This window comes from Neovison vison, chromosome 12, assembly GCF_020171115.1.
Source record: "Neovison vison isolate M4711 chromosome 12, ASM_NN_V1, whole genome shotgun sequence".
NCBI classification, from domain to species: Eukaryota; Metazoa; Chordata; class Mammalia; order Carnivora; family Mustelidae; genus Neogale; species Neogale vison.
This window is the reverse complement of record NC_058102.1, coordinates 129519368-129663546: the sequence shown is the minus strand read 5'-3', so window position 1 is coordinate 129663546 and position 144179 is coordinate 129519368. Positions and strand designations below refer to the sequence as shown.

At 39.0% G+C, this 144179-nt stretch overlaps 3 protein-coding genes across 7 annotated transcripts; all 3 read right to left on the bottom strand.

Annotated features, from left to right (window-relative positions):
• Positions 1-25864: 25864 nt before the first annotated feature.
• Positions 25865-88415, bottom strand: SPAG6 (sperm associated antigen 6). Of its 2 annotated transcripts, XM_044228271.1 has the most exons (11): positions 88346-88415; positions 88154-88249; positions 71249-71415; positions 67621-67804; positions 48084-48289; positions 47029-47202; positions 45700-45852; positions 42827-43018; positions 34160-34276; positions 29691-29836; positions 25865-26855 (listed from the first exon to the last, which is right to left on the bottom strand). In XM_044228271.1, exons 1-11 carry the CDS (start codon positions 88368-88370, stop codon positions 26786-26788), a joined length of 1530 nt encoding a protein of 509 aa, XP_044084206.1. In that variant the 5' UTR covers positions 88371-88415; the 3' UTR covers positions 25865-26785. The 2 variants fall into 2 exon arrangements, with proteins under 2 accessions (XP_044084206.1, XP_044084207.1); XM_044228272.1 differs by lacking the exon at positions 45700-45852.
• Positions 88416-102879: 14464 nt separating this feature from the next.
• BMI1 (BMI1 proto-oncogene, polycomb ring finger) lies at positions 102880-112566 on the bottom strand. 3 transcript variants are annotated; one of them, XM_044226306.1, is made up of 10 exons: positions 112349-112566; positions 107424-107554; positions 106980-107076; positions 106319-106374; positions 106174-106224; positions 105898-106006; positions 105774-105819; positions 105257-105355; positions 104818-104898; positions 102880-104728 (listed from the first exon to the last, which is right to left on the bottom strand). In XM_044226306.1, the coding sequence occupies exons 2-10, from the start codon at positions 107533-107535 to the stop codon at positions 104399-104401; spliced, it is 981 nt and encodes a 326-aa protein (XP_044082241.1). In that variant the 5' UTR covers positions 107536-107554; positions 112349-112566; the 3' UTR covers positions 102880-104398. The 3 variants fall into 3 exon arrangements, with proteins under 3 accessions (XP_044082241.1, XP_044082242.1, XP_044082243.1); XM_044226307.1 differs by lacking the exon at positions 112349-112566 and adding an exon at positions 111848-111945; XM_044226308.1 differs by lacking the exon at positions 112349-112566 and adding an exon at positions 108298-108358.
• A 1284-nt stretch (positions 112567-113850) lies between these two features.
• Positions 113851-117777, bottom strand: COMMD3 (COMM domain containing 3). Of its 2 annotated transcripts, none has more exons than XM_044226309.1 (8): positions 117605-117777; positions 116161-116272; positions 115989-116052; positions 115865-115899; positions 115449-115509; positions 115305-115361; positions 115151-115210; positions 113851-114218 (listed from the first exon to the last, which is right to left on the bottom strand). In XM_044226309.1, exons 1-8 carry the CDS (start codon positions 117741-117743, stop codon positions 114159-114161), a joined length of 588 nt encoding a protein of 195 aa, XP_044082244.1. In that variant the 5' UTR covers positions 117744-117777; the 3' UTR covers positions 113851-114158. The 2 variants fall into 2 exon arrangements, with proteins under 2 accessions (XP_044082244.1, XP_044082245.1); XM_044226310.1 differs by lacking the exon at positions 113851-114218 and adding an exon at positions 114225-115028.
• Between the last annotated feature and the right edge of the window lie 26402 nt (positions 117778-144179).

The window sequence follows — 144179 nt, the reverse complement described above, 5'->3', positions numbered from 1 at the left end:
GGGTTAAAAAAAATCTCAAATTCTTTCCCTCTTCCCTTCAGATTCACTGTCTGGCATTTGATTTACAGCATGTTCTAGAGAAAAGAATGCAGAGTTTGAGAGCCAAGAGCACTCACTTCATACCTAACGAGAATGTATGGTTCAGGACAAGTTTAAAATCTTCCTGCACCTGATTTTCTCCATATAAGCTATCTCATGGGTTGGTAGAGGGAAGATAAACTTCCAAAACAGATGGGAAAGTTATTTGAAAACAAAAGTATTTTTCATTTCCATAACTCTGACAGTCCTTCTGCAATGATATTTGTATGCCCTCCATGTGTCAAGTTCTCTGTCATAGAATTAAATGCACAAGATACATTCACCATTGCCTAGAAGACAAGATAAACCCTATTTCTGTCTTAATGAGAAATGAGAGATGTGCCTGTGTGTATGGATGTGTATGTGTGTGTGTGTGTGTGTGTGTGTGTGTATGTTTTACCTTACTTTTCTTTATATAATGTTTTGTTGTGGGCCATTATGACTTGTGATGCTCAGGTAAAATCTGGTGAAGAAAATGTTCTCATGGAAGGATGAAAGCTGAGGTTTACAGGAAGAGATGCATTAGTTCGTGGGAGACTTAAGGCTTAAGATTTTTAGAAGCCACACCCAGCAGTGGAAAACTTATGGGAGTCACACCTCTCTCCCTAAATATAATCCTAAATCAAAAATCTTATAAACCATAAAATAAAGGTAAAGAAGCCCAAGAGTTTCTGATCTGCACCATGATAGTTAACTTTGAAGCTTTGTTTAAAATAGCAAATACAATCTTTCTGATTTCTTTTTCTTTGTTTTATGGTGCCCCTGTTTGGGGAGCTATATCATGATAGCTGCAGTAGCATCACCTGTGAACTTGTTAGAAGTGAAGTGCTAATTCTTGGCCCCAACCCCTAATCTACTGAATCAGAAACTCTGGGTATAAGGACCTAACAATCTGTGTGGTTTGTTTTTTTTTTTTTTAAAGATTTTGTTTATTTATTTGACAGGCAGAGATCACAAGGCAGAGGGGGGGGGGGGGAAGCAGGCTCCCCGCTGAGCAGAGAGCCCAATGCGGGACTCGATCCCAGGACCCTGAGATCATGACCTGAGCTGAAGGCATCGGCTTAATCCACTGAGCCACCCAGGCGCCCTCATTCACATTTCTTGAGAGCTTTATAAAAATGCAAGTGTTGAGACTCTACCTCTACTGATTCTAATTCATCGATCAGGGGCAGGCCCCAGAAGCCAGTATTTTTTTAAGTCTCCCAGGTGACTCTAACATGCTAACCAGGGTTGAGAAAAACAAGCACCTTGGGGAATACAGCTGTAATTCCCGGGCTTGAGCAACCGGTGGGGAGGAAGATGAAGAAAGGGAGGACAGAGAGGAGGTCTGCTTCCTCAGTTCAGGCTGAAGAGAAAGAGCAGGAACATAGGATAGTGCAGAAGAAAGTTTAAGCAAATTTGAACTATAACACATTTAAATGTGAAGGCCACAGTTAGTAGTTAAGCCATACTCCTATGTGTGAGGATTTTAGACTGAATGAAAAGATGAAAATTTAAGGAAAATTGGTGATGAAGAGCAGAGTTAGTACAACTAGGATAATACAGGCTTGAAATTCTTACCGGTATTATGTTGTGCACTAAAACCCTGTTCTTGGGGCGCCTGGGTAACATTATGCGTGTGCCTTCAACTCAGGTCATGATCCCAGGGTCCTGGGATGGAGCCCCGCATCGGGCTCCCTGCTCAACAGGAAGACTGATTCTCCCTCTCCCACTCCCCCCTGCTTGTGTTCCCTTTCTCGCTGTTTCTCTGTCAAATAAATTAAAAAAAAAAAAAAAAAAAAAAAAAAAAACCTTGTTCATTTTATTTTCTGAGTCTCTACAACAGCGTTTAGTTTACACCCTAAAAAAAATAAAAATCTGAGAAAGGGGGGCGCCTGGGTGGCTCAGTGGGTTAAAGCCTGTGCCTTCGGCTCAGGTCATGATCTCGGGGTCCTGGGATTGAGTCCCGCATTGGGCTCTCTGCTCAGCGGGGAGCCTGCTTCCTCCTCTCTCTCTGCCTGCCTCTCTGCCTACTTGTGATCTCTGTCTGTCAAGTAAATAAATAAAATCTTAAAAAAAAATCTGAGAAAGGAACACCTCTGTTTTTAAAAATTTAATATTGTTATTCTCCATATTATGTTTTATTGTATGCTACTATAAGATCGGTATGGTCAGATAAAGCGTAGGTGAAGGAAACATTCTCATGGAAGGGTGAAAGCTGATTGGGGAGTAATCATCTTCACTTGTATCATAGCTAACTGGAGAAATCCAAGAAAGTCACTTTTAAACTTTAAAAAAAATTATATCCATAAAAAGAAAATTTGAGAAATTTTTTTTTTGGCCAAAAGTTAGGGTTTTAAAGGGACTTGATGTTTAAAAGATGCAGTGAAAAGATGGAAAGACGGGATCTGGAAGTTGAACAATATAAAACAGGGGAGAGATTTTTGTTGGGGTTTTGTTTTGTTTTTCTGCTATCTCTACAACATCTGGAACAATGCCTGACAGACAATATTCAATAAACATAGTATATTTGTTGAATGATTGAATGCTTTCCCAAGGTACCTCCGGTTTTGCATACCAGGATGCCATGATTACTGGATGACTGAGGCATTGATATAAAATCTTAAATTTATATTTTATGAAGAAACTTTCCAACCTGATAGGTATACTCTAACAGGCATTATAAACTTTCCTACCCAAGGCGTGATTGTGGTCCTTTCCTAACCAAAGTTCCAAAGAAAAGGAGGTTAAGACAGGGATAATTCCTCAAAGGAGCTAGCTATTCTGATTCTCTTCACTGTCAAACACTGCATTTTCACTTCCTTCAAAACTGAGCCTGAGAGGCTCAGCCGGTTAAATACTGGACTCTTGATTTTGGCTCCCGTCATGATCTCAGGGTGGTGAGATCCAGCCTTGCACCAGCTCCCTGTCAGCACAGTGTTTTTTCCTCTTACTCACCCATAGCAAACACCCCTCCCTCATGTGAACGCATGCACACTCTCGCTCTGAAATAAATTTTTTTTTTTTTAAAACCTAACCCATCCTTTATTAATCATCATCCTTTGGGGCCATTTTTGAAAGGGTGTTCAGGTAGTAAAAAGGATTTTGCCAGCTAATTCTCCTGTGAAACACACTCCCCAGATGTGTACTATATATGACATAAAGACTTAAGAACACAAATATATTTACGGAACGTTGACAAAAAACCTTGTGCTCGGAATGTCTGGAAGCCCCATGTCTTGCTCATCAGACTCCCAGACAGAGGTGAGCATGTGCCGAGGGTTACACAGGAATAGTAAGAAAGGACCTCATTTTCCTCACTGACTTTTGGTAGGCTCACCTCAGAAAATCAATCCCTAGAATGAAGGAAAATTGACCTGGAAGTGCAAACTCTTTTATTTTCCTAGTCTTCTTTGGAAAATGGAATGGTGGTGTGACTGTCTTTCGGCTCTTCCTTATCAATTGTTGCTCCACAATGAAAAGAGCAGGTTTGAAGAGATCGGTTTTCCTTGTGTCATGTGGCTTTCAGGTTTATGTTTCTCTCCCGATGCCTTTAAATCACGTGTCATGTCTGTTTGGTAATCACTGATTTCAGTAAATATTTACAAAGCCCCAAGTACTTTGCCAGGTACCATATTAGGCTCCAGGGAACAACAGTAAACAGTAAACTCCCAGATCCCAATAGGTTTCTATCCAGTGGGGAGAGACGCCAATAAACGTGTAAAATACACATTATCAGGTGGTTATTTATAAATGCTCTAAAGAGAAATAAAAGAGGGAGTATGGGAGATAAGCGGGAACGAGTCGGAAATCCAAACTTTGGTGCTCTCAGAACAGACTCTGCCCCCCTCTCTCATCATGGCAGGTTGTGTGATCACACAATAGAGGCTTCTCAGCTGACCGCAAGCCCCTTTCTTACGTCCAGTTGCCCCTCACCTTCTCCCACCAGGCTCTTTCGTTGCATATTCATTAAAAAGCCACACAATTTTGGGATCCCCAAATAACCTGAACCTTCAACAGCCCTGCCCCCCCTTCCCGCCCCTCCCCCGCCCCCCCCGTTCCCTCCCGCCCCTCCCCCATCCTCTCCCTCCTCAGCCTCAGCCCCGCTGTTTCTGTCAGGGCCAGCGTCTGAGGCCCCCGGGGGGGGGTTCAACAAAACACATGCGGGCTCTCCCTGTGTGTGAGCATCGCCCACCTCCACAGTTTTCTAATTATTTCTGAGCGAGCAAAGACTGTTCTAAGGGTCCCCAAACCACTCGGTTACATGAAAAATTTTAGAGTAGCCGAAGACTAAAATATTAAAGGAGATTAAGGCGGATGGTAGCTCTTTACGGCGGCAGACACTAGGGCTCAAATCTGAATGAAAACGTGCGGAGGAAAATGCAGATTTTTCCTTTCTTTAATTGATATGGAAAAAATTGCCAGCGGTGCCCCGCGCGGTCCCCGCGGAAGGCGGCCCGGCGGCCATTCAGGAGAGGCCGTTTCGCAACAGCTCTTTTACTGCAGACAAAGCCTCCTTGTAAGTCCCTCCGCTGCCCCCGAATAACCACGTTCCGAGTAAGAAAAATAGCGCTGCTGCTCCCGTCAGGCAGCCAGACAATAGCGGCGGGCGGGCCGCTCCACGCCACAGGGCAAAACACCATCATCTTTGTTTCCACTGCATCCCTAAAATGAAGTCTCCAGATATTATCGCAGCGAGGAGGACGTGGAGGCGGAGAGAACGACTCCGGCCCACCGTCCTTTCTGGGGGCAGGGACGTGGCGGCCAGCCCTGGAAGTGGCGGACGCGGCGGGCCACCCGCGCGCTTCGCCCTCTCCCCTCGGGCGGAGGAGGCAGCGCGGCGGCGACGGTTGACGCCGCGCTCACGCCGACCACTCGGCACCCGCCTCTCATCTCCCAGGCCCCGAGGCCGTGGCGGGAAGTAGCGCCGTCCGCGCGCGGAGGGAAACGTCCTGGCGGCGCGGGGTGAAACGCCCAGGCACGCGGCACGATCGGAAAACCTCGCCGTGACGCGTCCGCACAAACCCGCTCAGTCCAGCCGCGGTGGCTCCGGAACTCCGCGGCGGCCCCGCCTCCGCTCCTGGAAGTGGCCCCGCTGGCAGCTCGGCGGGAGCACGCCGCCCCGGGACGGCCGAAGGGGCGGTGGCCCGGACATCGGAGGGTCTCCGCGGGGCCTAGGTCCCGAGCTGTCTGGCCCAGCCTGTGCAAGGCCAGGCCCCATTTGCTCGCTGGAGCTGGACAGCAGGTGTCACAGGCCGGGCTCCGGAGCACGCTGTGCGGAGCCGCCAGGCTGAGTGACCTTTGGGCGTAGGCCTGGGGCCCCTTCTCAAACTCCACCTGGGCTCCCTGAGCCTTGGGTCCCTCCCCTGTGAAGCAGGATGGTGGTGAGGATCCCAGGTGAGATAACTGCCCCATGTTTAGCATTCAGAGTAAGTTCTCCAAAATAGGAATTAAAGGGACACACTCTTCATGCATGGAGCCCCATGGAGGATCTGAAAAACGTTGTGCTATGGGGGAGAAGTAAACACAAAAAGGCCTTAGTCTGTATGATTCCAGGTATATGAAATTCTGCAAGAGGCAAAACTGGGGTGACGGAAGGCAGTGGGCTTGGGATGGAATGCAAAGGAGCAACCCTTGGGGGGTGATGGCACAATTCCGCATCTTGATAGGAGTGCTGGTTACAAGACAAGTTAGTTGACAAAATTTATCTCACCGTTGTCCCTGAATGGGTGAATTGTGGTATATCTAAATCACATGTCAAAAAAAGGAGGGTGGGGAACAGTTAAGGTAGTTGCTAGAGGTAGTTGAGGATTAAGGGACGCGTTGGTTTACAAGATCTAGGACCTCAATGTGTGCTCTTTCTGGATTAAAGGACTCGCCTCCCGTAAGAATCAGCTCAAGTCCTAGAAGGACACTATACCGGACCCAGTTTATGCACCTCCCTAGATTTGCTCAGTCCCACCCTCAACCCCCCTCGCCCCCCAACTTAACTTCTTGCTCAGTGCAGAGGCCTGGCCTCTGCTTCTGTGGCTTCCTCTTAGCGTCGCCTCCCCCAGGTTGAGGGTCCGGCTTCATCACTGCCTCCCATAACACGGTTCTGAAGTAGGAGCCTCTGGCTCCTCCCATCAGTCCCAGACTCAGGATAAAAAGCTTGAGGTTCAACAGGCTCTTGCGTCCCAGGCAATAGCCTGGAGAGGTATGTCGCATACCCAGAAGAGTGGTGCATTAGAGCCTCAGGGGGCAAATTTGAGCCAAAAAGGACAGAAAGCAAGAAGTAGCCAGCATATAAACTCTTCCCCCTTTTTCTCCCTAGGTCTCAAGATGGTTTTGTATGGTTTGTCTGGAAGCTTTCCTTTGGGATTGAGCAATCAGCTCTACTTTCTTGTGAAGTTGTTTTCAGCTCAGTGATGTACTGCCTTGTATTTGCTTCCTTTGCATTTCCCCTTACCCTTGCTGCCCTGGGATTGTACCTCCTAATAAAATCTTAGCCCTTAAACTTGGCCTCAGGCTCTACTTTCTAGGTAATCCTTTAGCAGCATTTGGGCTTTAGGTCTGTGCTTTACTGAAAACTTCACAGCCATAACAACAAACAAAATTAGGGTTATTTTTGGCTCTGGCTTACTGTCTTGTTAACCCTACACTGCTACTTTAAGAGGCAACCAGTTAAGACCAACACTGAATACATAAATTTATATATACATGCCTCTGTTTAAAGTTGGTAGAGATAAAAGTTTGCTTTTCCATTTATTGGTTCCTAATGTCTCAAAGTAAATTCCTAGAGCACAGACACATGTTTTAAACGTTTGGAAACTAAAAACTTAAAAAACTTGAAATGCATGTAGGTGCAAAAGAAAGATATGTGTATTTCAAATATATATATTCAAAAAATGTTTTCCATCACAATCATGAAGTTACTAGATTGGGGAGGTGTCTAGTTAGTTTTTGGTTTATTCCTAAAGCCATGTTCTGTCTTCTCTAAAATTTTATGTAAAAACCTCTTGAAGCAACTTTTTCTGAAATGCTTTCCAAAACAATTTGTCTTTGCATTATTTTAAATATTGAAAACTTCAGTAAGTTCGTATTTTTAATGATAATAGCCACTTGCTTTGTGGCCTGTGTTTTGCAACTTTGTCAGATCTTTCTCTTCCCTCCCACCTGGCTTGCCAACCATCTGTAACTTGATCAATAGTTACTTGAGATGGGACTGGCCAGGGTCATATGTTAAAAAAACCATTTCCACTTTCTTGACCACAAAATTCTTCCTTTCCTGGTCACTTAAATACTGTTACATAGTCTACAAACACGTGGATCTGATGGTCTTGTGCTACATGTGTTGGCAAAGGTCACACTTGCAAATCTGCCTTTCTTTTGGCACAGTATTTTTTATTACTTCTTTTTATTGCTTATAATGTGGCCTATCAGAGTGTTAAAAAATTATTTTAGAAAATATGTTCTGCTTTCATCTACATCATCATAGTAAATTGATTTTTGTAGAGAAAATTTTGTCGTCATGTGAACAATTTTTAATCTTTGTATTTGAAAAATCTGCATTTCTATTTGGGATTAGTTTCAATTACAAGCAAATATGGAGCCAGGCTATACACAGAAGGGATGTAAACACACTTTCACAAAACAGAAAATCATTTAAACATATCTTCAGTTACAGTATGCCATATCAGACGACATCCCATTAAGCAAATGCAAGCTACTCTAAGTCTTAGCACTTAATTCTTTTCAAATATATAAAGGCAGATGATGTTCTAGCAAAAGCACAGGATTTGGTTTTATATATACAACTAGGCATTGAGCCCTTCAGAATAGGTCATAAGCTTGCTGCAATTGTATTTCCACTACTCAAACATTTAAAAAAGTCTTTAGAAATTAGCCACAAGAGACTGAGTCACAGTTCTTTAAATGACATCATTCCATCAGAGATAGAAAAATCTTCCTCTTCTGAGATTATATTTAACTTTTAGAAATACCCAAAAGTTATTTAAAACCAGACCAACCTTAGTAACATTGTTTAGCAGGAGAAAATTCAACAAGAAACAATAAAAATAAGTAATGCTTAAATTAACTTCGAGAAAAGGAGAATTAAGGAAACATTGAAGCAGATATCAGTGAATTAGAAAACAAACAAAAAACACAATTATTGACCAATTCCAAAAGTAATTTTTTGTAAAAAATAGGAAGAAAGCAGGGAAATATCTGTCAAACCTATTTTTTAAAAAGAGAAGGTATAAATTAGAAAGGAGACATAATAGCTATGGAAAGGTTTTTTTGTTTGTTTTTTTTTAATTATATGAGAATACTATGTGTAGTTAGCTATATGCTGTTATTTTTTTTTCTAGAAAAACATAAATCACCCACGCTGAATCAAGAACTAGAAAAAAATAAGTAGATCAAAACCAAAGAAATCAAAAAAGGCTCAGCCCCATGGGCAAATCTTTGCAAATTTTTAAGGACAAGTATAATTCCCTTTCTAACTACATAAGATACAACAATTTAACCCATTTTATGAAGTAAATATAATTATGTAAAGCCTGTCAAAAATATTACAAAAAGTACACTCAAAATACAAATTCACAAGAAATTCAATGCCAAAATTCCCCTTGAAAATATGACAAAACCAGGGACATTTGACTGGCTCCATTGATAGATCATGTGACTCTTGATCTGGGGGTTGTGAGCTCGAGCCCCACACTGGGTGTAGAGATTACTTTAAAAAGATAATAAAATCTTGGGGCACCTGGGTGGCTCAATGGGTTAAAGCCTCTGCTTCTCAGCCTACTTGTGATCTTTGTCTGTCAAATAAATAAATAAAATCTTTAAAAATCTTTAAAAAAATAATAATAATAATAACAAAATCTTGACAGTGCCTGGGTGGCTCAGTTGGTTGAGTGTCCAACTCTTGCTTTTAGCTCGGGTCATGATCTCAAGGTCGTGGAATTGAACCCTGTATTGGGTTCCACACTCAGCAGAGTATTTGCTTGAGGATTCTCTTTCCTTTTCGTCTGCCCCTCCCAACATGCTCTCTCTGTCTCTCTCAAATCTTTAAAAATAAATAAAATCTTAAAAAAAAGAAAATATTAACAAATTATATTCAATGAAGCTTAGTAATTTTTAACATGATCGGGTAGCTTTTGTCCTTGAAATGCCAGGTATTTTAATAATACCATAATTAAAGTAAGAAATCACACATTGAGGCCACATATGAAAACCCCTGTCATCTTAATATTTGATAAAAAACCAACACTCCTGATAATAACAATAAAATTTTAAAAACTTCCTGGCAAATACTAAACCGATAGCTAACATCATATCCTTTAATAAAGTTTTATAAAAATAATAATTCTAAGGGTAAGACTTTCAAATTGTAAGGAAGAAGAGAAAGAAAATTAATTCCTCAACCTCCCATTACCACCACTCCTCATTCTCTTTTCCAGAGGTGACTTCTATTAACAGTGTCTTACATATCCTTCCAGAAATTTCCTTGCACATAAAAGCATATGATCATCCCCTTTGAAAAAAACAGAATCACATTCTACATATTGTTATGTGCTTGCTATTTTCATCGTATAAAATACCCTGGGGGCACCTGGGTGGCTCAGTGGGTTAAAGCCTCTGCCTTCGTCTCAGGTCATGATCCCAGGGTCCTGGGATCGAGCCCCGCATCAGGCTCTCTGCTCAGCAGGGAGCCTGCTTCCTCCTCTCTCTCTGCCTGCCTCTCTGCCTACCTGTGATCTCTCTCTGTCAAATAAATAAATAAAATCTTTAAAAAAAAAAAAATACCCTGGACATCTTCCCACATCCGCCCATAGGTCTACGAAAATTTTACATAAGGCTGAGTTAGTGAATATACCATAATTTTTCACTTACTTACTGGGAGCATTTTGTCTAGTTTTTCACAATTATATACAGTTACAGTGAGCCTTCTTGAATACCTCTGCATGTTGGTGCTGGTGTAGGATTAATGCCTACCAATGGAATTGGTGGACCCATTTTTGGATAGATATTTGCAAATTAGCATCTAGGAAGGCTAGATTAATTTATAAAATTATATGATATACATAAGAGTATATGCAAAAACATTGATAATTACTGAGGTTAGGTGACAGGAACATGAGAGTTTATTTTACTATTCAGTCTACTTTTATGTGTGTTTTAAAATTTCAGTGCTTAATGATATGACAAGAGAGGCATTTTCATTAAAATCAGGTAAAAAGATGCCTGCTATCGACACTGTTCTTTAAAATTATGCTGAAATAATTCTGTAATAAGGCAAGAAACAAATAATAAGTAAAATATTGAAAAGCAGGAGAAACTTACCTTTATTTGTAGATGATAGTTTTGCCTTGAAAACTCAAGAAACTCGATTGAAAAGCTGTCATAACAACAAGTATTAAAAATCAGTAAATTTTTCAGTGATCCAGCAATAACCTATTGGTATATATGTATTTTTTTAAGATCTATTTACATATAAATCACATTGGCAAGAACTAGAAAGGGTCTCTACAAAAACAAACAAACACAACACAAAAACAAGAAGATTTGAATAGATTGAGAAATCTATTATGGTCCTAGAGAAACTTATCTTTTCCTTTATTTGCCACTTTAATCAAAATCCCAATAGGATTTTCTTTAAGATGAAAAAAAAATAATTTCCATTTGGAGGAAAAAAATAGGAGTAGCCAGACTACTTAGAAAAGGAAGAGTAGTAACAGGAGATTCATTGCACCAGATGTTAATACATGCTATAAAACTGCGATAATTACAATGATTTTGAACTACTGAGAAAAGATTGACAAATAGATTAATATTTCAGAAAAGAGAGCCATGAAAGAAAATTCAACACACCAATAAATGACACATCAAGCAATGAGGAGAACATAGATTATTCAATAACTGGTACTAGCAAAACTGGCCAGTCATCTGGGAGAAAAAAAAAAAATCAATTAGATGCTCATTTCATGCTATGTACTGAAATATATCCCAGATAGAGTAAGGAGACAAATGCGAAAATGAAGTTGTAAATGTACTAAAAAAAAAAAAAAAGCAAATAAGTGATTTTGGATGGGAAGAAACCAACCACAAAACAATGGAATATGGGGCGCCTGGGTGGCTCAGTGGGTTGAAGCTTCTGCCTTTGATTCAGGTCGTGATCTCGGCTGGGATGGAGCCTCGCATCCGGCTCTCTGCTCAGCGGGGAGCCTGCTTCCCTTCCTCTTTCTCTGCCGGCCTCTCTGCCTACTTGTGATCTTTGTCCGTCAAATAAATAAATTTTAAAAAAATAATAAAAAAAAACAATGGAAGATATCATATAGTTATATTTGCTTAAGCATTGAGAACATCTATTATATCAAAACTTACATGTAATAAGTTGAGAAGTAGAAAGATATTTGTCATAATTACCATAAAATGGCAGAGTTCGTATTTGTACTAAGACCCTTAAAAACCTTTTCAAAAAAGAAATCCTATCAGCTTTTAGGCGATGGCAACATTCTTATACTGTGAATTATGTGTTTATGTATTACAGTTTCAGATGGAACCACTTTGGAGAAGAAAGTTCATTTGGAAGAATCATTTATCAAACCATTTTTAGAAAGCTAGGTTTTTGTTGCTTATATGTTTTGTTGTTTGTTTCCATGTCGTTTCATGTGATGATAATTGGATTACAAATGCTTTTTGCCCACTTTCTTTTTCAAAAGCGCCCCTGGAATACTGTGCTTCCTGACTCCTCTGAAAGAGGTCCACTCGATTTATCTCATTACGATCCCAGGGGCAGTTACTCTTACTCTCCCCATTTTCCAGATTAGGGATGGTTTATCTTTGTGCCTGCAAGTACAAATAGGCAGCAAACTGAAATATCGAGGTAAACAAATCATTCGAAACATAGTCATTGGAGAAGCCAAGGCAAGTGAACAATATTAAAGAAGGAGGTAGCTGTTAAAAATACCTGCCAGTTTATATGCTCGGCCAGGATTCTTTTTTTTTTTTTTTTAAGATTTTTATTTATTTATTTATTTGATAGAGAGAGATCACAAGTAGGCAGAGAAGCAGGCAGAGAGAGAGGGGGAAGCAGGCTCCTTGCTGAGCAGAGAGCCCGATGTGGGGCTCGATCCCAGGACCCTGAGACCATGACCTGAGCTGAAGGCAGAGGCTTAACCCGCTGAACCACCCAGGTGCCCCTCAGTCTGGATTCTTATATCCTGCTGCAACCTTAGCTATCACAGACCATCCCCAAGAGATATAGCCTAGCATTCCACGTTTCCTAATTGGGGACAGGTCCATGAAGGCCCAGGGAAGAGATGTCTGCATTTGTGCTAATACTTACAGGGGGCTTAAAACAAGGACTGTTCCAGGTATGTTCTGACCTCGTGATATGCATGAATTGTCTCATGTAACCACCACCAAACAAACCCAGGATTTAGGTACTTTTATAATGTCCATTTCCCACGTTAGGAAACTGAAGTCCAAAAAAGTTAAGTAGCTTGCTAAAGTTCTCCCAGCTGGAAAATCGTATTTGAGCCGGGCAGGCGGAGCTGGAGCCCAAGCTCTGCACCCACATGTAACCGCGGCTAAAGCCCTTAAAGTCCTTTCATCCACAGAAGTTCATTTGACCCTCACTACTTCATGAAGTCAGGAAAAACTCTCCATAGTTTACACTAAGGCAGTGGGAGGCCAGAAATAAATGGGTTATTGGAATTAGTAATCTTTTTTTTTTTTTTTTTTTTAATGATCTTAGGGAAGCTGACAGCAGAACAAGGATGAGCATGTGATAAGAAATGACTGCAGGGAAAACTAGCCTTAGAAGGCTTGGATCAGAGAAAGAAGTGCCCTAAACTTAAAGTAAACAAAGTACAAGCTGCATCAACGGGAAGGGAGCTGGGAACAGGCAAGGGGAGGTTATCCTGAGCACAGCCAGCTCAGGACCCATCAGGCTTATAACGATGCTAGATGATAAATAGTGAAAGAAATCACATCCATCATGTTGAACTCGTCTACCTTCCTGAAATACTAGCTCCTACTCCATGTCACTGCTGGTCTAAGAATCCTGTTGTTAATTTATGTCTCTGTTTATGTACCTGGCCTTTGCTAGTTCAGATAACAAGGCTAGAAGTTGTGTAAACCATTAAAACAAAGCTCCCATTGCACAATAGGATTTTCACCTGGTTTTTAAATACGATCATGATAATAAAGTTTAGATAAATACTTTTAGAATTTCTTTACCTATAACCAAAATGGTATTAGTTAACTTCCGAACTTGTTCATTATTTTTTATTTTGCAATGTTGCAAATACAAAGGAACTTCACAAGAAGCATACGTGTTCTGAGAAACTTTTATAAAATAATTCATGTTAAATACACTGGAACTGCATTTGAAAGTAGGAAAATAAAGAATTCTTTTGCTATATGACTCTCACCTTATCTGATTTTGTTCAAGTTTGAATTGATAGGTATTAAAAAAGATCAATATATCCTAAACTCATTTCAAAATATTCTTAAAGTCAATAGGTACCATCGGCTACAGGGGAAATTCTTTTACCAATTCTAAAGTACAGTATTAACCTCAAATTTTATATGATGTTATATTGGTATCATAAAATTTGTCTTAAGAACATTATCTCTTTATATTTTCATAAATAAATTTCCATCTAAATCATCTCTCAAAAGTGAGTAAATCCCATGTAATAAGTCCTTCCTAACTTCCCTTTCCTGCTCCAAACACACATTCATCTATAATTTTTGGCCAAAATCTTTCAGTCAGTGACCTATAGCAACCAAACAGGTTTCCAGTATTTCATCTCAAATAATTAAAAAAAAAAATGTGGGGATTGTTCAACTAAAATATTTGGCTATGCCTCAAGGGAAAAAAATAAAAGGCTCTCTTAATCCATGGTTTTAACAACATTGTTCTGATTTTTTTTTTTTTTAATTGCTGGTGCTGGCATGAATGAAATGTAGGATGATTCATCTCATGAGAATTTGAACGCTGGTGGAAAACTGTGCAGAAAATCCAGGTGAGTTGAAGGAGAAAGAGATCAGGGATTTGTGAGAAAATTCAGTCAGAAACCGAAGAGAGGCTCTGTGAATGGAGGAAAACAAACATCGCCGGCTGGAACTCGAATATTTGAAGCCCGCTAAAGGCCAGTGACATAGGACACCAGGATGGCAGAAAAGCCGAGGGTGAAAAGTTTCCGAGCTGGCTATTAAATAGATGTAACTTACGGACGAGTGTGCCCATGTGGGATTTTAATTACTCAGACATCTGTTTAGCGAAGTGTACTACTAAATAGGGATCAAATACAGAGATCAAATTACGTGGGGAGGAGAGTGGAGATGACATTCATGACTCAGAAAGGAGAGCTATCGGGCAGGGGAAAATCAATCCCGGCTTTACATCTCACCAACAGAGAAGCAATTATTTTAGATGTGGGGCTGGTTAGCATCCTAGGTCATGAATTTAATTAAATAACCCTCGAGTGGCAGAAAACAGAACAAACCACTGTATTTAACTGTCAGTAAGACATGCTGCAAATAAATGGTCCAAATTCCTCCTCTCTTCCTTCCCTCCTCCCACACAGATTTGGTGTAGTTTTCTCTTAAATTCACAGCTCTCTTCCCTTTCCTAATTCAGCCCGCGCTTCCTGCCAGAGCCAGTAAAAAATCATCTAAGTTAATGGCTTGAGCCAGAGGCAGGATTCAACTTCCACATTTTCACAATGAGATGCTTGGGAAGATGGAGAGAAGGGAAGGGGCAGGGATTCCGTCACTGTTCCAGTTCCTTCCTCGGGCTCAATGAAAACGGCCCCTCATTCGGAGAAATAATCCTGGAAATCAAAAGAATTCTGTGGCCCGTTTATTGGCAGTTAGTTAACACCTTGGAAAGAAAGGAAGCCGAGGGAGGGAGACTGAAAACAAGGAGCTGGAACAAGAACTGTCCGAGAGACGCCTAGGCAGAGAGGAGAGGAAGAGAAGACACGCAGCTTTTAGGACGAATATTTAAAATCCACCCTTCCTGGGCACTGCCCTTTGTAGGCCTTGCTGAGCTGGTCCATCCGCAGTCCACGTGCAGCCTGTAGCTGAAGAAAGGGGATTCTTTCTGGAGCCTTCACCCCAGCTCTCCACTCAGCTCTCCTGCCCGCACCCCGCCGCGTCCTTGGGCGACACCAGCATTTAAGCTGGACACTGGTTTCCCCTACAGAGCTTTTCTTCTGTTCTTCTGTTCAGAAACTAACCAGAGAGAACCCTAAGTCCAAGTGTAAGTTTACTGGAAGGATGCTCAGGACCTCGGGGAGTCCAGGGAAGACGGGACCCACCAAGCCGTCCTCTGGGAGGCCACGGGTTCCTCCGAGCATCAGCCACTCAGCCACCAGCTCCCGCTCAGTGTTTCTCTGTGTCAAACCCGAAATTCCCCGTCGAGTTTGACTCACACGCACGGAGCATGCATTCGAGCTCACACGGTTTAATAAACTCTGAGAATTATTCTGAGTATGGGTTCAGTCCTTTCCGCTCTCATCTTGGAGTCCTGAGAAGAGCCACTCCAGGCCGCACCAGCCTGGGCTGAGCGGCCGTGGCCAACAGAGCCAGACGCCGCCGCCCAGCGTAAGCAGAGCACAGCTTGGAGAGAGCCTGTTCCCGCTCGGCCGGGCTGCTTCCCGAGTGTCCTGGCCGAAGTCCCAGCAGGGCTCGAAGGAGCTCTGCCCCGCTACGGACTGATCTACTGAGCGCCAGCCAGCCGTGCTGAGTGATAGGTCGGAGACAGAGATGAATGGTTCCCGACCTCGTGCCTGTATGGCTTGTGTGAGCAGCAGTCTGAAGACTTCTAAGAACAAACTTCCACGTGAATACGGTTTAACTACCCCCCTACTCCTACCCCCACCCCATCCCCTGGATGAGAAACCCAAAGATTTTTGCCTGAGCTGTGAGGCAAGCACATCATAAACGAGGTTACGATTTCACCCCTTATATTCAGAGCCTTTGTTAGGCTAACTCAAGGAGAACCGAGATGACTTTACAATTAGCCACAGCCAAGGGTCACTTACTTGTAGGATGTGACTTGGGGGGGGGGAGTGGGTATAATGTTGCGTGGGTGTGGACTTACTTTTGGAAATACAACTGATGGTTTCTTCCCCATCTGAGTAAGTTAGGAGCTTCTCATTACCAAGAGCTACTAAGGCCCAAGAGAGGCTAGCCAGTGTTAAATGTGCAAAGTGTCTGAAACTGTGGTTTGGGTTTAGAACTGAGAAAATTTGATGTTCTGGTTTGGTTTGATTCCAATTTAAACTAGCTGCCTAAGTGTTCTTAAATTTGGGGAGGTTGACTTAAGGTGTTAATTTTAAGAGCTAGAGAATTATTAAGGCTCATTCTGGTTGTGGGTTGAGTATTTAATTCAATTCATATTTGTGGTAAGGATAGAAAAGATCTGCCTAGGGAAGAGCTGCAGCTGGGGAATGGGTGCGTTGGCCCTTGGCCTTGAAGAGGAGCATCCATTACCATCCATCCCTTGTGCTGCTTAGATCCAACTGCTGCTTCTTTTCTTGTTTTACTCAAGTGTAGTTGACACTTTGTGTTATATTAGTTTCAGGTGTACAACCCCGTGATTCAACACTGCTCTACCTTAGGCTGTGCTCACCACAGCTGTACTACCATCTGTCCCCATCCACTGACTATACTCCCTGTGCTCTACCTTTCCTCCCTGTGGCTTGTTCATTCCATAACTGGAAGCCTGGACCTTCCACTCGCCTTCACCCATTTTGCCCAGACCTTCACCCTTCTACTTTTTGGCAACTATCAGTTTGTTCTCTGCATTTATGGGTCTGTTTCTGTTTTTTTGTGTTTCTTTGTTCATTGGTTTTGTTTTTTAGATTCTCTGTATAAGTGAAATCATGTGGTATTTGTCTTTCTCTGTCTTATTTTACTTAGCGTAATACTCTCTAGGTCCATCCGTGTTGTCACAATTGGCAAGATTTTATTCTTTTTTATACCTGAGTAATATTCCAGTGTGTGTGTTTATATGTGTGTGTGTGTATATATATAATATATTTATATATTATATATACATATATATAATTATAAATATATTTATATATTATATATGTAATATATAGTAAGCAAAATATAAATATATATTTTATAATATTTATATATAATATATAAAATATATATATAAATATATAATATATATATACACACACACTCCACATTTTCTTTATTGATTTACATATTGATGAACACTTGGGTGGTTTCCATATCTTGGCTTTTGTAAACAATGTTGCAGTAAACATAGGGGTACATATATCTTTTCAAATTAATATTTTCATTTTTGGAAGGTAACTACCCAGTAGTGGAATTACTGGATCCTATGGTATTTCTACTTTTAATTTTTTGAAGAACCTCTATACCGTCTTGCACAGTGATTGCATCAGTTTATACTCCCCACCAACCATGCACAAAAGTTATTTTCTCCACATCCTCACCAACACTTGTTATTTCTTGTCCTTTTGTTTCTAGTCATTCTGACAGGTGTAAGGTGATAGCTCATTGTGGTTTTGATTTGCATTTCCCTGATGATGAGTGATGTTGAGCATCTTTTCATGTGTCACCAACTGTTTCTCATAGTAAGTTAATCCATCTAATGACCCGTAACTCTAGGATTCTGGTTGGCCTTACTGGTGAAACTTACAAGCAGGTCCGTGGGAAAACTACAGTTGTTACAGCTGCAGTGGATCTCAAGCTTTCAGTAGCTGATACTTTATTTCCTTCCCCATGACCCATTCTAGATTTGCCTCAGCTAGCTCCCATGTCAGTCTAGGCATATTGCCTGGTAGAGTCTTGGAGACCCTCATCCCCAAGAGTTTTAAGACCTGGTCATCATTCCCATCTTGGATCATGTCTTCTGTTCTTGTCTGTTTACTGTTAAAACTAGGTGTGGTAGCATCAGGAGATTCTCCTGGATCATTTGTATCCCAAACATGGTTCCCTCTCTGCATTCTGTAATGGATCTATACCTTCTCCTAATGATCAGGATCAATGATCTCTCCTAGTGTAGTCACTCTTTTCCTTCCTGCTGGTCTCTTGGTGTAGGGGGACTGAAGTGACTTGAGTTGCAGCTATAGTATAAAGCACAGTGGGACTCTGTGTCCACTGATGAAACATTACTCCTCTAAGAAGAAAACCTCTTGACCCTCAGAGTCTAAAGTTTTGGGGACAGGAAGTACAAACTTTCCAAATGTACCACCAGGAATGCCACCTGCTTTCCCCCATAGTTCCTGGACCCATATATTCTACCACTTGGGGACACAGTACCATTTAATGGTTACTGATTTAGGTGGCATCTCAATGTCAAGATAGATAATCTCCTGGTGGAGCCTCAACTGTGTCTTTAAGAGGCCATTCTACCAGTGTACTCCTGGGTCCAAACAGTGTTGTGTGGGATCTTGCATCAGTAGATCAAGCATTCTTACTTCTCAGATGGTGATGTTGGCTGGATCCTGTGGATAGGAAAGGGAAACTCTTTCTTAGATAAGATGAATACCTGCTTCTTCCAGAGTAAAAGAGGTTCCACTGGAGTCGGTTTACCTCCAGTTGGTTGGTTGATTGCTGTGAGGGATGGTGCTGGAACTGGGAGGTCAGCATCCATTTCTCTGAATGACGGGCTGGATATTTGGTAGCACCAGTGGCTGGATCAGGCTTGGTGAGTTGAAGCCCCATTCATGGCCACCACGGCTACTCAAGTACCCATTGAGCCAGCACTACAGTAACTGGTGAGAGACTGGGTGATGTCCCTGGCTGGGTCATGAACACTGTTTAGTGCCTTTCTGATAATGGCACTTTGATATGCATGAACTTGGGACACAGAATTCTTCACGCTTTGTGTCCACACCTTATCCATGATATTCCAGTATTTCTCCTAACAAGACAAAATTGCCAAATTGCCACCCATTTACCACTGTCCATGAGCCCATGTATATTCTTACCTTGAACTATTCTTGTTTCCACACAAAGCAGACCACCAGGTGCATTGCCAGAAACTTGCCCTCACTACTCTCTTGCCGGGTCCCCCAAGTAGGCTATAGCCTCTCTCTTTGGCTTGCACTCTTGTGCTGAGCCAACCCATCGGTAAGCAAATGTTGGCCTTTCTCCCCTTGGGTCAGTTAGCCATAAGAAACACCCCCATGTAGCTCACAGTTGTGAGCTATTTGTGAACCCATAGTTGTGAATGCCAGTATAGTAGTGGTAGAAGACACGGAGATCTGGGCCACCACCCGGAACAACTGACTTTGCCCTCTGGCCCTCCTGCCCATGCCTGGTCCTGGATCTTATACTCCTGTTTTATGACAGATTGCTGCTGGGCCCACCCAAATTATGAACTGCTGGGTCTGATAGAACCTAGCCTATGATTACTTCTGGTTGCAAAGTTACTTGATATTCCATGGTCAGTTGCTCTATCTCAATCAGGGCCATCAGTCTGTAAGAACTTCTTTTCAAATGGTACAAACTTCTTTATATAGATGGCATGACCTTGCTCCCAATTCCCAGAAGCCTATGCCGTGGTTCCCCCATTGGGATTAGCAGTAACTCTGCACAGAATCCTTTCCCACCACAGATCCCTCTAATATCACAAGGCCTGCTGAGTGGTCTGGCAGGGCTTCTTGCCCTGGGGCCTAGCCCTGCTGCAATGTCCTGTCACGCAGTAAAAGGTTGTGGGCAGTATTGTGAAGTGTGTGGGAAAAAGTCACTGAATACACTTAGTGAGTCTTCTAGTCTCCCTCCTCATCGTGACCAGCCTGTCCTTCAGTCAGTTGGTTCCAGATCTGAGAACTGACTCAGGTCTGGAAACTGGGCAAGTGATGGTGACTAAGCTGCCCTTAGCCTACTGACCATCCAATTTTCATTTATTTTTATTTTATAACTTGATACACTTACTACATCTAGAAACACTGAGTTCCTTTAACTGTCTTCATGGCTGTCTGAGGATTGGATCCCTGGTTGCCACTCCAGTTTTGCAGCTCATTGCAATAATCACACATACCTTGCTTCTGATAGCAAAGTAGTCCCCTGGCCTCTATTCCTTCAGGACCCCATTATCCCCATTAAGGAGCTCAGTTTTATAATGCTGTCTCCACCAGTCAACCCTGGCATAGGAAGAGCATTACCACTGAGATTCTCGATGGTTGTTACCCCCTTAAGAGTGCATTTCTTACCATCTTGGTAAATGATGTGTTCTCTTAGAACAGAGTTTGCTGAGGAATGAGGGTTGCAGCCCTATCTAGGGATTACCCAGCAGCACATCTATCCTCCTAGTCATCTGATATCTTCTTCCTGTTGTCAATGGCAGTTGCACCATTTCCACTTCACTTATTATGGGAAGTCACTTCCTCCAAGCTTCCAAGAGCCATCCCAGCACTTAGGTCCTTGCCAAGGAGATAAACCCTGTATCTTGGGAGTGTGTTCCCATTATCAATAAACCTTTCCTTACTGAAGTCAATCTTCATGACTGTACTGCTAGGTATGAAAATGAGCCAAGTTTTTGCCTTTTGTGTACAAAGATGCCCCACAATGATCCCTTTAATGAAGGCTATTTGGCTAGAAGAGAGAGTCACTCATTATATATCCCAGCCCAAGTTCTGGGATGAAGAAAGGTGAACAGAGCCCCAGCAGAGCTGCTTTCGAGAGATCCACCATCTTACAGTAATGATGTCATATTCTGGAACCAATTTTTAAAATCAAGGTTAAAATGCAATATAGATTATTCCAGAACATATTTTGACTTTGCATATATACAATCCCTATTTGGTCTTTTGGTTTTTATAAATACCAGAATAATGGCTTAATTAGTAGCTCTGCTAACTTAAATTGCAGATTTTACTGTAGAACATACTTTTCTGTGTGGGAAGTAGGAAGCAAGAGAAGTAGTAAGCTCAAATGTTTCCAGGTTTTGTAACAAAATAGAGAGGAACTATCCATAGAGATTGACTTTGACTTCTTGATTTCTTTTAAATGAATTGCTTCATACAATAGCATTGTTTATCTGGAATTCTCTTCCAAACCCCATTTACAAAAGTGAAAAGAAGAGTAGCAAGTATGACGTACTGAGCACTTATGTGCACAGTTGTGCAGGTTGTGTACTGCACAAGGGCACCTGCATATTTAAGGGATGTGGTTCACATCATAGAAATCATGGATTTGCATATTTACTAAGAGAATTTTCCAGCAGATGGCAGTAAAGTGTCTTAGTCCAAAATTCAGAATATTACAACAATTTCTGCTGGATGAAAGTAAAGTGTCTTGAGGACAGTGCATCTTTTTCTAATTACACAAAGATACCATATAGTTAGTGCTGTCACTTCTTACTACATGCCAAGCCCTGTGCTCATTCACTCTGTTTAATGCTCAGGATCCTATGGGTACTACTGGTAACTTGCTGAAGGCCGCTGAGTCAGGGTAGAGCAGTTTTGAGATTCTAAAATGAGTCTCTAACTCTAGAGCTTGTGCTCTTCTGCACTAAATGATGGTCTGTCAAAGGCACCTAAGTGGCTCAGTCGGTTAAGCATCTGCCTTTGGCTCAGGTCACAATCCCTGGGTCTTCCCATGTTGGGCTTCCTGCTCAGCAGAGAGCCTGCTTCTCCTGCTCCTCTCCCTCTGTCTGTTGCTTCCCCTGCTATGCTCTCTCTCTGTCAAATAAATTAAACAAATAAATGTCAGAAAAGTAAGGTATAGGGACTTGAAGAGACATGGCCAACAGAGAGCTGCACAGCCCTGAGGCTCAGCCCAGCCGCCCACCAGTGCTACCGCAGGCTCAGCACGGTGCAGGGTGCCTCTGGGACAGAAGAGCACAGGGCACACTTCAGCCAAGAAAAAGGTCATACTTGAGTTCGTGAAGAGAAAATAATGGGAGAATGATGATATTCTCTTTGGGATTTTAATTACATTTGTGTGATTTAAATTATACGTGCTACAGAAATTCGAAAAGCAGAGAAGTCAATATAGTTTACGGTAGTTCTCAAAGGACTGGACTTACTTTATGTCCAAAAATACTTTGAGTAAATACCATCAATAATGTGTACATTTTATACTTTAATATAAATTTTAGCAGGAGTGCATTACCACCAATTCTGTATACATGGGAAAAATTATAAGCTTTAATATATGAATATGTACACCAACACACCTTGCAAAATGATATATTTTCAGTGTAATATTCTTGATCCCATGTTGTAAAACTGATAAGCCATAAATAGCACTCAATTTAAAATCTCTGTAGCATTTAGGGTTGCCTGAATGGCTCAGTCAGTTAAATGTCCAACTCTTGATTTCAGCTGAGGTCATGATCTTAGGGTCATGAGATCAAGCCTCACGTTGGACTCTGTTTAAGATTATCTCTCTCCCTCTCCAAAGTTATAGCTTCAAGTATGAAAAGAAAAGACTTTAAACTTCATGGTCTGTTTCATAGAATCACTTATGAAATTATGAAATAAAATGTCTGCTAAAAATATAAAAGATAAAAATCTCTATCACAAATACTAGTCAATCATTAATAAAGGGAGCCCATTTATATTTTACATTGACCCTTAATTTACCACCGAGGAGACCTTTCCCCTATTAGACCCCCTGAATAAAAAAAGTGAAAAACCTTCATCTTCTGTGAAACAAGGTATTATATCTTTTGCTTTTTATTTTAAAATAGCATGGATAGCATGAATACACTTTCCTTTTTTTTTTTTTTAAGATTTTATTTATTTATTTGACAGAGAGAGAGATCACAAGCAGGCAGAGAGAGAGGGGGAAGCAGGCTCCCCGCTGAGCAGAGAGCCCGATGCGGGGCTCGATCCCAGAACCCCGGGATCATGACCTGAGCCAAAGGCAGAGGCTTTAACCCACTGAGCCACCCAGGCGCCCCATGAATACACTTTCCTAAAAAAGTTTTTTTTTTTTAGCAATAAAGGCTCAGGGAGGTATCTAGGATAATGTCAGCTTGTTAATGACAATTATTTTCTGGGTTATGAGATTTGGAGTGATGTTTTTGCTTTTTTCTTTATTCTTTCCTATATTGCCTAAGTTTTTAAAAAGACTACTTACTCAAATACAATGAAACTTACCATTCTTTAAAGCAGTATCACGAATACTACCTAGTTTTATGCCCTATGAAGTCCTCTTAAAAACAAAAAATAAGTGGGGCACCTCACCAAGTGGTGCAGTTGATTAAGCATCACCTCATTTTGGCTCAGGTCGTTATCTGGGGCATGGTGAGATTGAGCCCTGTATGGGGCTCTGTGCTCGGTGTGGAGACTGCTTAAAAAATTGCTTCTCCCTCTCCCTCTGCCTCTCCCTTCCCACTCTTGCTCTTTCTCTCTCTCTTTCAAATAAATCTTAAAAAAAAAAAAAACCTAAGTATTCATAATTCTAGAAAGATAATTGCATAAAAAAATCATATTTTAGAAGTTCAAAGTCCCTTAATGGACTAGTAAATAGAATAGTTACAGTTATGACTGTCATTTAATCCTTTTAATCCCTGAAACAGAATGGCCACAAGTCAATATTCTCTAGACAATGAATTTGTGGCAAAATAAGCTACAGTATACACCAGCCTCAACATTCACTAGCAACTAACTTAATCAAAGAGTTGGCAATTGAAAACAGACAAATCATTCTTTCAAGGTCAGCTCTTGATAACTCGGAATGGGGATGGCCTCACCCAGGAGTTTAAGGTCAGGGTTTATGAGCAGGACCTCAAATAAAGATTAGAAATGAGCAAATCTTTTATCCTTTAAGGGGGTAGTTTGAGAGGAAAAGATTAGAAAAACAGGTCAAAAGCAACTAGAATTAAAAACTTGAACGTGAGTCTTGGAACACTACATCAAAAACTAATGATGTATTGTACAGTGACTAACAAAACACAACAAAAAATGCAAAAAAAAACCCACCCCCAAAACAACAACAAAAAAACTTGAAAAGAAAAACAAGACAACCTCCTGTAAATATGAAAATGTCATTTGCGGGACGCCTGGGTGGCTCAGTTGGTTGGACGACTGCCTTCGGCTCAGGGCGTGATCCTGGAGTCCCAGGATCGAGTCCCACATCAGGCTCCCAGCTCCATGGGGAGTCTGCTTCGCTCTCTGACCTTCTCCTCGCTCATGCTCTCTCTGTCTCTCTCAAATAAATAAATAAAATCTTTAAAAAAAAAAATGTCATTTGCTTTTATAAGAAATATGCCTGTTTTGTGTCCAGCGTCTCATGCCTATTTTACTCCTTGGGTCTGGACAAATGTGTTTATATTAGAAAACTCCATGAGGGCAGACAATGTAGCTTTTCTTTATCATAATCATCTGGTATCAACTCCACTTACCTAAAAGGATGTGGCCTGGTGTGCCCAATTGCCGGCTGAAATGTGTGATCTGTTACTGACTGTCAGGATTTCCCTTAGATCATGGATCAATTTGCACAGAATGGTGCAGTTTACAAAACTGTTACCTGTATCATTGGAGGTTAATTCATAAGCATCTTATGAGTAAGCTGAACAAGTATTATCACCTCTTACTATGTAATAGACTAAAACCTAGATTTTAAGCACCACTGATATGCACCTGTTTTCATAACAAGTGAACTGTATGAATAATAAGTTTCAACCAATAATAAGATTCAAACATCCTATTCCTGATCTGAAGTCCTAAAAATAAAGTGCTGTTATTATAAGCTAAATGAGATATCCTAATGATAGTTGAATTTTATATCAACTGCAGGGGGAGAGAGAGAAGTGAGACAGGGTTGGTCTGCCTGGAGAATAAGAATCGTCAAAAACTCAAACCAGGAGTGATATCAAAAGAGAACACCATCAATGAGAGACACTGTTTTGTTCTAGCACAGTAGAAAATTTTTTTTAGTTTTTTTTTAAAAAGTCTCACAGTAGACTTTTCTAAAAATAAAGCAAGCTTCATTTTGCTTTAAGTATTTTAAATTAAAAAACATTTCATAGCATATATTTTCCAAATTTCATGATAAAATTATAGCACTCATCTAAACACTATTAAACATTTTATTTCTTTGTCAATTTAATACTACTTGATAGGTATGAAATGATGTATGAAGTGAAAAACTTCAACTACATCAACATACAATGGCAAGAAATCGTAATAGGAAAGTCACCATTCCCAAAAGAGCTGGCCAGGTTTCATTCCAGATAGACTAGTTTTTGTCATCACCAATATGGCCATAGAAGAAAAACTGTACTAAGGAAGAAACATGAAAACTATCTTTATTTTCTCATATTGTTAAAAGATTTGGAAGAGAAGTTGGGCTGGCGTGAAGAGAATGGAAAGCTACACAACTGAGAATAAAAGTTATTTTCTTATGCAATACATCCAAGAAATTACTGCAAAGAAATAAAGTATGGTCCAGAAGGTATTAAAAAGTCAAATTGCAAGTAATCCTAGGCTGATATAAGGCAAAAAGAAATGGGACGATCTTGGGTATGATGAAGTTTAATTTAAAAAGATGCGACGAAGTTAGGCACTGTTAGGAAACGATGACAGAGATGAATCCAGAAAATACCAAAAATAGATGGGTAGGTTCTTTTTGGGGGTAGGGGGGAAAGAATCCAAGAAGGAAACCTGAAAGTTGGCCGGGTTGGGAGCACTGTGGCCTAGGGGCTCTCTGGTTATCAGTCACCTCCTCTCTAGGCCTCCAGGGAAGATCACTGGTAAGGAATGTCCTTGTAAATCAAAAGACACACACACATACACACAGACACATCAACTAACCACGTAATCCCCAAGGTCAGAAGTACACCACAAGAAAAAAATGCAAAGAAGATTCGAATGTTGTTTTTATTTAAAATTTTACTGAAACTCCCTCTCACCCCCTTTCAGCTCTCTAAGTGAAAATGCATGCAAAGTCTAAGTCTAGCTGTATTCTTTTTAAATTATTTCTTAAATCCCTGAAAATGTGGCTTTTGAAACTTGGGGAAGTGAAGCAAAGACAAGGAATACTAAGGACCCATTTCATTTGCCTGCTTCCTTGTTTATTCATGAGCAGGGCTAGACTCAGAAACCTTTCAATGAAATGGGAAGCATGTCTGTAGTGGAATAATGCTTAATATTGATTTCCTCTCTCTTCAGCCCCATGAAAGATAAGGAACAGTTTCAGGGAGGTGAGAAAAGAGCTTAGAAAATTTGACATGACAAGGAGAGCTTCCTAAGTTACTAGGAGAACCCGGCAGGTTATCCGTAGATTCCGGTGTTTGGATAATGCATTGATGTAAAGAGCATCAGAATCTCTTCAGGTGCTCTGGACTTCTGTCATTAGTTTCCTCTTTTGGCTATTTCCCTTCTACGTCCTGCTGAGGAATTTGCAAGGCCAATTTTCCTTGTCTATGTCTAGGAGGAACTGGCCAAAATAACTGAAAGTTTCATCTATATGTAGTTGGAGGTGTGAGTGTTTGGGGGCTGTAGAGAGGGGTTTAATAGAACAATAACAAATGCCTTAACACCCTTTAGTGTCTTCTAAAAATTTACCCTGCGAGCAAATCCTAAGCAAATGACCAGTAGTTTTTCATCTATTCAAGCCACTAATTTCTTAAAGTATTACATAAATTTAGAAAATATTATCCACAGGTATTTCACACTGAATAAATCTAGAATGTACTGAGTTCAAATATTTAGAAAGAGCTTTAACAACTGCCATTCATAAATACTCCGTTGTGAATCAGAGAATAAAGACGGAACTTCGCTTAGTTAGTAAGTGGTTGATAGCTGTCCACTCTCTGCAGAAGTGTATCTGAATATCCAGGGGAATAATACCTGAAAGAGAAAATTTTTCTGTTAGAAACTTGTGAAAAGATTCAACATGGTAGGCACAAAAGATTCAACACACAGTATTTATCTAAATTAATTCTATCAGTGAAACCTCACATACACTCGGAATAGTTATGCTCCAGTAATGCTCTCTGCATAGGGTTAGAGACCCGCAAGGAAAAGAATGCCAACACACGAGACCTGCTAGATAAAGAGCAAAACACTGAAGGGCTATTAATGCAGTGGCACGGAAGAGGTCTTTTCAAAGCAAGATACTTGGATCCGGTGACAGTATTTTATTACAGAGACTGTTTTTATTATGTCATATGACTGATGTTGTTTTAGTGATCATAGCTTATAGGTTTTTAAAGTAAATTAGACATTACTAATCAATGACTGCATTCGGAATGCCTTACAGGTTGTTCTCACTATATATCTCAATCAGATCAGGTCATCAATAAAAACAAAAATTTCTGGAAGTATAATTCACATTAAAGAACTATTTAATAAATGGTTACAAATATCCCATCATACAAACTTAGGAAATTAGTCATTTTCATTGATTTGGGGCATCTGTAGTACTAAAATGTATTATTTATAAATTGAACATTTTATAAAATAGATAGTATAAAAGTATTAAATATATTGATTAATGCACTGTGGAATGCTTCATACTTATGGGAAGAATTTATATGCACATAAAAGTATGCCAAATAAAATTTCTCAGGCATTCTAGAATAAACAAAAAAATCTAAGTATAATTTAAAATTTTCCAAAACACTCAAAACAAACTTCCTAAGGTCTTCTTTCCAGATTAAATCTAATGATTTGCTTTGTCCTTGTTAATAATCTTTACTTATTCTCAGATTTTGACTTAAAAACTCACAATTTATATTACACTAATTTTTCCTACAATTTGTTAAGTGGAGGTGAACAAAACAGAACAGTATTTTCTCAATAGTGTATTTATAGGCAGGCATAGTTAAAAAGACACATGCATACATACATAAAACTTACCCTAAAAAAGTTTCTCCTCTAAGAGCATCCTACCCTTGAAAAAACTGTCCTTCAAGAGTGGGTCTCTTTGAAGTACTCTTACATTGAGGAAGTCACAACTGTTTCTCTGAGTTAGTCACAAATTTTAAAACAGGCCTCACCAGACTAGGCCTGATAAATGTGTCAGATATGAGATAGGTATTTTTATATAAATCGTAAGAAGTAGATTTAGAAAAATAAAAACTTAAAAAATTGTGCTGTTTCATGTGGTAGCCACTAGCTACATGTGATTATCGAGCATTAGAAATATGACTAGTGTGACTAAAGAACTGAATTTTGTATTTAATTGTAATAAAAATGTAAAAACTGATATTCAGGGGTGCCTGGGTGCCTCAGTGGGTTAAAGCCTCTGCCTTGGGCTCAGGTCATGATCCCAGGGTCCTGGGATCGAGCCCCACATCGGGCTCTCTGCTCAGCAGGGAGCCTGCTTCCTCCTCTCTCTCTGCCTGCCTCTCTGCCTACTTGTGATCTCTGTCTGTCAAATAAATAAATAAACTGATATTCAATTTAGTTATTTTCGGTGAAACTTTTTAAAAGAGAGAGCGCACATGCACGTGTGCATGTGTGAGTGGGGGGAGGGGCAGAGAAAGAGGGAGAAAGAATTTTAAGCAGGCCCACACCCAGCCCACGTGGGACTCAGTCTGACAACCCTGAGATTGTGACCTGAGCCAAAAATCAAGAGTCAGGCACTTAACCCACTGAGCCACACAGACAGGTGCCCCTAGGTGAAACTTTCAGGTGTCTTTGGAACAACTTATAAATCTACCTTTTCAACTGTAAACTTTATATAGTCCAAATACAGGTAAGTATTTCTAATAAAATTTAGCATCTGAATTGAAAGGAACTGGAAGTGATAAAATAACCTATTAGACAAATATGGATAAAGATGGCCTTTAATTCTGAATGTTTTACTGGCATTTTTCAAGACTCAGTTGTTTAAATCATTCTATCTTTTCTTGGTAAATTTGCTTTTATTTATTTTGGGTTTAGTGGTATAGTTTTTCTTTAGACTTATAAGGACTGAGGCTTAGGTTTAATGCTCTGCAAATCAACCTTATTAAAAAATCTACATTTTGGGGACGCCTGGGTGGCTCAGTTGGTTGGACGACTGCCTTCGGCTCAGGGCGTGATCCTGGAGTCCAGGGATCGAGTCCCACATCAGGCTCCCAGCTCCATGGGGAGTCTGCTTCGCTCTCTGACCTTCTCCTCGCTCATGCTCTCTCTCACTGTCTCTCTCTCTCAAATAAATAAATAAAATCTTAAAAAAAAAAATCTACATTTTGAAAAGAACTTCCTATTACTTTATTATGAGCCACCTGCATAACACAAACATTATTTTGTCTTCAAATATAGTAACTTTCTTTTTGCCACTCAACATCTCTTTCCTATTTGCAATACTCCTGTTTATATAAATGTGAGCATAAGGCTGAAAAATAATATGCACGTAACTATGAAAATCAGAATCTACAGGCCCTTTCTAAATCATGGTCATATAAAAATTGCTAATTTAACTTGCACTCTGTATGCAGGCATATTTGGTAAAGTGTGTATTGGATTAGTATAGATATGTCTCAAACAATATTCCAGCTTGATTTGGAGAGGTGTGTGTCCATCTGAACATTATTAAATTTGTGGGGGAAAAGAGATCACAGGAGAAGTAAATGTATACATTGGTCTTCTGGAGTATTTCAAGGCCACATTTTGACACAGTGGATATAAAATCTAGATTTAAAGACAGAAAAACTACATTATAATTTTGAACTACTCAAAGTCCATTTTTCCTACCTTACTATTTCCTCTGGGTAACAGTTGTTAATACTGTTGATGTATTCTTGAAGGAGAGATCCAGGCTCTGCTTTTATCTCTTGAACCTTTTTAAGTCCACCACTTGTTACAAAAAGTCGTCGAGCTTTGCTGTCATGTGGTAGTACCTTGAAAAGTCAAGCACACAAAAATGTCAGCTTTTCTTTTCTAAGTGGGATTATAGTTGGTGAAAACAAATAATCTACCTGAGGAAATGTAAAGGAGAATATATGTGCACTATATCTATAACAAAATGAGCCTAAATTTGCTGATGATTAGAAGTAAAATGTAGTCTCTTTAGAAATGTATTAGCTTTTTATGTTGTGGAAATGGAATAAAGGCCTTGAACATGAGCAAAGGTAATGGGGATCCACTCATATATGTAAAAGCAAAGCAGTGTCCCTCCTTTGCATACACCCATTCAGGGCCTCTCCTCTACCCACAAAATTAAAAGCAACATTCTTCAGCAGGCACAGAGAGCCTTTTGTGACTTGGGTCCTAAGTACCTCTCCAGCTTCCTTCCCTACCAATCTCTATCCTAAATTTCATTTCAGTAAGCTCAGCAGGTGCATGTTGGGCCATTTCTTGCCTTTGCTTATGCTGTTTCCTCTTCCCAAAATGCCCTTCCCTTCCATGCTTCTCCCCACATTTGTTTGGCTCTTACTCATCTTTTAAGATTCAGCTCAGGCATCCTCTCCTTTAAGAAACTTTCTCTGGGACATTCCTACCTACCCTCGTATCCCTGGATGAGGCAGATAACTTTTCTTCTCTTACAGCGTTCTGTGGAACCACTGTCAGTGCACCTGCTGCATAATGTTTTAACTGTCAGCTTCTATGTCTGTCACACATAAATGTCATTGGAGACAGAAATTATACATTCATTCATTCCTCTAGTGCCTGGTGCCTAACAGATGCTCAATAAATGTTTAACAAATGAAAGAACATACTAAGCAGGGAAAGGAAATTGAGGAGATGTTAAAAAGGCAAGAAAAATCAGAAATGTAAGGAATCCAAATATCAAAGAGAAGATTTTTCTAAAAATATTTTATTTATTTATTTGACAGAGCAAGAGAGCACAAGCAGGGGGAGGAGCAGAGAGAGAGGGGAAGCAGGCTTCCCGCTGAGCAGGGAGCCCAATGTGGGACTTGATCCCAGGACCCTGGGATCATGACTTGAACTGAAGGCAGATGCTTAACCATCTAAGCCACCCAGGCACTCTCCAAGAGAAGATTTTAAGAAGCAACCAATGAGAACTTTAAAAAGTCACTAGATTTGACAGTGGATGTTCTTGTGTTGAGGGGAAACAGCCAGTGGAGATGAAGAAATAAATTATGCAAGACAACAATCACTGATCAGATGAGAAAGGTCCTGGAGAAGGGGTGGTTTTGTATTATGGGAATTCCTGCTCCCTTCTTTGGTCATTGTTACTATGCTCTCTGAGAGAAACACCCTTTCTTTCCCCCTCCATTCTTTCTCTTTCTTCAAAGACCAGCTTTATTTCCTTGCAGTTCCTCTGTTGAAGGCCTCTCTGAATACTTCAGATTGCATTGATTTATTCCTTTTTAAATTAAAAAAAAAGTTTATCATGAAATCTAGCACATTGAAGTGCTTTCTAATTGCTTTGTCTGGTCTTCCAGCTAGATTATAAAGCTCTTCGAAGAAGATCTTTTTTTTTTTTTTTGGTCTATCCCCCAGTGTTTAACAGAGTATTGGGTACATGTAGGCATTTAGCAAATACTTAAAATTGCAAAAGGATCTTGCTAATAGAATGATAATACACATCAACTGGATAATAAAAGATGACACTAGTGGGGCACCTGGGTGGCTCAGTTAAGTGTCTGACGCTTGATTCAGCTCAGATCATGATCTCAGGGTTGTGAGACAGAGCCCTGCATGGGGCTCCATGTTCTCAGCATGGAGCCTGGTTAAGATTCTCTCTCTCCCTCTGCCCTTCCCCACCCCCCTGAGCTCACACACACACTTGCATTCTCATTCTTAAAAAAAAAAAAAAAGATACTAGAATATATTTCTAAAAAGTGAAAATAGGTACAGATACATATTTTCTAAATACTTTGTTTGGCCTGGAGAGTTTCAATTACCTCCTATCTCTGACACCAGCCACACTAAACTAATGTCTTTTTACCTACTGCCTTGCTTTCTCATCTCCTTCTAGTGCTCTGGTATCCTTAAATAAAGAAAACACAAAATTCTGCCTGAAGCAAAACAAAGGCACATTTGTTAGAGTCTATCATCTGTGGTACTGTATTTTATCTCAGCTGTCTAACATCCACAAATCCCACTGGTTTACTCTAGTGATTTATTTTGAACTCAGTTCAGGTTAGTATTTTCACAGTGAGTTCAATAAACTAGAATACCTCACTCAGTAGTATAAAAGATCAGGCCATAAAATAAAGCTTTCAGAAATAAGGTCAGCTACTTATTTTCAAGAGCTGATGACTTGTAGATGAACCACTTATCAATTCCCTCCCTCTCCCTTTTAGTTGACCAAACTGGCTGCTCGATTTCTTACCTAGTACCCAAAGAGGGAAAAAAGGTTTGATTATTTTCCTAGAAGGGGAGACACAGCCTAAGTGTTGATACCCAGAACTATATCCCAAGGCAGCCTCAGCCATGTAAAACTTTCTGCTATCCGGTGACTATGGTGCTTGGGGGCCAGCCAAGCTGCTGAAGATCATGGAAGACAGATAACTGAAGGTTATTAGCAGATAGTAATATCTTTCAGATGAGTACCTGAAAATAGACCTATTAACTGCAGGGCCTAGTTTAAAAGTTGTAACAATATGTAATTTTTGCTCATTGTTTATAGAAATAGAGTATACAAATAGTAACACCTCCTTTATATAGCATTATACCTAACTATTCACATGAATTTGCCCCCCACTCATTTTTATTAATTTTTAAGAGATTAACCTTAACCACGTCTATGTTTTATTTCTTAAAAACAACATTTTAGGTTTTTCAGTGGGGAGATGGGGTTTGAATGCTTAATACGTGCCTGGGATTAAGCTAATAATATCCCATTTAATAATATCCCATTTAATCTTTAAATTATTACATATTACAATATTATTAAATTAATATTTAATTATTAATTAATATTGTTATTGCAAATATTATTATTATTACAAATAATATCCCATTTAATCTTTACAGTGACCTTATAAAATAGGAATTCTTATTACCCCCATTTTATTGATAGTCATACTAAGGTTTACAGACATCAAAACTTTGCTAAAGATACTACAGCTGGTAGGGATGCCTGGGTGGCTCAGTATGTTAATCATCTGCCTTTGGCTTAGGTCATGATTCCGGGGTCTTAGAATTGAGTCCTGCATTGGGCTCCTTGATCAGTAGGGAGCCTGCTTCTCCCTCTGCCTGCCTCTCCGCCTCCTTGAGCTCACTCACTCTCTCTCTGACAAATAAAATCTTAAAAAAAAAAAAAAAGGAGGCACCTGGGTGGCTCAGAGGTTAAAGCCTCTGCCTTTGGCTCGGGTCATGATCCTAGGGTCCTGGGATCAAGCCCCTCATCGGGCTCTCTGCTCAACAGGGAGCCTGCTTCCTCCTCTCTCTCTGCCTCTCTGCCTACTTGTGATCTCTGTCTGTCAAACAAATAAAATCTCTAAAAAGAAAAAAAGATATTACAGTTGATAAATGGGAAATCCAGGCACCCTAATTCCAGAGCCTGAGCTCATAACCATTATGGGATACTACTTCCAAAGATCCCATTTTCTTAAATCAAATCTCCTGATCACAATGTAACCAGCTCCTTATAGCTTAGGGTTGCCACCCTGGCCATCAGTGGCTGTGGGGATATAGTCGTTCTTTCTCAGCCTTTGCTATCAACAGTCGATCCTGCTGGCTAAGCCCACATGTAGCAGCTTGACCTTTCTACCTTACTACTTTTAATCTGCAATGATCTAAGAAATCTGATGGCTATATTTGTTAAAAACTGTTCATAAAGTAAGTCAGTAAACTCCGAATGACTGAAAGCATCTCCAGTAAAGTGCATGGACTCTGTCATAAATGGTTCAGTGAACTTTTTTATTTTCCTTTATAAGATCTTTGCACTGTGCCCAGGTAAGTGAGATTAACAGACACATAATTACTAAATTACTTATGAATATAAATTATCTGCATTATGAGGTGTTTATAGGTTCACATACTACCTACTACCCAAAACACTGAAAAAGACAGTACGGAGGCTGTAATGAAAATGTGAGGAAGAAGGAAGTGTGAATCATTTATATGTGAATTTTATTAACTCATGTTAATTTTATTAACCTCTGTTACCCTTCCTGTCACTAGAGTCAGTGAGAGTTAAGAAGTAAATGCCTGTGCCCATCTTTCAGAAGATATTGACCCAACAGAAAAAAGTTAACAAGTCATTTAAATTTTCTTTCCCCACTTCTAGAAAAGAGAGCATTTCTTACCTTACTGAACTGTCCAACCACGTGCTTCAGGATATTGGGAGGGGCGTCATACAGAAATGGCTCAAGGGCTGGTAAATAGGTGCATTTTTGTAGGATATTCTTTATGGCTTTTTTACTCTGTTGAAATACAAAGCAAAATATAGACCAAAGTAGCAATCAAAGCTTGACCAAAATCCATGCCTCATATTCCTAGAATGTGAAAATGAAATGAAGTTCCAGGTCTAACCTGCAGTTGTTTCATTGTTTAAAATAGTTGTCAGAAAAACTTCTATCTGGCATTGGTTTTATCATAGAATACGCTGCCAGTTGTCTTCATGTGAAATTTTAGAATATACAGTGTATTACCGATATCTTACAATTACCCATGAGTAAAGTAAAATTAAAAAGCATAAAGCTATAGACTGAAAATATATATTATATTTTATTAGCATAAATTATATAAACTGTGAGATAACCAACATGTCCTACTCCTTTCAATCAACAAATAGAAACTAGTTTGTTGTAGAAAGTCATTATCAAACATTGTGTATTCTCCAAAAGGTTTCATGGCTTACAGGTATATAGTCAGGAAGATCCTACTATGATCATTATTTGGTGAACATGTGCAGATATGTTCCTATAGCTCATGGGAGAAACTGCCCCATTCACAGGTAAAGCAACAGAAGTGTGTCACCCGCAAGCAACACCAAAGGCACCTCCCCACTCTCCCCAGCACTCTGTATTTCACAGTGCCTCCGGGTGTGACAGAAGAAGGATCCTGATGTGACTGCAACCAGCTCTCGGGCCATAGCTGACTGTGCCTCAGCGTCCTGGTCTTCAAGCCTGTCCTCTTCACTTTGGAAGGCTTCACAGCTGGGTTTGTCTACAGCTGTTTTCCAATGGAATTCCATACCTGCTTGTATGTGGTTTTGTGTGTGTGTGTGTTTTGTGTGTGGTTTTGCTTATATGTTAAATGTTTAGCAGTGCTTTTGAAATGTCAAAGAGCATTTTGGTGTTTTGTTTCCAAGAGCATTTTGATTTTCACATCATGAATTTTACAATTGGCAAATGGATTCAGGAAAAACTTTGATCACATTTGTGCTATCAGGAAAGGCTCTTTAATTTCACGGTTTCCCAGAGACTCAGGCTTATCTCTTGGCACATTTGTCCTCAAATATTGTTTCACAAACTAAATGAAATAAAATAAGGAATGTAAGAAATGCAGCCCAACTTTCTTCCACAAGAAGTAAACCTACATTGAAATTAAACTACCAATCCCCAGCATACCCAGTTATATCTTTGTGAGTCATCTTCGGGTCACGGTGACCTTAGCAGGTCTGCAAATTTAACTTAACTGTTATTGGTGATAAGGTCTACTAATTGTATCACACAGATCACATCACCGTGCCATGGTGATGTACTGTCAAGTTATTAATTAAGAACTCCAGAAAAGAGTCTAATGATCCTACAAATTCACTGAGTTTTACTATCCTTTGTCAAGAAATATACTTGAGGGGCACCGGGGTGGCTCAGTGGGTTAAAGCCACTGCCTTCGGCTCCGGTCATGATCCCAAGGTCCTGGGATCGAGCCCCGCATCGGGTTCTCTGCTCAACAGGGAGCCTGCTTCCTCCTCTCTCTCTCTGCCTGCCTCTCAGCCTACTTGTGATCTCTGTCTGTCAAATAAATAAATAATCTTTAGGAAAAAAAAAAATCTTAAAAAAAAAAAAAGAAATATACTTGATTTATGGGGCACCTGGGTGACTCAGAGGGTTAAGCATCTGCCTTCGGCTCAGGTCATGATCTCAGGGTCCTGGGATTGAGCCCCATGTCGGGCTCTCTCCTCAGCAGGGAGCCTGCTTCCCCCCCCCCTCTCTGCCTGTCTCTCTGTCTACTTGTGATCACTGTCTGTCAAATAAATAAAATCTTAAAAAAAAAAAAAAGAAATATGCTTGATTTATGACTACATTGACTTCTAGATAGGAATGTATTTCATGATTGGGACGCCTGGGTGGCGCAGTTGGTTAAACGACTGCCTCCGGCTCAGGGCGTGATCCTGGAGTCCTAGGATCGAGTCCCACATCAGGCTCCCAGCTCCATGGGGAGTCTGCTTCTCCCTCTGACCTTCTCCTCGCTCATGCTCTCTCTCACTGTCTCTCTCTCTCAAATAAATAAAAATAAAAAATCTTAAAAAAAAATAAAAATAAAAAATAAAAAAGGAATGTATTTCATGATTAAAAATCAGCTATATTTCCCAACATGAAAGAAATATTAGTATATTAGTTAAGATTTTATTTACTGGTCAATTTCTGGGCTTAAGATTTTTTTTTTAAAGATTTTATTTATTTGACAGACAGAGATCACAAGTAAGCAGAGAGGCAAGCAGAGAGAGAGGGGGAAGCAGGCTCCCTGCTGAGTAGAGAGCCTGATGGGGGCCTGAATCCCAGGACCCTGGGTTCAAGACCTGAGCCCAAGGCAGAGGCTTAACCCACTGAACCACCCAGGTGCCCCATGGGCTTAAGATTTTTTTTGGGGGGGGGGCTTAAGATTTTTTAACAACCTTATTGAGATATAATTTACGTACCATAAATTCATTCATTTTAAGTACACAATTCAATGGCTTTTTAGTAAACTTACAAAGTTGTGCAACTATCACCACAACCTAATTTTAGCACATCTTCATCATTCCAACAAGGAACATCATTCGATCTGTAGTCACACCCCCCCACCAGCCCTGGGCAATTGCCAACCTATTTTCTGTCTCTATATATGGGTAATTCATGTAGATGGAATCATACAGTAAGGGAACTTTTGAGTTTGACTTCTTCCACTAAGTATAATGTTTGGGGGGTTCATCCATGCTATAGCATGTATCAGTGCCTCATTCCTTTCATTGTCAAATAGTATTCCATTATAGAGATATTATCACATTTTGTTTATCTATTACCAGTTGATAAACATTTGGGTTGTCTTAATTTCATATTTCATATTTGTTTTTTTCCAGTTTACTTATTTATAATCTCTACACCCAACATAGAGCTGGAATTCATGACCCTGAGACTAAAAGTTGCATGTTCTACTGACTAAACCAGCCTGGCACCACACACGTTTGAATTGTTCATTACTAGCATATGAAAATATGACAGATTTTTTATATTGATCATATTTCTGGTAATCCTGAACTCTCAGTAATTCTGGTAATTTTGTACATGTGTGTCTGTATTCCTTAGGATTTTCTATACATAAGATCATGTCATATGTTGGGTTTAAAATTCATTAGCCTTTAGAAAATGTGCCTTATGTTTGGTTATTTATGGCACTGAGCAAAATAAAACAGTTCTTACAACTTCATAGAGAATTTATATGGGGTAAACACACTCTTTTATTTTCCTATTTCAGTAAATCAAGTAATATATTACTTTGAAATAATAACAAATTATGAATTTTTCTAATTGTCATAGCATTTAGTAGTTAGTCTTTATCCTTAGATACGTATAAATAAATGATGATGTCAGAGAAGGAGTTACGAGCTGTCTATTCAGGGCAACTTGGGTTTAGCCTGGTTTTCCTATAAAGTATCATAGCATGTAAGCTCTACATTCATTCATTTTCTGTCATTTCTGAAAAGTGACTCTTTCCATTTTGATAAAAGAGATTGTAAAAATCACGTTAAGTAACTAGCAACACTATTTTTTAATCTCTTGACACACATAAGAATAGAAATTAACAAACTAAAAGTGTCAATACGATGCAAATTCTTGGTATGATTTCAATTGTTTTTTTACAGAAAATGAAAGAAATAACAAAACTTATCCATTGTTGCTTGCCTTAATGGATGATCTTTAATGAAAACTGCCCACAATGAATGTTTCTTATTGAAAAGTTAATTTTGTTCTGAAAGCATTCTGGCCCAAAGAGTTACACTTATTAAAAGGAAAGGGAGGTGCAGCACCAGGGTGGCTCAGTTGGTTAAGGATCTATTGATTTTGGCCCAAGTCATGATCTCAAGGTGGTAAGATCAAGGTCTGAATGGGGCTCTTTGCTGGGCATGGAGCCTGCTTAAGATTATCTCTCTCAGGGCACCTGGGTGGCTCAGGCGTTAAGCATCTGCCTTTGGCTCAGGTCATGATCTCAGCATCCTGGGATTGAGTCCCCCATAGGGTTCCCTGCTCAGCAGGAAGCCTGCCTCTCCCTCTGCCGCTTCCCCCTGCTTGTATTCTCTCTCTCTGTCAAATAAATAAATAAAATCTTAAAAAAAAAAAAAGATGATCCTTCTCTTCCTTTCAAAGCCCCCCCCAAAATTTAAAATTAAAAAATAAAAGGAAGGGTGAACATCAGAATAAATCTTCACGACTTTGGGTTAGGCAAAGTCTTTTTAGATAAAGCTCCAAAAGTACAAACAACAAAAGAAAAAATAAATAAATTGCAACTTTTACAATTTTAAAGATTTTTGCTACATATAATATGATCAATAAAGTGATAATAACCCATTGAATGGAAGAAAATGGTCATAAATCATACATCTGATGAGGATTTGTATTCAAAATATATAAAGAACACTTACAACTCAATAATAAAAACAGAATAGCCCAAATTAAAAAAGGACAAAGGGTCTGATTAGACATTTCTCCAAAGGAGATATACAAATGGCCAATAAGCACATGAAAAGATTTTTCAACATCATTAACCATCAAGGAAATGCAAATCAAAATCACAGTGAAATGCCAATTCACACCCACTAGCCTGGCTACAATTTTTTATAAAAAGGCAATAACAAGTCTTGATAAGAATGTGGAAAAATTGGAACCCTCATACCTTGCTAGTGGGACTATAAATGGTGCAGTCACATTGGAAAACAGTTTGGTGGTTGCTCAAAATATTAAAAAGAGTTATTGTTTGACCTACCCATCCTACTCCTAGGTTTGTACCCAAGAGAAATGAAAATGTACATCCACATACATCCATACAAAAACTTGTACAAATATGTTCTTAGCAGCATTATTTATCATAATCAAAAGAGTAGAAACAGTCCAAATATCCATCAACTGGTCTATGGGTAAACAAAATGTAGTATAGTGATACAATGGAATATTATTTGGCAATAAAAAGGAACAAAATACTGAAATACACTACAACATGGGTGAACCTTGAAACTTACACTAAGTGAAAAGAAGCCAGCCACAAAAGACCACTTATAATGTATGATTTCATTTAAATGAAATGTCCAGAAGAGGCAAATCCCCAAAGACAGAAAGTAAATTAATGGCTGCCTGAGGCTAAGCAGGGAAGGTATGGAGTGACTGCTAGACCGGGGCGGGGGGGGGGGAGAGATGGGATGAAAAGGTTCTAAAATTAGATTGTGGCAAGGGTTGCATCTGTGAATATACTAAAACCATTGAATTATACACTTTAAGGGGGTGAACAGTATGACATATGAACTACATTTCAATAAAGCTGTTAAAAAATGAAGGGAAGCAACCATGATGACAAGAACACAATTATTAAATCAAATAATCTTAGAAATACTTTCATAACTAAGGTAATAGAATGAACTTACTCAAATGCCAAACTAAGATAGACCATTTCAATATGATGCCTCTAAATCAAAATAAATGAAAATGCAATTGTGTGAATATTTTCAAATATATGTAGGTGAGCTTATTAGATAAAAGATGGATTTTTTCCCCATTTTCAATAAGGTGCAGGCAGATATAAAGCTATGTGAAAACATGCAAGCAATTCCAAGGGACTGCTCATTGGTTCTCCTGGATCAGAACCAATTAGAGAATGCTTACAGAAGCTGACATGCCTTTGGGACAAAATGAACTTCAACATGGCCTTTAATTTGAAAGCTGCCACAGAGTGACAAATGAGAAATACCATTAGACAGTTCCTAAAGCTCTTGGATACATTTTTCCCTACTGAGATAATGTCAAATCAAACAGACTTGGACTTTCACACTAAAGCCTTTAAAACAACAAACGTTGGAATCCAAGAAACCTTGGGGAAGCAAAAATAATAATCAAGTCCCTACAATAAGAAAATATTTGGATGGACTTAAAGCCTTGGAAGGATTGCTGACAGGATAATGATTAATAAAGATCCCACTTTTTAATTTACTACCCATTATATTTCCTGGAAGTAAATATTTTATCAAATATAGACAGATGGAACCTTAACTTCTATTAGTAAACCTGAATGTTTTAGTAAAACTACTTTTGTTAAACTGTTAAACATAATAAAAATGATCTTACTTCAAAGGGTGAAGTTTTCAAACTTATTTTACTCTAGTGATATTTATATGACAAAACAGCATAATAATTCATTAAAAACCAAGTTACATAAACTTAGTAGTATATAAAAAGCATTTAGTGCTACCTAAGACACCATTTGCAAGAGTTTCTCAAACTGTAATTACTAGGGTTGCCTGGGTGGCTCAGTGGGTTAAAGCCTCTGCCTTTGGCTCAGGTCATGATCCCATGGTCCTGGGATCGAGCCCCACATCGGGCTCACTGCTCTGCAGGAAGCCTGCTTCCTTGCTTCCTCCTCTCTCTCTCTGCCTACTTGTGATCTCTCTCTGTCAAATAAATAAATAAAATCTTAAAAAAAACCCTGTAATTACTATTGATTCCACTATTAATTATTCATGCTACATCTGATATATTCCTTTATTTTCTAAAACTTCAAGGAAAATAAAAGTTGATACACACAGGAATCTGAAAGTGATAGAGACTATTAATAATTTACCTCCTGATAATCTAGAAGTTGAATATGATTACTACTCTATTTTGTGCACAGCTTATACCTGCAGAGACCCTGCAGAGAAGACCACAGTCATTGGACTACCAGAGAAAGGAGGGAGGAGGAACGAACAGGAGAAGGGGGGGGCGGGAATGAAGAGGGAAGTGGGAGGTTGAAAAGGCAAGCATGATAAATGGGTTAAAGAAATATGAGGCGAAAAGTGAACTACATCAATAAGTTAAAATTATATGTATGTAAATCAGTTGTACTTGGACAACTCAAAACTGGAAATGTAATTGTGGTTTCTCACCAGAAAGTCAAAGAATCACAGAATTCTTAAACAGGGAAAGGCCTTAACATATTGTCAACTTATTCTCTACCAAACTTTGCAAAGGAATACACTGAACACTGTGGAGAAATGTAAGGGAAGCCTCAAATCTATTAAGTCATTGATCTAGAAAGTCTTACAAAAATTGAAAAAATGCTAATGGTAGAAATTCCCTCAATGAAGCTATAGAAAAATAACCTGTAAACATAACCAAATAAACATAAATTCATTTCTATAAAATTTATAAATCCAATAAATGACTCACTATAAAAGTTTCAGAGTTCCTCAGCTATATAGTTCAAATAAACTTCCTGCCTTACTATACCATCTAAAATTGCTTCAGCAGGGCGCCTGGGTGGCTCAGTGGGTTAAGCCTCTGCCTTTGGCTCAGGTCATGATCTCAGGGTCCTAGGATTGAGTCCCGCATCGGGCTCTCTGCTTGGCAGGAAGCCTGCTTTCTCCTCTCTCTCTGCCTGCCTATCTACCTACTTGTGATCTTTCTCTGTCAAATAAATAAATAAAATCTTTTAAAAAAAGAAAAAGAAAAAGAAAACCAAAAAATAAAATAAAATAACATTGCTTCAGCAAATGTGCTTTCTTATTTGCTAATTTATTGTTTTAACTAAATTTAAATGTCATTTAACTTACTCTTGTTAATTTTATTTTGAATTATTATTATCTTTTCTGTCCTCTTTCCTCAGTCCAAGTCAATTCTAAAAACTACTTTCAAAGAAAGGTACATGTTTTCTTAAGGGAGTTATGCTGGGAAACATTTTTTTCTTTCTTTGAAATTCTAAAATTATTTAAAAACCCATCCTAATTAAATTTATGTTTTGTGAATCATTCTCGTAGCCATTAATGTTTTTTTAAGAAACCTTCCTTCTTAAAAAAACACATGATTTTAAAATGTTTAACTTAGTGAATTTATGGACATTTTTCTTTTAAGGAACAAACACAAAACATATAATTAAATGATCAAACAGACTTAGGAGAGGTAGATCATAGCTTCAGGAATACCCTCTGACCATTATGCCTTTCACAAGCACCTTAAATTCCTCTGGACGCAGTTTTCAAATGTTAACTGGACTAAAGTTCTAATTCACCTCCAAACTCCTGCTATTCAATTCCTATTCCATAAGGAAAGTCAATATGAATATAGAATGAAAAACCAGACATTCATTTTACAAACCACTATGCACCTACAGAGAACTTTCTTTAAAATATGTCACTGTTAGAGATAAGGGTAACCCATTTTAAAAGAAAAGCTACCTCAGTTCTTCTGATATATTTGTATTTATTTATTTATTTATTTATTTATTTATTTGACAGAGATCACAAGTAGGAGAGATGCAGGCAAAGAGAGAGAGGAGGAAGCAGGCTCCCTGCCAAACAGGAAGCAGAGAGCCCGATGCGGGACTCGATCCCAGGACCCCGGGATCAATACCTGAGCTGAAAGCAGAGGTTTTAACGCACTGAGCCACCCAGGCGCCCCTATATTTTTATTTCTTGACTAAAAAAATCAATATTACCCATAATGATAATGAAAACATTTAAGACTCATTTTTAAGAATGAGTCAAATCTAACAAATCTTAGTACAACTGTTAAAAATTAACCACTTACTTTTACTTGAAGATCCTCGGAACTTTCTGTTGACATATACAATGAAAGCAGAACCGGCAAGGTGTTTGTGACTGCAACAGCCCGGGCGTGCTCTGGAGTGTGTCTCCCAATCTGTCCTAAGGCCCAAGCCGCAGCAGCCTTAATATGATCTTCTGGTTCTTCTGACAAGCAGACTGACAACTGGGGCACACCCTGCAGCGTTGATCAAAAGAGCAAGTCTTATGAATCTAGAGCAGGATTAAAGAGTCTTCCATGTCTCTCAAACATTAGAAGAAATCATTTTGTCCTTGATCCCTTTTTTCCTAAACGGTTCAATAAATGAGCACATCACAGGGGCTGTCATTTTTCAAGTCAATAAAATGACTAGAACTAATTTACCTTAATTATCTGTAACAATCCAACTAAACTATCTCTGCTAGCATTTACTCCCCAAATAGAGAGGCATTTAACCAAATAACAGATGCCCCAGACTAGTATATTACAGGCAAAACTAGATTCCACTGTGACAAAATAAAATTGTTTAGGATTTTAAACCTTTTATTGTCCTTCGTTTAAAAAGTTAATTTAGAATCCTTTTTTAAAAAATGCCCTTTACCGAGTATAATAGATCTGAGAACAAAATAACTACTATCCAAAATCAAATGAATGAGCAAGAACCCTATTTAAGTAAATTTTAGATGAAATAGATTCACTAAAACCTTTCCTGAAATAGTAAATAATTTTCATTTATTTTGGCCAACTTTTAAATTATAGTTTTGCCCATTTTAACATGATTAAAATATCAAAATAGCAATGATTACTTTTGTTACCCAGATATCATGTACTTATATGTTGCACAGGCTTCAATTTTATCTCAATAATAAAAACAGAATTAACTAAAGGATCTCAAATACACCACATTTTATATTCCCAAGGAAGACTCAAATTATTATTCCAGATTCTATATAGGCATAATTTTGTAATGAATTTGAGACTATAATAATTATCACCTTAAATTTAGTATCACAAAAGCCAGTATCAAAAGGTCAGGCTACCACAGCAAAAACCAAATAATTATGCATATTTTCTCTTTGTCCACCTTAAAATTCAGTTTTCAGTAAGACTAACTGCCTAAAGAAACTGGCCATATCTCTTCATCAGCTTCTTTCTTATAACTGAAAATGTGTGTCTGACAAAACAAAAAAGGTCAGATCTGTTTCCAGAATAAGGCAACTTTCCAGAAACCCCATACTTCCGGGATATATCAAGAATGAAGGCAAGAGGAAGACAAGGCACTTTTATCTCTACCCTCCAAATTCTGACCTATGGGTCTCCATTGTTATGACTATCAAATGAGATAAGGAACATGGATGTGCTTTGAGAATTATAAAGTGTTGTGTAAATGGAAGTTGTGGTTACTGGTCCTTACAGGGCTGCACAGGACAAGGAAAGAATCATGCAGCCCTGGAGGTGTGCCTCAAACTGCTGCTGCCACCACCCCAATCTTCACTAACTGAAAGGCAAACTAGGTGGGAGAGGCCAGCGGCAACCCTAGACCAAAGGAGGGGAGCACCTCCTGGTTAGTTGAGGGAAGAAATACAGGAAGCAAAAGTAATTGCTTCTTTCATCCTTCTTCCTATGTGTAAGCTTTCTATGCACAAAAGAACTGCAAATCAAAAATCCCAATAATATCCCCATGGCGACCCTTCAGAAAGCACTACTGCTCTAGTCACTATCATAGTCTTTGGTAATAGAAGAACAAAAGGAAAAGCGCAGGATAAAAAGGGAGTGAAGCAAAGAATTATCAAGAAATTGGTAGAAAATAAAGATCTGAGGTTCCTTTTTATTCTGAGGATTAGCAAGGGATATAAAAAAGAAAAAAACAAAAAACCTCGCACTTCTGTTTAACACACAGCAGGTTTTCTATGCTGATAAGAAGCCCACACCCTAGAGGGTTGCCAGAGACACTGTAAGCATACAGCCTTTGAAGCATTCTTTGGGAGATCAATATTTATTCATTCAACAAATATTTTTTGAGCACCTACTATGTGCCAAGGCTACCCTCCATGATGGGTTAATACCGAGTTGAGATAAGGCCAAATCCCTAGAGCAAGGAAACAAAAACATTACTATCTGATGTGTGCTCTGAATTTCCTCCACCTAAGAAGAGAAATCAGTTCATGAAAGCTGAGGGGGAGAAGGTAGATAAAGAAAGGATGTGCTAGCCTTGTCATCTCTTACCCAAATGACAGGAAAGGGGATAATGTATAGACCTCAGAGAACAATGAAAATGAGTACCAGGCATGTCATTTATAACAGTTGTATTTTTTTTTAAAGATCTATTTATTTATTTTAGAGAGAACGCATGCACAAGCAGGGGCAGAGGAGGGGCAGAGGACGAGGGAGAGCGTCACCCAGCAGACTGACTACCCACTGAGCATAGAGCCTGATGTGGGGTTCAATCCCAGGACCCCAAGATCATGACCTGAGCTGAAACCAAGAGTCAGACGCTCAACCAATTGCGCCACCCAGGTGCCTCTATAACAATTGTTTTGAATCAAAGTGTGCTTTATATGTCTATAAATATGTAGTCAATCTTTTGAGATAGATACGTAATATTTAAGTACAGATAATACTAAACCTCAGAAGTGTTGATAGTTTGTCAATATTAAACACTGGCTAAAACGTTAAACTTCTGCAAAGTAAACCTTACTTCAAGCATTGCTTTGGGAAACTTATTAACAAACCTTGGAAAAAAAAAAGCTGAAAATTTCTTGAGATAATTCTTTCACTCTGGTCAGTTCAATCTTACACTCTGTGGAAGGGCATTCGTGTGTGGTTCTGTCTTAGTACACCTCACTGCAATAATCAGAGGAAATGAAACAAGCACAGACCTTGGAAATGATCACTGCCATCGCCAGGTTCTCAGAATGAGCTGCTACATAACCAAGCATCATGATGCCAGGCAGTCTTATGTTCCCTTTGCAGGACCCAATACAATCAATCACGGCAGCCACTCCCCCGGCGTTAACGATCAACTGCGAAAGCTAGGAGGGGAGGAGAATCAGAGCATCGTGATGATGAAGCATGGGATTACCTTTAAATCTCACTTTAACCTTGCCCATTTTTTTTTTAAAAATTTAGGACCTAAAAAACCATCTGGTGAAATCTGAAGTATCATTTAGTGAGACTGTTGTATTCATTAAGGAATAGAAAAGTAGAATAATCCTGCTACTTCAAACGTGCAGACATACTCATTGCGAGGAACCACTCTGGGGTTCAGTTTTTCATGCATCAATAGCACGACTTTCATCCTTATTGCAATAGATGTCAAAATTCCTCACTTAGACATCAAGTCTAGGGCGAGTTCATAACCAGTTAACACTGAAGCTCCCAATCACAATGTGTGAGTAGGAAGCACATTAATCACTGAGTGCTAAAAGACAGGGTCAGACTTGAACCATTCTAGCCTAATTATCTCCCCTTTGCTAGCAATGACTACTAGCTGATTGCACTTCAATCTTGAAAAATCTCAACCAAATGAAGACGCTAGGTGACATCAAGAATGAGTTTTGTGAAATGAAATTGATTAGTCAAAATATACACAGAAAAAGATGCGACTTCAGAATCCACCCAGATTTGCTTCATCTCTTCTCCTTCAGCATCGGAGAGCTCACGCACTTAGCAGAGGGTTATACTAGGCTGTGAGCCTGGTGGGCTCTTCAGACCTGGAGGCATGCTGTCTCTCACTACTCCCAGCTGACCCAGAATGACAAGGACGACAGAAGTCCATGCCACCCACTGTCTAGGAATGGAAAGCAGGAAATTATTAGAAACTGAGATTTTAGTCTGAAATTCTATTGATATAACCCAGTGGTTCACAACTAGGGGCCCTTTTGTCCCCTGGGAAACATCTGGCCCATATATGGAGACATGTTTATCAGGATGGGGTTAGGGGTGCTACTGGAGTCCGGTGGGCAGAGGCCAGGGATGCTGCTGACCATCCACCCTGTCCTGTAGAGGACAGCCCCTCCACGACAAACAGTTACCTAGTCTAAAATGTCCACAGTGCTGAGGATGAGAAGCCCTGAGCTAACCAGATTCTGTGGCACAGCACTTGAGCCCTGCAAACAAGTTGATGTTTTGCTTAAAAACTAAAACTAGCTAAATATTACTGTATTTTAAAAACTTAATTTAAAAAAAAATTTTTTTTTTTACTTAACCTCAGGTGTATGTTTTGCAATCTCTCTAATTAAAGTAGAAGCATTTTTCTTCACGTATTCATCTTTGTCCTTCAGGCAGGTAAGTACAACTGGGAAAATCTCCGCTTCCACAACCATTTCTGCCAGATCCACAGAATGCTTTGCAATCTGACTAAGAGCTGAAAGGACCTGACGCTGTTAAGCAAAAACCAAAATAAAAATACATGATATAGAGCTCGCTGCAGAGTTCTGATTCAAACAGCTTTATACACACTCAAATCCCTTTATAAGAACGAAAAAAACAATTACTTTTCTGACAGAACTTTAGGAGTCTTGAGACTGTCAATTCCTAGTCTTATACCGAGACACTTAAAAATGATACTAGAACTTAAATTCCCTAATTCCCAAATTAAATGCCTTCATTCTTTTGTGGACTCTTTAAATCTCTTATCTATGCAGATCATCAAAGAATATGACCTTTGGATGACAGTATTTCTTAATTAATACTTACTTAATGATACATATAGTACAAAAAGGATCAAGCAGAAATAGCATCTTATTTTTGGCATCATGCTGATAACATTTCAAAGAACTTACCATTATTTAGTTAATGTTAACAATTTTAGAATCTTATACAATGTAACTACTAGAATGGGAAAGTATAATTAACTATTAGCTGAGAATCAAAAAATTTTAGGGAGCTATTAAAAAAAGGCTAAGATAAATACGGCAATTTTCAGGGCAGTGAAACAGTGGCAGGCTAGAAGATCTTTAGGTCCCTTCCAACCCTGAGATTCAGTCATTACATAATTCCTTATTTTCATGATTAATGTTAATACCAGTGCTACTTCTAGTTTTCAGCATTGCACGTATTTTAACCAGATAGGTCCACTGTCTGATTTTTACAGCATAAGGCTCACATATTAAAAGATCAAATACATAACATACCCATATCTGCTTTCAATGATAAATTTTCTAATTATTCCTAAATGCATAATGTTACTCTACACACATTTCTATTTTCTGAGGTAATCAGAAGCCTGATTTGTTTGTTTTTTAACTTTATTTTTAAATACCTTTAATTTAGAATCAGGGTTCAGGATCATCTGGGCTAAGTGAGCAATAGCTCCTGCGTCCACTACCGTCTGCGCTAACTCCGGAGAATGCTTTGAAATATCACTGAGGGCTGAAGCAGCAATCCTTTTCAAAGCAATTTCTGGCTCCTGGATACAGAGTACTAAAAGAGGAACAGCTCCCGCATCCACCACAGCTTGTGACAGTTCTGTGGGTCCAAGAAAAGTAATTAAGTGAGTATGGGTGACTGACCCTTGTGCAAGCCATTTTTCACCCTGACAGATACAGCAAAGAAAAAAGGGGAGGGTGTACTTCACTGTCTCGACATCTGCATTTCAAATCAGCCTTCCTGGTTTCATAAACCATGTGGACCAATCCTGAGCTGAAAAGAATACAGGTCAATAGACGGACCTCCATTTACATGAACACATTTGAGGTAGATTAGGCTGAAATGGCTTGTTATTCTTTTTTTTTTTTTTTAAGAGAGTAAGCAGATGTCAGCTGTTTAAGCTCTGACAATTCTGCACTTCTCAATAGGCAAGCATTTTATGCATGGTTTACAATAACAGAGAAAATTAAAGTACCAAAAATTTACCAACCACACTAATTAGGCAGTATTTTGTGCTATTTACATGAGTAAACATTAACATGAATCTTGTGCCAATAATGTCAATTTTTAAATTCTTTTCATCTTATAGTACTTTTAAAAGATTTTTTTAACTCACTCAGGATGAAAAGGTGAATTTTCACTGTACATATAAAATGAGATCTACAACTGAACAACATATTTTGTATGCAAATGTTAATGTAAAGATAAAGGAATAAATTTATCTTAACCATTCCATGTCAGAAATAAAATCTTTTGAATATACATGTTTATTTGTTTGCATGTCCAAGACAAACAGCTATAAAAATAACACATTTTAAATTACAGAGAATTGGAAACAAGCAGGCAGACCCATAAAATATATACGCAAAAAATGTCTTTTGAGAAGCATAAAACACCATACCTAGTTACAGATTCTCCCCTCGTTGTATTCATGGCCTCTTACTAAATCACATATACCCATTTCTAGAATCTCTTCCTTTCAAATTATGTTCTCATTTTCCCAGATTTGTAGTGCCTTGGCAATTTATGTCTTCATAGCCAAGCTATCTATTTAGCATATCACTTAAAGTCTTTAATTTAAAAAAAAAATACAGTGTTCAATTTTTCAAAAGATTGGTGATATCACATTTTCTAAAAGGGAATAATGTTAGAAAATACAGGTTATAGCATCCGATATTTGTTTTCCTTTAATTATTATAATTATCTTAGAAGTTCTAGTATCATGTGAATGGTTCACTCATCCTTTTATTAAACATGTATCAATGAAAGGTTATTAGGCGCCAGACTCATTCAACTCTAGTGCAGATGACATACTTCTACAAATTAACGCTACAATGATTAGCAACTGTATTTCAATTTAAGAAATCTAATGTGAAATATGAAATACATTGGGAAGTTAATATGTATCAGAAGAACAAGAGGCAGATAAAAGGACGATGGTTTGGAAAAAAAAAAAAAGACAACAGCAACAGACTGGAATATCAACCTCTCAATATAACAGATTCCTCAGAAGCTTCTCTGGGATTCTGCTGCAATTGCCTTAAGATCAATAAGACAGCAGGTGAAACAGGTGATTACTGTATCTCTCCTACCACCCCCACCCAAGGGAAATGGAAAGAAAGCATAAAGTGCGGTATTTTATGTAATTTATAGATACAATTTTCATATTTTATGTTAGTTAGTAAGATAATATAATAGTAACTTAATTCAGCTCAGTCCAAATTATACATGTGTTGTATGGTAATATCAACTTTATGTGTACATATTTAAGGGGACCTAGAACATATACACAGACAGGGCAAACATAGGATGGTTTGGCTTAATATTTTTCAACTTTATGATGGTGCAAAAGCAATATACACTCAGCAGAAACTTGGATCTTTTCCCAGGCTAGCGATACATACACCACACAATATTCTCTGGTGATGCTGGGCCGCGGCCCCGAGCCTTAGCTCCACCAACCACATGACCACGAGGCTAAACAACCAATACATTTACAAGCATGCTGCCCCCCCACAGCCATTCTGTTTTTCACTTTCGGTCCAGTATTCAATAAATTACATGACATATTCAGCACTTTACTATAAACTGGGCTCTATGTTAGATGACTTTGCCCAACCGCAGGCTAATGGAAGTGTTTTGAGCACGTTTCAGGTAGGCTAGGCTAAGCTACACTGTCAGTAGGTAGGTGTAGCAAATGCATTTTCAACTTGAGATATTGTCAATTTACAATGGACTTACTGGGATATAATCCTATTGTAAACTGAGTGAGATCTCTGATGAGCTGCGTTTATTTTGAGAGAGTATAAAGATTAGTTCATCTGTATACGTTTACTCATTTTCATTTATATTTTCTAAGAGGTAAGAGTACAGTCCAGTAAACTACAACTGTTTAAAAGAACTTTTTTTTTTTTAGAGAGATTTTGTTTATTTATTTGACAGAGATCACAATTAGGCAGAGAAGCTGGCAGAGAGAGAGGAGGAAGCAGGCTCCCTGCTGAGCAGATATCACATACAGGGCTGGATGTGGGGCTCCATCCCAGGACCCTGAGATCATGACCTGAGCCGAAGGCAAAGGCTTTAACCCACTGAGCCACCCAGGCACCCCTAAGTACTATTAATAGGAGGGCCTGGGTGGCTCAGGTCATGATCCCAGAGTCCTGGGATTGAGCCCCATATCAGGCTCCCTGCTCAACAGGGAACCTACTTCTCCCTCTGTCGCTCCCCTTGCTTGTGCTCTCTCTGTCAAAATATTTTTAAAAAATAAAATTACTGTTATTAAAAACTTAGGTTCTTTTTTTTAAAAAGTCTATTATCTTTGTAATTCCCATGCATTTTATCCTTTCCTTGAATAACTGTTAGAATGCTGTATCCTCCTTTTCCTGAACTCTATAATGTTAATAAGAAAGCAAACTCTGTTCTTCTGACTTGTTACCCTATCCCAGCCTCAGCTGTTTTCTATTCTCTCCAGAGAAGTGATGGTAAATGAGGGGAAGGCTAGGGATGGCTGGAGAAAGACTTCCTGTGACGGTAATGAAGCTTCCAAGAACATGGGTTGGACTTACCAATTCTGTACTTAAGATTTCATATACATCACAGCTCCAGATTTATATGGTCCTATAAAAACTAGGATCAGAAACACACTGCTCGGGGTGCTTGGGTGGCTCAGTGGCTTAAGCCTCTGCCTTCAGCTCAGGTCTTGATCTCAGGGTCCTGGGATCGAGCCCCCCATCGGGCTCTCTGCTCAGCAGGGAGCATGCTTCCCCCTCTCTCTCTGCCTGCCTCTCTGCCTACTTGTGATCTCTCTCTGTGTGTCAAATAAATAAATTAAATCTTAAAAAAAAAAAAGAAACACACTGTTCTTTATAAATGATGGCATTCTATTACCTTCATACACATCCAAAGTATAAAGCAGTGTATGTACAGGTAAGGATACAGTAAGTGTACAGAATGCACACCATACTACATTACACTTACTACAGACTATTTCCTCCTGCCTCTGTCGCTCCTCTTTTTCCTATGGCATATCTTTCTTCCCTTCCCTACGGTTGCTTCCTCTGGCATTTCTGTGCCAGTCACTGTTGGTATCTACCCAGTAGCCTTTGTCAGCCAAGGCATGAGTAGAAGTCAACTAGAAGCATCTGTTGATAGGGTTTTTTCTTTGTCCATAGATACAGAAAGAAACTCTGACTCTTTGCTGACATGGTCAAGTGTATGAATGACATCTGGAACTCCTACATCCATCTTGCAATGATAATGGAAGAAATCACCAATATTCTGAGGATGGCTGAGTACAAAAATGAAAAACATCTGGGTCCTCCATGATACTGTTCAGCTGCATAACCAACCTTAGAACTGCCCTGACTCTGAGCTTATGTGTCATGTAAAATTTTAAATGTCCTTATTTTTAAGCCATTAGTATCTGATATTCTGTAACTTACAGTCAAAAATATCCTGGTATAATCCTGTCCTCTCTCATGTTCGGTCTATTTACATATTTTCCTCTCTTCCTTTGGTCATTGGGTATTCAAAAGTGCTTACTATGTCCTAGAAACCTGGCTAGATCTTGGGAAGCAGAATAGAGTAAAATTATTTTGTTGTAGCAGAGCTGGCTTGGGGTGAAGGTATACCAAGGAAAAGCAAGGAGTCAAGTCTGTGGAGTGCGAGGGAAAAGCAAACGCAGGGCAGTGTTTCCCATATTACCTGCTTCTTCCCTTTCCATGTCCTACACTTCTCTATTTGGGAAAATGTAACGGTAACCAAAGCACATGCAAATTCTGGTACATTTAAAAATTACTTCCCGTAACAGAAATCTCATGGAGTTCATTTTTTTTTTTAAAGATTTTATTTATTTATTTGACAGACAGAGATCACAAGTAGGCAGAGAGGCAGGCAGAGAGAGAGGAGGAAGCAGGCTCCCTGCTGAGCAGAGAGCCCAATGTGGGGCTGGATCCCAGGCCCCCAGGATCATGACCTGAGCTGAAGGCAGAGGCTTTAACCCACTGAGCCACCCAGGCGCCCCTCATGGAGTTCATTTCTAACTCTAATTTGAAAACTAATTTTGGTTGTTCAATTAATTTTGAGACTTATGAAATCCAAGACTGATATAGATTGAGATGCTCATTACAGGTTTTGACCAAAGAAAAGCAGTGAGTCAAGAAATTTATCTTAGTGCCTGAAAATAGCTTCATTTTAAATTTTAAATAAATCTTCAAAAATTAGTTTTTAGAAAACAAATCTCTTATGCAATAACATTTGACATAATCATTACTGTTAGATAACAAGATTAGTAGTTATACAAAGAAAAATGCAGAGAAAGAGGGTTATATATTATACCAACATGCTAAGAATTTATAGTGGATTGATGGTACTATTGCTGATGTACTTTTCTTCTCAATTTGGCAAATTTTCTTTGATGCGATTACAAATTTTTTTTTTTTTAATTTATCAGAGAGAGAGGGTGAGAGAGCAAGCACAGGCAGACAGAGTGGCAGGCAGAGGCAGAGGGAGAAGCAGGCTCCCTGCAGAGCAAGGAGCCCGATGCGGGACTCGATCCCAGGACGCTGGGATCATGACCTGAGCCGAAGGCAGCTGCTTAACCAACTGAGCCACCCAGGCGTCCCGCAATTACAAATTTTTTAAAAAGAAATGTGAGCATGTCTTTTGTCCATACATACAGCTACTGCTGTGCTAACTATACTAGTATTACTATTATAAAGGAAAAATAAATATAAACATTTTAGCTTATTTTTTATGATGGAGGGAATTTTCTTATTTTAAAAATGATGGGGGGGCACCTGGGTGGCTCAGTGGGTTAAGGTCTCTGCCTTCAGCTCAGATCATGATCCCAGGGTCATGGGATCGAGCCCCACATCAGGCTCCCTGCTTAGGCAGGGAGCCTGCTTCCCCCTCTCTCTCTACCTGCCTCTCTGCCTACTTGTGATCTCTGTCTATCAAATAAATAAATAAAATCTTCAAAAAAAAATAATGGGAATGTATGTCTCCTTTAAGCATTCTGAAAATTTAAAATCTTTTGAAAATTATTAATATATAATAGAAATATTATCCATTTACTTTTTCACACTTGCCCTCTTGCCTTAATGTATGCCCTTATTACATTTAAGTTAAAATATTATATTTTAAAAATGTGAAGCATTATTCATTTGTAATCATTTTTTAGACTGCAAATTGTCAGAGGGACTACAACTATCCAATAGCACTTTCTTTTTCATAAATAATAATGAAGGTCATTTACGGCAGACATGTAGACAACTAACTATACAGTGCTCAGACTTGCTGGTCAGCTGTTTTCAGTAAGGGAATAGCTGGTCCTGTTGGGCCTCATGAACATTCACTGTTGAGTGAAGGAAGGAAAACAGCGTCCTCCGTGGGACTGTGACAAGAGTGGTCACCTGTCACTTCTCTCTGCCTCTCTCAGGTTTTCCATGATCCTTTCTACCAGCATTATGTGCATAAAGTTCTTTGAATATTCTTAATATGAAAATTTGGGTGAGAACTCATTGCTTCTCACACAGTTGCCTTTTCTTAAGAATTTTATTCTGTGCTGTTCTTGGGACCTGGGTTTGTGTTTTTGTTTTTGTTTTCCTAACAAAATAAAGGCTGAACTTGTAGTACTCTCTCACTAAGAGGTGTGAAGGATTACAACTTCAATGGATCAAAACCTTTAATACAGAAAAATTAAAAATGCTCGAGACACTTTAATTTTAAAACAAAAAGACACGGCATAAAGGGAGGACTTCTACACTTGATCTTAGCCAAAAGGCCGAGAAGCGACTTCTAAAAACAACACCACTCATAAAATTAGTACTCTCTAGAGTTGATTGAATGGAATACTAGAAATGACTTTATGTTGACTAGAAGAGGACAGAAATGTCCATCAGTGTATAAGAGGCATGGCTGTAACAGGGAAAACAGGGAAGTCAGGGAACAGGGATTTTGCTTTTATAGTGCTCACAGCGGCTTGGACCCCTCCTCTTAATTGCTGTGGCGGATTGTTTGTTTCAAGCTGGAATGGTAAACTCAAATCTCCACAGGGACCAGGCAAGTAATTCAAATAAGTGAAGTCAGAGAGTGTAAGGAAAAACAATGAGGAGAGGGGCAGTAGAAAACTGGAAAAGTACATGCACCAACTAAAAGCAGCAGCAACAACTTAGCTTGAGCCCCGTGTTGCCATGTAGGAACATAGGCCGGCTGCTGTCAGATTTTATCATGTTTTGAGAAGCCAGAAATCTGATTTTTAATGTGAAATCACCTGGTTTTTTAAGTGTCGGCAACTTTTATTTTATTTTATTTTATTTTTAGAACACTCCGTGAGACAATATAGTGCAGGCCAAATAAAACACATCCCACATCCATCCAAGGGCCAGCTACAGCTTCCAACCAACACTTCACAACCCTGGGCTTAAAATTTATACCTTCTAAAATGATCTGTGGGAGGCTCTGGATGTGGAATCTAACTTTGATTCTTGAAGTCATGTTTTGGAGTCATAAAAGAACCACTGTAAATAAAATAAATTAAAATAAAATATAGGGGCACCTGGGTGGCTCAGTGGGTTAAAGCCTCTGCCTTCGGCTCAGGTCATGATCTCAGGGTCCTGAGATCGAGCCCCGCATCAGGCTCTCTGCTCAGCTGGGATACTGCTTCCACCTCTCTCTCTCTCTGCCTCTCTGCCTAGTTGTGATCTCTCTGTCAAATAAATAAATAAAATCTAAAAATAAATTAATTAATTAAAGGAAAATAAAATATAAACATTTCAGCAGCAAATTTCAAGAAACTGATGAAAACCTAAAAGTTGGCCTGCAAAAAAAAATTAATCTAAATATATGTTATGATACTTAGCTAATTTTTCTGCTCATAATGGAGATGTAAGAGTGAAGACTTTAAGCAAAGTTAAGTGATCTATCCAGAATAATTCATAAAAAGGACTCAAAATGAAGAGGCTCTTCAAAAATAAAAAAGGAAAAAAATACTATGAATTTAACACAGAAATCAATAGGTAAATCGAGTACCTCAGGAACTCTAATTTCTTTTAACTTTATTGCTTTTTAAATTATTTTTTCAAACACCATTTTTAATCAGTCTCCAAGCCCTATGACAGGTTATACTAAAAACTAAAAGAATATCATGAATCATCATTTCTCTGTTTATCTATTTAAAGATAGGAGGTTTTTGCATCTGGTTGTAAAATATATCATTATCACTTCAAAACCTTTTTGAGTAAAGCAGATAAAAGATACCTTTAAAACTTGGCTACACACTAAAGATGTTAATCTTATGTTATAAAAGTTACTCCATTCAATCAAACTTTTCATGATTTGGTAAAATTATAGTAAAAGCCAAATATGGTGTTGCAATTGCTAAAGATGGTTATATACTGACTGTACTCCAGTATGAGTTTGGGAATGTCACTTTCAAAGTGGAAGAAATCCGTCCTGTTTTTAGTCTAACCCAGCAAACCTACTGCTTAGTTATCTATTGCTGTGTAACAAATCACACCAACTTAGCCACTTCAAACAGGAAACATTTACTATGTTGGGTTTCTGTAGGTCAGGAATCTGGGAGCAGCTCAGCTGGGTGGTTCAGGCTGGGGCCTTGCACTAGGCTGCAGTTGAAATGGAATGTCCATTAGGGCAGTTATCCAGGTCTCCATTGGGTCTAGAGGATCTGCTTCTAAGCACACTGACAGGAATGTTGGAAGAAGCCTTCATCAGATCCTCCCCATTTCTGGAGCCCTCCCATAGGTTCCTTATGATGAGGCCTTCCCCAGAGTGAGGGACAGGCATCCAAAAGACTGAACCCAAGACAAAGCCTGCAGCCTTTCATAATCTAACCTCAGAGGTCACATACCATCCCTTCTGCTCTATCTCACCGAGAATATGTAGGAGGAGGCTACACGAGGATGTGACTAGGAGGAGGTGGGCATCATTGGAGGTTGGGAGGCCATCACAGAGGCTGGCTTTATTCTTCACCAACACATATGAGAGAGTCAACATCCCTCTGTAGGTAACAAGTCCTCTATAATTTTTTTTTAAGATTTTATTTATTTGACAGAGAGAGAGAGAGAGATCACAAGTAGGCAGAGAGGCAGGCAGAGAGAGAGGGAGAAGCAGGCTCCCCGCCAAGCAGAGAGCCTGATGCAGGGCTCGATCCCAGGACCCTGAGATCATGACCTGAGCCGAAGGCAGAGGCTTAACCCACTGAGCCACCCAGGTGCCCCAACAAGTCTTCTATAATTCTGAGCTGAGAGACAGACCTCTCCAGTTGCAGGGTGAGAAAAGGGTGGGAAGAGAATTTGCATAGTATAATGAAAAAGTCTACTATATTATTTTTATTTATTTCCCCCACTCCACAGATGTCATTTTTCCTGCTCTCGTTATTTCCTCACTACATCCCTCTAGTCCTCAGGGCTATCGGTCTAACTTGTACATGTGGGTTCAGAGTTTGAGAGATGAAGGGTTAACATCCATACGTATGCTTTGAAGGTTAAATAATTCTGGCTCCTTTAAAAAGTCAAGGGAGTCAAGGAAGCCATTGATCTGGAGTTAATGGTGCCCTAGTAAGAAATTACAATCAGCTGGGATGGACGGCGCACTTACAGGCTCAAGTATAAAAAGCAGCTTCAAAATACGGTTAAGGAGAAGTAGTGGAGACAAGAGAAAGAGAAATGTGGGAAATGAGAGGCTTGGGGACGGCCTTGGAAGTTAATAGGTAACATAAGATCTAGAGCAATTTTTAAAACACCCAAATTTTGGCAATTTTTTGTTTTCAACTTATAATGACTTCACAGCTAAGACTAAGCTGAATAGAAGGAGGCAAAAGCTATGAAGAGGGTCCGTGGCGCTCCACCCACGAACAGACTGATGATTAACTACTGGGAATCAGATCTTTTACAAAATTTACTTTTTCTACCTAGAAATGTTTTCATTTTGTTTTCCAGTTGCTAGATGAGCATATAATACTGCAGGCATGGCTGCAGCTTCAGTCTGCCTACAGTTTTGCACGCTGCTTCAAAAAGAGTAAACTGAAGCGGAAAGGGTGCCTTTTATGATTGCGACATCCCTGGCACACTTTCTTTGCTCCAGCCCAGTTTTAAGTCCCTGCCTTCGAGCTGCTCAGGCAAGGGCAGCAGCAGAAGGCTGGACAGTCAAGGGTGGCTGGGGCTCTGCTAAACCCTCTGCAGGAACACACCACAAGAGGAAACAGAAAAGGGAGATAAATGAAACACCAGATGATTAGAAAGTTTGTCAGGCTCTTTTATAAAAGTGACCCCTGGTCCAAGGTTCTTGGTGTGACTCCCTCTGAGTGGTTCCTAGAAGCTTCCCGCAGGCTTCCACTGCCCACATTTATTCCTGAGGATGAATTCAGCTCAACATTTTAATAATTGAATAATATCCCACTGAGTAAATATATGCCATTATTTACTAAACCATTCCCCTGCTTTAGAACATTTAATTGTTTTGTTTGATTATGGTTTGGGCCATTATGAAGTACAGTGTAGTGAACCTCTTTGTGCATTAAGATTATGTATTAGTTATCTAATTGCTGTGTAACAAATGACCCAACTCAGCAGCTTCAAACTTGGGAGCTCCAGTTTCTTACTGGTTGTTGGAACCTCAGCTCCTCACCACGTGGGCCTTTCCCTAGGTTGTCTAACTATCCTTGTGTCATAGCAGCTGGCTTTCCCCAGAACAAGTAATGAGAGACAGCAAAGGGAGAACAACCCTGGGACAGATACCTCAGTCTTTTTTATCTGGTCACCTATCCTCAGAAGTAACCTGCCATCACTGCTGCCATATTCTACAGGACACATAGACCAATCCTGGTATGATGTTGGAGGGGCCCATACAAGGGTGTGAATATGAGGACACAAGGAACTCTGTGGGGCATCTTGGAGGCTGACTACCACTGGGTAAGCTAGAACTCCACTGGTTACACAAACACACATGCATGTTTGTATCTACTTATGATAGCGGCTCAGAGCTACAATTACTAAGGGGGAGGGTGTTGACATTTTTTGAAGTTCTTGCTATTTTTAGGTTAAACCACGTGAAACTGCTATTTTTGTTAAATCAAAACCAATTGAATATAGGTGACTGCATGTAGGTCAACTAATGTACACCAACCTAATATGGACTGCAGAATTGATTATTTTATAAGTAGATGCCTCTACCATCATGTCTCATCATGTGTGAGTCTGGCAGTCTGGTCACTTTACATATAAAGTGCATGTTAGTCCTTACATACAGTAAGAGATTGCTCAAAATTGAATCACCATTTACTTCTCCCCAAATAGTATTTTTAGTTCCAAATTCCTAACTTACTGCATACTACAGTTCAGTTACACTGATTAATAAACATGAATATTATGAATGACTTTTTAAGACCATAGCATTACCACTATATCACCTTTTAACAAATAAACACAAAGCACTGGCATGCTAATTCTAATAGCTACAATTAAAAAGCAAAAATAGGAGAAATAAATTTTAATAAATACATTATTTAACACAATATATTCAAAATATCATTTCAACATGCAATCAATATTCAAAAAATTTAATGAGATATTTCACATTCTTTTTTCCATATAAATTCTTGGAAATCTAGTGTGTGTTTTGCACTTATGGTACATCTCAATTGGCTGCTAAATCTTCACTGGAAATACTCAATCCGTATTTAGATTTCAAAAAGTCTACAGCTAAGAAAGTAGATTCACACTCAGCTTGCTTTGATCATACCTAAAAAATCTCCAGTAATTGCACTAGTTTATCAATTTTTAAATTTATATTAGAAGTAGATAACAACTTAGTTCCTCAGATCCCCTCGTCCCCATTCAAGTATGTGACAGTAACATGTGACTAGAGCATGACCATATTGGTAAAGCTGTATCTTAAAATCAAAGGAGATACAGAGAAATGGCTAGTAATAGAATTATTGCACAGGTAGTTAAATAACTTCAGTTAATACCTTTTCAAGGTCAGAGGTCTTTTCTTGATCAAAATGCTTTGATGCAATTAACTTACACTACATTTTTAGAGCAAGTTGGTTCATTCATCTACAGTCACAGATGAGAGCAAAGTAGGCCAAAAGTTAACTGCAAAATCAGCCAGATAACATGGTAATTAAGCAATAACTATTTTCCCTGTTGACAATGGATTTTAAGGTTTATGATAAGATAATAAGATGATGACCATGGCTTACTTCAAAGTACAATCTTTTTTTTTTTTTTAGGTGGCAGGGAGGGGCAGAGAGAGAGAGTCTCAAGCGGACTCCCTGCTGAGCGTAGAGCACGTGACATGGGGCTCGACCTCATCACCCCTCACAACCTGAGCAGAAACCAAGAAACCAAGAGGGGAAGTCTCAATGGACTGCACCACCAAGGCACCCTCAAAGATTCTTATGCTAACAAAGTCCTAAGCTTTTAAGAAGGAAATTTTCTTGTCCATGGATGTTTGTGAAATGCTTAATTGCAGTACTTTTGAATTTCAGTCAAATACGCTATGACTAATGCACTTCTAGAAATTCAAATGTAGGGGCGCCTGGGTGGCTCAGTGGGTTAAAGCCTCTGCCTTCGGCTCGGGTCATGATCTCAGGGTCCTGGGATCGAGCCCCACATCGGGCTCTCTGCTCAGCAGGGAGCCTGCTTCCCCCTTCTCTCTCTCTGCCTGCCTCTCTGCCTACTTGTGATCTCTGTCAGATAGATAAATAAAATCTTTAAAAAAAAAAAAAAAAGAAATTCAAATGTAAATAAAGAGTTCCCCCCTCCAATAATATCTAAAAGGTGTTTTAGAAGGTTTTATACACTAGTGATTGGAAAAAATAAACCAAATTCAAACCCCCAAAATGTGTTATGACCCACTGTTTAAACTTGATTTATTTCTGAACTAGTGGGATAAAAATACCCTTCTCTGGATCTACTCAGCACACCATTTCGCGACATTTCTTGTGCAGATACTTGCACCAGCCAGAAAACGAAGCCTCAGGCTAAAAGAATATTAGGTGGCATCAGGTAGACAAAGTATTTTAGTGGGTAGAGGGCTTTCCTTTTTCCTATAACTGCACTATCAATGTCCCTTCTTTTTATTTCTATGCCCAAAGTCTGTCCAGCGGTTACCTGGAGGTAACTAGGCTCTTAAGATAATACAAAGATTTCCCTTCCCGTGATGGTACAAAAAGCATCACTCGTAATTCATTTTTCACTTGGTTCAACTTAGAATCACCCAGTATACTATATATGTACTCTTAAGACAGCATAGTATTTCTGTCTAATGTGCCCAGCTGTGCAGATGACTTTTATGCTCCTATCAATTTTTCTATCTTAGACTGTAAAATCCTAGAGATAAGATATTAGTCAAATTATTTTACTTTGAAGACATGGTAACACACACATAAGTGCCTCAGATACTTTTTGATGATTATAATGATGATGATGATGGCAATAAAGAAATTGTTCACTGGCCTCATACATAAAGCTTATAGTCTCAGTGATTTGGGAATTTGAGATTATGAGATTATATGGTATTGTTCTATATTCTGAATTCTAAAAGAACATACACAAAAATAACCTCAAAAGATTTTATCAACCAAGAATTTATAACTTTAAAAATCACAATAAAAAAAAATACAGAAGAACTGACAACATATTTTTTCTTCTACTAGTGCACAAACACCCTAAAAATGACTAACAAATGAGGTAACTATGAGTAGTTATAATTACACTGAGTAGTTATGTAGTTAAATGAGTAGTATAATAATGAGTAGTTAAATGAGTAGTTATAATTACACTGTTACTTTGTTTCACACACTTGGTCTCCATGCTGAAAGAACATAGATGAAAATTTATTTTCACTTAACCTTTTTTCACCAACATTTATATAAGATTTATTTGTGAAAATCAATGTTAGGATCAAAAGAGGTGTAACATGTAATACATATAATCCCATATACCTCATTTGCTTCTATGCTTATGTGTTCCTCAACCCCTCCAAGATGAAAGAAGTTGTAAAAACAAAAAGTCAGTAAAAAAATCAACATTATTTCTACAGGCATCAGTAAAGACAGTTGTCTGCAGGGCTTTTAAAATAATTTTTCATTACCAGGCTGTAGTCCCCTTCACCCCTTCATTCCCACAACACAAGGTCCCTTGTTATCTCAGATATTTGTCATGAATATGTGGATTTTTCAAAAGTTAATTACTGTTTCTTAAGCCTGTTCCACATGATTTGGCCTATTGGTATTTATAGATGGGTGACGTGAGAAGAATATTCGCAAAAATTCTGAATTTTAAAATGTTCTTTTCTTTTTATCATGTCATCATTCTATACAAGACATAAAAGAACCAGGCTGGCCAGCTCAGTCTGGATTCTTTCTTTATATTATCTGTTTAGCAAACAGAATATAATCTACTAAATGTTTCTGTAGTGTCCAAACCAGCCAATTCCTGTCAGCACTGCTCATCCTGACACTCTCATCTCCTGACTGCCATTGAGCTGGGATGGAAATCTCTCATTTGATTTAGTCCTGTGGACATCAATCAAGTCTATAGGAGAAAGGATAGTCACACATGTGGAAACCAGCCATCAGGGATTAAAAACAGAGGTATCTGGCAAGACTTTCAGATACAACAAGGAGCTTAAAATGAAGAATGATGGGCTCTCATACACTTTACTTTCTCACACTATAAAAAGGAAGAATCTCTGAAAGATTTTGAGTAATTGCCAAGCAGTTATACTATAAATCGTTGCCTGGCCAGAATATATATTTCCCCTCTCTACTTCAGTTCCCTCATCTGTATAATATGACAATTATATTAATGATTAAAATGTTTTAGAACACCTAACCAAATGTACTGTATTCCTCTTTGCCAGGCTTGAGAACAAAGTTTACTCTGAGACAGCAAAAGTTTCTAAGAGATGACATATCCAACCAAAGCTCCCACAAGAAACACTTAAAACTTATTTTTGAACCCTAATGTGGAAAATTATTCCTACAAAACCCTTGTACAGCTCCTCCTTCCTCATCCCTCCAGCCCGGCTATTGCTCTCACCTTAGTCCCAAGTTCTACCCTCACTGCGGCCACACCCCCGCCACAAGGTCATTGGAGAGGCTGTTGTACTCCACACAGCGTGGAACCAAGAGAAAGGCTGCCAGTGGGGAGCAGGGCCTGGAGAGGGCGAAGTGCCTCTCTGGGCTCCTCCACATGGAAATGCTGCACCTGCAGAGACCCATGGTTCCTTCTTCCTCGCCCCTCACACTTCCGGTCCACACAGGCTCTGTGCCTCATCCCTTGTATCTCCAAAAGCAAGAATAATCCTCAGAAACAATGAGAGAGGGTGACATTGATGAGGTAAATATGTTAACAGAATAATGCTGTGGAGTGGGAGAACCCAGCAAGAAGGAAGAAGAACCAGTAGGAGAAGTCACTTCAGCTTTTATTTAAAAAGCCAGAGAAAATATAAAGAAATAGCTTATTTACCTTCAAAGTAAGAGGTACCTACATCAAGAATATTCAGTGACTGGTGATTTAACCATAGAAATTTAATGACACGATTTATACGGAGTTTAAAAAGAAAAGAAACCCCACACCATTTGGGGTTGTTAATCCCCAGTTCCCTTTGATTATATAAAATGCTTTAAAATCTACACATAGAAGTAACTTTCAGAAATTGAATTGTTCAAATAAAAACAAGACAGATGGTGCCTATTGATTTTTCTCTTCTACTAACTGCACACTTACTTTATTTTTGTTTCCTAGACATAAAACCTTTTCCTTCTATTGCCCTTAAAAGTATACTATATTTCTTTTGCATTTCCATTTAAGGGTTCTATTTCTTGAACTGCCTAATAAAACATTCTTCTAATACTAAGAACAAAACACTGAATGAATGTCCTCCCATTAATCTCACATATTGTATCTTTAGGAAATCATTGAAAAAGAAATCAGGTTATTTAGAGGTAAAGCCTTTATTCTCACTGATTCAGGATGTGAACGATGATTTCTTTTATTGCCTACTGGGCATCAATTCCCTTTTCTTCAGAGAAATCTATGCAGTAATCTCTTCTGGGAGCTTCTGGGTCCCAGATCCCTAACTACTGTGAAATATTGAAATTACAGTGGGAATCCCATGTGAGAGCCAGATTATAGCAAGAAATTGGAATGAAATCCTTAACACGGATCCTATTTATGAACTATAATCATTTAGCCTCAGACTCAACAAAAGGGAGATATAGAAATGTTATCTTTAGGCACCTGCCTGAGAGTATATCTGTACGGCAGTCCCTCAAAGCTCCTTTGCAGCACCTTTTGAAATACTCATGTTATAATCTGATTGCAATAAAGTCCTCTGAACAAAAGGAACAATAACAACAACAAAAACCCAAAACTAAATATGATAACCAGCTTCCTGTGATACCAGCTTCTGATTTAAAAAACTGCCTTAGAGACGTCTGGGTGGATCAGTTGGTTAAGCATCCAACTCTTGATTTGGGCTCAGGTCATAATCTTGGGGTCGTGGAAGCAAGCCCCCTGTTGGCTCCACGCTCAGTGGGGATTCTGCTTGAGATTCTCTCTCTCTCTCTGCCCCTTCCTCCCCCATTCTCTCTCTCTCAAACAAATAAATGAATCTCAAAAAGGAAAAACTGCCTTAGTTTCCTCTATAAACGTATATTAAACAATAGTCCTAAGGTGATCCTATTTGGAAAACCAAAATCCAGATATTAAGGAAATCATTTTAATATACTAATTCAGAATCATTCTAAGCATGACAATAGTTTCTTTCTCCATTTATTTTTGTACCATTTTCTTTCATACGCTATGGGTAGTTATAATCAAAATGAGATAATATATCAGAAGCATACTGCACAGAGCCAGGCACACAGTAAGTACTCCATAAGTGGTAGCTATTGTCTTACATATACACACATACATTGAAAAATCTGGAAAGCAAAGAAAATATATCCTTAATTCTATCACCCTAGTAACACAAACATGTATTTCTTTGTAATTGATGTTCACACAAATTTTACATTATTATATTGCATTATATAATTTTATCTCTTTTTTTACATTACAATCATGTTTCTGTATTACCATGTAGGAGTCATAATTATCTTTTTAATTTGCCAAGTGAAATTCCATTAAGTAAAAACCACCATAATTTAACCGCTAAAGTCCTGCCAAATATTTGAGGGTTTTTGATATTACAAATAATACTATAATAATATTTGCATGAATATAAGTTTCTCATTTGTGGGATTCTTCCCTTAGAATGAATTCCCAAACTAGGCTTTTTAGAGTAACCACGAACTCTTTCGTGACTTAGATTAGTTATGCCAAACTGCCTTCCACAACTTTGAACAATTGTAGTGCCTCCACCAATAGCCATAAACATCACGTCTTCTCTAACCTTCAGTATTAATACTAAATTTTATATTTATTGAATATTTACCATATACCAAGTACTGGTCTAAGTGCTCTGCATATATTGTCTCATTGAGCTCACGACAGATTTCTGAAACATCCACTTTTAGGTACCATCTTTTGCAGATGAGGAAGTTAATGTTCAGGAAGTTTAAAAGCCAGGTCCAAGGTTATACAGAAACTAAGTGGTAGAACTTGGACTCAAACTCAGATCCTGTCTAATGCCAGTGCTCTTAATCATGTGGCTATATTTCAGCTTTACTCTTTTTTCACTTTTAATAAAAATAAAGATATTTTTATTAAAAAATAATAAGTGGGGAAAGACATCTTCACTGATGTTTTAATATGCAGTTGATAACTAGCGAAGTTGATCATTTTTACATAGGTTTGTTTTAAAATTGTATTTTCTTGTGGTATTATTTGTTCATATTATTTAGCAACTTCTGTAAAGTGGTGGGGGCAATTTTGTTCCCTCTATATTCTTTACCAATCAGGTGTGTCAGCATGAACTTCACTCAAGAGGTCCATGTCCTTCTTGATGACTTCATTGAGCTGTCAGTTTATAAGAGGAAGTACTCCTCTTTCTCCTCCCTTTTACAAAATATGGGCTCAATACAAATATATTCTATAAGGTTATCATGTCCATATCTCTTCATTATTATTCATTATTCATTATTCATTCATGTGCTAAGTCTCCTGCCTGGTTTAGAACACTCCTATCATGAAAACCAATTTACCAACATCTTTGAGAATTCATCAATATCTCACTCTCCTTACTCCCCACTACCTGTCTCTTTCTATCTTCAAATTTCTCTTCTAATAACTAGGATAAGGACTAAAATGTGTAGGGTTTTTTTTTCTTTTCAAATTTTTATTTGAATTTTTAGTTAACATATAGTGTAATATTGGTTTCAGGAGTAGAATTTAGTGATTCATCACTTACATGTAACACCCAGTGCTAATCACAAGTGCCCTCCTTAATACCTACTGTCCATTTAGCCTATCACCCACCCACCTCCCCTCCAGCAACCCTCAGTTGTTCTCTATAGTTTAGAGATGCTTATAGTTTGCTTCCTTCTCTCTTTTTCTTCCCTTCCCCTATGTTTATGTTTTGTTTCTTAAATTCCACATATGAGTGAAATCATATGGTATTTGTCTTTCTCTGACTTATTTTGCTTAGCATAATACTCTCTAGCTCCATCCACATCACTGCAAATGGCAAAATTTCTTTTTTTTTAAGATTTTATTTATTTATTTGACAGACAGAGATCACAAGTAGGCAGAGAGGCAGGCAGAGAGAGAGGAGGAAGCAGGCTCCCTGCTGAGCAGAGAGCCTGATGCGATGCGGGGCTCCATCCCAGGTCCCATGACCTGAGCTGAAAGCAGAGGCTTAACCCACTGAGCCACCCAGGCACCAACCCCCCTTTTTTTTAAGAGCAAATGGCAAAATTTCATTCTTCATTTCTTTTGATGGCCAAGTAACATTTCATTATATATGTACACGTAAGATATATATGTATATATATTAGTAGTTTTGTATTATATTTTACTTATTTATAGATTTTATTTAAATTCAAGTTAGTTAACATATAGTGTATTATTAGTTTCAGGGGTAGAATTTAGTGGTTCATCACTTGTATATAACCCCTAGAGCTCATTACATTAAGTGCCCTCCTTAATGCCCACTACCCAATTACCCCTCTTTGTTCCCCCATCTCCCTCCAGCAATATACCAAATCTTCTTTATCCATTCACCAGTTGATGGAGATTTGGGTTCTTTCCATAATTTGACTATTGTTAATCATGCTGCTATAAACACCAGGGTACGTGTGCCCCTTCAAATCAGTATTTTTGTATCCCATGGGTAAATACTTAGTAGTGCAATTGCTAGATCATAGGGTAGTTCTATTTTTAACTTCTTTAGGAAACTCCATACTGTTTTCCAGAGTGACTGAACTAGTGTGCATTCCCACCAACACTGTTGGAGAAAGAGGGTTCTCCTTTCTCCACATCTTCATCAACATCTGTTGTTTCCTGTGTTGTTAATTTTAGCGTTCTGACAGGTGTGGGGTGGTATCTCATCGTGGTTTTGATTGGTATTTTCCTGATGATGAGTGATGGTGAGTGAGCATCCTTTCGCATGTCTGTTAGCCATCTGGATGTCTTCTTCGGAAAAATGTCTATTCGTGTCTTCTGCCCACTTCTTAACTGGATAATTTGGTTTTTGGGGTGTTAAGTTTGATAAGTTCTTTATAGATTTTGGATATTAACCCTTAATCAGATATGTCATTTGCATATATCTTCTTCCAAGACTGAAATGTGTAGGTTTTTGTAAATTTGTGATCCAAATAACTTGGCCATCATTCAAAACTTATCTCCCATAATGTATGGAAACATCATTAAAACTGTATCCATAGTTCACTAAGCAAAACCAGATTTACCTAATAAATCTAAATTTTAATAATCCTGTTTTCAGATATGCTCCATTACCTGCATTATGTCTTGCAATATATCCAAGTGCCCAAGCTGCAGCCTCCTTGACTCCAGGGTCAAAATCTTCCAAGCATATCACCAGCGTATCCAGCGCTCCACAATCAACTATCGCCTGAGCCAGTTGAGGAGAATGTTTACCAACTGCTCGTAACACAAAGGCAGCTGCTTTCTTGTAAAAACGCTACAATGATAAAATAGATAAAACTCAAAGTGAGTTAGGCACTTATAAAACCAAAAGTTAAAATAGACGAAGACCAACATAAAAATGACATTAATATAAATAAAGCTCAACAGCTTTTAAATCCAAAGGATGAAAAACACCCTGAAAAATCATTTTTTGATGTTTCCCCACTGCTTTTGTTCAGTAACTAAACTGAAATAATTTAAGTCTTAAATGACATTTCAAATGTTTTATTCTGAAACATTCATTTGGAAATTGTATGAAATGAATTAAAACATTGTATTTCCTACCAATTCATAAAATAATGAAATTTTCTGTATCTGTATCACACTGAGAAGTATTTGTTTGACCCATGGGAACTCTTAGATTGTTAGCATGTGCAACAGAACTTTCCACTGACAAATTCATTTCCTTTACTTGCCCTCAGTCTCTAAGTATGTAGGCCTTTCATGACCTCAACTAATCTTTTGGTGTCCCAAGTTATCCTGAAATAACAACCATGTTTCAAAATGCACTACCAATTGTTGAATAAACATAAAGGCGAAACACCCGTGATACCTTTTAAAACCTTTCCTGGTAAATAAACTAACCAAACAAGGAGACGTGTTATTTATCCCCTCTAGGAAATGCTTTTTTAAAACAATAAATACAAATGACTTACTGTTAGGTGAATGTTAAGTAATGTTTCACACTTATAAAATTTTTATACAAAATTTTATCAGATTGAGAAATAATAAAACTGAAACACAAGATTAACATGTTTTTCTTCATATAACTAAAAAAATTAAATGTATTAGGAAGCATTTGACTATAACACTCACTATTGTTCCAAGATTAGTCTAATGACACAGTAACAGTCTCTGTCCCTTATTAGTAGAACCCAGATAACCCCCTATTATAGATTCTAAGCTTCTGTTTCTTTACAGTGACTACTAAGAATGACTGGGTGACTATGGCATCTGTTTTGAAAGTATGTTATTTACTCTGGCTAAAAGATTAAGATACAACAAAGATTATAGGAGCGAGAAAAAATACATCAAGTATATTTTAACATAATATATCTCAAAAATTGGTATATGCTAATGATATAAGAAATACTGTATGTCAATAAGATGTTTTGATTTATTTCTTTAGTTTCATAAATGTTAACATATACAGATATTAAAATATTTGTTATAAAGGTTAATTTTATGTCAGTAACCAAATATCTACTAACTTACTATAAAACTGAGAGTTTTAAAGTAGCTTTGCATTATTTTCTTACAATCATGGAAAAATACTGATGATACATTTCCTGTCATCACCTTAAGCTAAGGTGACTGTTTATATGGCAGAATTTTCAAATTCACAATTTACTGGCCATCGATAGTCATTGCTAACTACAGTGCCTATAATTCACACTGTCTGATCTCATTTCCCCTTTCTCCTACTTTCCATTTCCCCAAATTCCTCTCTCCTCTCCCATTCCTCACCAAAAGAATTGCCTTTAAAAAAAAAAAAAAAAAAAGCCACGCCAGGGACTTTGTACCTCATAAAAAGAGATTAAATCCTGTGAGAAATGAGTTAAAGGACTAGGAGATGAAGGAAACAGAAGCCTGGGAATACTGACTTACATTCTCACTTTCTCCTCACTTCGGCCCTAGCACTTTTTTGTCTCTTTACAACTAATGGACACTCATTCACATTTAGATCTATTGAGCACCTTCTTGCTCAGATACCAAAACACAGACCCTGCCCTGGAAAGAAGGAGTTAAGAGTCCAGGAAGAACAAAGTCTAGCAGTATTTGATGACAAAAGGAACACCTGCAAGAAAAATAAAATTTCTGAGACTCCTCAGAGAGATAAGACAGTCAGTAAAGGACTCTCCAATGTATAAAAATAGGACAAAATTTTTAACAATTGGGATTTTTTTAATTCTGGTAAAATATATGTAACATTTACTACTTTAACCATTTTAAAGTGTACAACTCAATGGCATTTAGCACATTCATGGTGTTGTACAAACATCACCATCCAGTTCCAGAATATTCTCATTAGCCCAACAAGAAACCTCACACACGTTAAGGAGTCACCCTTCTTTCTCCTCTCCCCCCAGCCCCTGGCAATCACTAATCCGCTTCTATCTCTATGGATCTGCATGTTCTATATATTTCCTAGAAGTGGACTCATACAACATGCAGCCTTCGTATCTGGCTTCTTTCTCTTAGTAACGTTTTCAAGGTTTAATCCATGTTGTAGCATGTGTCAGCACTTCATTCCTTTTTACGACTGATAATATTCCAAGATATGGATGTCCAACATTTTGTTTATCCAGTCATTCTTTTGTTATAGTGAATAATGCTGCTATAAACATTTGTGTACAAGTTTTGTTTGAACACCTGTTTTCAATTTTGGGGGGAAATCTAAGTAGGAGTCGCATTGCTGGGTCATGTGGTAGTTATATTTCACTTGACTGCCAGACTGTTTTCTGCAGCAGCTGCGCCATTTTACACTCCTATCAGCAGTGTACGAGGACTCCAATTTCTCCAAATCTTCACTAACACTCATTATTTTTTTCTTCTCTCTTTTTTTTTTATCATGGCCATTCTAGTAGGTAAAGTAATATCGTCCTATGGTTCTGATTTGCATTTCCTAATGACTTATGCCATTGAACATCTTTTCATCTTCATTGGCCATTGTGTATCTTCTTTGTATGTGTCTAAATGTCTCTTCAAGTCTTCTGCCCATTTTTAAGTTGGATCATTTGTCATTTGGTTACACAAGTAGGAATTTAATCTTAAAAATATGTCAAGAAATATATATCCTTAGGTTATCATAAACTAACAGAATGGAATAAACAGACCCTATCTATAGGAATGTCCTTAACTATTGCTAGGTGGTGCTGTACAGAAATATAGAGTAGAACTGGACAGGAAGGGGAAAAATTGGGGTACTCTTAGATGACCTTTAAAAGGACTGACATGCTTACATACTTGGTATAAAATGCTTTATCAAACCTTCTATTACATGTATTCTCCTTCCTTTTGTATGCTTCCCTCCCTCCCTCCTTGCTTCCAAACTGTCTCTTACAGTTTCCACTAACCAGATTTCGCCTGCATATATGGATTGCTGAAAACAACTTTTTATTTGCCTAAGGCTCCATACAGCTCTCTAAGACTGATCCTACAGGTTTAAGACTCTCATAAACAGAAATACTGCTTTATACATAATCCCACTAAAAATTGTGTAATCTGTTTTCTTATATTAACAGTAATTGAAAAAAGCTGCCCATCACTCCCAAGATAAAATACCCTAAAGGTATTATTATGTGCAGTTCAAAGACTTAAAGCTTGTATTAACATTCTGAAATTCTAATGCTTACAAGCTTGCAACTGTACCCAAACTAGCAGATTTTTAAAAATCTAAAACAAAAAAATATATAATTAATCTTTTCAAAAATCTTACATTCTGTTCTGCCAATGAATAAACAAGCTGTGGAAGAATGTCACCCTTCACCACTGCTTCTGCTAGGTCATCGTTATAATTAGCCAGTCTCCCAAGAGCCAGTGCAGCAGTCTGTTGAATTGTTGGGACCACATCCAGAAGAAGAGGCCGCAGCAAAGACATTACACCTGAGTGTAGTTATGAAAGAAGAGAAGTCAGCAAAATTTAAATGGAAAAGCAAATATACAATTCAGCATATATGCAGATAAGAAAATTGTAGGGAAAAATCAGTAAAGACAAAAAAAATTATCCACTAAAAACTAGAGGTATATTCAGAATCATCTAACTGGCCAAGACAAAGAATAATACAACCTGTGATTATCAAAGCAAGAACACAGCATGACAAGAAACGCTTTGGAGTTAGGTTAGTTTAAATCCCTGATTTGGCAAATAGTCGCTATGTGACCTGATAGGGCAGTCATGAGGAATGCAGAGAAAGACTGTAGAACACATAGTTTAATGCATACCTAGCATATGGAAAGGGGTAGAAGGAAATTGGGTATAGGTTTCCCCCAACCTTTGCAAACCCTATCTTTCAGGGCTCAGTTTGGGTCCTTTCATCTCTACAGAGTCTTCCATTTATTTTGTTCATTTTTCCCCCCTCTGATTCCAACTGTTGGATCTTTTCTGTGATTTCAACAGTCTAAGTTCTCACATTCATGAAGGGAAGCAAATTTAGATTGCTGATATTATTCCAAAGAAACAAAATCTTTGGGGCACCTGGGTGACTCATCTGCCTTCGCTCAGGTCATAATCCCAGGGGCCTGAGACTGAGCCCTGCATCGAGCTCCCTGCTGAGTGGGAAGCCTGCCTCTCCCTCTCCCCCTGCTTGTGTTCCTCTCTCACCATGTCTCTCTCTGTCAAATAAATAAATAAAATCTTTTAAAAAAATTATTTGAGATTAGTATTTTATATTACTAGCTCGTATAATATTCACTCTAGGGTTGAATACATAGTAGGTCTATCATCCTCATAGCAACAATAGTAAAAGTTAGCTTATATTTATCCAGCACTTATTATACATGTATCTTGTTTTAAGGACTTATTTTCCATATTAGTTCACTGAACTGTCATAAAAAATCTATGAAGTTGGCCCTATTATTATGTATATTTTACAGATGAGGAAATGGAGGCCGAGAAAGGTTAAGAAATCATCACAGAACTAATAAAAAATGGAGCATGGTTAGAAATTCAGATATTCTTCTGGGCGCCTGGGTGGCTCAGTGGGTTAAGCCGCTGCCTTCGGCTCAGGTCATGATCTCGGGGTCCTGGGATCGAGTCCCGCATCGGGCTCTCTGCTCAGCAGGGAGCCTGCTTCCTCCTCTCTCTCTGCCTGCCTCTCTGCCTACTTGTGATCTCTCTCTGTCAAATAAATAAATAAAATCTTTAAAAAAAAAGAAATTCAGATATTCTTCATTAATAATTGCTAAATAAATAATACATACTGAAAGTTGAGGGGGTGGGGAAAGAGAGATTAAAAAAAATACATTTTAGTCATCTAGCTATTCCAACTCTTTACAGTACCTTTGTCTTACTATAAAATACCCCAAATAGTCAACTGCTATTTGGGCTTTAATGATGCTGTTTTAGTCTAAGGTTACAAGAAAGGTAATGACAGAGTTCAAACTGGAACAAAACATCCCTTGACTTTCTAAACTTTACTTAATTTGCAGGCGGCTATTCAGCTAGATGTTATTACATCTTTTCTTTAAAAACATACCACAGTGATCTAGAAAAGCAAATATTATCAATATGCTTTTATGATGTTATATGCAGAAACATTTGAAATAGAATAAAAGGAAAACATTTATAATAACACTTAGGATTAGACCAAATTAAGATAAATAGTACTACCAATAACGTAAGCAGAGAATAATGATGCTTATCATAGATACATGTAATGATGTGACCCATGGCTTTTCAGTTTCCAATTTCATTTAGTGATTGTTTTTATGGCTAGGGTGGCTTGATGAGATCATCTTACATAAACCCACGGTTGCAAGTCTGAATCCTACTCAGGCTGGTTAACTTTGCAGGCACACGGCACTTCTACTCATGGCTAGGTCATAGCTCATGTTCAGCAAATCAACAATTCTATACTCATAAGTGTTGCTAATATTACTATCTATGCTTTTTATAGTGATAATTTCTGAATTACCTCGCAACAAAAAGTTTAAAATACAGAATAGGTATTAGAATAACTAGCAAATGTTAACATGGGCTCTTTCTAGAAGGTTGAATTTAAAAATAATTTGTTGATTTCTTCTTTGTAGTTGCTTTATTACTTGATTTCTTTTTTTAGTTTTTTTAATTGTGGTACACATAACAAAAAAATTGCCATTTTAAACATTTTTTAATGTACAACTTAGTATAATCGGCACTACTATCTAGAAACTGATCTATTTTCCACAGAAGCTACACCATTTTACATTCTTACCAACAAAGTACCAAGGTTCAAATTTCTCCACATCCTTACCAACACTCATTATTTTTTGTCTTTTGTTTTTGAATAATGGCCACCCTAATGGTATGAAGTGATATCTCATCTTGGTTTTGATTTTCATTTACCTAGCACTTATGTCAATGAATGTCTTTTTATGTGCTTATATTGGCCATTTGTACATGTTCTTTGTTGAAATGTCTATTCAAGTCCTCTGCTCATTTTATTTAAATTTTTATTTATTTTTTAATTTCTTTTCAGTGTCCCAGAATTCATTGTTTATGCACTACACTCCTCTGCTCATTTTTAAATTGGGTTGATTTTGGTTGTTGCTGAATATAACTTAATTTTTATAAAAAAACATGAATGATTTTAAGTGAAAATAAGTCAATCTAAAAAATAAGAGCTAAATTTGTTAACATATACTTGAATTTCATAATAAATACATTAACAAGGTCAAAAAATATAAAGTATAATAAGTATGCTTCAAATAGTTTAAAACAATTACAATTATGGTTCATGTTATTTTTCCCTGATGATTCTGGATTTCCTTTTTTTCCCCTCATTTGATATATGTGTGTGTGTGTGTGTGTGTATGAAGGCAGTGGCTTATTGTCTTTTGAAATATAATTGGAAAATCAATCTATACTGGGTAATACATCCTGGACATTTTGAATTAAATCTCAAAAACTTTGAACTTCTATGCTAAGAAGTTGAAGAATTAATTTATCTATCTGGGCCTATAATGTTTACTTTAATTATAAGTGTTTGTTATTAGTTATAGTATTTAGCTAATATACCATAAGTCTCCCAAGTTTGGAAAATTTCAACTTGCAGTTTTAGCAGTAAAATATTTTACCACCTTACAGGTATTTCACCTGTCCATATATTCAAAGGAATATTTTGCTTTACGTATTTTCTTCTCCGTTTTTCCACTACATCTGGCCCCAGAAAAATAAGATCAGTAAAATGACACACAATTCCTTTCCTTCTATCCCTGTATTTAATATCAAAGTTAGGCCTCTATGCAGATGCCTCTGCTCTATCATTCTTTTCCTACATTCCTTAGTTTAGACAGTAGCATAGTAAGACTTTTCAAAAATTCAAAAAAAGTAAAAGCTAAAGTTTCAGTTTAAAATATCTTTGTTTGGGGGGCGCCTGGGTGGCTCAGTGGGTTAAAGCCTCTGCCTTCGAATCAGGTCATGATCTCAGGGTCCTGGGATGGAGCCCCACATCAGGTTCTCTGCTCGGTGGGGAGCCTGCTTCCTCCTCTCTTTCCCTCCACGTGCCTCTCTGCTTATTGTGATCTCTCTCTCTCAAATAAATAAATAAAATCTTTAAAAATAATAAAAATAAAATAAAATATCTTTGTTTGGGAGAACCTGGGTGGCTCAGTTTGGGAGAACCTAGAGACTCAGCCTCTAACTCTTGATTTTGGCTCATGTGTGATCTCAGGATTGTGAGATCCAGTCCCCTGTCAGGCTCTGTGCCAACAGGGAGTCTTCTTCTTCCCCCCTCTCTCTCTGACCCTTCCCCTGTTCAAGCTCTCTCTCTCTAAAATAAACAAATAGGGACACCTGGGTGGCTCAGTCTGTTAAGCATCAGCCTTCAGCTCAAGTCATGGTCTCCGAGTCCTGGATCAAGTTCCATTTCAGGCTCCTTGCTCAGCGGGAAGCCTGCTTCTCCCTCTCCCTCTGTTACTCCACCTGCTTGTGCTCTCTCTCTCTCACAAATTAATAACTAAAATCTTTAAAAAGAAATAAATAATAAATAAAATAAAATAAGTAAATCTTTAAAAATACATATCTTTGTTTGAATAGGTCATCTTTATTAGAGAAAATTGCCCAAATGTCTAGCCCTTGAATTGCCTCTTAGTGCTTCATATGTATCAGTCCCCAAAGACATGTTTTTATCTCTTACACAGATTAAGCATTGGAGACCTTGTTATTCTAATTACAAGTCTATCCTAAAAATAAGAGATAATGATACAAGACTAATGAAGGAAGGAAGGAAGGTAAAACTGAGGGAGCATGGAAGGGAGAAGGCAGAGAAGAAGCATATATAACATAAAAAGAAATTTTTCCTTACCTGCTGGTCCATTAGGAATCCATGGTGATTGATCCTTGGTGAATGAATGCATGAAAATTTAGAGTCCATGAATTACAGCACTTTGAACAGTGACTACTACAATATCTGATAAGCAAGGTCTCTAATGACAGCTAGTGACCTCAGTGATGTCTCTATTGAAGAAGCCACCAGGTACAAATATTAAAAATAATAATTTACATATCATACTCTCATATCTATAAAACAATTGTTTCTTCTGTAAAAACTGATCAAATGGTGTGAAAGTGTTTCTGAAACTTTGATAAATCTCTCTCCCCTCCAACTTTATAGCTCTGAGTTTCTTTTCTACTTTTCTTGGTTCAGTGCCAATATTGGACACCTTGCTTGTAATATCTACATTTCAATCGAGTTACAAAAACAACAACAAAACAACCTTGCTGACCCTGTCCCCAGACATTCATTTGAAAAATAGATCATTGTTTATCAACTGGCAAGCAATAGCATTACACACCTGAGCAAAGACAGTTCCTTCCCTCAAGAAACTAATAATCTAGTGGAAGAGATTATAAAAAAGCCTCAAAATAATCACAACTCTTTAATTTCTTTTAACACAACATAGGCCTGATTACTTTGATTGTGCACACCAATTACAGACATAAATCAGGAAGGAAATATCAAACATTTCCAAGAGCAAAAAACTCCCATTCTCATATTACATGTCTATAGTTTATATACATATTACCTCAATCTGCTGTGCTTTATAAAGATAGTTAACATCCCAACTTTGTTTCTTTAAAAACAGGTATCTGCAAACTGGGCCTTTGGATCCACATAAGTCTTAGTAAAGATTTCTGCTTACTGTGGATACCTCTTCACCTTGTTTTTTAATCTTTAAAATTTTTATTTGTTTTATTGTGGCAAAATATACATAACAAAATTGATCATCTTAACCATTTTTAAATGTACAATTAGGTATGCATTAAGTACAATTGATCAAACATTCACGACTGTCAATTCCAGAACTTTTCATTGTCCCCTAATAAATACTCTATAACTTCCCCTTTCCGTCTTTCTACCATGTATTTTAGAATTACTATGGAATGAATAATTATTCATTATTCAAGAACTATCTGTTAAGAATATACAAGATAGGGCACCTGGGTGGCTCAGTGGGTTAAGCCGCTGCCTTCGGCTCAGGTCATGATCTCAGGGTCCTGGGATCGAGGCCCGCATCAAGCTCTCTGCTCAGCAGGGAGCCTGCTTCCTCCTCTCTCTCTGCCTGCCTCTCTGCCTGCTTGTGATCTCTCTCTGTCAAATAAATAAATAAAATTTAAAAAAAAAAAAGAATATACAAGATACAGGAGCGCCTGGGTGGCTCAGTGGGTTGGAGCCTCTGCCTTCGGCTCAGGTTGTGATCCCAGGGTGCTTGGATCGAGTCTCGCATCAGGCTCTCTGCTCAGGAAGGAACCTGCTTCCCCCTCTCTCTCTATCTGCCTCTCTGCCTACTTGTGATCTCTGTCTGTCAAATAAATAAATAAAATCTTAAAAAAAAAAATACAAGGTATTAAAAACTCAATTATCCTTGACCTCAAGGAACTTATAAAGTGGTCAAGAGAAATGAATAAATGTAACACATGATACATGCAACTAAAGGGAAGTAGCGGGTGCTTTGCAAATATACAGTGGAGCATCCAACCTAGGCCTTGACAGACACAAGGAAGGCACCCAAGGTGAAAGGGACATCTAAGTGGAGATCTGAAGGTTCTCAGGCAGATCACAGATCGTCTGCTCAAATGACTGGAGGGAATGTAGAAGAGAAGGACTGGAGAGTTTTCCAACCAGAAGGAACTGTATTAATGAAGCTCAGAATCAAGAGAGTTTGATACATTGACAAAACTGAGAATGCAGTATGACCATAGTAGGAGAGGGGAGCAGAGTCAGGAAAGAATGCTAGGAGATTAACAGAGACAAAAGTACTGAAGAGCCCAGTTAACTATCTTAAGGATTTTGAATTTAATCTGAACATTAACGTCAGTGTTTTTGTATTTTGTAAAGAAGGATCACTGATTACACTGGGAAGAAAGGGTGAAAAGAGACAACCTGGGAAGCAGGAGGACCACTTAGGAAGCTATTGTACAAAAGTAGGCCAGATGTGAGGATAGGCTGGAGAATACTAACGGCAAAGGGAAAGAAAAAAGTGAAAGGTCTAGATATTTACAAGACAAACTGATTATTGTAAAGAGGGAGGAATAAGTGATACTTCCAAGTTTCTGGCTTGGACAAAAGATACATGATTATTGCAGACTGTTGAAGAAGCCACGATAAATTCACACCAGCCTGAAATGCAAAATGGGAGGGAGCCTGATGCAGGGCTTGATCCCAGGATTCTGGGATCATGACCTGAGCCGAAAGCAGACCCTTAACTGACCGAGACACCAAAGTACCTCCCACAATAGATATTTCTTAACTGATCTATCATACTCCTACATGGCATTTATCATGTACCAGGGACTTCCCTAAGAAATTTAAAATATTAACCAATCAATCCTCATTACAATCCTAGGAGATAGATAATATTTTATAACTCTAGCATCTATGCCCTCCTGTTTCTCCTCCCCAATATCAATCACAGCCCATTTGCCAATGAAAACTAGCCTGTATGTGCCAGGTTTCAAATGCATAATAAAGGGTGTAATCTGTTGAATTCACTTAATTCTACCATTAACATTACTGTAGTTCTCTTCCATGATTACTGCATTAAACCAAAATTTCATTCATTCTTCCAGTGCAATTATCTGACTCTTGGCTAGGTCATAGCCACCACTGTCTATATGTGAGATTTCAACTAAGTATGCAGATCACAAACATTATGGCATGCTCAATTCACATGATACTTTAGATAAAATGATTGGAACTTACATGTTTATAATAATATGAAGAAATATAAGATGGACCTTTAAAATAGTTTTCAAAGGAACATGTAAATTCCACATGTCCAAACCTTTCTTTCCAAGCCAAGATCATTCTCGTGAGCTCCAGAGCCCTACATAGACAAATCGCTCACTTTAGTCGCTGGCACATAGATATACCAGACAGTTCCACTTCAACACTATTAGGGAATGAAGTCACTATTTTCCTCCGCTTTTTGTATCTCTTCTCCATTAATGAATGGCAACCAGAAGACTGTGAGGCCCCCTGAACTCCCCTCATCTCACCTGCCCCACCCATTCTACTAAGTCACAAATCCTACACATCTGTTAAGCGGCATGACTGCTATAACAAATATGGGCACAGGGTTTCCCGATCCTGTTTTAATTCCCTCCAATCAATTCTCCACACTGCTGTGAAAATCATCTCTCAGAAACACAAAATGGATCCCTTCATTTCTCTGATAAGAGTTTTTCAATGGCTTTCTATCAATTTCAGGATCAATCCAAACTTTGGATGCGGTCCTTCAGAAGTAAATTTTCCTCTCCAGCCATTGCCTGGCCCCTCTGTAGCCCTATTATCTCAAGAGGCTCCTGCCTTATCTAAACATTCGCCTTTTCTATCAAGCACCACCTTTCCTCTTGCCTCTGTGCCTTTGCACATAATGTTCCCTCCACCTGAATACAGTTTTCTTCATCTAGCTAACTCCTACAAAATTCAGCCAGATAATACATCCTTCAGGAAGTCTCCCATGAAAGTACCCCTCCAAAGCTTGAGTTAGGCACCCTTCATGTGTGCTCCATATGTCTATGCAATAGACACTTATCAGATAGTATTTATATATCGCTCCTTCAGCAAATAAGCTCCTTAAGGAAGCTTAAGAAGTCTATGCCTTCTATTTTTGCACGATCAGCATCTAAGCATCCATCTGGCCCTTGGACCCTCAATAAATGTTGAATGATAAATGAACAAATTGTGAAATTTGATGTGCAATTTTCTCTTTTTAGGCAAATTTTAGTTAAAATAAAAACAAAATGAGCTTCTGTTTGGGGTGACTTTTTAAAAGTTCTGGGGTTAGTGGTGCTGGCTGCATAACATTAGGAATGTAATTAATACCACTGAATTACACACTTAAATATTACTAAAATGGGGGGCGCCTGGGTGGCTCACTGGGTTAAGCCTCTGCCTTCGGCTCAAGTCATGGCTCCAGGGTCTCGCGGAGCCACCCTGTGTCAGGATCTTTGCTCAGTGGGGAGCCTGCTTCCCTTCCTCTCTCTCTCTGCCTGCCTCTCTGCCTACTCGTGAACTCTGTCAAATAAATAAAATCTTAAAAAAAAAAATAAACAGCTAAAACGGCAAATGTTGTTAAATTTTATCACAATTTTAAGAAATTAACAATGTATTAGGGTGCCTGGCTGGCTCAGTGAAAACAGCCTGTCGCTCTTGATCTCAGGTGCATGAGTTCAAGCTCCATGGTGGGTGTAGAGATTCTTAAATTAAAAAAAAAAAAAGTATTAAAAAAATTAACAGTGTACCAAAAACCACTGCATTTTGCACTTAAATGTGTGAATTGTATGGTAGGTGAATTATATCTCAATAAGGTGATTTTTTAGAAACTTTTTAAAAATAAAAAATAACAAAATAACAATGGTTAATATATGTTCATGTTTCTTTTTTTGGTATATGGGTTATTTAAACTGACCCTTTACCTCATAGTACCCCAAATAGATACAATTGTATCTTAATTGGAAGTCTTCTAGAGAACTACAAATATTAAATTAGTCCTGTCTTCTTTTGTCAATGTGACTTCTCTTTGATGATTTATACCTATAATACCTACCTGCCTGCAGAAAATTGGAATGTTCATGAATGGGTTAAGTAGAGAATAAATATAGCAATTATAAAAGGATTATCTGCTCCAAGAGTTTTCATGGTTCGTATTTAAAGTGGTCACTTTTGGAAGGTAATCAAACTCTTTCTTCACATAAAATATTTTATTCATACTCTACTTACTCTAAAAATTTTTGAGATCATTTTCTCTAAAAGATATATACACAAAGATATAACCATGTAGTAGGAGCTCCTGGGTGGCTCAGTCTGTCGAGGGTCTGCCTTCAGTTCAGGTCATGATCCCAAGGTCCTGGGGTTGAGCCCCTCATCAGGCTCCCTGCTCTTCTGCTTCTCCCTCTCCCATTCCCCTTGCTTGTGCTCCCTCTCTTTCTCTCTGTCAAATAAATAAATAAAATCTTAAAAAAAAAAAGCCATATAGTAGAGGGATGGGAACTAATAATTTTATCAAAAATACGAGTTAAGAATAGCTGCTGCAATTCTGAACTTTAAACATATCACTGAGTTTCTTGGAAGCAAAAGTAAAAAGGGAACCACTTTGTGAAATAAAGTAGGGACAAATTTTTTCATGAAATTTCATATGTAGGCCTAGCCTGACACATAATAATTAATAAAAATTGGTTGGCTAAAAGAGAGCATCTTTATATAAAAACATTTAACATCAAAATGGGCAACGATGATAGATTTAAAGAAGCTATAGGGAAATTTATGTATTTTTTAATAAGCCCTCAAGAAAGGGCATATTATTAGATTAATTCTACAAAGACAATTCTATAGAAAACTAATGTAAGCTAGTCTATATATATAACTTGCTAGTGATTCTAATGACGCAGGAATAGAATATACAGAAAAGCGGATAAAAATAATTCTCTTTGAAGACAGATGCACACATACATACACCACAAATATCACTTCTTTTTACCTAGACTTATAACAAAACTTGAATAAAAAATAACTTTTTTAAAAAGATTTTATTTATTTATTCAACAGAGAGAAATCACAAGTAGGCAGAGAGGCAGGCAGAGAGAGAGAGGAGGAAGCAGGCCCCCCTACCAAGGAGAGTGCCTGATGCGGGGCTTGATCCCAGGACCCTGGGATCATGACCTGAGCCGAAGGCAGAGGCTTTAACCCTCTGAGCCACCCAGGCGCCCCTTGAATAAAAAATAACTTTAAAATTGAGCCACCCTCATGACAAAAAGCATGGAGTATATGGCAAAACCAGTATGTCACTTTGAAAATTAGGGAAGTCTGACATATTCAGAGGGGCCATCCCACCCACTACAAAGCAAGACCAAATTTTTTCTCAAGGGTGGTGCTGGCCTTCCTGCTAGGGCCAGTACATCTACTCAATAGAAATCCCAAAGTTCAGACCTCAATGAACATGGAGTAAAAGTCATTCACACAAAGCATGATTAAGTAAAAAACAAAGGGACATACATAAAATCAACCAACAAATATCCAGTGCCTCCCTCTTCATTGGGCTTTACCCCCCAGTGCTCTCAAAAAAAAAAAAAAAAGGCATTCACAGGGCAGCTAACTACCTTGCGCTCTGAGGAAGCCTCCCCTGCACTCTCCCTGATCTCAGCAGGGACTCAGTCCAACAACTCTCTGAAGTATTATCTGAGTTTGAGACTTCCAGTGGATTATACACTTTTCCCTGGATCCTTTTAAAGAGTTCTTGGCTTGATAAGGCTTCCTCAGAAGTCAAAGGAAGCTGAAGGTCCTCTAGAGTTCTGAGTCCAGTGTACGCCCTAAATACAACTCCTACTCCCTCAAACCTCCAGATACTTATCAATTAAAGTTAGTTCTCTGCATCTGGCCTCCACTCAAGCTCCCATACTGGTCTTCAAGGGCACCTCAAAAGCCAATTACACACAATTATGAGATAGCCTTTGGTACCCAAAAGCCTAAAGAGATAACTTGTTTTAATAGGTTAACATTATGATTCATTAGGAACTCCTAGAATCATCTAGAAATAGCTAACTAATACCTACAAGGTGACAGAGAAAAGTGCAATGTCAGACAGCAATTATACATCTTCTAGTCCCAGTCTGGCCAGGACTAATTCTGTGATGAGGGCAACTATCCAGCCTTTCTTGGGCTTAAGAAGTGCACCTGGGTGGCTCAGTGGATTAAAGCCTCTGCCTTCAGCTCAGGTCATGATCCCAGGGTCCTTGGATGGAGCCCTGCATCAGGTTCTCTGCTCAGCAGGGAGCCTACTTCCTCCTCTCTCTCTGTTTCTCTGCCTACTTGTGATCTCTGTCAAATAAATAAATAAAATCTTAAAAAAAAAAAGATACCTATTCTATCTATCTGAGCTGTTATAAGAATCTAATTTTTTAAGAGATGTGAAAACACTTAGAAAATTAATTATTTCTGGGGCACCTGGTTGGCTCATTTGGTAAAGCATGTGACTCTTTTTTTTTTTTAAAGATTATTTATTTATTTATTTGACAGAGAGAGATCACAAGTAGGCAGAGAGGCAGGCAGAGAGAGAGAGGAGGAAGCAGGCTCCCTGCTGAGCAGAGAGCCCAATGTGGGACTCGATCCTAGGACCCTGAGATCATGACCTGAGCTGAAGGCAGCGGCTTAACCCACTGAGCCACCCAGGCGCCCAAAGCATGTGACTCTTGATCTTGGTGCTGTTTGTTCGAGCCCCATGTTGGGGATAGAGATTACTTTAAAAAAATTAAATCTTAAAAAATAATAATTACTCCTTCTTTCATTCTATTTAAATATGTTGAATATCTGGCTCTACACTAAGCATTATGCTAGGCATGGGATTTACAGTTTGTAGAGTAAACAGAAACTAAATCATGACAACTGTAATGCATATCATGAAAGAGAAATATTAGGAGCAAGGAAAGCATAAATCAAGAGACTTAACTTACTGAGAGGGCTCAAGGAAGGTTTTCCCTGAGGAATCACCATCTAAACAGAGCCATAAAGAATGAGTAGAAATTAATTAGACAAAGAAGTACAAAAAAAAGGTTCTAGTCAGAGGAGCAAAAGCCATGAAAAAAACATTGAAACGTGAAGAGGAGTTAGGAAGTAAATTTAAATAACTTTTCAAAAACATTAAATTGCCACATTAAAATATAACCCACACAAACTTGCCATTTCTAAGTCCCACTCTTATAGGCTCATCCATAGCTTAGATTTTTCCTTTTTAATCATCATGTTTTTCCCTAAGAAAACAAGAACATCCTAGCCCTGGCTATATTATAAATGTCCATGCAGGAACAACGATTGGGAACACAGAATAAAATTCTGAATGATCTTGTTTTTAGGACATATTATTAGGTGCATACAAGTTCAGAATTTTTATAGTTCCCTCAAATGTTTTCCACTGAAGCATATGTAAAACAAACAAACAAAATATAAAACCCACTATCCCTATCTTTTAAAAAAAGATCAGTACTTTAATTATCATGCATTCACAAGTCCAAGACTCCTTTTATATTCATGAAATTTAAAAAGCATATTTGGTTAAGTTTTTTTGAAGTTGCTCTACTAATTATCTTTTCAGTTTCAATATCCCTTGGAACAGTGGGGTTTTGTGAGAGAATCATGGTACTTGTATCTACCAGGCTATGTTTTAAATATATTATAAATGCTTACCACAGACTTTTCCTTCTCAGAAAACTGAGGTACTAAATCATTAATCTGAACACTTTCACCCTGCCCCAGACACATGTAACTTAAGATAACTTTATCAGTGTATATTATTTTCTTGAATTGTAAGCTCATTAAATAGCCTAAATTTGCAAATTAGCTGCATAGAGATGCATATTTAAAGGGTTATGCAGTTTTCTCTATCCCTATTATTCTAGGGCTTAGCCATGTTTTTTATTCTGCTATAGGTTTTATGTTAAATATATACAGAGTGTTAATTTAAATTTTACCATATTTTTTTTACACAAACAGCTGCTTCAGAAAGTTCATTTTATATAGCTAAACAGTTTAAAAACAAATTTCTTGGACTTTTTATACTAGCTTATTATAAAAGATTTTCTAAACAACCTAGGAGCCTGATTGTCCAACATGCCACAAAACATATTACTTACATTTTATAACTAAACAATCACCTCCATTTGCTGAAATTCTACAATGCTAGAAGTAATAACGTATTATCTCTACTATTTACAATGTGTTATATGTATTACTGATTATTAAAAGAGGGAACGTATCAAAATTTATTTTTAAATAGCTGCAAGATGTAATGGTACAAGAGTACAGGGTTGGAGGGTGCATAAAGAGATTTTATAACAAACACTAAACTTTTTAATTCCTGTACATATTTGATTTAGAAGGAGTAAAACCTCAGTAAGAAAAAAATAACTCTAGGTTATAGACACACTGTACACTGTTCTTTCTAGTAACAATTCTGGCTAGAAATCAAACTTCTTTTGTCCAAATACTCTGATGATGATATCATGCAACGCTTTGTTTGCTTTAGTAATTACTTTGGGCATATGTAATAAAGCAAATATTCTTATTAGCACATCAAAAATATAATGGGCAAGATCAGAGGTTTAAAATTAAATAAAACTCCATTGATAATTTTCACCTTTGAGGTTCCTTTCACAGTGAATGACTTAAAAAATTCTTAACAACTGAATTACTGATTTATCATGATGCCTGTATGGAAAATGTTTTCCCCCTGATCTCAGATCCATGATACATATTTATTTAAGCAGTTTATTAGGGAGATAAATGAGAAAACAAAACAAAACCTTCCCAGGGATGCAGAGAGTATGTCAAAGTCAGAAATAAAATGCATTAGTATTTTATGTTATCAAAATGAAGTCACCTGACTGAAAAAAAAAAAAAAACTTGATCATAACATATGTGATGCATACATATTATGGCTCATTCAAAAGTATTTTTAAATCCATGTTGTTTTTTTTTTTTTTTAGGAACAAACCATTTCAATAGTTTATAGGTTATTAAGTTTTCATAACAAAGCTGAAGGATTATTCTAATCAAAAGAATACACTGGAATATTCATTAGCTATATCTATTTAAAATTATTAAAGTATTAAAGGAGTGCTTAAATCAAATCTAGATAACATGAAATATGTTGAAATAAGTTCCTCAAGAAAAGAAAAATCTTAGCATTCCGTCAACATTGGTCAAGTACAGACAACTTCAAAACATTGCTATATTACTATTGTATTCAATTCCTTCATAAACCAGACCATAAGTGGAAATAGGTGGCTATTTAAGATGTCACATGTAGGTCCCTTATACTTTAGAGATCACTTAGCCTAATGGTTTGGACTGATTAAGTTCCACAATACATTCTACATTGTACACTTACAGGAAGAGATAACCTGTCACCATTATACTAAAACGTGATATCCTGTATCTTAAGTGTTACTTATACCCCCATACTACAGTATCAAATTTTTTTTAAATGTCAGTCATTTCCCTTTTTTTTTTTTTTTTTAAGATTTTATTTATTTGAGAGAGAAAGAGAACAAGTAGGGGAGGGGGCAGAAGGAGAGGGAGAGGCAGACTCCCCACTGAACTGGGAGCCCAATGCAGGGCTTGATTCCAGGACCCTGGGATCATGACCTGAGCCAAAAGCACTAAGAAACTGAGCCACCAAGGCGCCCCTCATTTTCCCCTTTAAAAGAAATGTTTTAGGGATGACTGGGTGGCTCAGTCAGTTAAGTGGTTGCCTTCAGCTCAGGTCATGATCCTAGGGTCCTGGGATCGTGTCAGGCATTGGGCTCGGCGGAGAACCTGCTTCTCCCTCTGCCTGCTCTGCCTGCTATTCCCCCTGCTTGTGCATACTCTCTGGCTCTCCTTCTCTCTCTGTTAAATAATAAATAAAATCTTTAACAAAATGTTTTAGTTTAGCTGTTTACCTATAGTTCAGAAATTAAATATTTGTAAATAATAAGTGTTCATTCACAAAAGCCGTTGATGAGTAGGACTGAGTGGGGGGAAGAACTAAAAGTTAAGTGAATTTAATAAATGTAATATGCTCTAATAAATTTATATTTTCTTTAATAAACTTATACATATGAAACACTGTGTCCAGCATTGTTCTGGGTAGTTTGGGGAGTATATATCCATGCACGTAAGCACATACACACATGCCGAAGAAAGATAATTAATCCACATGAAACAACTGCAAAACAAAAGATGATCAACTTATAATTTCCAAAAGGAGAATAAATTAGTGGCTGTCCAGGGTTAGGGACAAGAGGATGGTAAGTGTGGTTATAAAAGGACAATAAAAGTGACCCTTGCAGTAATGAAAGTGTTGTGTATCTTAAGTATAGTGATGGTAGGATAAAAATGTATAGAACTAAACATACACACACACAGATAAGTACAAGCAGAATTGGGGAAACCTGAAAAATAAAATGGATGGATTTTTATCAGTGTCAATATCCTGATTGTGATATCATGCCACAGTTTTGAGGTACAGAGGAATCTCTGTATTATTTCTAACAACTCATGTAAATCTATAATTATCTCAAAATAAGTTTTAAAACACGATTATCAAATACACTTTTATAAATATACTCCCCTCCAAGAGAAACATACAAAGAATAAACACCAAAATCCCTCTCAGCAACACAAAAAGTTTTCATTTAGGTGCAGTAGTAATTCTCCTCAAAGAAACCAGAGCAAACATTATTTCTAAACATTCTTGCCCTGTCAATGTGTCCTTAAATTTCTTTTAATTCCGTGTTAATTTAAATGAGTTTTAAAGACTATAAACTACAAGTTGAACACTTCTTATGACACAGTAGTGATGAAATGCTGCCTTACTTTGAGTTCAGATGGCGGTGGAATCGTCCTTAATCCCCCATTATCTTCTCCATCTGTTTATGTTAATTGATAAGAAGCAAATCACACACTCTCTCTTCCTCTTTCTAGAGTATGCATGATTTCGGACTAAGGAGGGGGAATGACAGCGCCATAAGAACTTCTAAAGGCTAACACTTTACCTACTTTGAATGTCTTAGAAATTATTCAAGCAAATCTTTGCCCTTTCACTAATGCAAGGCGAGAAATAATGTGTCAACCGCTCTGGAATTCCTTTGGTGTGAGGAAGTCGAAGGTGATCAAAGGCAGGGTGACAAGCAAGGGCACCCGGATAAAATGGGTCTGATTAAGGTAGATTCCCATTCACGTAAAATGACTTCCAGGCAATTCTTCTACCCTTAACTTTCAACTTGACACTTGCCTGGTTGCGGTAAATATGGAAATAGGGATGTCGGGCCCCTCTCACACCAATCTGGAAGCTTCACCCTCTTGGCCTCACACCCAAAAAGGACGATTGCTTCCGCGGTCTCCGCGGCGGAGGGGAAGAACTTAGGGACGCCGTCCTGCCGACGCCACCCTGCCCCTCTCCAGAAGCTCAGTCCGCTGGGGAGCGGGGTGACAGCGAGCCGGGGAAGGCCGGGCTGTGGGGAAGGTGGTAAGGGGCGAGACGGCTGAGCACCCGGGGTGGCTAGGAGCCCGAGTTGCAGGACGAGGCGGGGCAGGGCCGGGGGTGCGGAGCGACAGGCCAAGCGGCTCGAGGGGCCCTGAGCGACGCGGAATCGGTGCGGACTCACCCGCGTTCTGCAGCGTCTCGATGTTTTGGGGTCTGGTTGCCAGCTCCGCCACCATCTGCACGAACTGCGTCCGGGCTTTCTGGTACTGCTCGAACACTGCGGACGAGACAGACACACGGAGGAGCAGGCGGCCCGGTGCCCCCGCGGCTCCCGCCGCCCGCCCGTCGGGGCGCCGCCCGCCCGGAGCCTCACCTTGCAACACCTGCCTCTGACTCATGGCGCCGGCAGCTCTCCGCCCGCGACCAGCTCGGCGCCGACGCGGCCCGTCCGCTCCCGGCCTGCGAGAACGCCGAGGGGGCGACCGCGGCGACGCCTCGGCCTCCGACGGCAGCCGTTTCTCTCTGTGTACCCGCGTCTCCCGGGCAACCGACCGGAACCGGAACGCGGCCGTCTCGCGGCAACGGCCGGTCCCGGGCGTGACGTCACGGCCGCGGCACCCGGCGTCGGGCGAAGGCGGCCAGCCCCGGGGGATCTCCGCCCGCAGGGGCTCCCGGGGCGCGCCACGGTCGCCGGGCCGCCGAGAGAATCGGGCACCGTCGGTCCTGCCGGGCGTCCGGGGCGTCCGCCGGGAGCCTCGGGCCCTTTGCAAACCGAGCCCGCCCCCGCGAGGTCTCCGGGCGGCGCCGTGGACTCGGTCCCGGCGAGGGGGGGCTCCTCCTCACCCCGGAGAGACCCGTTAAAGCGCCACGAGGCTAGCAAACGACGTCAGTGGAGTCGTCCTGGCTTAGACGGTCAAAAGACATCTCCCAGAGCACATGGTGTGATCTGATAGTATGCGCTGTCAATGTCCTCAGCGCCGAATGGGTTTTCCCCTTTAATCCAGCTGTCATGGACCGGACAATTCTGGTTTCAGGATTCCTGGAGGGTGAAGACAACTATACTCCTAACTTAGGCATATTGCTTTAAAAGGATTTAATAAGCACTCCTAGAGATTCAATGAGAAAAGTAGACGGGGAACAATATGGTAAATGTCCTGTCTTCTGTGACTTTGTTCTACCTAACCACCAACTTTGCTTGTTTCCTCACTTCTGTGATTTTTAAACATTTGTCCTTGTCATTTAAACTTAAGCTTCATGTTGTTGCTAAATGACATTTCCAAAAGAAAGGGAAAGAGAATCTTTACCTGGAAAGTTTTGATTCACATTATCTTAACCAGACTTCCTTGTAAGTTTAAATTTTACCCAGAGGCTTGTAGCAGAAATTAAGTACTTAGTCTATCACCAGTTTCTAGCTTGCCTGAAAACTGTACAAATGTCTCAATGACAGGTGTCAACTTTAAGTGTTTCTCCATGAGAACCTCCAATTCCACCAGGTGTCAAGGGAATAGATAGCCACAGCTGCTGCTGAGTAGTGCCAAGACAGGAAAGAAACCTCTTGATATCTCTTCTTCAGTAGAAGGGAGTATGCAAACTTAGCGAGTTCTCATATTTGGGGTGAGTCCTATATAATAATCTTTAAGCTCTCACTCTGACTTGAGCTCTCTGATGAAATCCTGATATTTGGTGGAGCCCCAGATAGTTGGGGAATGGACCAGCAATAAAATAGGGGAATAAGTGTGTTCAGTCAAGTCCCTGCTACCGCTCAGAACAGGTGCATGTCTTCTGCTCCGCAGTTCAGAAGCCAGTAATACTCACAATTCCTTTCCCTAACTCCAAAGTCATAAGTTTCACACAATGATCTCCACATTTCTCTAAGGAAACAGGTCTTTTAAAATTAAAGTTATTGTATGTTCCCATTTAGAGGTGTGGGGGAAAACAGATTGAGCAAATAATTAAAGTGGCAAATAAAACCTTCATTGTAATTTTGTTTTCAGTTCCTTGTTGAATAATTTTTTAAAAATCCCCTTAAAACTAAGAGGTTCCATATTTGGTTTCAGTCCTTGAACAACTCACACTCCTAAGTTACCCAAGCTGTCATTTTTAGTAATTGCTTTACTATGATTTTCTACTTTAAAAGTGTTGAGATAGGAGATTGATAGTGGAAAGGATGTCTAAACCTATAAACATATTACTTATACAGCTCTACTTATGGAATGCTGCAAAGTTTAAAAACCTAAGTTCAAATGGTATATAAACTATTTTTAACAATAGATTCTGAATATCTGTCATTAACAATGTCTGTGGGTTAAATTGTATGCCTGATAAAGCATAATATAGGATTCCTACTTTATATCTGAAATTGGACACATTAAAGAAGCTAGATCTTTGCTCTTTATTCTAGATTTTTTGGGGAAAATTCTTTAAAATTAAATAGAAAAATGTAGCAGAATGATTATAATACATATAATGAATTATCTTTATCAGCAGTTCAAATACAAAAAATGGCAGATTACTTTTACTGACAAGAAAGCCAATCTATATTTTCTGACCCACTTTTCAATTTACTAACTTCAAAGTAAAATACCATTCTGTTTTACAAAGTTAATTGAATGCCCCATGATCACATATACAACTGTAACAAGTAGTGAGAAAGAAAACTGTTCTAAGGGATATTTCAGGGTTCTTTTTAAAGTGCTATTTAAGATTACTATTCTTAAAGTACCAGCTAACTTTAAAAACAGGTATACAATGTACTTGACATATTAAAATATACATTTGATTGAGGGTGAAACACATTATCTGAACAAATTGCAAAAGTGTTTCTATAAAAGATTTGTTTGGATGACTTTGGCTCCTTTTGTAGAAAGCTAGCCATGTGTAATTTTAAAATCACTTTTGTATTTAATTTTTTTACTTATGAAAATTAGACTTTAAAAAGGCAACATTTATAAAGCCAGTTTAAATATCCTGTTCTATTTCTCTAAAAATCTGGTTTGGGAATTCAGAAAAATCTCATTATCATGGGAATATATTTTACATATGCCTAAAAGAAATTTTGCTAATTTTACCATACATGTATTTTTTTTCTTCAGCTTCTAGCTGAATATTAAAAGTTAAGGCTTTGCATGTGCTGATTAGATAGTAACATACACATTTTAAAAATTGTTGAGGTGAATCAAGTCTATATATATTCCTCTATCAAGCCAAACACATATTAAGTATCAAAGTATGCCAGACACTTGGCTAATAACAGAATGTGCCTGTCTTCTAGCACATGAAATCCAGTGGAAGAAAGACTTGTAAACAAAGTACTAATTCATTCAACAAGTGTATACCACCGCCTGCCCGTGTTTTAAGAGCTATAATTGCTCTAAACCATGTAAGTGCTGCGTTGGAAGCAAAGACAAGGGATATAGGGTAACCAACATGAAGAAAATGAGAATATCTACATCACTTGAATAATAAAAGGATCCTTGTTTTTGAGAAAAATTAGCTGGGTTTTATCTAGATATGAAATCTCCTTTCCTCCTCCCCCAAAGAATTAAAATATAGTATTAGCATTTAAACAGGCATTCATTTGGCAATTGAATGTAATTATTATTTAAGTTATAGAATACAATAATCACTTTGCAAAAAAAATCTAAAATTATTGTAACAACTCCATATTTCATACTTGAATTAAAAGTAAAAACACTACATACCCCATAACCAAATTAGTGGACTCAAAACATTATCTATAATGATGAGAGCAAACATATGACTCTTAAATGTTGCTTTGGCACTCTTTTGGGGAGAAACATCAGGATTTTGCATTTAGTTCTCAGCAGACCATTCGTTTGTGCTATCAGGTCTGTCAGCTGCAGAAGATACTCCAAAAGTCCTATCCAGGAAGGGAAGATTAACATTTCTATGCTTGGGTTGTATTTGTCTTATGTCCTATTCTTCGTTTTTTCAAGTCCTTTAAAATAATTTCTTTGCATTTTAAACTTTAAAGTGCTTAAGATTTAGTGTTAAGGTAGATAAGATGTTAAGATGAAGATGATGGAACTGGCCCAAAGTTCTAAGGATACACCTGTACATGTTTTATTTCCAGTAATTCAATGGATGCAAAGATTGAACTCATCTTTTCCACTCTCAAAGTAAACCATGATTAGGGGGATTCCATACACAAATATTTTCGCTTCCAAAGGTACCCTATAGCACAAAGTGATTGATACTAAAAATGGATGCTTTTAATGTAGAATTCTGAAATAGGCACTGGGACATGTATTAAAAAAGAACAAATTGTTGCTGCTTGGTGCGTGTACCTGTGTGTGTGCGTGATGTGAATACTTTTTTAAGGAAGTGAGTTTTTCTTAAAAATTGTACCCAAACCCCGCTCACCAGATAGAAGACTCTAAGCGCCCTGGCATAGATGTCTATCAGCCACTCCCTCTCAACTTGCGCCCCTCCCCCATCTCTAAAATCTTGGTGGTGTTGCCCTTGTCTCGGGGAAGGTAGATATAGTTCTAAACCACCTTTTTATTAGAACGGGCTACAGTAGACAAAAATGTAAAGTGTCACGTAGGAAACGACCCCAGGAGCCCACCCCGCCTGCATGCGGTGCAGGACCTGGGAGGACTCGGCCCATGCACCCCTCAGGTGCGGGTCCAGCCACCGCTGCGCCGCTGCTCCGCCAGCCAGGAGCTGAAGGGTTTTGGCTGGCACCGCATAACTGGACACAGGCGGGTGGACGCCGGGTTCCCGGCTCGACGGCGCTGGTCCCGGCAGGCAACTGTATTCAGCGTTGATGGGGTGTTGGGGTCCTAGGGGGAAAGAAGAATGCAGTACTCCGGGACGTTCTCGGCTTTTCCTTTAGTCCCAATTTCTCTAACTCCAAAGAGCCCCTCTGCTCGGTTTCTAACGAGGGAGGGGGAGCCGGGAACCGATTGGGGCTGGGGTCAGGCCGTATTTTGGCTCAGAAGCCCTCGAGGGCCCCGCCGTCAATCGCCGAGATAGGCGGAAAAGGGGACGCGGGGAATCAGGCTCCGGGGTGCAGGCAGGAGGAAGAGGCGGGGGCGTCCCGCCCGAGGGCGCGAGTGCGGAAGCGCGGCGCAGGCTCGGCGCGGCTGCTTCCCTACCGCGGGGCCTCCCGGGGCCCGCTGCGCGCTCCGCGGCTGCGAACCCCAGGGGTGCGAGCGACGTGGGGGCGGGATGGGGGTAGTCCCACTCCGTGTGCATCCTCACAGCTCCGCGGGCCGCGGGCCGGGGTATCTTGAGGGAAGGGGCCGCGGGTCCAGCAGAACCCGCGTCTGCGGGGGGGGGGGGCAGGTTGCAGGAAAAAGAAGGCCTCTATCCTTTCGTTTTGCTTCCCCGGGCCAGGCTTCCAGCAAGAACCGCACCGCCACACAGGCTCTCACGGAGAGGTCCCGGCCGAACCTCCGCGCGGTGCGGCTGACCCAAGGGCCCAGGAATGGTGTGGCCAACTCTCGGGGGCCTGCCGGGAGCGGGCGGAGACCTGAACCCCGGAGTCGAGGCCCCGCAGCGCTGGCGCAGCCGGAAAAACTCGCCGTGGCCGCTCCGGTCGGCCCTGCTTCTCCCTGACTTTCTCCTACCGGGAGTTCTAAAGCGAGTTCCCCCCGCCCCCGTTGCGGGGAGCAAGGACGTTCGGACTCTTTTTGCCACGAGTGGGGTGTGGGAACCCTGCACCACCTTACTTCAGCCAGCTCCGTAGAGCCCGTGGTGCAGGCCAAATCCCAGAGGCCGGTGGAAGAGCCAAGAGCTTATTTGGGGTGGGGGGGGGAGCCATACCTCACTGCGCATGTGCGAGCCTCATTTTTTAAAAAATTTTTGACGTCATTTTGTTATATCTAGTCCGAAGCCAAAACTTCTTGCTCATTGATTACTCTGAAGAATAACTAACTGTATGCTCTGGCCCCTCAAAAATACTGCAAAAATAATGAGAGAAAAAGTTCAATGTTTCTGCTTTTACAAAAATGGCATAGGCTGCTGTTTATCCACTCTGCCTGTCGGTTTCCCCTACAGAGATTTTCAGAGCTGAGAGTGAGCTCCGCTAAAACATAGACTAGGTTGTAAGACGCGGTGGCAAAGCATCTCATTCTTTAAGAAGAGATAATTGCACTAAAATTTGCATTCTCGTTAGCCGGAGTAAGCTATAAAATACAACTCCTGTCATCTTATTTCTTGATATTCCAGAGAAAAACCTGAATATTGCTAAGGCTGGGTTATTTTAATTTGCCTTTTACTCAAACGTTACCCATATTTATTTTTAAGTGAAGAATAAAGGTTTCATATGGATAACATGGAAGATTAATGACTACCTATATGAAGAAAATACCAGTACCTTTCCCATTAGCAAGATAGAAAATGAATTATAAAGAAATGCTTTTTATTCTAGAAGTGAATAGAGCCTATGGTGAAAGAATATGTGATTGCTTATCATTTTATAAATCAAGAGTAAAGTTCTTGAAAGTTTACAAATAAACTTAGAAGTATACAAATAATGCCAGAATGTTTATGGCCAAATCCCAAATAGAAACAAACTTACTAGCAAACTTTTGGCTTAAAGAGTGTCTTGCAATACTATGGACACCAAATGGGGACAGTGAAGATAGAGACTTCTTATAGCACAGTTAGATTAAAAAAATTGATTTTTAAAAGTGATGCTTATGCATGATGCTTTAAATGTAAGGCAAGAACTTAGAGTGATACCAAGAAACTGGTAATTAATTTCCTTAGGGGTGTTCTCCAGAGTGATAAGAATTTTAATAGGTCAATGAGTAGAATGAGCATTTGGTAAAAGTGAGTGGGGTCCTTTGCATCTCATAACCTTTTTCTCCAGAGGAAAAAATGTCACGAGGCATATTTAGAAAGCAGCTGGTAAACACATTTTCCCAAGCTTACTCTGACCAGTTCTTCAGTTACATTAGAAAACAAACTGTAATGAATCATATTCAATGCAAAAACACGGTCCTGAGTTAATTACTGATAACGTTGATTTTCTGACTCATGAACTAAATGCTTTCTAAACATCACTTTATCTTCCCAGTACGATTTACACTTAAGTATTTTGGTAGTATGTTTATTAAACTTAGGGTTTCTCCCCCACACCCAGAAGGTTGGGAAGGAGTCAAAAATTGCATGGTAAGATTCTATAGAAATGTAACCGATTCCAATAAATAGCCCTCTGTACGGAAGTACATTATGGAAATGACGTGGTTGTCAGACCTAATTGCTTGGGTTTTGAGTCCTCACAGAAGAAATTCTACAGCCTTAGGGGTGTAGACTCAAAAGCAGCATTCCTGGTTTCAGTTTAAATAAAACAATGAAATCCATCATTATTCAAGTCAATAGCGATAATTCACATGAATATGAATGCACTTTGATCTTATCCTTCAATTCACTGAAAGACACAGTTGTAATGAAAAAGGGAGATAATCTCTTTAACTTGGTCCAGAGCAAGTTGTTGGAGCTTTTCTTTCCTGAAAGACCGTAGAAGGGAACTTTTCACTAAAGCCTTGCTTTCCTATTTTTAAGGTGGTGGTGGGGTGTTTGGGCTAGCTACAGGTCATTATGTTGCCTCCAGGAACCAAGTAGTGCTAACTTTCTTCTTTGAAGTAAACTATCTTATTTAAGAACTTGACATTTTGTGGAGCTTGAAAGTGAACCCCTTTTAAAAACATCATACCTAAGAGTCATTTGAAGATGTGTGTTGATTTAAGTTTACCATCTCTTATTTAAGAACTTGACATTTTGTGGAGCTCGAAAGTGAACCCCTTTTAAAACATCATACCTAAGAGTCATTTGAAGATGTGTGTTGGTTTAAGTTTACCATCAGATATGATTAAGACATATTAACTACTTTCCGTATGTTTTAAAGCTGATTTAAATTTAAAAGGATATTTCAAGATGCACTGATTGCCTTGATAGATTTGCAACATCCCATACTAGACCCTTAAGTATTCCTGTTGAATTATGAAGAAAGTTAATGTCATGCTTATGCCATATGAAACTATGAAAGCCACTTTAAAATCTCATCTTGCATATGGCTATTTAACCAATTCTCAGACACTTTAGTGGGAAAATACCAAAGTTACTAGTTCTTATATACAATTTATTATTTTCTTTAGAATTCTGGAAACATTTGTCAGATAATTTTAGTGCAACCTACCACATTTGAAATAAATTAGGTAAAAATATGCATGAATGAGAATATATGATTAATGGCACTAGCTTGGAAAAATGTTAAGCTTTTTACCGAGTTCATTAAAGGTATCCAAGCTTTATAGTAGTTATTAGTAATTTTTTTTTTTTTAAATAAGGGTTGTCAAACTTCTGGAATCCTCTGGAAATTTAAATATTTGTTGAGTTGTGTTAAAAGGACTCTGGAGCACACAAAGATTTATAAGACAGGTGCTTGTCCTCTAGGAGCTTTAAACTTAGAAATTTCAGCATATCTGTGATTTACATGAAATTTTAATCCTTGAAGAACACTCAGCTAACTTAATGACTATTCAAAGAAGGGACAGTTATCAAGAGTGAAGAAATTTGGCAATGCACGTATTTCCCAAGTTATCCTACTAGCTAAATAAAATATTGTGCTGGATACCTGGATACTTTGAAGATTTTTCTTCAATAAAAACCTGTTTAAAAACTAAAGTTCCTGCTTAAAAAAATTAAATCAGTGTCCTAGAACCACAGATATTAGGAAAGGCAGAAAGATTCCTAAGGATTAAGGTCAATCTTTTTTTTTTTTTTCTTTTAAATACATCACACCACTCTGTCTACACTGCCAAGAGCTGATGTGGTTCATCAAATGAAATGGAGAGGGAAATGCTCCATCCACTTTTGCATAATAAGTAATTGGACGTGATGTTGGAACAAACGCTAAATACTCGTGGTAGACAAAATAGACCGAAGATTGTAGCGTTTTCCTGTGGTTCTAACCCAGAGTAAATCCACTGTTACCAAGAGCAGATAGAACCGTAAGCTCTTCTTTGTGTCCATGTTACTAGAAAAGGAGAGGGCGTCTTGCCTTGACTTCTTTCTTTACCACCATCCTTATTTCTGACGTCAAGAAAAGCTTTCTACTAGACTGGTCATTGACAAAGCATTTCAGCTCAAGTTGGAGACCAGGGCACCTGGGGCAGGGACTAAGCAAAGCGCCCCTATCTCGGGGGCTCAGGTGCCTGTGCAGCGAGGCGCGCGCTGCAGCGTGCTCTCGGAGCAGCCCCTATTGTCTGCGGTGGGGGCAGGGCCAAGCCAGGGGAGCGGGCTTTTGCTCCGAGCTGAGGGTACGGGAGGATGAGGACCCCGAGCGGGGGCGAGAGATGTCAACGAGGGCAACCCCCGGAGTTGCAAAAGCTCGACCCCGAGGTGTACGAGGATGCAGCGGTACCAGCGGCTGCGGCGGCGGCCCTGGCTGCGGATCGCCGTCGTGTGGTTGCTACTGGCAACCGAGCCTCTGCCTAGCGCGCAGCCCTGCAGCCCCTGGAAGGAAGGTGGCTAAGGGGAATCCGCTGCGGCGCCGCCGCCACGCCGGCTCGGCAGCCCAGAAGGCTCTCCTCGCTCCCGCCCGCGCCCTGCGGTCCCTTCGGGCTTTGACCGCAGCTGTGAGGCACGGAGGGCAGAAGGGCTCATCGGCTGGGGGTGTCGCTGCCTCGGAAGCGTCAAATGACTGGCGCCCTCTGTGAATGCAACATGGCAGCCCAGGCTCGAAGACTGGGGTTTCTTCAGTCCGCCGGGGAGTGTTGGGGGCGGCGCGGACTCTGCCGAGCGGCCACCGGCTGCTTTCCAGGCCGGAGTCAGCCCTGCTAGCGCCCCCGACCCCGAGCCCGGCGGAGCAAAGGGCTGCTGCGCGCGCGGACTCGCCTCGCGTTCACCCCTTGGCCCTTTGTTCTCCTCTCGGGAGGCGCCTCACGCTTCGGGGGCGTTTAATGGAAACCCTCGAAGACCCGGCAACCCTGGGAGGGACCCCGGGCCTCCTGGCACTCTACGGATTTGTCTAGCTTTCCCGGCCCCCGAAAGGCTCCGGGGAGAGCTGGAAGCTCGAGCGAGGGATCCTAACCCGGCATTCCCAGAGGAGCCGCCTCTCGTCGGGTGGCTTCCTTCCGTCTGGGCCCGGGCTCCTCACGCCCGAGAGGTGTGAGGCGGGAGACCAGGGCCGCGATGCCCGCCCGCGAGAAGACAACGCCGTCACGACCGCGGGAAAAGGAGAGTCTCCGCCCGGGGAGAGGAAAGCCGCGGGCTCGCAATCGCCCCCGTCTCTGAACAAATGGCGAGGAAAACACCCCTTTAGGTGTGCGCTGGGCTCCGTCACGCTTCGCTCCAGCCTTTGGGCACGGGTGGAGGCCGCCGTCGCCCCGAGGAAACACCCCCCGCTCTGGGTCGAGGGGCGAGCGGAGCGGCCCACCGGGAGAGGGGGAGGGGCGTCCCCCTTTTGCCCCCCGAGGGGGAAGGTTAGGGGAAATTTTGAATTTTTAAAAAGCGCTGTTTAAAAATGGCCCTGCCACGTTTACAAGCCAGTTGTGACGTTCAGCACAACGTGCTACTGAAATACCAAAATCCGCCACCAAATGGCGGCTCCTGCAGTCTGCTGCGCTGATAAAGAGGACTCGCTCGGCGTCGCCCATTTTAGGCCGCTTTCACTTCTCTGCAGTTGCCCCGACTACCCGTCGCAGGTTGTTCCTTTCTCTCCCGGCTTTTGGGTAGCCAGTGGGAGGCCCGGGTCAGAGAAGCCTTTATACCCTGGGGGTCCGGCCGGCGCAGGCTCTGTCGGAAACCGGCTGCGTCCCCGCGTCTTTCAGAGGCGACGTCCCAGCCGCGGACCGCCAGCCGCTGTCCCCGCCGAGGGCGCGAGGGCGCCAAACCTCCCAGGTTCGCCTGGCCCCGAGACCTATTTAGGCGTCGCCTTTGGGTCTTCAAGGTGCGGTCCTTTGCCCAGATCTTGAGGTTCCTGCCGCGAAGCCACCCCATCCTGGACACTGTCACCCGGCTAAGACCCAGGGGACTGGAACCATTGGTCTTCCCCGTCACCGCCTTCGAAGCGCGGCCTTCAGGAACCTTCAAGATGGCAGCTTTACGTTTTGTTATTTAGTTGGCAGTCTATCCAGTAAAAACTCAAACTGCAAGGACACCTCGTTGCTGAAGGAGAAAGGGCATAGGGTTTGAAGCGGGAGGAGGTGGGGGGCAAAGCAAGGACGCGCGTCTGCGGACTTCGCGGGCGACGCTCCGGCCTCCCCGGACGCGGGTCCGGTCCTACCCGCGCCGAGCCCCGAGGCCCGGCGGACCTGCAGATGTCTCGCCCAGTGGGCAAGCCTTCGGCAGGAAGGTGGCCACCTTGTGAGGCCTCGCGCACCCCACTGTCGCCGCCCCTTGCCACAGGTTCCGACTTTGGAGAAACGACTTCTTTTCGCCGCTTTCCAAGCCGGTGGGGCCTGAGAATCTTGCTTTCAAATTTGGCGGGATCCAAATCCGCCGAACCCAGAGCCGCGCGAGGCGAGCGGCGCACGCGCAAAATGGCCTCCTGGCGCCCCGCGGCCTCGGCTCGCTCGTAGGGCCTGGCGGAGCCCCCGCGGCGCCGTGGCAACCGAGGTCTGGGCTGTAGCTCTTTACACTCCTCCGAGAGCGGCTGGTTGAAAAATAAGGACAGGGAGAATGGCGGTTTCCTCCTTAACGTGCCCTTTTGGTACAGGCTCCCTGACCGAGAAGACAGCGCGGCCGGGAAAGGGAGCTCCTTTTCTCCAGGCGGTCGTCCCGCGCCCTTTCCGCGGGGCACCAGAATATAAGAAGACTTTCCTTTCTTTCCTCTTTTTTTTTTTTTTTTTCTTTTAAGCCGCTGCCCATCCCACCCCAGTCATCCTCGCTCCCCGCTTTTTCTTCCAAGCCGCGCAGTGCTCTCCTGTCTTCGGCTTTGTTTGGGTGTCTTCCACTTTTGGGGGCATTTAGACCAAACACTGTAGTTTCTGGACGGATTTCTCAATCTCCAGTAACGTCTTTATCCATCTCGGTAACGTTCCCATTCGTTCTCAATATTCTCAATATTCCACGCGCTTCCCGAACATCCTGGTCCGCAGCCTTCCAGAGTCTCTTCTCTCGGTTTGAGCTCTAGCTGACTTAGGGGGCAGAATTGTGAGCACCAAATCGGCACCGAACTTGAAAGCATGTTCTCTGTGAAGTTGGATTTTAGGATGGCCTAGCAATCAGAGCAAGAAGTAATATTTTTACTGAAATGTAGGTGACTTTGGGGGAACGACACCTGCTATTTTTGGAAGTTCTTTCTGATAAGTCTCTGGAAGGTATATTTTAAGAGTCCAGAAGAATGGGGGTAATTTAACTCATTGGAAGTTTTACTGAGTCCTTACTGTTTATTTGGAGGGTTAAATGAAATTTCGGGATGAGTTTTCCACATGCGGTTGAACTTCTTCAGAAAATTCACAAGGATTCTAGGACAGCTTTTGCAGTGATAAATGACTTGATGTCGTCGACTTGATGAAGACAAGGTTGACAGTGAAGTCTTCATGTGAGAACTCTAGAAATTGCACACTAAGAAAAAGAAACTGGTGCAAATAAAGGAAATCCGTTCCAAGAACCAAAAGAAAAAAAAATGTTAAATTAACTGCGGAAACAGGAAACACTCTACTGCATAAACATTTTCGGAGACTTTCATAATCAAAACTGGGCAATCTTGAGATTTGCAAGCAGATCTACAGGCTCAAGGTATTCTCGGGGTTATTTCCCAAATCTGACTTACTAGGGATTCTAACATGTGATACTTTCTTTTTCTTGTAAAGACCAATCTGGATTCTGCGGTCCCAATTTAATACAAGGTTTTATTTGGGATGAGTCAGGAATTTTTTAGAGCGATCTTAGAAATAATCACCTGTTGTGCTATTCATTTTATACTTGAAGAAACATCCTCAAGTGAAATGACAGCTATCTAACCCAAAAGCCTTATGCAGAAGCTGCCTTCTGTGCTCTTTGCATATCAGATGTCTTTAAAATATATACTATTGTTAAATAGGATCTTCTTAAATGTAATTTCCTCAAGACCTTAGCTTTGGATAAAATGCAAGGAAGACCGCGTGAGGGAAACAACCACCGTGTTGCAGAATATGATGTAGCCTTCATTTCATAGAAGCACTAGACTAAATCAGAATTCCCAACTATCATTCCACAGGCAATGAGGGAAAATAAAAATTTACCAAACCTTTAAAATATAAAAGAAATGGGAAAAAAATAACCAAAACCCAGTTCCATCACCCCAAGATTCTAAGACTAGGTCCCAAGTGGATTTTTTGTAAAATTAAGATCCCATCCCCTCAAAAGATGACCATAAGCTATTTTTTAAAAAAAAAAGAACATCTTCATTTCTTCTTAGCCGGTGTAAAGTAGCATTTCACATGGGTTCCCATTGAGATTTCACAATAAAACTTGATCTTGATAGGCCTATACCATGTGTCTGCTGAAACTCCAAATATTGGGGAAAGAATAAGAGGAAAAGACGTAGGAAAGCCCCTGCGAGCTTACTCTGCAAGTTGCATTGTACCTCCAGAAATCCAAACATCTGCATGGATGAAAATGGAAACGAAGCAGTACGGTTGGTAGGTTAAGTCAACTGAAGGGCAGCTTCTTTTTTTCCCACTCAGTGCAATTAGCGGCCGGCAATTTTAAAAGCAAAAAGTACTTGTAAAGAGGTATGCATGTGTAAAGCAAGATAGATCGCTATTTACACAACAGTAACCAGCCCCTTTTTTGCATTTAAGCTAAAATCTGTGAAATCAATTTAGGCATTTTCTGTGGAATATTTTGGTAGCACTAACTTTGTGATATAGAATCCTAGAATACTTTTCAGAAGCAAAAGCCAAATTTAAAGCCTACTTTTCACGTACCCTGCTTTTACTGCTAAGAGTTACAAAAATTAACAGCTTTGATACGGGTTATTACAAGATTGAAACTTTTTAAAGTGGTAGCTTAGCAAAAAAGTTTTAGATCTTAATTGTCAAAACTGTGAAAGTTGGTTATGGGAGAATGCAAAACATTATAATCTTTCTTCTGCTTTATTAAAAGACAAAGACATTTTAGATGAAATATCCTTTAACGCTTAAGAAATTTTCAAATGGAGTAGGGAAAAAAAGTCCTTTCGAACAAAATAAATTTATGTTTTCAAGTATGGTAAAAGTGTTAAGTGAGTCATAAATGTAACAACTGATTTTTAATAAGCAATTTCAAAAATAAGTCCATCATTAAAAGGTTGAGATACTAAGTCTTTTAGTTCCATGTTGATCTCACAACTTGGTTTTGTGTAAGTCAAGTGACATGTCCACTAGCATTTGAAGTTTTTAGGCTTTGAAAAATATTTTTTCATTTTTTATATACATGATCATCCAAAGTAAAACTATCATTTGAAACCTCCACTAACTTTTCTTTCTTAGATAACATCATGAAAAACTTTAGAAGCCTACAAAAATGAGTTAAATTCACCAAAATTGGCAAACATGGGTAACTTTTACTTCAAAGATTGTAGAGTAAATAAACAGATACAACTTTCAATTGGGCTATCAAGCAATTATACAACAAAGCATGGACTTCTTAGCAACATCACTATTTAAGACAGCAATGGATTCTCTTTAGTTTTACCTGTTGTAATCCACAGTAGGGTTTCCAAAACTTCTGCACATTGTGCTTTTCGTATCAAATTTTTATTAAAGTCTTAGCTATTTTCTAAATGAATATCCTTTTTATTGGATTTTCCCAATTACAAATGAAATTTAATTTTACATCTATAATTAGAAACAACACTTACAATGGTACTGTACAAATTTAGGTCAAAATAAAAATATATGTATTTTGTGGTTTCATAAAACTTCATTTACTGTATCTTTAAAGAAAGCAGAAATAACAGCAATATATGTAAAAGTAATGATTTAATGACTATAAGCAAGACAAAGCAATAGAATTGTGCTTCTTTTGCAGACTGGGGACAATGAAATGTTTAGCTACAATTTTCCCATACAAACATGAAACGATATTCATATAGAATAAACACCCTCACAAATAACTGATGGGTGATGAACATACACCAAGTTCGACCAAAGCAAAACACAAACTGAAAACGACTGTGGTTATTCATATTTTAAATTGAACATGTTCACTCTATTTAAAAATTAATACCTGGAGAAGCTAAAAATAAATTGCTTCTATTTCAAGATATTAGAGATAGAGAGAGGGCATATGTCATTGTTTATAACTGTTAAAGCAACTCCTTAAATTTGAAGTAACTGCTAAACCATAATGTTAAAATAATTTTAGATAAAATGCCTTCTTCCAGAAATTTGCTGGTTTACTTAAAAATCTGTTTTAGAATTACAGTGATCAATATGCATTTTAAAAACACATTCATTCCATCAAAGGCAATAGGAAATGAAGACACTGTTTCCAAAGTCTTTAGTTAAAAATTTTTCTTTACTGCAACAATTTTAAAAGTAAACATGTATTACTAGAGAAAATCAGTATTATGATTTGCCAATTGCTTCCAATGGAATAGAATTTAGAATTAGAAATCCACATTAAAAATGTTCTATGCTGATAAGGCTTAAACATAGGGTATCTGCAAAGGTCGAACCAGTTGGGAGAATTTAACAACCATTTCTGAATGCATGAAACACAATATTTTCTTTATAGTATTTATAAATATATCATACAATACTGTTTCCTGTTATGTCATATACCAATATGGCATTGTACAACAAGCATAATGCCATCTGATTCTTACAAAAGCGAATCATTTAATCAAGTCAGTAAAATAAACGGTAGTACCCGCTTTTAGGCATACAGATTGTAAAACTGAAGTTTACTTTCCTTTGATCGGTTTTGTGTAACAACAGAGAAGTAAAAATCAAACAGGAATCAAAATGGCTAAATATGCAAGAAGTCGTTATTCACAGTGACATGGCTACATAGAATGCATTATTCTATGCATATTCTTTCCGTTTGTTGAATTTCAAGATAAAAAGCACTTGTTTTCTACAGGTTCACAAAACAGCATAATAACAAGAACAATCAAGGAGAATGTAATGTAGGCGTTAGTTGAGATTAACAAACTATGGCCCAATGTTTATATCCACTGCATAATTTTTCAAATCTGAACCATGGTTACAAAAACCATTTCACATCTTGCCTAACACACAGAAAAACATCTTGCCTGCCTTCTCAGAAACCAATTCTCTTTAGAGGAACAATCTTTTCCATTAACGTCCATATGAGTATCACATCTAGTCCATCTTTTATAGCCAAATTTAAAGTCACTACAAAAGAAAGCAAATTGGACGACAGTCACATGTATTAGCATCTCTAAAGCTGTAATGGCATGAAGATATCTATATAAATCGGGGATTTAAAATTTTTTTTCCTTAAGAAGTCTTGAGTATCAACCAGATGAAGTTGCTGACGACCCATTTACTGACGATTTTCGAGGTCTATTGGCAAAGGAAGATTGGTGGTTACCGCTGGGGCTGCTGCTGGTTCCATTCATAGTGCTGGAGATGTGAGGGAACTGAGGATGAGGAGACTGAACGGGAGTGCTGGGGCTAGGCAGACAGGAAGAGGTGGAGGGGGCCCCTCCTGCGGGGCTGTTGGCCTTGTCACTCCCAGAGTCACTTTCCAGTTCTCCAGCATTTGTCAGTCCATCTCTCTGGTGACTCATCTTCATTCTTTTACAAGTAGGTCGAACTCTGTATTTCAAAGGAAGCGGACCATTCTACAATGTGAAAAGGGGGGAAAAAAGATCAGTCCTCTTTAAATACAGTTTTACCACAGTAATCTCAGACTATTAATTATGCTACCTACCCTTCTCCAGGTATAAATGTAAGCAATATCCATTAGTGTATAGTAATCCTTTAAAGGTTCTTCTTCATACATGACATCAATCTATTGGAAAATAGTATTTCAATTATTAAGTACCACGAAGAACACAGATAGAGACTTTTTCTGTCATCTAAATGCAATCCAAAAATGCTTTAACAAACATTCTCTTCAAACAGCTGGACAAGGAAAGAATCCCTCTTGACATTCAAATGAGGAAAAATATTTCCTGAAATTACTACAGAATTTGTTTTTATAGCATAAAACAAAATTCATACCAAACATTGTAAGAGACAATTCCAATTAAGTTCTAAGTCTAAAATAAAAAATCTGTTGTTTTGGGGTTCAGAATCCAAAAAGGAAAAAGTCATTGAATTAAAAAAAAAAATCTACATTAAATGCACAAAAACTATAAAGTAGATACCTGGAAAGTGTTAGGTATGTCCATTTTACTTCTGAGAAACTTTCTTAGGTGCATCACAGTCATTGCTGCTGGGCAACGTAAATATCTTTTATCATTCACCTAAGAAGACATTTAGAAAGTTATTTTTAAAAATTTCTAACTTTCGGGTAAGAAAAAAATCTCAGTTAAGTTGCCTCAATATGATACAAAGTATGAATACCAAAACAGACTGATTAAATTCTCAACTTGGAGTTTACTACTTAAATATAAAATAAGGAGATTTCTAATATAATAAGAAAACTTTAAATACATCAAAACATTAATTATTTAAAGTTTTTATAAGCATAACAATCATATATAGAGCAAATTCTATCTAATTATTATCAGATATATATCATTCTTAAACATCAAATACAATCATTTTTCTGTTTGACAGCATGATCTAGCCTAAGAATATCCTAAAGGGCAACATACACCTTCATAAAATCTAGAATCCAAACAATGTTTCCTCTGTATGTTTTTGCCACATGGGACATACCTCCTCCTTAGCTTTCTCCTTGTCTTTGTTTACTTTCCGATCCAATCTAAGAAACACAATTTTATTAGTGGAACAATGCATCTATGAACAGATTAGAATAAAACACATTTCCAACAGAATTTACCTGTTCTGGTCAAAGAATTCAATGGATAAGCTTATTATCTCATCATCAGTTATAATTCTCTTATCTTCATCTGCAACTTCTCCTCTATCTTCATTAGAGCCATTGGCAGCTATAAAGACATTTTGAAATTCCATTTTAAAATTAAACATTTGATTAAAATATTACATATGTAGGAAAATGGAAAGGTACTTTTAAGTTAAATTCAATTTTTATATATTACGGAGTAATAAATTCTCCCACCAAATAAAATGTCTTTTCCCTCTCTAAAGAGTTTACCATCTGCTGAAGGATGGGCTGCATAAAAATCCCTTCTTCTCTTCATTTCATCTAAAGAGAGGGGGAGAAAAGACTTAAACATTTGTCACAGCAGGTAAATCTGATGAATACTTTGTAAAAATTCATTTGTAAGCATGCTACTCACTTTTGAAAAGCCCTGGAACTAATTTGTATACAATATCTTGGAGAGTTTTATCTGATCTGAAAAAGAATTAGAAAACTAACTTATTAATTATAATTTCAAAATTTTTAAATGCTCATAAATTATTATAGATTCTTTTTCTTTATAGTATAGTATTTTATGTGATTGTGAGAGTCTTCATCAGTAAGATAACAATTATGAGAATAAAAATTCTTCATGTAGTAGTAACCTTTTAAATCAGTGGAAAAATACTTTTACATTCATTAAGAAATTCTTCACATTTCACTGAATCAAGAGAAGCGTGCCTTTCAAATTACTAAATTAGCTAATATGAAAGAGAACAGAGAGAAGAAAATGAAAGCACTTTAAACACACTCATCCCTGCCTGTCATAAACTCAATAAAGCAATGCAGAAATGGAGAGCTAATCAGGTTTAAAAAAATGGTTTAAAAAAACACTTAAAATCCCCCTCGATAATACCAAACTTTGCTTAAAATTACTCCTCATTAAAATGGCAAGAAATGAAGAGCAACCTTCACAAAACACACACATTAGGTGGAGATTCAATGGTAAATTTTGTGTGACAAAATAAAACAGGATAACCTTCACTAAATTATGCAATTCCAGTAACAATTAGAGACAATAATTTTAAAACTTTTCTTACCTTATATTCAGTAGTGGTCTGGTTTTGTGAACTTGGACATCACAGATAGGACAATATTTGCTGGTCTCCAAGTAACGCACAATACATGTTTTACAGACTAGAAGTAGAAAAACAAAAATCTTGTAAGTTTAGAAATTAGATGTTAAGCATTGAAATTAGTATCAAAAATGAAGAACTAGGGGTAGCAAAATGCTAAATGTCAAAAGGTATTTCTAATGACCTAAACTAACTCAATTAACATTCTGAGAATATTTACACAGTGCATAGTTACACGTTTACAATGTTCATTAACAGAAATTCACCAAACCCAAGAGTAGAAAATGACTCCATCACTTTGTAACAACATTCTCAAGGATTGTGGGAATTGTTAACAGTTTTCAAACATCATAACGAAATAAGAAATATACATGACACACAAAAAAGGGTCTAGAACTTTGCACTTACAGGAATGTAGACATTCTATTATGGTCGTGGCATCAATGAAGTACCCTCCACAGAGCACACACATGAGGTGGGGATTTAGCTCCGTGATCTTGATTCTGGTTGTTCGATGCATTTCTGCTTGATAAAATGCCCTGCAAGACACAGAAATATTGGCCATAATCCACAGAAACAGAAAGGAGATTATCTCCCAATTTCTAGTAACCGAAGGCTCTGAAATGCTGAGAAGTTCATAAAACTCGTATAACACTGTACAGCTGGACTGTCCCAGCGTTTTCTACAGAAGGAATTAACTAAAGAGACCTCAATCAATTATAGTGAAATGACGAAAAAGGATTCAAGTAAAGTAACTTGTGGTCCCTCAGTTCATTCCAGGACGGAGAAGAAAAGATGGGGGTGGGGGCTGGGAGCTGAGAGTATTCGGGTCTCTTTCTTCCATTTGTCCTCTAGCCTAGCAGCCCCAAGGCTGCTGCAGACGCCACACAATCCCCGCAGTTATTTACCAACCGCCAGGGCTTGTCCCAGGTCTCCCAATTTATTATAAAACTTCCTTATGGATCTTCAATCGAAAATCGGGGAGATTGCCCTGGCTTCCCAGGGGCTCTTGTTGTTTTAGGCGGTTCCAAAAACCAGAACCTGGCACGTTTTCACGCGATACAAAGGGAAAACAAATTCTGCCCTATCTGCATCCCTGGCATTTCCGGAGCTGGGTGCTGGGGCCGCAGAAGCACCTCCAGCCGGCCTCGGGCTGGGGCCTGAGCGCGCGGACGCCCGGGGGCCGGGATGCGAGGGGCGGATCCGGCGGCGCCCCAGGCTCCGTCTAGCTCCGGATTCGGAACTCGCCCCTGTCGGGGTTTCCATAGCAACTTACACTTACACTTGGCATCCGGCCACCGCTGCAACTCCGCGCGAAGCTGGGCCGAGCTCGGAGCTTCGGCGGGCGTGCGGGTCGGCGGGGCGGAGGCGGCGGCGGGCGCGGGGGAGGGGCCGGAGCGGCGCGGGGGCGGGGCCGGCGCGGGGGTGGGGTGGGGTGCGGGCTGCGCGGCTCGGAGGTGGGGCAGCCCCACGAGGCCCGCGGCGCTGGGGAGCAGGATACCAGTTGCGGCAACCGGGCGGGCAGCCTGGGGGGCCCCCTGAGTGTGCGAGTGGTAAAGGAAAATGCAAACCGCACTCCCGGCCATTCCGGACACTCTTGGGGGCCTCTTTCCAAGTCGACTCGGTGCGAAGAGCTTCTTTCAGATCTTGACTCGGTCTCCCCTGTTAGCAATCACTAGGTCAAAAATTTCACGAAGGGACCTTTTGAGAATTGCCAACTGTGCACTTAGCCCGAAACCGTCAGAGCTCAGATTGCAGAGATGTTTATTGAACTGAACCTCTTTAAACTTTTCTTCTCTAATATGAAGTTCTCCTTCAGATTAGATGAGCGATACAAAGTTTTGCTAAGGCTAAAAAGTGAAATCTGTTTTACAAGAAGACAAGGAGGGGGCAAAGCCGTGTTTTATTTGAACTATGCTGGAGGCAAGACAAACTACTTTAATCGGTACGGCAGTGACAATAAGTAAAGAACCATGTGACCAGTCCATTCCCAACGCTAAATCAACACCTTGTCAACCCAGAGCAATGATAGGAGAGAAAAACAAATGTCATTTTCTCAACCTAGCCTCCATACAAATCCCCACACGATGGAATAATATCCCCAATAGATAGCATATATTATAGGAAAGTCACGGTGGGAGGCTGTCAGCAACAATACACCAGCGGACAATCAGGGAAGTCAATTATTTCGTGTAGTACTCTGGAAAAATATATTTCCCACCCTCCACTTCATTCATTTCAGAACCTAAAATAGGACAAAGCTTCTAGACCTGTTTGAAGTACATTCTTAAAACCGCTTTCAACAGAAATCTAAGAACCTGAGAAACTTGGGAGATGCAACTGAGGTTTTAATTCTTAGGGAATTTTAATGCAGAAGGAAATACCAATCAACATACCTCAATGGCTGAAATTAATGGCTTTAGAGTACTAAAAAAACGGTAAGAACAAAACAAAGTCTCTTTTATGAGAGTGACCATAGTGGCGACTGGCAACTTCAACCAGAAAACTTCACCTGTGTTTCCTCAGTTATCTTTTAATTACTTTTTTTTACAAGACTATTGTCCACATATTGTTAAAATAAATCTAAGTGGGGTTGCAGAGAAGTTGTGGATGGAGCACTGTCCCTAAACAGTAGCAATATTTACATCCATTGTGGTTGACTAAAGACAAACCTTATTCTTAAAGAAAACTCTCCTTGTGAAACCACAAGTCCTTTCCTAGAAAGATAGCAAGGTGATACTTATATCTCCTTGTGAAAGCATCTCCCACTAATGCTACCGAACACGAAGTTTAAAAAGGGACTTCAATAAAAATAGTTGCCTTTATTTCTCCACTGTACAGAAAACACCAAAAACAAATACTAATACACAGGTCAAACCTCAGTGGAGGGTAATCTACTGGTTGGCTTTTAACATTTAAGGCACAGGTACCTGACCAAAACCTTTCAAATTCATCTTGTCTTAATTCACACAACTCTTCTCTCTCAGTTCTGAGGAATCTGGCCACAGTCCTATTACCATCTATAAAGCTAGTAAATATCACTTTGTTACTTACATAAAAATCAGTTCTTTATCTTTCTATACCACTTGAAAGTCCTGGCAATCTAAGGATGACTTCCAAGACATTTGACATGCTTGGTAGATTTAAGAAACAATCTACTGCACCTTAGAAATGAAAGCCTTCCACGTTCCAACACAGAAAACTGCCAGGCAGGCAAGTAAAAATGCACCAAACATACCACAGTAAAAATACTCAATAGTTAAAATTTGCCACTGTAACATACTCGGTTGGGACCGTCAGTTTAGTTGAGAGGCCTAACACCAGTAGTGTCAAAATGAAGCAAAACAGAAGCAAGTTCTTATGTTAACAATCAGCTTGACTATTGCCATCTAAGAAATGCAAATGAACTCCATAACCCCGGTTGGGGTTCACAGCCCAGTAGAAGTATGGGTAAAGTTTGGACTAACTTGACTCCAAGAGAATTTTGCTTAGTTGGGTACTTAAACTACAGCTCAGAACTTGGTGGTAGAGTATTAATTAATTTATCAAGTACAATTAAATGCTCATTTTTTTTTTTTTACAAAAGCATATGTGTGTATACATATGCCTACGTAGTGACTTTTATATGGCTTTAAAGATACTGTTACTAAGCATATAATTTGGACAGGTAGGTTATTTCAAACACCTTTGCACTCTGGGGCAAATGTACAGGAATGAACTCAAATATTAAAAAGTTTGTAAATTTGCTCATAAAATCAATCTCTAAGGGATTCTGATCAGTCTACTTAAAATAAAATTCAAATATTAACACAGTCACATAAGTTAGTATATACTGTCAACAGTTCGCATCCTTAACTTTCAAGTCTTTATTAAAGCTTGTAATATGTTTTCAGAACTTGAGGGTTGCGCTTCCTATAAAACATACCTTGAACTACTCATAACATTCTAGGTACCACCAACCTACACTTGGATTTGGATAAACATGCCCAGAATTTTGCCTACTTTAAGAGAAGGGGTTAAATACATGCTTCTCTTTCAAATGTTGGACCGTGACCACTAAGCCCACTAAATCCTTTTATTGCAATTGAGAATGATCAAAGTCTCTCTACTTGTTTACTTCCAATCATTAACTGTAAATTTCTGGGGAAAAGATCATGCTATATCGCTGTCAAACCCCAAAGACTGTGTAAACATATGTAGTCAACTTTTTGGTCCTCCTTTTCCAAAGCATCTTTTTACCAACACGACCTTTAGCAAAACCTATAAAACGTAGTGGACTTAAGTCAAGGTTCTAAGTGCATCCCATAGTAGAGGTTGAGAGAAAAACTGCAGTCACCAAGAAGAAAAAACAGAAAAAAAGAAGGGGGGGGGGGGGAGAGAAGGAAACCTCTTGCAAGACTAACGTCCAGTCACCATCATCACTCCAAAAAAAGCTCCAAATTTGAAATGCCCACTTCCCAGTGCGCACGTCCCTAGTGATGTTTGGAGAACTTATCTAAGACTCCCAACAAATAACACCTTGAAAACTTTACCATTTTAAACACAAATGCAGGAGACCTTGGAAACAACTGGGAACCGCCATCTTACAAGCCATCCAATTTCACACAAGTGTCCCTCCAACTTAAGTTAATAACATTTTTGTTTGAGCTCTTTCCAGTTTAACATCCACCTTGGCAGGATCGCTGCCCCCCACGTAACCCGTCCCTATAAAATGAGGGCATTCTCTGGATGTTTAAACCCCTCAAAAGCCCTTTCTTTGGGAGAAGAGGGAAGCCACTTGACCCGAGCAGCTCCCGATTTCAGGAACCCGTCCCCGTTTCATCAAAATCTACCTCTCAACAAAGGGCGCCGTGGCGGGGAGAGCCGCAGAGACTGGAAATAGAAGTGTTCTTCTCGGGGGCCATGTGCGTCGCGAGGGTGTAGAGGGGCGCTCGGGGGAGAAAGGAACTAAAACGTGGGGCCGCGCGCGGCGCGTCCGGGGCTGGAGCGGGCGGCGGCTGGAGCGGCGCCGAGCCCGGCTGGCGGCGGCGGCGGCGGCGGCGGCGGCGGCGCGGCGCGGGCTGCGGGTCGGTCCCGGCGCCGCGGGAGTCGGCGGGCGGCGGCGGGCGCGCGCTCGCGGGCGCGGGCGACGCGCGGGGCCGGGCGGCGCGCGGGACCGGCGGGCGGCGGCGGGCGGCGGCGCGGGGCTCGGCGCCCACGCTGTCAGCGCCCTCCTGGCCGGCGCGGGAGAGGCGCGGGGGGGCCGCTCCCCATCCACCCGCGGCCGGCCCGAGCCCCGCGCGGCCCCCGCCGCCCCCCGGTCCCGTCCCGGAGGCGCCTCGCCTCCTACGTACCCGGAAAAAGCAGCCGGCGAGAGGCGATCGAAGCGGGCGGAAAAGACAATGAAAGTTAAAAGTCGTTCAGCAGAAAATGAATGTGAGCCAAGCGGCCATCTTGAAGCGAGCTGCAGACGCCGCTGTCAATGGGCAACGAGCGCAGCCGAGAGGAGCTGCGGCCGCCGCGCTCGGCTCATGCTGCCTCCCGAGCCCGGCCTCCTCCTCCTCCTCCGCCTCGGCCTCCTCCTCCTCCGCGGCCTCCTCCTCCTCCTCCTCCTCGGCCTCCAACGCCTCCTCCTCCTGGGCCTCCTCCTCCTCCTCCTCCTCCTCCTCCTCGGCCGCCGCCGCCTCCTCCCGCTCCGCACTCGGGGGAGGGAGCGCGCGGAGGGGGCGCGATCAGTATTATTCTGCGGGGCTGGGAGGTGTTTCTAATCCGGATCGGGGCTCCCTCGCCAACATCCCCATTGTCTCGCCCCGATCTCTGCCTTTAATACTACGATTATTATTTCATAGTTGCTGTGGGGGGAGGAGGACGAGTGGGGGGCGCCGTGTGTGTGCGTGCGGAGAGGCGGGGGGAGGGGAGGAAGGATGAGGAGGGGGGAGGGGAGGGTGGAAAAAAAATGCACCGCTGAAGGCAGAGTGGAAACTGACACCGGCTCCAAAATGGCTCAGAGTCCGCCCGCCCCCTCCCCCCGCTGCCCCCCCACCGGGTCACGTGCTCCCCTCATTCCTTAAGGGCGGCCTGGGAATTAGTGTCGGTGTAGTCGGGCCCGCGGCCGCCCCCTCCCCTTCGAGCAGCGCGACCCGGCCCCCTCCTCCTCCCTCTGCGCGGCGGCGCTGGCGCGGCTGCGGAGACATTTCTCCACAGCGCCACACGCGCCACCCTGCTCTCGGCGCGGGCATCGCTCCGGCCCCGCACACAGCTCAGCCCACCCCACCCCCCGTTATTTCTTTCTTTCCGCCGCCCGCCTCCGCCCGCGGCGCACACGTCCACTGGCTCTCGCCGAGAAGAGCGCCCGGCCACCGCCCCCGCTCGGCCCCGCCAGCCCAGCGGGCTGCGGCCCAGACTCCGGCGCCGCGGCGCGGAACCTGCGCCCGAGTTGGGCTCGCGGAAACAACAGCGCCCGCCCCTGTCTTCCCGCGGCCGCGCCGGCCCCCTTCCCCGCCCGCCAGCGGCCGAGGCGGGGCGCGCGCGGGCAGTGGCTCGCTCCGGGAAGGGGCTCCGCGCGGGGGCTTCCCGAGCCGGGCCTCGGGAGTCCCGCAGTCTAGGGTCTGGCTGCGGGCGAGCCTCCCCCCCCCCGGCGCAGGTAACGGGACCGGCCGGCTCCCGCCGCGGGGCAACCAAGTCCGCTCCCCAAGTCCCGAAGCTGGGGTCTTCAACAAACCCCGGAGATCGGATCCTTTCCCACTGTGTTTAATCCAGAAAAAAGGCGATCGTTAAAAGTTAACGCTAATCGTATGTATGTCTTCAAAGTAATAATTAACACACAAACTCAGATCCAAACAAACTCTCACCACTCTTTTTGTGGGAACAACTTATTTATTCAGAGTGTAATACTGTCAACTTCTTTTTGTAAGACTTGAAAAAGACCAAAATGGGATCAATGTACAGTTTATACGAAAGGTATCTGAAATACTTAGGCAGAATTTTCCTCAACTCTTTTACAAGTATAAAAAGTGTCAAAATTGATGAACGACATAAATCCAAAAGGAAAAAAAAAATTCTACTTAAGAGTAGGACATCCAGCTCGCACAGACGGTGGTTCGGCCGACGACAAGGCGTTCCTGGTCTTCCTCTAGACCCCGGCGAATCGTTAACTTCCCCAAGTTACAACTGAGTTGCTCTTTCCAGACTTTTCGAAGCATCTTTAAGTTTCCCCACTAAATCCTAAAAGATGTTTATAATGCCACGTTTTTAGGACAAAACACAAGACAGAAGTACCCAAGATTGAGAAAGGTGCAAGAAAAAAGTCGGGGCACTTTCTAAACGAGTTTAACATTCACGAGGATTTTTAACCTTTGACAAACCACTATCGATCAAAAGAAGATTTTCCTCTGAAATATCTCATTTCAAGTGGGATACTTGCCCTCAGAAGCTGAAATATAATTTCTAACCGAATCCTCGTAACAGGCAAGGTATGTCAAAACTAAATTTCTCAAGATACCTAACAAAATCTATGCTGTATTCACACTTTCTGAAAGTTTAAAGTTTGATTAATGATTACATTAAAACAATTCCACAGGAGATGCCTTTTGAAAAATTCAAAATTCATCAAAATTTCAAGTAATGCTCTTCATTTTTTTAAGCGGTAAGAAATAAATTCGTTATCATTGTCCATTAGCCAATGTAGTTTTGAATTTTTCCAGTCTTATACTGGCAATACAAAGAGTTTTAGAATTTTATGTACTTCCTCCTTTATAAAGTGACTTAAAAATTATTGAAAATCCTGTTTGAAAGTTTAGTTGAATTTCCGAAAACAAAGAAGACATTTTCAAAGACATGTTCTCAATTTTGCTTTGTCTTATTGGAGCAAACTAACCACAAATGGAAGAAATTTACACTCAATACTACAATTCAGAAATTTATCTTAATCAGAGGGAACAGCAAATATAAAACCAATTCTTTATGAGTAACATCTTAATTTCAAAAGTGAAGCCTACTTTAAATACTGCTTTTGAAGACCTTTCCCATTAAATCCTTAACCAACCTTCATTATCTACTGACAGATGGTTAGATAATTTTTCTTTTGAACTTTCCATAAGCATAATTCTCAATTAAACATCTATAAACAGGCATATTCGCAGGTCCTAATACTGTACCTGTAATTGTTCCATGTTGCAACTAAAACTAATCTCTGGGTGAGATCGGGAATCAGTGTTCTAGGGAAGAAAAAAAAAGGCTGTTTATGTAAATCAAGGACATTTAAAATTTCATTTCACATTTAAATTTTAGATAAGGCTTATATGTAAATACCTCTACATTTAAGGTCACCAAATATGCCGGTCTGTACATCTTATGAAGTTGATTGGTCTAAAACAACACAATACATAATTTTAGTCTTTATTTTTTTTTTAAGTTTCCTAAATTCCCCCTAGAGAACAGTTTATTAAACTTTACCTTTATCTGATATTCCAAACGCCAAGAAACATCAGTTATATGGGGGAGAGATCTGCCTATACTAAAAAATACAATGATAATTTTGTACATAGTATCTACATAAAAACTTCTATTTTTACCAAGAATGGTGTCTACCTCCCCCACCACACACATACACAATTCAATTTACTCTGAATTTACAACATTGTTAAACTTTATTCTCAAGTTCTGAAGAGTAAAGAGCATTTAAAAAATTATCTCAATAAACTTTATCTTTAAAAACATTAGCTTAACTTCAATTGTTTCACTTGCCCTTTAGCCCCTTTTCTTTTGGTCAAGATCCCTGTCTTTTTGTCCTGTTTTGTTTCACACCAGCACTCTCCATTCATACCTGCAAGTGAAAAGTGGCTCAGCTTGACACCTTATACAGTACCTACCTTCCCAGTAGGCTTTCTAGGGAATTCTTATTATTCTGGAGGGGGGAAAGAAAAAAAGAAAACACATCTTTGCAAAGAGAAGAAAAATAGTAATTGTTAATTTAAAAAACTTTAAGTAAGTAACCTGATATTCCGTGCAAAACAGTTCTATTCGCTCTCTATCAAATTTACAGTCTTCTAGATAAGTGCTAAAGGAGGGGGAAAAAAGCCAAAGTTTAGTGTCCATTTTAAAAACTGAAATTGAAATCTTAAAGGTACTATTTGAAAACAAATGGATATTTAAATAAATCCTGTACCTTAGAGTTGATTTGTCAGCTCTTTGCTTTCCTGCCTCCAGTATGTAAGTTGCAGCTGCTGTGTGACAATGTTTTAAAACCACAGGATCGATATGTTTCAAGTCTGGGTGATCTAAAATAAATTAATTGCTAGTGATGCCTGTGATAATAAATTCTTTATAGTCATGTTTCTAAAATAGGTATTTTCATTTGGGCAAAAATCCCCTTTAACAAGAACACAAAAATAATTCAACTATAAGGATTGGCAAATATAAGTGAATGAGATGAACAACAAGGTCAATGGAAAATAATAAAGAACACACATCAATAATTCTGCTGTTACCAGTCTCAATTATCTTCTTTTATTTTACCTTAATTTCTTACTGTTGTTTTGTTTTGTTTTTTTTTTAAACAGTAGCCCCAAAGAAAAAAAAATAACTACACAGTGATCATTACAATGCTGGGTGAAGTAAATTCAGAGGAAAATAAGATAAATATTTTACATGATGTAAATGTAAGAATGAATAAACCTTCCCTCTAGAGAATGGTTACTTTTAGGATAACTGGCTCCAAGAACAGTAATATATCAGGGGCGGGGCACGAGTTCAGAATATAAAATACAATTTTCAAAATATTTTCAGATTTTGACAGCTATCCTTTTTTTGAGATTAACCCAGGTGGTGGTTACTATTTTCGTTTAAAGAACTTCCACTTTCATACTTTTTGTACAAATGTTTAGATCATGAAACTACAGAAAAAAACAAAATTTGAATTGTTGAGATATTTATATTTAAGAAAATGATCTAAAAGCGGTCTGTCTTAAAATATGCCTTCAATCCATACTGACACGGCACTCCGCAATCACTGACCGGACCACTTCAAAGAGACTCATCTCCTGGTAACTGGTGCGGAACAGAACATTCTGCATCATATTTTAAGATTCTAGGCGTGGAACCTGTGCAAAACATATTTAACTAGCGTGTTGGAGTGATCACAGGAACTTGAGGTGTTCTCTAAGCTGCAGAATGTCAAGACTCTACGACCTAGTAATTACTTTGGAAACAGACTCTTTAAAACCTTTGCCAGCCTAGCACTGAACGTTTGAATTGCAGAGAGGTACCCTGATGAAGTCCAAGTGTCAACTAGCCTTTGCCTCAGACCAGGCTGAAAACCTTAGATGTTTAGGCCACAAACAAGACTTGAACACGGGCTTTACAAAGGAACAAAGAGACTGGGAGGAGAAATCAGACCAGAAACGTGTAACAAGCTATGTGCAGGTGCCAACTGGGAACACAACAATGGTCAGGGTCCGCTCCGGGTTCACATCCCCACACTCCGTCCGGAGCGAAGGGCAAAGCCGGGAGACTTCCTCTTCCCGGGGTTTTCCCCCTCTCGCTCGGTCTCGCTCCTCTTCTCCGAGCGCCCCTCCACCCAGGCCGATCTAGCGCAGAGCCGAGCGGCTTACCTAACACGGCCTCGTCCGCCTGGGCGTCCAGCAGGCTCTGGAAAGCCGCCCGGAGGAGAAGCGTGAAGGCGTTGGAGTCGAAGGAGCCAGGATCCGCCAGCATCTGGAAGCCTTTCTGCACATACTCCGAAAGCTCCATTGTGAGCGCGCCGTGACCTTCGACACGCGCACCACGTGACACGCGCCGCGCGCTCAGCTGATGCGGCCGCGCGCGCACGCGGCTCGGGGCGGCGGCGCTGGCTGCGGGCCTCCCAGCCCGCGGCCTCCCGGCCTGCCCCCCGGCTCGCGCCTCCGCAGGCGCGCTCGGCCGCCCACCGGCCGTCGCCCGCCACCCCCGTAGTCCCCCGCGCCGCGGCTTCCGTCCAGCCCTTCTTTCTGCGCCAGCCGCGAGAGCTGCGGCGCCTCGGCGAGAAGGGCGGCCCCGGGCGCTTTGTGGACGCGCTCGGTGCTTTCTCTTCCACGCGCTGCTCACCTAGGTCTGTCACCAGCTCCTGCGGGGCTCCGCTGGAGCGTTCCTTGAAAGACCCCCTCGGAGGGGGGGTGGAGGAAAGTGTCGGGATCCCGCCGCGAGGGATCCCGAAAACTATGTCTTTTTTGTTTCCTCAGCGAGAACGTCTGCGGGAAGTTCCCATTTGAGGCGACTGGTTGTGTTGTGTTGTGTTGTGTTGTGTTTTGGGTTTGGATTTTTGTTTTGTTTTGTTTTACTCAACAGCCTAACCTCCCAGCATTACCCTTTTGTGAGTGAGACTGTAGGCAACTAAGTTTATAATTCTTGTTTATTTTTCTTTTTTTCATTGTCATTTCTGGGATATGGCAATTGATGCCTTTCTGCATGGACGTGTGTGTGTATGCATGTATGCATCCATGTAGTGCGCGTGTGTTCTTACTGTACCTAAACAACTGAGGGATTAATAAATTACCCACAAACATGTTTGACAGAATTATTAAAACCTTACATGCCGCTGCAAAATAAATATCATCCAGAAGCAAATGTTGTGCTACTGTACTCATTACATCTCTATGGTTTTAGTTAAAGAATCTTCACATGTTTATATCAGGTATTTATCTTAAATACAGTTGGGAACGGCAAGGTCTTGACTAGAAGCGATTACTGTCTTGGATATCCATAACTTTAAAGAGTCCAATATTGTATAAAGTTTTTAACTTCCCCTTTTATTACTACAAAGTTGGAGAACAAGTTGGAGAACAAGAGTGATTCTTTAGGGGGGAAAAACGAGAAGAAAGGAGATTATGCATTTTTGATCAAAAGAATTTAAAAAGGAAAGTTAAAAAGCAAGTTCTTTTCGGGTAGAGGGGAGGAATAAGGAACAAGAAAGGTGTTTTAGTGTTCAGGTACAATTGGTTGAAACAGACTCATCGTGAAACACTTCTGTGGGAATAATTTAGGTGCTTGTGGGGGGAAAATTGTATCTGATGAATACAGGCAACATTTAACCTTGCAGCAGTATATAGAGAGCACCTGGTTTCACAACAGGACACAAATGGAATATTTAGCATCAGTAACAGATTGAGTAGCTACTGAATTTTCCTTTGAAGGCTTTGAAATGCATGTGAACTAACTTCACTTCGATGAGCCTATAGGAGCAGTGAAGGATTTAAGAGTCTCCCTAGAATCTTTATGAAACAAACACCTATGAATCATGTTCATCTTTTCTCCAAACTCCTTCTTGTTTCTCATCAGTAATAAAATGTCAGTTGAAAAATTTTCAGATACCTGATTTACATAGGGGATATTTTACAGGGCAGAGTTATGTAAATGTTAATTTTAACAACACTCAAGATCATTATATTTATTTCACATATATTATGACTGCATAACACTTAATATTCTAGTATATTTAAGTTGATAATTATAATCCTATTCAATATAGTGTAAAAAAAGAAAGCATTAATGCTTGAGCATAGATTTTAAAATGTTATCTTAAAAGAGGAAAGTACGTACCATAAGTGGTTGTAACTTTGATGTCATAAAAATTAAGAAATTCACAGGGATTGTTTTTCAAAATAGCTGTCATGTTACTCTCTTATACAGACAAATTAACTTTCTCTTACAGGGTATTTATTTGTTCTCTTTTGCCTAAATACATGTTAGGCCCAAGTGATGAATACATTCACAGCTCACACAAATATTTTAATTATATGTTTTTATGATATTAGAAAAACTGAATTTTTCTACCATAGATACCTTTATTTCAACTTGTTTGAAAGAAGCACAGGATTGTTTGTTTAAATGTAGATAGAATATGTATATTCTTGACAAGTAAGTCATTGAAATACATTGAATATAATCATTAAAAAGCATGGTTGCACAAATGTAGACTCTACTGTTTACAGCAATAAAATCAATGCATTTTATATTGTTAGAAAGCTACCTCTGAATACATTCTGAAAGTGTAAAAAAACTTTAAAATATTTCCTTTGATTACTGCAAAGAGCATTGGAGCTTTCACTAGACTAAAAAATTCTGCAGGCTCAAAGCCAACACACTATATTTGGTCCCTTTAAATAACAGAGCCTTTTTAAATAACACTTATGTGCAGCTGAAAATAAATACTCAAATTTATCTTCATTATATAATAGTTTTTCCCTTCTAAATTGCAAATGTTAAGATAGACAATGCTGATAAATTTGTTTTTCTTTTTGAGAATCTAAAAATTACTCAAATAACTAGGAAGTGTTTAAAACAATGTTTTGGAGTGTTTTAAAATACATTGTATCCTTTGAGCTGTTACATTTTTTTTTTTTTAAGAAACCAATTTAATATTGGCCTCTGCATTGTGAGTACAATTAAAATGTGCTGGGGCATTTACAAGATCTATGTGGTCAATTTTTCCCAAAGGCCTAGTTGATATATTTGTTAGTTTTTTTAAATCAAGTATTTTTCAGAATTCTTCCTCTTTTTTTTTAAGATTGTGTGAAAACTGTTACTTTTGTGCAAAGAAAGTTGAAAGGAAGTATGCCTTTAGAATGAAGAGTTTATTGAATATCCATGGGGAAAGGGGAGGGAAGCCAGTATGCCTAAGTGCTCATGAGACATCTAGAAGTGTTAACTGGCATTCATACTGTGTGTTCTAGTGAGGTTCTCTTTTACCCTTGGCAATGGAGTATCTGCTCATATCCTAGAAAAAAGAAAGTTAAAAACACTTAAAAATTACCTGTACACATGAATCCATCTTCTCTCTGCCCCCTAATACTCATTCTGTGAGGGTTAGTGATCTGATCATAAAGCCTTGAAATACATATTAATAAAAATAGAATTTATTTTAAAGCTATTTTGACCAAAAATGGAGAGTTGACAGGAATATTTAACTGAGTTATACATGACATCTCTGTATAGGTCAAAATTATTTCAGTGAAGTTTGTAAATCTGCATGCCTTCTCTTATTAAATATCTTAACTTGGTAGGGCATAGAACAGGACTTGGAATTTGAATGGTCAAGTTTTTGTACATTCACGATCACAGAGTTCAGTGGTTTCAGATTAAGTCTTATGTCACATATGTTATCAAGAAACCACAATGAGAATTCATAAGGGACAACAAAACTTTTATTTTCAAATTAAGCATTTAATCCAATCCCTACTAATTTATAAATTGTCATTGCTACAATAATCAATACAGATAAATATAAGCTTTTTTCCTCCCTTATATCATAGAGCTTATTTTATATATGTGGAAACTGGAACACAGGAATGAAAATCAATCATACAGTGTTCTTGCTTATGGTTTTCCATGAATGTATTGGACTTTTCCCCCAAAATTTTTATTCAAAACATTTAGACTAAATAGTATAATTTCTATTTAAGCAATATTTTTATCAGTGCCATTTATAAAGTATTTATTTTTCAGATAGTTGTATCAGGGAAATATCAAATATAAAACTTCAAAATGTGATATAAGAATAAGTAAACTTAAATACTTTTAAAGTAAGTTTTAACAGGGTAAATTGTTACACTAGTAAGAAATTAAGTTTCTTAAAAAGATAAACCTCAAAGCATTTTTTGAAGTTAGGAAACTATGATTTTGTTAAACTTAGCAAATGGGAAATTCTACTGTCAAGACATTGTCAAAAAAGGAGAATTTTCTTGAATTTCTGAAATAAAATTTGGAAATTATCATCAAGATTGCTATGCCATGATTTTGTTACCCACTTGAGTCAGAATAAGATAACTCTATAACATTAAAGGAATGAACAAAAGAATCAAATGATAATTTTTAATATCAAATCTTTGTCTCTAACCAAAGTATAATTTTGAAAAAATTTTATGCTTACTAGATAAGCTATGTCTTCTCTTTGGGGTTCCTTCAGAAAGTTTGAACCCTTATTCTGAAACAAAGCAACTAATGTCATATGGAAATATCTGAGTTGAACTGACTAAAATTGTGGTGTTCAGCTAGGAAGATATGAGAAATTGATTTTTTAAAAGAAAATAAAAATAAACAAATGCAGTTTGGCAAGGAATGAAGACAAATTTTAATTTAAAGATAAGTAAATCAGGAAGAAACAAAGAGAGCAATCATACTCAATATTACATTTAAAGAACAGATTGAATTATGTGTCTTAGAATTCTCTGCATAGACAAATAAAAATTAGCAGTTTACCTTTAACTTCAGTAAATGATTTAAAAGATTACAATTTGCTTATCTTTTGTATAGATTAAGGAAAGCAAATTTGCTCCTTAAGTCACACAATTTGTATGTATTTCACCAGTGAAGTGTTTTGAAAATTAAGAGCTAGCCAATCATCCAATAAATTCTGTCAAATAGACAACTCAGATAATAAGCATAGTTTGCTGATCAACAGCAGGCTTGTTTTTTTCTCTACTTAAATTATAAAGATCACCACTTCACTTTCCTATCCCATTGATTGGTTTCAGCCAAAATGACCCATGGCTTAGCTATAAGAGAATAAAAGTGAAAGATGGACACATTGAAATAAGATGTACTCTGTGGTGACTAACATAACACAACAAAAAAACAAAGACATAAATTTACTTTGATTAATGTATCTAATTATTCCATGAGTATATAGACTGTTCTTTAAATTGTTAGTATATTTTTAGAGAGAGAGAAAGATTGAATATTTCCAAAAAGAAAGAAGGAAAAGGAAGGAAAGAGAAAGACGAAGGAAAAGAGGGACGGAGGGAAGAAAGGAAGGAAAGAAGAGAGGGGAGATAATTTTTCTCTTTATAAGGAGAAATATAATGGAAAGCTTATTTACTGTTTCCTTTCTCTGACACAGTCCATTACAGTGAGATTGTCTTAGCTACGCTGAAGTCAACTGAGCCTCACAGTAATGCTCAGAAGGGACTGGAAGGTCATCTGTCATGTCTAGAACTTCATCAGTTTCAAGATGTCCTATGTTTGGATTACAACAACAGAGAACAGATTCCCTTTCTTTTTGATTCTGGTTTTGGGATAATTTCTAACAGTATTTTCTCATATCTCAGAAACTGATGTTTGAGCCAGGTCCATGAATTCAGACGAAAAAAAAAAAAAAAGGAACAAATGGGCCTACTCTAAGGAATATTACTGTTTAAAGCCACTATTTCCTAAAAGTTGGTATTTTGAGAACATGCTTTTTATCTATTAAATTTTGAAAGTTAAGTAAAGTACAAATATTCATATTTATTTTGTGTGAAAAGGCATAATTTTAAAAAGAAAAATGACCATCACTAGACCACCACTTATGAAACAGATCATTTCAGAACCAAAGTTGTGTTTATAAGAATGCACAATCTAAATTAAATACATTACAAATACTAAAAAAAAAAAAATGCAATGTGCTTTTAATGCATTTAAATTAAAAATTTAAGGGGTGCCTGGGTGGCTCAGCGGGTTGAGACGCTGCCTTCGGCTCATGCGAATCCTCGAATCCTCAGATTGAGCCCCGCATCGGGCTCTCTGCTCAGCTGGGAGCCTGCTTCCTCCTCTCTCTCTGCCTGCCTCTCCGCCTACTTGTGACCTGTCAAATAAATAAATAAAATCTTTCAAAAGAAAATTAAAAATTTAAGTCAGAATTAATATTTTAAAAGTGCTTACCTGACAAAGAAAGTCCTATGCAAAAGTGGGGTTTTGTTGTTCGCTTTTTTTTTTTTTTAACATGGGGCTTGAACTCACAATGCTGAGATCAAGACCTGAGCTGAAGAATTAGATGCTCAACTGACTGAGCCACCCACATGCCCCAACAGTATTCTAATATTTTGAAATACATATGATATTTTAAACAATACTGGTTAAGAATTCAACATTTTAATTACAGTTGTTTTTAATATGTTATTTCCAAGAGACTATGTATTTTATCTTCCTTGCCTAAGTAAAACATAGACTTGAAAACATTTTACACAAAATTCAGTCTAGAAATTTTTATTTTTAAGATTTTATTTATTTGACAGAGAGAGACACAGCAAGAGAGGGAACACAAGCAGTAAGAGAGGAAGCGGGAGAGGGAGAAACAGGCTTCCGACAAGCAGGGAGCCCCATGCGAGGATTGATCCCAGGACCCTGGGATCATGACCTGAGCCGAAGGCAGACGCTCAACTGACTGAGCCACCCAGGCACCCCCAGTCTAGAAATATTTTAAAGTGTTCAATACTCTCACTTTTATTATTTGCATAGATAGAAGAATTCAGAAAATAGTTCATGCATAACTGATTTTTACACCGTCGTAAATGCTCAGAAAGTAACTTTATAGGGGCACCTGGTGGCATCTGTCGTTAGGCCTCTGCCTTCTACTCAGGTCGTGATCCGGAGATCCTGGGATCCAGCCAGCATCCTGCTCCCTGCTCAGCGGGAAGCCTCCTTCTCCCTCTCCCACTCCCCTAGCTTGTGTTCCCTCTCTCCCTGTGTCTTTTTCTGTCAAATACATAAAATTTTTAAAAATCTTAAAAAATTTAAAAAAAAATGAAAGTAACTTTATAGACGACTATGAAAACCGGCACTGTAAAACAGATGAAACTTTTCCATCTCTCCCCTTATAGATAGTTTTCTCTCCTTAAGCTTTTTTTTTTTTTAAGATTTTTATTTATTTATTCGACAGCGATCACAAGTAGGCAGAGAGGCAGGCAGAGGGAGAGGAGGAAGCAGTCTCCCTGCTGAGCAGAGAGCCCAATGCGGGGCTCAATCCCAGGACCCTGGGATCACCACCTGAGCCGAAGGCAGAGGCCCTAACCCACTGAGCCATCCAGGTGCCCCTCTCCTTAAGCTTTTGATTGTTTTATTAAGGTTAAAACATATAGTTGTTCTAACTCATTCAAGTATTATTTTCTTTATTTTTTTAAAGATATTATTTATTTATTTGACAGAGAGAGAGAGACAGAAAGAGAGGGAACACAGCAGGGGGAGTAGGAGAGGGAGAAGTAGCCTTCCCACCAAGCAGGGAAACCGATTTGGAGCTTGACCCAGGACCCTGGGATCATGACCTGAGCTGAAGGCAGAAGCTTAATGACTGAGCCACCCAGGCGCCCCTCATATTTCTTTATGTAAGCATTTTGTCGGTATTTTATGAAAAGGGATTGGAGAGTAAGACTTATAAAATCATTTTAGTGTCATTAAATACCAAGAAAATAATGACTAACAACAGAGTGAAAGGGAGAATTGTATTAATATAGTCAATTTAGTCCAGGTAATTAGGAACCTGGACCTGGGTTACTGGGATCTGAGTAATTACTCAATTTTCTTTTTATTTAGTGCTGAAGGAAACAGGCCTGGATCATTTGGAGCAAGAGTATTCTAAATCAAAATTAATCAGATAATTGGCAATGTTAATGTGACTTGCAGTGCTCTGTAAATTACAAACCAAGAAATGAGGAGAAATTTGGTAAAGAATAACAATGTAGATGGAAATACATGGGCAAATGAGGCCTATGAAAACTCTAAATTTTCATATGCTTTTCTTAAAATGTGTAGGTGATGGAAAATTGTAAATGAGATCCACTACAGTACATAGGTGAGTAACTGACAGAGGTTTAAGTAACTTTTGTTTTTGTTAAAATAGTAATTTAATTAAAATTTTTGTGAATTAAAATGAAGTATTTTATAAGACTGATATGAATTAGAGATACATATTTTGTTTTAAAATTTTTTTAAAGATTTTATTTATTTGAAAGAGAAAATGAGTGTGAGAGAAAGTGAGAGAGAGAGAGAAAATGCATGATCAGAGGGAGGGAGAAGGAAACTCCCCACTGAGCAGAAAGCCTGACCCTAACTCAACCTGGGCCTTGATCCCAGGACCCTCGAATCATGACCAGAATGGAAGGCAGGCACTTAACAAACTAAGCCACCTAGACACCCCAGTTTTAGAGATTTTCATAGATAATATGTATTCTTTACAAAAATATCCTGCCAACAGCATATACTGGAAACATTGATTTTACATTTACCGATTATAATACAAAGAAAATAATATTCCATATATATTGTAGTTTTGAAGTTTGCCTTAAATTATTTTTGCAACAAAGTGGACATAAATGCAAATCCAAATTTCAGATGTTTGTGAGGTATTTTAATCAATGATTAATGTTTTTAGAAACCTAAAAGCATTTAAAAAGTAATACTTCTAAGTTAATTTTAATTTTACTTTGCTTTTATTTTTTCTAAAAGTTGCTATGATCAATATTTGTCTGTTTGTAGAAACTATGACATTCCATGATGACTAATGTTCAAGTTGAGTCATAATCACAGTCTGTTATATTAAAATCAAGAGCGACTATAGGAAAGTAGTCATTTTGCAAGCAAACATCCTGTCCAGTAATGGCGGGTGGTAGGGGGAGCATATGTCATAAAGTAACAGACTTAAATCTTTAGCTCAGCCTTTGCTATCCTTCCATTGGCACAAATTGCATAAAGACACTCTAACTGTATTTGTCTTAAGCTTTTTCTTTTATCTTACCTTTATTTTATTAAGATTTTAAGAATAGTATAAACATGATGTTAGATTTGAATATATTTACCATGATTCCTGAGACAGTTTTAAAAAAACCCTTTACGGGGTGCCTTGGTGGCTCAGTGGGTTGAGCCTCTGCCTTCAGCTCAGGTCACGATCTCCGGGTCCTGGGATGGAGCTCCCATCAGGCTCTCTGCTCAGCAGGGAGCCTGCTTCCCCCTCTCTCTCTCTGTCTGCCTCTTTGCCTACTTGTGATCTCTGTCAAATAAATAAATAAGATCTTTAAAAAAATAATAAAAAACCCTTTACACTGAAATGTTATCAGAATCTTCAGCATAGTTTTATATTATGCAAAATTTTAAGTGATCATTCCAGCTAAATATAATAATAGAAGAATAGATAATGCTACATCATGTATTGGAATAATATTGCACCATTCTTTGAATGAAAATAGTTGTTATTCTCTCTTTTTCTTTAATATATCTGAATAATAATATGAATAATTATTTTGGAAATACAAGAGTTTAAATGGCAAATTTAAGAATTAGAGTTTATCTCTAGTTTCAAGTGGAATATCAATTTTTTGAATAACATACTTGATTTGGATAACAAGATTCTGTGAAAAGGAATATAAAAAATCTTTTGGGGGTTATGTAACCGGAGATGTATTCCATTTTTTAAAACAGATTTTCATAACTTTGTCTAACATTTTCTTTTTATCATAAAATAAGATAGGATCACAAGTAAAGTTCTATGGATAAGTTACAGTGCCTTCTTAAAGTATACTGAAGAACATGAGATTTTAACCTTTATGGTTGTTACATCTTTACTTTTTTTTTTTTTTTTTGCTCTTTATTAGACTAGTACCCGGCACATGATAGAGAGTCAAGAATATTTGTTGAATGAATAAATGTAGTATGGAGCATGGTGTCTTAAAAAATTTAGCTCAAATCTTTATACTACCTTCTTCTCGGTCTATGACCTTGGACTTATTTTCTCAAAGTCTCATTTTTCTCAAATGCATGATGGAAGTAATAATGGCATCTCTTTCATATGGCTCTTGAAAAGCATTCAGAGCCTGGCCTTAGCATATGCTTCATGCATTCAATTATAACAAAATAATGTAATTCTGTAATTGTCTTGTTTTTACTGGCATAGGTTGTTTTTTTTTTTTTTTTTCATTCAAATTTACAGCTGTTGTGCACATGATGTAACCATTCAAGGACCCCAAGCACATAAGCCCTTACTTAGAAAATTAAATAAAAACCTTCTGGGCTGCCTAGCACTTCTTTGCTTTCAGGGACTCGGAAGTGAATCTGAAAGAGCTTTTTTAATAGCAGCAGTTATAAGATACCCTCGAAGACCTCGATGACAATAGTTATCTTACCATCATCTTTTGACCTCCCAGAAATATCAGAATCCAGGGCAGTATTCATTATGGTAGCCTACCTGTAAACACCTCCCTCTTAAGAAGACCTAGGGGGCCATTCCCTCTCTTCCCACTAGTTCATACTTTAATTTTTCTTGAATCATATCCGTGGTTAGCAGCTCTTTAAAAAGTCTCCGGGAGCAATGTGGCTTCCTTCACATTTTCCTCTGGAACATTTCTTGTCTTGTTTCAAGGACTTGTCTCATACTCTAAAGTGATCCATAACTTGTAGTCCTTTGACTCTGCTTGGAACACCGTCTACAAATGCCACATACTTCATAAGGTATTGAGAAGATGACGCACATTTAAAACAATAAGAAAAAAAGAGGACATACGATTTGAAATGTGGAGGTTTAAACTCTACAGTTCCAAAGTACTGAACAATATAATGAGTTTTGGCAAATTTATGCTGTCATGTAACCGCACCACACTGAAGATCTAAAGACTGTCATAATCCCAACAATTTTCCCTCTTCCCCTTTGTAGTCATTATACTTGCCCACGATCCCAGGCAACCACTGATTTCCTTTGTTTCACTATAGTTTTGTCTTTTCTGGAATGCCATACAAATAGAATCATTCAGTTTGTAGGTTTTTTGTTTAGCTTCTACCAAGTAAAATGTTTTTGAGATTCACCTATGTTGATGCATGTATTAGTTCATTCCTTCTCGTTGAGAATAATATTTAGTAATATGAATATATCACATTTTATTTATCCATTCACCAGGTGATGGACATTTAGTATCCAGTTTTTGGAGATTATGAATAAAGCCTCTATAAAGATTTCCATGCTGATTTTGTGTAGACATATGCTTTTATTTCTCTTGAATAACTGTCAAAGTGTGGAACTTCCAGGTTATATGCTGCGTGCATGTTTAACTTTATAAGAAGCTGTCAGACCGTCTTCCGTCATAGCCGTATCTTACTGCATTCCCACCAGCACTGCATGGAAGTCTCAGTTGCTCCTCACCCTTTTTAACATGTGGTGTTATGAACTATTTTATTTTATTTTATTTTTTAAAGATTTAATTTATTTATTTGACAAAGAGAGATCACAAGTAGGCAGAGAGGCAGGCAGAGAGAGAGAGAGAGGAGGAAGCAGGCTCCCTGCTGAGCAGAGAGCCCGATGCGGGACTCGATCCCGGGACCGTGAGATCATGACCTGAGCCGAAGGCAACGGCTTAACCCACTGAGCCACCTAGGCGTCCTGAACTATTTTATTTTTAATATTTTATTGCTTTATAATAATCTCTATACCCAATGTGAGCTCAAACTTACAACCTCCAGATCAAGAGTCATATGCTCTACTGACTAAGCAAGCCAGGCGCTCCAGTGTTGAGTTATTTTAGACATTTTAACAGGTGTGTAGTGGTATGTGATTGTGGTTTTAATTTGCATTTACTTAATGACTAATGATGTTGAGCTTCTTTCATGTGCCTATTTGCCATGTATATATCTTTATTAATGAAGTGTAAATTCAAATCGCTTGCCCATCTTTTACAGGGGTGTTTTGTTTTCTTCTTATTGAGTTTGAGAGTTCTTCATATATTCTGGATATAGGTCCTTTATTCAACATGTTTTAGCAAATATTTCCATGAACATCTTGAGTTCACAGAGTGTTTTTTAGAGCGCTAAAATTTTAAATCTTAAGTCCAATTTTTTTTTATGGATTGTACTTATGGTGCTGTGTCTAAGAATTTATTCCTTAACCAAACTCACAAAAATTTTCATCTATGTTTTCTTCAATAGTTTTACAATTTTAGATTTTACATTTAAGTTTGTGATCCATTTTGTGCCAATTTTAATATGTTGCCGGACATGTTACTTAAGTTGTAGGTTTTTTGCACATATATATTCAATTATTTTGCCCTATTTGTTGACAAACCATCTCCATTGAATTGTCTTTCTAACCTTGTCAAAATTCAGTTGATATATATGTGAGCCTATTTCTGGACCTTCTATGACTCATTGATCTATTTGTCTAAACTTTACCCAATACTAACACAGTCTTGGTCACTGCAGCTTTATAAAAAAATAAGTCTTAAAATCAGGTAGTATGAGTCTTCCAACTTTGTTCTTGTTTTTTAAACTCATTTTGGCAATTCCATTTTGTTTGCTTTTTCCACATAAATTTTAGAATCTGCTTATTGATCTCTACCAAAAACCTGCTGGATTTTGACTGGAATGATATTGAATCTATGACCAATTCCAAAAGAAATGACAATACTGACTTTTTCCAGTCCATCAATGTGACACTTCCCTACTTTTATTTATGTCTTCTTGGATTTCTTTCATCACTGTTTTATAGTTAAGCATGAAGAGTTTATACATGTTTTATTAGATTTTTATCTAAATAGTTTATGCTTTTTGGAACTATTTTAAACAATACTTTTTTAAAAATCTACTTTCTAATTGTTCATTGTATGTAAAAATACAACTGATTTTTGCCTATTGGCCTTATATCCTATTACCTGCTAAACTCACTAATTAGTTCTAGGAGATCGTTTATAGATTATATTTGGAATTTTTCTGTGTAGATATCCTATCTTTTTATTTTTTCCTTCCCAATCTGTATGCCTTTATTTTCATGCCTTATTGCACTTGTTAGGACCTCCAGTATGATGTTGAATGGAAGTGGTGAAAGTGAACATCCTTATCTTGTTTCTCATCTTCAGGGAAAGCATTTGATCTTTCACCATTAACTATGAGGATAATTATAGGTTTTTCCATAGATATGTTTTCTTAGGTTGAGGAACACAAGGAACATCCATTATATTCCTAGGATGCTAAGGGGTTTTTAAAAATTATGAATAGTTGGTGGCTCAGTCATTAAGCTTCTGCCTTCAGTTCAGGTCATGATCCCAGGTTCTTGGGATCAAGACCTGCATTGGCTCCCTGCTCAGTGGAGAGCCTGCTTCTCCCTCTCCCACTGTCCCTGCTTGCATTCCCTCTCTCACTGTCTCTATCAAATAAATAAATAAAATCTTTTTTAAATGTATGAATAGTTTTGGAGTTTTTTCAAAGACTTTTTCTGTATCTATTGATATGATCATACAGTTTTTCTACTCTAGTCTGTTGATAAGTTGGATTATATTGATTGATTTTTAAATTCTGAAAAAACTTGCATTTGTGAGATAAAGCCCCCTTGGTCTTGATGTATTATTTGCTTTACATATAGCTGGATATAAATTTGCTAATATTTTGTTGAGGTTTTTGTGTGTATATTCATTAGACATATTGATCTATAGTTTTCTTTTTCTCTAATGTCTTTGTCTCTTCTTGGTAGTGGGGTAATGTTGACTTCTCTCCTTTTATATTTTCTGTAAGAGTTTGTGTAGAGTTAGTATTTTTTTTTTCATAAATATTTAGTAGAATTCACTGGGGAAGCCATCTGAGACTGCAGTTTTCTTTGAGGTCTTGAGCCTTGAGTTTATTTTTAAACTGGATGTAATAGTATTCAGATTACCTATTTTTTTTTCTTGAAAAAACCTGTCACTTGTCTTTCCATTTTCTTAACATTGCCCTTCAAAGAACAAAAGATTTTATACTACTTATATTACTTAGTATAATAGACAATAACAAGCAGTTGTAAGTTCTTGAGCAGTGTGGAACAGTGAAACAATAGTGTTTTAGGAAGATGAGTAGAATTCAAACAGGATCAAAGAAGACTGCAGTTAAAGACACTCCAGTAGATGCGAGTAAAGGCAGAGGTGGTAGCAGGGAAATGAAGAGGAAAGTGAATACTTGGATGTCATTTTAAAGGAGGAATCGACAGAACTTAGTGATGTCTGGCAGGAGGTAAAGATGGAGAAGGGCACTAAAAAAATGAACCCAAGGTTCTGTCTGAAGAGATGCTAAGAATGTCAATAATGCTGACTGAGGTGACTTGAAGGAAAGGGTAGCCATTTTAGAGGTCATGTTTCATCTTGAGTTATATTAAGTGTGAAATGAACTGCTATGGAAAATGTTGGCAAAAATAGTATGAGACGGTGTGATTGTAGAAGAGATTCCTTAATTAGTCAGACTACGTGCCTTTGAGGGAATGAAGAGTCAGAAAGGTTATCATAAAAAAACAGGATGCTCAGTTATATTAAAATTTCTGATGAATAATTTGGGGGGTATAAGCTTGTCCCAAATATTGCATTGAACATACTTATATTAAAAAGTTATCCATTGTTTCTGTTAAATTCAAATTTTATTGGGGATCTTATATTTTTATTGCTAAGTCTGGCAATCCTAAGATCTAAGAACATTGATTTCATTGTGGACATTGGCCCCATGGGCCTCAAAATAGAAAGAGTATAAAAATAGAGGTTCATGTGGGGCACCTGGGTGGCTCAGTGGGTTAAAGCCTCTGCCTTCAGCTCAGGCCCTGATCTCCGAGTCCTGGGATCGAGCCTCACACTGGGCTCTCTGCTCAGCTGGGAGCCTGCTTCCTCCTCCCTCTCTGCCTGCCTCTCTGCCTACTTGTGATCTCTCTCTGTCAAATGAGTAAATTAAAAAACAAACAAACAAACAAAAAACAAAAACCTTGGGGCGCCTGGGTGGCTCAGTGGGTTAAAGCCTCTGCCTTAGGCTCAGGTCATGATCCCAGAGTCCTAGGATGGAGCCCAGCATCAGGCTCTCTGCTCAGCAGGGAGCCTGCTTCCTCCTCTCTCTCTGCCTGCCTCTCTGTCTACTTGTGATCTCTGTCAAATAAATAAATAAAATCTTTAAAAAAAAAAAATAGAGGATCACGAGGTGCCTGGCTGGCTCGGTTGGGAGAGCATCCTACACTTGATCAGATCAAGTCATGTGTTTGAGCCCCATGTTAGTTATAGAGATTAGTTTTAAAAAAATTAAAAGTAAAAAAATAAAAATAAAAATAGAAGATCACAGAAACTTTAGAGGAATCTAAAGATTCTAAACAGTGTAGGTTGAGGACCAGGATATTGCTGATTACAGAGAATTCATATTAGCCAAATAATATATGCTTATTTTCAAATTTTAGACTGTAAATATAAATGTTAACTGAACATAAGTTTTGCTTTCGGTAATACTAAAAATCATTTATAGCCAAGGGAATGGACACATTAAACACGATGTTAAACTATATTTTAAAAAAATTAAATGTAATTTCTTTTAAAAATATCAAATCATACTGATAATCTTATCAAAAAAGGTAATTTGTAAAAAAAAAAAAAAAAAGAGGGAAATACCATAAAATTGTCCTTAAAGGCTTTACAGGAATTTGTTTTGGGACACCTGAGGGGCCCAGTTGGTTAAGTGTCCAACTCTGGATTTCCGCTCAGGGTCATGAGATGGAGGCCCGCACTGGGCACGGAAACTGCTTAAGATTCCTTCTCTCTCCTCCTGCCCCTACCCCTACCCCATGCATGCACATGCATGCGCACACACTTTCTCTCTCTCTCTCTCTCAAAAAAATAAAGGAATTTGTTTCATGGGATAAATAATATTATAGGCTACAACTACAACTACAATAACTCTGCAAGCAAGTGCTATTATTCCCTTTTCCAATGAAGAATCTGAGGCTAAGATGGTTTTAGTCACTACTTAAGGTAACATAGTATGGTGGCTTTATGCTGTGTCCACTCAGCTAAGCTGGAATTCCCCAAACTTCCTGACTTGTATGGTTCACATTTAAAGTTGGCCACAAGAGAAATCTGTGCAAGATCTGGAGTGTGGAAGTGAAGTGGCAGCCATCACCCTCAAAGCCTGCTGTTGCTGATCTCCCGGCTCATCCTGTTGGCTTCAGTCAGGAGCTCCCTTAGCTCCTACCAATCTCCTCCTTCAGTTGCTCTTAGTTCTGGGGCAGATTAGATGGCACGAGAGACAATATAAAGCCAACATGCTGTGTTGCCACAAGTAGGTGTGCTTGCTTCCCATCACTTCCCATCCAGCCATCCTTAGCCATAGCTCTGCTGTCTGTGGTGACTGCAAGCCCACCACAGAGCCTTTATAGACCCGTTCATGCTCCCAGGATAGTGACTTTCTCTGATCCTCTACGTATTTCCCCCTTTATAATCTTTACTATCACGTTTTCTCCCACAATTGTGTAAGTTCTAGTCTCTATAATGCATTACATTACACCTTACTGGTTCTGCTTCCCTGATAGAACTATTAAGTGATAATATATAAGAAATGAATTGCTGGGTATCTTCTCAAGTCTGTCTATCTGGCTCCTAGGCACCTATTAGTCTTCTTCTCATTTTGAAAAACAACAACAACAACAAATAACTTTTATTTGGATGACACTCATTATCAAGTGTGGCTTATTATAGATGGTGTGATTGCTTAGTTGTTATTTTGCTGAAATTGATAGGTTTCATAGCAATTTGTACCTTTTTCATGTTTCCTAATGCATTCTATTTTGAATTACAGTCATTGTTTATATGTACTCTCTAGTACTGAATGCTAAATTTCTTTAAGTCCAAAAGCCCTATCTATTCTCTAATACCTTCTGCCACGGTATTTTGCAGACAGTAGATACTCAATAAATGTTTGTTACTTTAAATGTGTGTGGCTTAGTTCCTCAAAAATATGCAAAACAATCCCACATCGGCATATAAATTTACACTTGGGGACCATAGGTATATGTTATAATATGTGAAAGGGATGTTGTGGTTAAATGGGAGATGCATAGAAAGATTAACTATTTTATTTTATTTTATTTTTAAAGATTTTATTTTTAGATAATATCTACACTCAGTATGGGGCTTGAACTCATAACCTTGAGATCAAGAGTCGCACACTCTACCAACTGAACCAGCCAGGCACCTCTAAAAAGATGAACAATTTTATTTTATTTTATTTTAAAGATGTTATTTATTTATTTGACAGAGAGATACACAGTGAGAGAGGGAATACAAGCAAGGGGAATGGGAGAGGGAGAAGCAGGCTTCCTGCTGAGCAGAGAGTCCCATGCGGGGCTCAATCCCAGGACCCTGGGATCACGACCTGAGCCGAAGGCAGATGCTTAAAAACTGAGCCACCCAGGCTCCCCAAGATGAACAATTTTAAATGGAAATTGGACTGTTGTTCAAAGAGTTGGAATATTCGTGGTACAAGTTGAGGCTGAGCTTCAGAATGAAAGGCGGAATCTTGTCTTCCCTAGAACATTGTGGACTCATGGTAGAGAATTTTGTTACACACACTACTGAAAAGATACCGTCTCCTGGCAGATAGCCAGTGTGTCCACCGCCTTTCTTAGTCCTTAGAATCATATGTTACCTGATCAGTAAAAGACTTTTGAAAAGGACAATAAGCTGCTCTCAAAATCTCAGGGAAGATCAGAGAGTGAGGCTTCTGAGCAGTGAAACCAGTCCTCTGGGAAAAAAGAAATGTTTCTTAATTTCTGTGCTACTTACAAGTAATGATTATATACATAACACACTTTTAAATTTAATCTCTATCATTAACATTTTTCCATAACTTAAGCTCTAGACAGTAAACAAAACAATAAATCAAGCCCACTTTGTGGTGTTTGCCAATTTCCGTGGTGTAAATATTCCCATCATGGCTGATTTCAAGCTCCTCATACGATGTCATTGAATGTGGAATTGGGAAGAGATGTATCATACAGATACAATAGATGTAAATGACCTTAAGTCCATAGATAACAGTAAAAGGTAGAAAAATAATTAATTAGTAATGAGTTTTGAGTACTTACTTTTGGTTTGTATACAATTTATTTAGTTACAGGTTTACATAATTTAATATTTAGTATTACATTTAATGGTTGATGACGGGCTCACAAAATCCTGGCAACTTAGCAGTCACATTTTACAAGCTGGTACAATGGGCTCTAGCATACCATTGCTTTGGGACTACCCCGCCAGGAAACAGCACCCCAAATCATCCACAGCACTGCTCCATGGAAGATAACACTGCTCATGGAATAGCTGATAGCAGGCAGTCCAGCCGGACACAGGACCTGTCAGGAGATGGGCCAAGAATGTTCTGTAGAACTGCTCCCCTTGTTGTTTCAGGAAGTGGCTGCAGTTGACATATGTCACCATGACACTTGTGTCTCTGTGTTGCTGACTCCCAAGACTTTGAATTGGTAGATGAATCTGATTGCTAGCTCTCACGTAGTTGTAAAGATCATGAAAAAAGGAACTATGGTATTTCACATTTTCAGGTTACTCGGTAGCAGACTCTGCCTCATGAAATGAGGGGTTCTACAAATACAGAAAAAGAATTCAGATACTGGTTGCAAAAAGAATGACAAGCTTCTACTTAACTCTACATTTTACCCCTTTGACTGCCTAATAACAGCATACTATCTTCTTCCCATACTCAAAACTTCCCAAAGTGGAAGGAAGCAAGGAGGAGGGAGAGACAGGAGAAGAGTATTAGAAGAAAAGAAAGGATTCTAATTAACATGGTGAGCAAGTCCCAGGACTATGGAAACTGTGTTCACCTTCTTTGCCAGAACAGTCAACCCAGTCTCCTTAGTCACTGCTTCTAGCTGCAAGTCAGAATCCCAGGAAGATGTGCATTCATTTTCTAGTTTCATAATCACCCCATCTCAATGTTCTGTATCCATGGGCTAAGTTGTAAAGTTGATCACTAGATTAATTTACAGTCTATATAAAATAATGGAGACCTTGAGAGAAAATGGAATTTAGTTAAAAAGGTGTAGACACATACCTGACTTAAGAAAGAAGAAACTAATTTTAGTCCATATCATGAATCACCAGGTAAGGGTTGATGTTATGATTTTCCTCCTCTATGTTCCATATTCCCTTTGCCTTCAGCTGGTTTAAGTTCTTAACCCAAAGAAATTCAAACCGATGGTCCTGAAAGATCAGAGCTCTTAATGGTCCTCTTAATGGTCTTTGGGTTTTTATCATTTCACCACTGTTCAAGTAGTATTAGGAGGTGTTCTGATATATCTTCAAGAGTCAGTGCATTATCTTCCTTTATGCTTTATCTCAAGGCAACCTTATTTTGCCTTTGTAGTCAGAAGGATTCACCCCACAAGACAGTGTAATATTTTGTTTTGGAACTGTTATCCAGTGGCATGAGAAGCCTAAGTTGGCCATGTGACACTCTCAGCTTATAATTCAAGGGAATCTATGGTTTACCTCTAATGGAAACATTCTTTCCTTGGGTATTAAGACCTCTGTGCCAGAGCCCAGTGTCACTGGGATAGTAAGCAAACATTTTCAAGATGGATCATTAGGGGTAATAGTAAAAGATTCCACTCTTACTTCCTCCTCTTGGTTCCCAAATCCACCTACTCTAACTGTGGGAGAATTGGATGTTGGTTAAAAACATTTGCTACATCCCAGAGGCACCTGGGTGGCTCAGTCATTAAGCATTCCTTCGGCTCAGGTCATGATCCTAGGGTCCTGGGATCGACCCCCCACCCCCACCCCGCCGTTGGGCTCCCTGCTCTGTGGGAAGCCTGCTTCTTCCTCTCCCACTCCTCTTGCTTGTGGTCCCTCTCTCAGTGTCTCTCTCTGTTAAATAAATAAATAAAATCTTTTTTAAAATCCCTGCTCTAATGGAGCTTATGTTTTAAAAGAAGCAGATGATAAACTAACTGACTGACCAATAAAGTATACTAGAAGGCAAGTTAAGGAGGAGGGTTAAGGACTTCTATATGGAAGGGTGTTTGCATTTTTCATAGGGTGGTCAGGGATGGCCTTAATTTGAGCTAAGACTGAAGGAAGCAATGTTCTATGTATGATGAGTTCATACAGATACAATCATGTTCTATGAAACTCATCGTGTTCTATGAACCACAGTTTCATTCAGGAATTAGAGTTAGTTCTGAGCAAGTTTTCAGTGATCTTCCAAACATCTTTGCAGTATATGCTTATGTTGATCAATGACTTGCAAGTCCAGGAGGAAGATACACAGTAAGGACATGTGCGATTGTTACCCGTTCTTCCTCCAAGGAGCCCTGCCTCTCTTTCAGTGCGGGCACTCTGGGTCACTGAACTGACTCAGACTCAGGAGTCAGATGAGTGGCCTGAATCGCCATCACCAAAGCTCACAGCAAATCTCTGTTGACCAGATAAAACTTTTGGTTATTTAGATCCTCAAGGAGGCCTTTAATTTGATGGGCCGACTGTATACTCTGGTTCTAGGGATCCAAAACTCAAATAGCTGCTAACAAATGTTCCTGTAGGGCTCGTTCTGTTTATCGCTCCTATTCTGCTGCCACATATACCTTCCCAGGTGGTACTACACTGCGGCCTTGGTATTGCCTTTATGAGTTCATTGGGGACTTAAATCAAAAGCGCATTTCAATCAATATATCCCCCAGTTACACAGAACACCCAGTACAATGTTAATTCATTTGTTTTGCAACATTGGCGCTACTCTCACCAAGGGTTTTCCTCTGGAGCCCCTCAAGGGACACAGTTAAAAGTTGGAAGAACAGCCTCTGCATGACCAATCCACTCCAACATTTTTATTTCCCTACTAATTTAGATTGCTTTCTTGACATTATTTCAAGGAATTTCACATATCTCTACTTTATTTAGTCAGATTTCAGGCAAACAATTGGGCAAACCATTAGAAACATTCCAGCTGCTTGAGGCAGTGCACCCAATAAATTCAGTCTGACCGAAAATTCCATCCCATTGGGGCGCCTGGGTGGCTCAGTGGGTTAAGCCGCTGCCTTCGGCTCAGGTCATGATCTCAGGGTCCTGGGATCGAGTCCCACATCGGGCTCTCTGCTCGGCGGGGAGGCTGCTTCCTTCCTCTCTCTCTGCCTGCCTCTCTGCCTACTTGTGATCTCTCTCTGTCAAATAAATAAATAAAATCTTTAAAAAAAAATTCCATCCCATTGCCTTTGGTCGAACATCCTCAGGATCTATTTCCAAAGTTTAGCAATATCAATTAGCATAAACTTACAACTCTTTTGATGTATAGTTGGTATCTCTTTTATTGGATTTGGTTATTATAGCCTATCACTTTCAGGACATACTAGGATGTATATAATATAATATATGTAATTATATGTGTTTTGTGTGCTAATACATGTATTCCTATACTATGTAGTTATGTATATATGTGTATTAGTTATTTATGTATATGTGTATATATGTAACTATATAGAGCTATAGCATCTATATATATGTATATATAGTAGTTTTCTGTGTATATATAGCAGTTATATATGTATATATAGTGATATGTTCGTATATATAGGGATATTATGTTCATACCATATTAATAAATTAGTTATTAATATAATTGTTAATTATATAGTTAATGGTTTGTATACCATATTAACAAGATGTTAATATTACTATAGTGATATATATGTTAATATCACTATATATACATATATAACTGTATATGTATATGTATATGTATAACTGTATACAGTTATATATGTATATGTGTGTATTTAGTTATATATGTATATATAATGATAGTTACATATATAACCACACAAATGTATATATTACTATAGAGATAGATAAATAGACAGACACAATGGGGTGTTTAGAAGGTAAAATATGAAGGAAATATTTCTCATCAGGCCAGGTCTTTATAGAATCTTCAGGCAAAGCAAGAACAGTCTTAACAGGGTTAGTTGGCAAGGGATACTCAATGGGGATTAGAGGGTCGGTATATTCTGAGTTGTTCTAATCCTTGCTTATATCCATATTCCAATCCTCAGGGTCCTCCACTTTTTCATTCAGTCCCTTAACTTGAACATGAGAACTCTATAAGGTTGGTACTTCCACTGATACTGAAATTACATAACTCACAAGATCTAAGTTGCTGTTTGATTTTCAATAATCTCAGCTTTTATTTTGGGGTCTATCAGCTTTGATACAATAGATAAGAGATTCTCCAAGAAGAATCATAGGAAGTCCCTAGTTTTACTCCTTGATATATGCCAATTGCTTAGGATTTTGAGTTTGGCCATTTTTTTTTCCTTTAAGTTCTTCAATACCTTTAGAAGCACCTACTCTACCCTCTAGTCTTTAAATTCTTCATACCTTTCATATTGTTTCTTGGGACTGGGGCTTGGGCCTTTCAATGCTTTATATAAATTAGCACTTCATGCCAGATGACCATAGTTAATTGCGCCATGTAATACCAAAGTCCCATCCTTCAACACTGCTTGATTTTTTTACTCCATTCAGCCCCAACCTGGCCAGATAACTAATTCCATCTTCCCTATGACTCCAGATATATATATATATTTTTTTTTGCAGCATAAGCCAAATCTGGTTTTTTTTTTAATTTTTATAAACATATAATGTATTTTTATCCCCAGGGGTACAGGTCTGTGAATCGCCAGGCTTACACACTTCACAGCACTCACCATAGCACAGACCCTCCCCGATGTCCATAACCCCACCCCTCTCTCCCAAACCCCCTCCCCCCAGCAACCCTCAGTTTGTTTTGTGAGATTAAGAGTCACTTAGGGTTTGTCTCCTTCCCAATCCCATTTTGTTTAATTCATTCTTGCCATTTGCGACGACGTGGATGGAACTAGAGGGTATCATGCTTAGCCAAAAAAGTCAATCGGAGAAAGACAACTATCATATGATCTCCCTGATATGAAGAAGTGAAGAATGACTCTAGATATTTTGTACCCACCCATGGAGCACTGCAGAAACACCAACAATTCAAATATGTCTATCTCTGTGTTTAAGACCACATTCATATCATGACTCTTCTGTTATGACATTGCACATGCAGACATGTTGCAAGAAATTAAATCATAGGGATAAGTCATTTTATATAATTTCTGTTCTTGATATTTCTATTTTGATGCTTTGGAATTAGGAAGACTTGGGTTCCAACCCTAGATCCATAATATACTTGTGATAAAATCTTGGGTAAATTACTCTTTCAGCCTCAGTTTCCTTATCTGTAAAAATGGGCATAATACTCTTTACCTAATTGTTGGGTGATGGTGTCGTGAGAATTAAATAAAATCATCTGTAAAGAACTCAGAAAACTCTGAGCTCCTATTTCTTAAGTGAAACCTCGTAAGTCTTTGGAAATCACCTCATTTCATCAGAAAGACATTTACAAATGATCATAAAATGCCTCAGCATGTGTCTAATCCCACCCATTATAAAACTGTCACAATTAAAAAGCAACACAAATACTGCATCAAATCTATGGAGAGTCTCAGTGTGGAATTCAGAAACTAGTGAGGCTGCTTCTTGAACGCAAGTACAGTGTCTCATGGACTACTCTATCCCTACACACTACCACACATCCTGGAAAGCATGGCCAAAATCTGGCACAGAGCAAATGTTTATTGAATAATTACAGCGTTTCTTCTAATCTTATCCCGAAATTCTTGGAAGATTCTTTTATTTTCTTTGTAGAAACTGAGAAGCTGGTTCTGAAATTAAGATGGAAATGCAAAGTGTGAAGAACCAAGGCAATCTTGGAAAACAAGGTTGGAGAACTTTCACTCCCAGATACTAGGATGTGTATTATAAAGCTATAATAATTAGGCCAATGTGGTATTAGCGCATGGATAAACCATTATTTGGAACATAACATTATGTTATGTTCCAAAAGAAGAGAAAGACAACTAAGAATCTGAGAAAAGATTCATACACATACAAGTTACTTGATTTAAGATAAAAGTAATATGCAAGCCAGTAAAGAAAGGACTGGCAGGGTCAGTAGGATGTCTATATGGAAGAAAAAAAAATCTTAAACCTTACCTCACATCTTACACAAAAATAAGTTTCAGATAGACTCAAGTAGTTGGGAAAGGTAAAAATGATAGAGCTTTTAGAAGAAAGTACAGGAGAAATATTTATGACATCAGAGTAGGCAAAGATGGTTTAAGCACAATACAAATAAGGCTTTTCACAAAAGAAAAAAAATGATAAATTGTACTATATTAAAATTAAGAAGCCTGTTCATCAAAAGGAGAAAAAGTTCATCCTTAAGAGAATGAAAAAGCAAACTATAGAGTGGAAAAAATATATAACAATACATCTATGGACAAAAGACTTACCCAAATATGTAAAAACCTCCAAATCAAGAAAAGGACAGAATACCAATAGGAAAATGGACAAAATATTTGAACAAACTTTCACATAAGATGAAGTAAAATGGCCAATAAGCCTATGAAAAGATGTTCAACTTCTTTAAACAATAGGGAAATGCAAATTAAAACCAAACATTTAAAGAAGAATTAATTACAATTATTTTCAAACTCTTCTGAAAAATGGAAGAAGAGGAAACACAAGCTCATACAATTAGGTCAGTATTGTTCTGATACTCAAGCCAGACAGAGATACCATACAAAAAAGAAAACTAGAGGCCAATATTCCTTATAAATATAAGTTCAAAAATCCTCAACAAAATACTAGTAAATCAAATCCAACAATATGTTAAAATAATTATATCCAATAACAATGTGGGAAATATCCCAGAAATACAGGGCTGATTGAATATAAGAAAATCAATATCACATGCCATATTAATAGCATGAAGGTAAAAACTACATGATCATTTCAATTGATACAGAAAGGTCATTTGAAAAAATCTAAAATACCTTCATGATAAAAAATACTCAGAAAACTAGGAATAAAAGGGAATGTCTTCAACATGATAAAGGGCATCTGTGAAGAACCACTACTAGCATATTCAGTGCTGGAAGAATGAAAACTTTCCCCCTAAGAGCTAACAGACAAGGATGTCTATTTTAACCACTATATTCAATAATGTGCTAAAAGTTCTAGCCAGAGTGAGAGGAGAAGAAAAAAAAATTATAGGCATTCAAATTGGAAAGGAAGAAGTGAAACTATCTCTATTCACCTACATGTGAAAAATCTCCAAGATTCTTCCAAAAAGAGAAAAGAAAAAAAAAACCTGCTAGAGCAAATAAATTTCAGGAAATTTTCAAAGTGCAAGATAACACACATATTCTCTCTCCATCACACACACACGCATGCACACACACACACACAGTTGCATTTCTATATGCCAGCAATGAGCAATTTGATGAGGAGATTAAGAAAATAATTCCATTTTCAAGATCATCCTAAAAAATAAAGTGTCTGGAATGAATTTAATCAAGTTGGTGGAAGAATCATACACTGGAAATATTGCTTTAAAATGTTAAAGAAGATCTGAATAAATGGAAAGACATCCTGTGCTCATTGAAGGGAAGTGTTAATACTGTTAAGATGGTAGTACTACTCAGTGATCTACAGATTCAGTGAAATCTGTCAACATCCTAACAACAATTTTTGTGGAAATGGAGAAATCAATTCTCAAATTCATATGGAATTACAAGGGACCCTTAACAGCCAGAAAACACTGAAAAAGAACAAAGTTGAAGGATTCAGACATTCCAGTTTCATAACTCAACTACAAACCTACAGTAACCAAAACAGTGTGGAAGAACAGACACATAGACCAATGTAATAGAATTGAGATTCCAGAAATAAATCCATACATCTGTGGTCAGTTGGTTTTCAACAAGGATAGAAAGATCATTCAATGGGAGAAAGGACATTCTCTTCAACAGATAGTGCTGGCATAACCAGATACAAAAAAATGAAATTGTTCTCTACTTCGCATTATATATAAAATTAATTTAAAATGGATCCATAATCTACATATAAGAGCTAAAATCACACAGGTCTTAGAAAACATAAAAGTATATCTTAATAGCCTTAGATTTAACAACGGATTCTTAGATATGACATGAAAAGCACAAGCAACAACAACAAAAATAAATGAATTGGACTGGATGAAAACTAAAAATTTTGTGTTAATGTTTGAGGACATTATCAAGAAGGTGAAAAGATAACCTATAAAATGTGGGAAACTATTCACAAATAATATATCTGATAAGGGTTTAGTATCCAGAATATATTAAGAACACTCATAACTCAACAGGAAAAAGACAAACATCCAATTAACATTAATATGGGCAAATGACTTAAACAGATTTATCTCCAAAGAAGATATGTAAATGGCCAAGGACCACATGATAAGATACTTAACGTCACTAGTCATTAGGGAAATGTAAATCAAAACCAGAATAAGGTACCACTTCACACCCATTAGAATGGCTGTGGCTCTAGTCATAATTCTTTTTAAAATCTGGAAAATAGGGACTCCTGGGTGGCTCAGCCAGTTAAGCATCTGCCTGACCTTTGGTTCAGGTCCTGATCCTAGAGTTCTAAAATGGAGTCCTGCATCAGGCTCCTTGCTCAGCTGGGAGCCTGCTTCTCCCTCTGCCTGCCACTCCCCCTCTCTGTGCTCTCGCTCTCTCTC

What these genes read in the sequence shown, in the direction of transcription:
- SPAG6 (XM_044228271.1), bottom strand. Translation starts at nt 88,370, where the DNA reads ATGAGTCAGAGGCAGGTGTTGCAAG. An exon ending in CGAGACGCTGCAGAACGCGG is followed by an intron (nt 71,416 to 88,153) that starts GTGAGTCCGCAC and finishes AACTACACTCAG; the next exon opens with GTGTAATGTCTTTGCTGCGG. An exon ending in TTGCAAAACATACACCTGAG is followed by an intron (nt 45,853 to 47,028) that starts GTTAAGTAAAAA and finishes CTCCCCTCCTAG; the next exon opens with CTTTCGCAGTTGATCGTTAA.
- BMI1 (XM_044226306.1), bottom strand. Translation starts at nt 107,535, where the DNA reads ATGCATCGAACAACCAGAATCAAGATCACGGAGCTAAATCCCCACCTC. An exon ending in AGTTCCAGGGCTTTTCAAAA is followed by an intron (nt 106,225 to 106,318) that starts GTGAGTAGCATG and finishes CCCTCTCTTTAG; the next exon opens with ATGAAATGAAGAGAAGAAGG. An exon ending in AGGAGAAAGCTAAGGAGGAG is followed by an intron (nt 105,356 to 105,773) that starts GTATGTCCCATG and finishes ATGTCTTCTTAG; the next exon opens with GTGAATGATAAAAGATATTT.
- COMMD3 (XM_044226309.1), bottom strand. Translation starts at nt 117,743, where the DNA reads ATGGAGCTTTCGGAGTATGTGCAGAAAGGCTTCCAGATGCTGGCGGAT. An exon ending in TGTTTTGCACGGAATATCAG is followed by an intron (nt 115,900 to 115,988) that starts GTTACTTACTTA and finishes TCCCCCCTCCAG; the next exon opens with AATAATAAGAATTCCCTAGA. An exon ending in TGGTGACCTTAAATGTAGAG is followed by an intron (nt 115,211 to 115,304) that starts GTATTTACATAT and finishes TTTCTTCCCTAG; the next exon opens with AACACTGATTCCCGATCTCA.